The sequence below is a fragment of the Amphiprion ocellaris genome, chromosome 4 (genome assembly GCF_022539595.1).
Source record: "Amphiprion ocellaris isolate individual 3 ecotype Okinawa chromosome 4, ASM2253959v1, whole genome shotgun sequence".
In the NCBI taxonomy this organism is placed as follows: domain Eukaryota; kingdom Metazoa; phylum Chordata; class Actinopteri; family Pomacentridae; genus Amphiprion; species Amphiprion ocellaris.
Genome location: NC_072769.1, coordinates 15,446,911 through 15,576,644, shown reverse-complemented (window position 1 = coordinate 15,576,644; position 129,734 = coordinate 15,446,911). Strand labels below are relative to the sequence as shown.

The 129,734-nt window shown below is 40.4% G+C and overlaps 3 protein-coding genes across 8 annotated transcripts; all 3 read right to left on the bottom strand.

Moving 5' to 3' along the window:
* Positions 1-8,333: 8,333 nt before the first annotated feature.
* Positions 8,334-59,315, bottom strand: tbc1d1 (TBC1 (tre-2/USP6, BUB2, cdc16) domain family, member 1). Of its 5 annotated transcripts, none has more exons than XM_035947657.2 (23): positions 59,161-59,315; positions 57,650-58,298; positions 38,243-38,839; positions 35,858-35,947; positions 35,675-35,779; positions 34,139-34,271; positions 33,568-33,659; positions 32,743-32,859; positions 32,350-32,475; positions 31,029-31,177; positions 30,325-30,588; positions 28,978-29,094; positions 28,493-28,606; positions 28,179-28,312; positions 23,439-23,639; positions 20,252-20,413; positions 18,567-18,725; positions 16,536-16,636; positions 16,233-16,376; positions 14,563-14,722; positions 13,262-13,431; positions 9,892-10,068; positions 8,334-9,816 (listed from the first exon to the last, which is right to left on the bottom strand). In XM_035947657.2, the coding sequence occupies exons 2-23, from the start codon at positions 58,253-58,255 to the stop codon at positions 9,517-9,519; spliced, it is 4,218 nt and encodes a 1,405-aa protein (XP_035803550.2). In that variant the 5' UTR covers positions 58,256-58,298; positions 59,161-59,315; the 3' UTR covers positions 8,334-9,516. The 5 variants fall into 5 exon arrangements, with proteins under 5 accessions (XP_035803550.2, XP_035803551.2, XP_023124962.2 ...); XM_035947658.2 differs by lacking the exon at positions 59,161-59,315 and adding an exon at positions 58,838-58,921; XM_023269194.3 differs by lacking the exon at positions 28,978-29,094.
* Positions 59,316-59,495: 180 nt separating this feature from the next.
* Positions 59,496-72,885, bottom strand: pgm2 (phosphoglucomutase 2). Its single transcript, XM_023269199.3, has 13 exons — positions 72,677-72,885; positions 70,772-70,939; positions 70,062-70,253; positions 67,573-67,656; positions 67,134-67,327; positions 66,709-66,898; positions 66,508-66,605; positions 65,184-65,364; positions 63,692-63,785; positions 62,225-62,354; positions 61,917-62,109; positions 60,992-61,125; positions 59,496-60,596 (listed from the first exon to the last, which is right to left on the bottom strand). The coding sequence occupies exons 1-13, from the start codon at positions 72,749-72,751 to the stop codon at positions 60,494-60,496; spliced, it is 1,836 nt and encodes a 611-aa protein (XP_023124967.1). The 5' UTR covers positions 72,752-72,885; the 3' UTR covers positions 59,496-60,493.
* A 2,349-nt stretch (positions 72,886-75,234) lies between these two features.
* Positions 75,235-127,631, bottom strand: zcchc7 (zinc finger, CCHC domain containing 7). Of its 2 annotated transcripts, none has more exons than XM_023269184.3 (10): positions 127,504-127,631; positions 122,980-123,585; positions 121,582-121,804; positions 97,954-98,003; positions 97,655-97,792; positions 97,386-97,556; positions 92,387-92,422; positions 78,951-79,046; positions 78,276-78,393; positions 75,235-76,819 (listed from the first exon to the last, which is right to left on the bottom strand). In XM_023269184.3, the coding sequence occupies exons 2-10, from the start codon at positions 123,490-123,492 to the stop codon at positions 76,197-76,199; spliced, it is 1,968 nt and encodes a 655-aa protein (XP_023124952.2). In that variant the 5' UTR covers positions 123,493-123,585; positions 127,504-127,631; the 3' UTR covers positions 75,235-76,196. The 2 variants fall into 2 exon arrangements, with proteins under 2 accessions (XP_023124952.2, XP_023124953.2); XM_023269185.3 differs by having other exon boundaries at positions 127,510-127,621.
* Positions 127,632-129,734: the final 2,103 nt, after the last annotated feature.

The following is a 129,734-nucleotide window of genomic DNA, read 5'->3' as shown; positions in this document are numbered from 1 at the left end:
ACAAGCAGTTTAGACATGTGGAGCTGCAACGTCTGGGTGGTATGATGAAACACACAGACACTGATGTTGAAATGTACAGGCTGGGATGTATGTGCAATTTCCCCCCCGGGGCTTTGGCATTTCTTCGAAACAACCTGTTTTTGTTCTTTATAATCAGGTTCATCTGTATAAATTATGGCTCGCTGACACATCCAGGCAGACAGAACTCACCTAAACCATCTGTCAAACTTATGTTAGTTATTGCACACAATGACATGGGAATGTTTTCACAGTGTTTTTTTTTTCCTGATAAAGTCAATGCAATTTGGGAGGAATATACATGTTTTTGAAACAAAGTGTCATGACTAATAAAAAAGAAAAAAATCAGTTAAAGTGGAAGTTCACGCTTAAAAGGTTTTATTTGCTCTCACAGTGTGCTGTAAATGTTGGGTGACAGACTTTTATGGTTGCGCTGAAACGGCAAGTGTGCAATAAAAAGATAAGAACTTCAGTAAAAATACAGCTTAGAGAAATAAATATAGATGGCAGAAATTCAAACCTCAGTGCATTAATAATTCTATAATATTAATAAATGTTATACACTACCAGTCAAAAGTTTGCACACAGCTTCTCATTCAATGCTTTTTATTTAATTATTTTATACATTGTAGATTAATACTGAACATGTCAAAACTATCAAAGAATACACATGGAATTATGTTGTAAGCAAAAAGGGTTAATCTTCGTTATTAATCTACAACGTAGAAAATAATACAAATAAATAAAAAACATTGAATGAGAAGGCGTGTCCAAACTTTTGACTGGTAGTGTATGTATGGAATTCTAAAATTTTGTACACACTTGCAAATGTGCATTTCAGTGCAAACGACTTACACCACAGAGATTTTTCTCAGTTGAAATAGTTCCTCTATAAAAGTGAAGAACACTTTTTAAGCCATTAAAAAATATTTCAAATAACCAGTACAAGCACGTGTCCAACAAAACCCTCTGCAGTACAGTGATCCCACAAGGAACTGTCCTGTCCCCTTTCCTCTTCGCATTATTATATACATCAGACTTTCAGTATAACTCAGACAGCTACTTTCTCCAGAAATAATCTGACAACTCTGCGGTTGTCGGCTGCATCAGAGGAGGATGTGAGGAGGATTACAGGAACATGATCAGAGACTTTATTCACGGCTGCAACCTCAACCACCTTCTACTGAACACCTCTAAAGCCAAGGAAGTGGTGATTGACTTCAGGAGGAAGAAGGAGGTTGTCTCCAGCTTTAGGTACCTGGGAGTGCAGCTGGACGAACAGCTGGACTGGTCCAGACACATGGAGGCAGTGTACAAGAAGGGCCAAAGCACACTTTACTTCCTATGATGGTTAAGATCTTTTAACATCAGCAGGTCTCTTCTTCATACATTTTAGCAGACTGTGGTGGCCGGTGCTTTATTGTTTGGGGTTGTGTGTTGGGAGGAAGGGGCTCGCTCCAGGGACAGAAACCGACTGAATAAACTGATTAAGAGGGCGAGCTCCACAGCTGGTGTTGAGCTGGAATCAGTCCAACAGGTGGCTGAGGTGAGAAAGCTCAGGAAACTAAACTCTATTATGAACAATATTTCTCACCCACTACACAGTCTGGAGGTGTTTAGGCAGAGCTTAGACTTCTATACTATGTATATGGTCATACTGATGACTATCAGTGTTGGTGTTCTGAGTGTTTACATGCTGCTGTTACAAGTAATTTCCTGTAAAGGACTAATAAACCGTTATTCCTCTTCATATGAACAAAATATTGGCACTAGTATTATAGGAATTATTCAATTGTTTGTCTTTAGACCTCAGGTAAATATAAAGTTGCTGTTTTTTAAGTCTTGTTAATGTGTTCATATAATGTTTTTTTTATACGCTGGAGGACATATATGTGACATTAGTAGTCAACACCATGGCTGAGCGTTTCCTCCTAGAACCTGCAGTGTGCCGGTAACTGTCTCAAAAACATGGTTTCAGACTTCAGGGTTTCATATGTAACAAATCTAAAGAGCCAATCCTCATAGCTTGCAGGTTGGAGCTTTTAGTATCATTATTCTTTTTCAGAATCAGTTGCTGGTTTGAACATGCATGTCAAAATTACTCCAATATCCCCCCATGGTGTAGTTTTACAGTGTTTGAGCAGCATTGAAGGTGAGCTGGTGTGCTCAAGCTGCACAGAGTGAGGAAGGGCGGACATAGAAAAAGAAATGAATCTAACTGTGCGTCAGCGAGTGGGGCCTTTTTTTCCCCTTCTGATAAGACATGTGATTACAGTAAACATAAATAATATACATACATAAATAATATAAACATAAACAGGACAGAGATTCAGGGACTTCATAGATCTGCACATTCTAGAAGAAACAACAGTATAAAGTTACATTTTAAGACAGGAAGGGATTACTTGCATGAAAATGAATCAAAAGCTTTTAGTTGGTTCTTCAATGATACTTAGTGACATCATATAGGCTGTGGTATATATAAAGGTTGTGTTAGGTGAGTTAGATATTTATGAAAAAGGCAGCAGCAGTAATAAAACTGAAAGCTGTAGTCATACTCACCAAACCCCTTTTTAAACTCCTACGCATCTGACATCCTCAGTAACATGAGCACAGAGTAACAGCTCCAACATATTTATCAGCACTTCAGACACTATATACACTACTGTTCAAAAGTTTGGGGTCACTTAGAAATGTCCTTATTTTGAAACAAAAGCATTTCTTTTTCAATGAAGATAACATTAAATTAATCATAAATACAGTCCAGACATTGTTAATGTGGTAAATGACTATTCTATCTGGAAACAGCTGATTTTTAATGGAATATCTCCATAGGGGTACAGAGGAACATTTCCAGCAACCATCACTCCTGTGTTCTAATGCTACATTGTGTTAGCTAATGGTGTTGAAAGGCTAAGTGATGATTACAAAACCCTTGTGCAATTATGTTAGCACATGAATAAAAGTGTGAGTTTTCATGGAAAACATGAAATTGTCTGGATGACCCCAAACTTTTGAACAGTCATGTATATATTATCGTGTATATATTATTATTAGCTGCATATCAATAATAAACCACTCCTGTGTTTCAGAGGTGTCATAAGGGAGAGACTCACCACTTAAAATCAGAAATCTATGGGGGAATTCTTTATCACCGAAGATAGTGGTTGCATGTGTGACATGTCCTGTTCCTTTACTTCAAAAGCCAACTGTGTCGTCCAGTGACGCAAGCATGTGCTGTGAAACTGTGCACATGTGTAGCAGATGTGTAACCTGTAGGGAATAGAGCTTTGAAAAACTTATTTAGGGCAAAGTGACCAAACTTTGACTCGTTGTGAGTCTATACATGCAGTTTTTATGTCCTGGTGAACATTTAAATTGTGGTTATCTTGGCAGGAACCTTCCTATTAGGACTTTGGATGTGTTCATTCACCTGGACTCACAGCAGCAGTGGACTGAACCATGTGCACCTTTCAGAGGGGGGAGGGGTCCCTAAGGGGCTCTAATATTGTCTGTGAAATGACCTTATAAGGCTAAATTGTCATAACTTCAGATAAAAACAAAGGAGAAAACAAAAGACTCCATCACTTTTTTAAAAACAGTGATGAAGCACAAAATAAACTTCTTCTGTTCCTCTCTGATTACTGGTATTGCTTATGCAATAAAAAGGGCTTATTTCCTGTACAGGAGAGTTTTTACAGTCAGAGATAAGCCAGCTCATAGGTTAAGCACTCGTGACCTTGTTGTACGTCTCATCTCTGCTGCTTGGCATTGGTCGGTACTACAACCAACAAAACTGTATTCAGATGAAGATTCAACAACTCAGCTTGATGTCAGGCTGAAAGTACTGAACAGCTTCTTCGTGCAGCCATCAGAGGTCCAGCGTCAATGGATCCAGTTTAATCAGGAGCTGACTGTACAGCCCTCATTACTCTGAATTATCCAGGTGCTACAGGTAAAGTAGCTGCTTATCAACATTTAGTGCTGCCACGGTGTTTTACGAGCTGTCACTGATGCTGTTTGGCCTTTTGTACTGACCAGTGCACCCTCATCTCGCTGCCTGGTGTGCTGTTACTGGGCTTTAAACTGAGCATCGGTGATGATTATAAACAGCACGAATTGCTTTATGCGCCCTATAAAAGTGTGAAGTTTGATATGTGTAGGTGTGCAAAGGTGAGCAGATAAAATATAAACCACAGCTGGATACTGAGTCATGCTACTTGCACAGAGGATGGAAACATCTTCCACCACTGAGGTCCAAGCTATGAACAAAAATATGATTGCAGCATACTTTTTTTTTTACTTAGAGAAAAGATTAGTAATCTAATTTTTATTGTTCTGATTAGAAAAGGGTTAAATTTAGCTTTTAGATTCCACTTAACAAGGCTGTCAGCTCGACGCTCTGCTAAAGCCTCTATTGGTAATCACATCAAGTTCATTTAATAAAGCTGATAAAATTTACCTTATTCAATGTCCAACAAAAATACTATGTACAAAGACAGAGAGAAGCGGCTTGATAACTGAACATGCCAGAACCCCAATGCACAAAGATCATTAAAAGGTGCACTGCCAATGGGAAGCAATGATCACAGTCCCTATTCCCACATATTAGAAGGTTAAAAAAAATGGATTTTTAAACATTTGAAATCATCCACACATTTTTTCAAGTTTAACAAATGTATTTTTTTTGTTGATTTACACTGTAAAGTACTGCAAATATTTATTTTAGTCTTCTCAAATAAATGTCAATTATTATTGTTTTACCATTAACTTAAATTGTTGCATTCTTTCTGTTCAAACGTCAACTTCAACACATTTTAGGTGAATAAAGAAGCTTTCAACCTGTTCAGTTAGTGAACACTTCTTGGCTGCTGAGTTAATCCCCACTCGAGTAAGGTGTGACTTTACAGGATTGTACACAGACACTCCTTTGAACAGTGATTATAAAAGGCCCTCTGAAAATACTGCTTTGTTCAAATGGCGTGATGCCACAGATAACAAAATGATTACAGCAGACTGTTGGCATGCTGGATGCGGGTACGACAGACAATCCGCCACATGGATGGAGGTGTCTGACAACACGATCCTGTCACCTAAAATGAAATTAAATTCTTTTGTCTTGCAGCTAGAAGTTCTCCGGTTTGTGTCCCGGCCTTCCTGGTATCTTTCTGCATGGAGTTTGCATGTTCTCCCTGTGCAGGTGTGGGTTTTCTCCGGGTTCTCCAGCTTCCTCCCACCATCCAAAACCCTGCTCAGGTTAATTTATAATTTTAAATTGCCCGTAGATGTGAATGTGAGTGTGATTGTTTGTCTCTATGTGTAGGCCTGTGATAGACTGATACCTGTCCAGGGTGTCCCCTGCCTTCACCCTAAGTCAGCTGGGATAGACTCCAGCCCCCCCACGACCCTAATGAGGATTAAGCGGTGTGTAGATAATGGATGGATGGATATTGTTTTTCAGTATACTTTCAGAGCTACGCGATAGATTGTAATGACATTTCACACAGACATTCAAGGTCACCAGAAGACGAATCCTATGGCTTTTTGGTAATCCATTTAGGCCCTCCTGTTTATTTATAATTGATAATTAACTACCAGTTATATGCCTTAGTTTAATCCATCTCTCAGGCTCTTTCTGAGCGTGTTGAAGTCAGGTTTCTAGGAGGATACAGGCATGTGGTGGAGCTGAGCCCAGGGCAGGGCCGAGGTGGAGTGTGGAGGGGTAAACAGATGCCAAGTCAAATAAAACAAAACCCCAGCCAACGGCACAACCCCTGGCAGTCTGCTCAGCCTGGCAGCAAGCACACACACACACACACACACACGCACACACACACACACACACACACACACTCAGCTCACTGTTTACACACAGCGTAGGCAGCACTCAGGATGGCGAGTGATCTCGCTCCCTGTATGTTCACTCAACCACAGCATTCAGAAAATCTGTCCACAGATGCCGAGTTTCAACCACAGTCACGCGAAAAACCGTATCTCCCTAACATACAACACGGTTCTGACCTTTTCAACCTGCTCTGACACAATACGTGCTCACAGACACACACTACCTTAGCAGTTGCAACACTGCATGATCATAAGAAAACACAAGTAGCTAAGAGATCATAATAGATTTGCTGCATCAAGCCTCAGCGCGGCTGGTTTTGGTGGCCGGCAGGGTGTGGCCACATATGGAGCAGTCATGTTAATCATTCACATTAGGTGTGTCGGGCTTCTGGATGTTATGCAAAGAACTTGACTCTCTTTGTTGCTGCTTCATGGAAATCTCCATTCAGCTGCAGTGTTTGGTTTGGATCAAGACATGAGCTGCACAAGCAGGTCACTGACAGGATAAATTATGGTATTATGTCAATAACAATGTGATTCCTTAGTTGATCCCTGAGGGAAAGTTTTCACAGGGCGACTCAGAGGTCATTTACAGAGCAGCATTTCTGGATTTGGCACAGAGTCAGTAGCTGCGTCCCAAATTCATATGTATATGGGGTTAGTTTTTTTGGCGTGTTGCCAATATTTCACAATGACAGCAGACATACAGGAAATGTGGAATATTTGGTGAATTGGATGTTTATGAATAAAAATACAGCCATGAAAATTTGTATCAAGGCTAAAAAGAATGATTTTTAATGACACTTCTACTCCACTGTGTACAAAAGAAATGGATGTGATTATGGGTCCAGAAATAGAGAAGACAGTCAGACATGTTTTGAAGGGAAATGTGTCCTTGTTTAGCTTGATGGGCAGAAACATTTGCTGTGCTGGTTTAACATGTTTTTTGCCATTTTTTTCAGTCACATTATCACCTTAGTCCTGCTTTCACTCTCTTTAAGCTGTTTTTAGTCTCCTCCAGAGGCAATTATCTTTAGCTTAGAAATGCTCCACTATGTTGTATGTCTGCTGTTTGGTGCAGTTGCTTTTTTTATAGCTTTTTCACTGAAGACAGCTGTATGCATGTGGAAATGCAGGTGAGTGAAACATTTTTTTGGTTTTACAGCAGCAGGCAATAAAACAATGAGGATTAAGTGTCAAAAGCTCTTACAGAAATTGCAGTCAGGTGAATATACTTTGCCGGTCTGCGTCCTGCAGTGACTTCTTTTGTATAATTGCAGCCGTGTAATTCTTTGATTATTAAAAATATTGATAAACGTAATTTTATGTGTCGAGTTATTGTATACAAACTGCAAAATGACTTCTATTTCTTGTATTTAATTCAAACTATGCCAACATAAAACACATAAAAAGCTAGCTGAGTGCTAAGTGATAATTATACATCAAATACTTTCTCACACTTGTCAGTTTGCAGTATTGGATTGTGCTGAAGTAAATGAGCTACTTTTAAGGGTGATGAACACTTACGCAATCACCTCTTTTAGATTTTATATCTTTAATTAACTGACATTACTTGTAGAAATCTGTTCTTACTTTGACATGAAAGAATCTTCGTTGTAAAGTCAAATTAAATTGGTCTTAATTTCATATTTAAAAGCAATAAAAGGGAAAACTTCCAAGGGGGGTGAACACTTTTACACTCTAAGCGTTTTGCATGAAAGTACAATTCGTTACAAGTACACTTCTCATGTTGACGCACACATACACATACCTGTAATGGTCTTCATCATTGTTATTTTTGTTAGTTATGACATCCTGACAAACAGGCGGCTTCAATGTGACCAGCTGGTTGATTAAAAGGTGCTTTCTGAGGATCTCAAACAGCTTCAGGAATGCGAGCAGAAAAAGATCTTTCTGGGAACTCTGTGAAATTGTACACTGGTTCTCTGAGCAGGACTTTTAGGAAATTCAAAAAAAATCCAACACAATCACACGAGAAAAACAAAGCATTCATCAAAAGATGAAACATGTACACGGCAATTAACAAGATATTTAAGCGCACAAAAAATGTGATTTTTATTTCTGACAATTAAAAGTACTTAACCTTAAAAAGTTTTCTATGTCTTTATTTTTTTTTTGGGCTAGTGCTGTTTCTGTTGTGTATCCGCGTTTACAGCACAAACATACTAACAGAGCCGCAACTTGTCCGAGCATGCTTTTTCTTCCAACTTCAGAAGTTCAGGGGAACAAATGCATGTCTGTGTGTTAAATACTGTGTCTAGTGAATTTCCATATGGTCGGAACCTTGTATCAAACCTCTAACCTTCTAACTGACTGGCATGTTTAGACAGGAGGTGGTACAATCTTGGCGATACAATCTGACGGTGTGACACCTGACACATGAGAGTTCAGGCCGTACGCAGACGACCGCACACCCACAAAAAAAGAAAGACAGCTGGCTTCAGACGTGCTGAAAGTACATGAAATGTATTTTAAAGTACAGAATAACAACAACGGTAATAATCAATAAAACAGAAAACATGTGCAAATAGAGTCAGGGGTAAAAGCAAAATATCTTTAGTGTAAATCAACAGATTTGTTCAGATCAGTGAGGAACACAGACGCACAATAACATTCAAACAGTCGCACAGAAACACACCAAGCTGCAGCTCGAGTTGAAGGAATTCAGTGTGTTGAATACAGTAAATGATTTATAGGTGACAGATTGTCTCAACAGCAGAGGTTTCCCATTTGAAGTGTCTTTTTCGGTAATTATAAGCAGTCGATTGGTAAAAGTCTGTATTTCCCCTTCACGAGAAAGGAAATGCAACCCTTTCAGATCTTCCCATCGACACAGATGAATCGACGCGTATTCAAAGGTGAAAAAACAGGATGTGAAATGGACTGGATTGATTGTGTCGCTCTTCCTGTGAGCTACTGGAGCTAAATGAACTCTAAAATGTACAGCGTCAGGAAACAAAACTGTGGAAGACTAGAAATACGGAGGAAGAATTGAAAATAGCTCACCTCTGACCTCTGAATATGAGCACCACCGTCTGAGATTTAACATTATTTAGCTAATGTCATATAACAGAAAAACAAACAAACAAAAAAAAAAACACTTGTCATGAAGTTTTTTCTTCACTCGTCCCTTCATCTCACTTTCTTGTTACACTTCTCTCCTTCTATTTTTTCTTTGGGAGAACCTTTTATTTATTAATTATTATGTGTAACAGTGATCATTGTCATGTTTCAGAATACTGTAGAGTGGAGTCTTTGTTCTTTGAGCTTGTTGAACATCAGTAAGGATGATCTTTGGCTGCGTTGCATCCCACACAGTCAAACAAACCCACTGGTAAAAAACAGGAGTGCTTTCAAAGATGCAAACATACAAGTACAGGTGCAAATTTGTTTGTTTTACAGTAGAGGCCCAGTGGGACAGTGCTTTCTTTGGGGATTAGTCAAATCACATGCCTATTTATATTTGCTAGACTGAAGGAAGAGGGTGCTTTCCTTTAGATTTCTCTCTCTTCTAACCCCTGTTTAGGTCCAACGAACTCTTGTCTTTCCTCTTTTTTAGTAAATGCTTCTGGGTCTTTCACACCTGGCTCCTCTTTCAGACAAACTTGCCATTTGAAAAATTATAAGTTGCAGTTATGAAGCCTTTGGAAGAACCAGCGGGTGGAGCAGAGAGTCCACAGTCCTGTTATCCAGCCTCTCGCTGATTTCCAGCTTCGACGCTGCTGCGACTGCGTGTTTCTCAGAGGGTGGGGGGAGTGTGTGTCCATCAGGATGTATGCCGAGGTTGGTGAGGAGGTCGTGGAGGCGAGCGACGGTGCTCGCCAGCTGCTGCTTCTCCTCCTCCAGCGCAGAAACCTGCTCCTTCAGCTGACCCTCCGACTGCACCAAAGCCTCCACACGACTCTCCAGGCTGCAGACTCGGGCCTGGGACACCTGGAGACAAAAAGATGGTTTAAATGAGCAAAATACCACAGAAAGTGACTTACCTTTATTTGCGTGTGTGTGTACCTGCAACTCCTCAAGCAGGTCAAGATTCTGCTGTCGGAGGCTCTGATTGGTCCTTTCCAGCTGCGCAGCTCGCTGGTGTTGGTTGAGGGTTGGAGGCGTGTCCAGCAGCTCATCCTGCAGCACATGGTACTCCACCTCATAGGCCTGCAGCTGCTTGGAAACATCCATCTCACACACCTAATGAACACAGAGCATGTGTTTGAAATGCTGATATTTACCAAGATCTGACAAGTTTTACATATAAACTGGCATATTTTAGCAGAAACTCATGCCTTTTTCAGCTCTTGTAGCCTAAAAACCGAACAAAGTCAGTATTTAACAGCTTTGTATTGATTCATAGGGTCATACAAATTTAAAGGAGTGTGAATGTATGAAGGATGTAAAAGAAATATGGATGGGTTAAGGTGACAGGCTGCATTTATTTATACTCTTGATTTGCTTTGTTGTTGAAATGTTTTCCCACTTGCTGACTGACTGGTACTTTTATAACATGCTTTGACCTAATAATTGTTAAATTGAGCAACAACTGAATATTTGTTTTCTATTTACGATCCAAACTGCTTAATAAAAATATGCTTGAAACGACAGAACTTGTTTCTTGATGATGCTTAAAGGTAAAATTTGGTATATTACAATATTAGGTCTTATGACTGCAGTCTGACCATCATTCCTGATAGTTAAAGTAAAACAAAAGCTATCGGACAAGACAGGCTGCCAAGAAGTAAGTAGTTCAGCCACATTTTCAACAGAAAATGAAGACGTGACTATCTTAAACAAGATAAGACAAGTACTTTGCCAAGGCTGCTCATTCGTTATATCATTTCCAACAGATGAAATCTTGAAAAAATTTGTGGCAGAAATCACGGCACAGGCGTGTGTTCTGCATGTGTACGTTATGTACGGATACCGAATCGCGCGACTTAAATTTGTAGCGGGCAGCAGGAATTGATGGGACACGGAAACACTCCCACAATTTAATCAATTGTTCCTTGTATCATTTGTGATGGATAAGTCCGCAGCCATCGATTTGTAGTAGCATCGCAATCATGTGATCATCAGCAAGCAGCTGACGTAGTGTTCACTTGTTGTCATAGTTACAGTTCTCCTATCTCACAATGATACAGAAATCTGTAACAAATCCGTGGATCCAGACTATAAGCCGCATCGCTGCTAAAATCTAATCAGGTGGTTCTTGTGTCATTTCTGACCTTCCCTGAAAATTTCATCCAAGTCCATTATCCTGTTTTTGAGTAATGTTGTGCACGGACAGACAGACAGACAGACAAACCAACGCTGATCGTCACTTAACTCCGTTGTGTTCCTTCGTGGAGTAAAAATGAACACACTATTAAAGACTTTTAAATAAATATATCCAGGTCTCAGAGTGGTTTGGATTTATTGTTTTTTTTCTGCATTTATTGTGGCACTTGACTCCAAAGATTTTGCTTCATCTCTCACAATGACTTCTCATTTAAATACACATTACTGTCTGTTCAAGAATTAACTGCCTTTGGCTTAGCAATTGCAACTTCTGCTCCAGTCTATCAACATTTCATCTTCATTGCCGATAACAGCATTAATCTATCATTACTGAGGACGATGGGCAGACCTAGGAAAGTAGATTTGCGTAAAACTGGAATTTCCCTTACAGTATTTCCTCGTCATGCCACAAAGTACACAGATTTAGTAGATCACTGTACCTACAAAAATCACCTTCCCGAGACCTGTGTTGCACTTGAGGCTCCCCACATGCTGTATGTACGTACACCCTGGGTTTTTTTTCGTTTTTTTGGTGAAACTGTGAGCCACACAACAGTTAACATTATAAACAACCTGATGTGAAAAAGTGGCACTGGAGGGAAAGTACAGACAAACAAACTGCTTGGGTATTTTATGCAAACTGTAAAATAAATGCATACCTTCTAAAGTATACTATCAGTCAAAAGTTTGGACACACCTTGTCATTCAATGGTTTTTGTTTAATTATTTTATACACTGTGGATAGATACTGAAGACATCAAAACCATAAAAGAATACATATGGAATTATGTTGTAAACAAAAAAGTGTTCATCTTCAGTATTAATCTACAATGTAGAAAATTATACAAATAAATAAAAAGCACTGGATGAGAAGGTGTATCCAAACTTTTGACTGGTAGTCTATAGCATTCCTTGTCAATATCTCTTGACTCATCACAAATGTCTGTCATATCCTGAGATTTCAAGACAACTGACGACCTCATTACTGAACAACTAATGGTCTCTATTTGTCATCAACATGAACGAGGCTGACTCATGACAGGTAGTTAATTTTTGGAGTCATTCAACATGTGAGTCTGATGTTACTGACATACAGTAGTTTTCCAAACACTGATGCGTGAGGAAAAGGTTAAAAAGACTCGTCTCACACCCATCAGCTGCTCTCATCACCGCTGTAAAGGTCAGGGTGTGGCTCACATTAATAGCTACTCTAACTTAAGCAGCATATTATTCTGTTTTCTTGTTATATAATACAGAACTTGCATGACCTCTTTGTGACTGCTACGACTTGTAAAATGTTACGATGAAACACCTATTTAAGGAACTGAGGAAGGTCTAGTAATTTCTTGAGTACATTTCGTGGCACAAAAACAACACCTCAGGTATTTACACTTGGATACAACATAAGAGAAGCTACAAAAGGTTCTCTGACCACTGACTCAGCAGTTACCTAACCTGCGCAAGCACAGAACTGACAGGAGGTGGCCACCACTGGCATCTGTGACGCACAGTTAAACAAAACATCTTTTGACTTATTTGTTTTACCATTAACTAATCGCCTGCAAATTAAATTCACAAATAATCAAGTTACAAGTACTGACTCTGAAGCCAAAGCATGAAATAATATATTTCGCTACTCTACATGTATTTAAAAAGTAACATGTGACAGGTTTTTTGCAAAACAACAACAAAACCTTGTCAAAATGATGATAAAAGTCATCCTCCCATCTCTAAAGATGTCTTTTTATGTTTTTAGTGTAAACAAATGGGTTTGTGTCTGAGGACCACAGAAAGGCTGGGGATGTTAGACAGACTAACCATTGTTGGCTTTGGTGTTTTCTTAGGATTTGTTGATGATATGAAAAATATTGTAAGTGATGCCAGACTTCTCCTTCAGCGATGACTAGATTACTAAAATCAGCCAGCAACTGTTTTGGATTGCTTACTGCCCATTGGAATGACGATGATATGATGGAATGTATGTCCAAATTTTACTACAGTTCCCCAAAATTACAAGAAATAAGAGAATAATCAAAGATAGTCAGCCACGTTGTTTCGAATTCCAGTTAGGCGGTCTAGTGATTAAAGTGCTAGTTACACTTTTTCTAACCTGGTTGATTGTTTTCTCCATCTGCACCAGACCCAGATTGGGCAGCGTCGTCTTGATGAAGTCCACTATGGACTCCAGGTTGTCATGTTGCAGGATCAGAGGCTTGTGGCTCCCCAGCAGGCTCAGAGCCACCTTGAAGACCACCTCTGACCCCTGCAGGAACAACATGTCTGACAGAGGACAAAATAGTCAAAGGTTGCTGAAGCAGAATATAAAAAAAAACAAAGAGACAGGAGGATAGCAAAGGCTCCGACATTAAATTATATATTGTAAATTCAATAACGACAGGTGCTGACAGCAAAGCTTAGTGTATTTATTGGCGACTTAAAAGCGTCTTTATGGCAAAGATGATGTGACGTCAGTAAAAAGCGTTTAAGCAAACATGAATATAGGCCAGGGTGAATTTGGAAAGTCAGAGTAGGCGTGTGTTTGTGTGTATGCTTTGAATACATCAGGGTGTGGTAAGGGCTAGGCAGGATCGTATGAGATCATAAACAAGATTAAGGAATGGGAGCGGACCTGTGGAGCGTGCACATTGATATCAAAGACTTGACACTGCAAACATGATGCCCTCCGAGTGCAAAACACACACACACACACACACACACACACACACACACACACACAGCTTTATGCTCAGATGAGCATGTGGAGCCAGGGAGTCTGGTTCAGTGACTGAGCACCATGTAAGAAATTAAGCATGAAGACAGAACGAAGGAATGAGGGAGAGGAAAGCAAAGACAAAAAAAATAAAGAGCAACTGTGGGTGTGATGGTATTTACACAAATGATAAAAGGTCAGTTAAGAGAAACAGCAGTCTGTAGCTGGCTAACAAAGACTTTAGATCATACTGTACGTGTCTATGTGTACATGACTCACTATTAGACGGTATTCCAAAGATATGGTGGTTGAGGGTTGAAGAAGTTTGATTATTATTATCATAAATCTCCTCTACTTTACAAATACACAAACCACTCCCATCTTCCTCACCCCCCGCAGCCAAACTCATTAGATTACTTTTTCCACTACTTTACCTTCTTTTCCTCCTGTTCAGCCTTCAATCATAGTTTACAGCATTTCATCTTGCTCCACCATTTCCTCCCTCTTTCTTCACCCTGGGTTTAAGATCTAATTCTAAAAGTTAACTTGGGAGTGGACTAAACTCAACATCTCTGTAAACGCCCAATTATCCTGTTTCTATCCTGCATCACTGCTGCTGGCTTCTCTAAGGAAGAACAAACAGTGTGGTGACCAAATAAAGCAGCTGTAAGTGCAGAAATAAAAGAGCTGCCAAATCTTACCGAAGACTCTGGCCACAAAGCCAAGAGGGAAGTGTGAGGCGAAGGCGGTGAGGAACCAGGGGGTGGCATACAAACTGGGCCCAATCTCCTGCTGCTCTAGGTGGCTGTAAAGATCCCTGTGGTAGTCATGGAGCAGCCGTGACAGTTGGTACATCTGAATCTGGTAGGAACAACACAGCACAGACAGATGTTTTTACTGTTGTAACATGACACTACATACGAGCTTTTGAAAAATAATGTGTTGTAAGAGAGCCCTGGGAAGATTGCTACTACATTAATAAGAATTTAAGTTATTCTAGTGCAGTAAGTACTCATTTATTAATCACAACAGTGTCTTGTTCAATATGTGCAGGAAGAAGTGTTTTGTCTTTGCAAGATAAAACTTCAACCTGGATGCACCTGTTGCCTTGATCCATAAATACCAGATTTGTTTGTGTTGTATATCAATACTTTGCACATCTGTCACAACCAAGTACAATTTGTTTGCATCTTTTTTTAGCAACAACTGTGAAATTGCCTGAGGAGAAAAGGCTTGCAGAGTCAGTAACTTCTATAAAATCACTTCTTAAAACCCATTTATAAAGACTTGCTTTAATGTGAAGTTTATTTTTCAGCTGTATTTAGTTTTAGTGTTTTATTTTGCATTATATCCTGTTTATTTTAGATGTCTCTAATTTTTTAATTCTCTCATTTTTTGACTTTTAACTTTAATCCTCAATACTATTTTTTAATTTTCAAACTGCCTAGTTCCTTGTTTGATATGAGTGCTAATCTAACTAATTATTCATTTAATTTATTATCATTTTTACTATTTATTTTAATTCACTGCTCCAACTTGTCTCCTATATTTTGCTTGATTGTCTGTGTTACATGTTTTGACTGTCAAAGCACAACATAACATAAAGTTAGAAGTATTACTATTATTATTAGATATTTTTCCAAATGTCAGACCTGCGTTGCTTTGCTTTTGTACTATATAAATTTGCCTTAATCTTCATTTTTTTACTCCATCGTTCTGGCTAATGGACCCACAACATATTTTTTGATTGCGTGCTCCCACCCACAGCAAAACTCGACCGTCTCATCCTGCAAGATTTGTGTTGAATCCCAATGTTGGAGCATTGCTAACAAACTTAGGCGTGTAGCCAGTGTAGCTATGCTGTAGCAAGACATGCACCTCGACCACAAAGTAAATGAATATAAACACAACAGCCGATGCTGTATCTTGATCAAGTGCAGTAAATCCATCTAGTCTTGTTGTAATTTTATCAAAAGGTGAAACTAAAAAAAAAAAAAAAAAAAAGAAAAAAGGCATTAAAACCTGTGCTGTATGTATCTGCTGTGGAAGCATCATTAAGGATTACATCAGTCGAGTGATGATCCAACTAAGTTCCAAGTGCAAACCAAGCATCAGTAGCCATTTCACAGCCTCGCCACTGCTGCAGGACATTTTAATCTATTCTGTTTGTTTAAACGTGAAATGTTGATGCATTATGCACCATTGTTTGATTGATGAATGCATGTATAGAAGAATAGTGACTTGCAGTATGAGAAGTGAAAACAGAGCAATGGTCTGGATTAAAGTTTGTGGGACAATGACAGATTCTGTAAAAGGGAACTATGTATGAGGGACAAAGATGACAAAGACACTGTGTCTGTGTGTTTTTTACCTGCAGGATAATCATGTCAGGCCTGTACTGTTTGCGGAGCCCGACATCATACATTAGAAATTTGAGCATGTTGAAGGCGTCCTCCTCCCCCATGTGTAAAAGCAGCACTCCAGCAATGAAGGACAGTCCCTGGCAGTAGCCCACCTACAATAACAACAATAACAAACTTGATGTCTACAAGACAGGGAAGAAGGGAAATGTGTAAGCCTAATAGACAGCTGGGTAGTGAATTCCATTGAGTGAAGAGGAGAGAAACATGCAAAGTGAAAGAGAGGAGGCCAGAGGTAAGGCACAAAATGATACCTCGGGGTCAAGCAGTGAGTAGGCTTTCAGTATATTATACAGGGACAGCTGTCCTGCCCCTAGCTGGGCCTGGAAATATGGATGAGTGGGAAAAGTGCGACCTGCAACAGAAGAAAAGAGCAAGGCATGATCAATCTACTGCAAAATATCAGCACCGTTTCCATTTAGCATTACATACAATGACAGACATGGCATCCATATAATGTGGGAAGTCAAAAAGGTAAACCTCTAACACACAAGAGCACAGTTTTGATGGTATATTTACTTGATTTTGTGTGACATACTAGTTGAAAGAATGTGAGTGAAACAAAAGGAGAGATAAGAGACTGAAACCTTTGGGTGTGTATACGTTTCAACCAAGCACAAATGCTGCTGCACTTTGCCTTAGGATGCAAAGACTCCACACTTTGCTGTGGATGCTAATAGGAAGCTCAGCGCATGAGCATGTGCCAACCTATTCCAAGCAAACATGCTCACAAACATGTTCATGAAAACACACATATGAATACGGCTTTATGCGAGGACTGCATGCCCTGCTTCAGGAGCTTAACATGTAACGGTGGACGGGACATGCACCTTTCAAAAATGACAAGATAATGAGGACTGGGATCTGTAAAAGAACATTCTTCACATGGACAGCCGGGTAATTGGCGGGTTTGTGTGTTTTGGGACTGTGGACTTCTTGACTTACAGTGTGTGATGTGAGGTTTTGGAGAAGACAATGACAACCATGTGAGTGTGCATGTGCGGAATGTGCTGTGGGGGCTTTATGTTTCTGAACATAATGCTACAACTCCCTCCCCTGCCTGAGGGAAAATGCGTATGGGTATGTTCTGTTCTGCTATATGTAAGGTGTAGGAGTGGTAGACTTCCCACACCTAAATCCTTAACCTAAGAAACTCTTCTGCTTGCATATACGAAGCGTACATTCTCAACCGACATACCTCTCTGTGGCTTCAGTATCATAAACACTGAGGGTGTTTGTCATAAAGCACATAACACCTTTACACTGGGTCATGCTAGGAAACCATTCATGTACATTCTGTTACCACTGTCCCTGCCCTATTTACAGAAGGGTGAATAACATGATAGGCAGATGAAAGACAGCAAATAAGGAGGTGTTACAGGGATGGAGGCGTTGGTGGATGTCAGTATGCATGTATGTGGGTGTTATATGGGTGGGGTGTAGGTAGTGAGTGTGTGTGGGTTTTTGGGTGCGGAGTGCTGGGGACATTTGAGGGTAAAAGTGTTAAAATGAGGTCTGAGAAAAACAAAATGTGTTCACTAAAGGAATTTTGAGACTTATTAATCCGACACAGCAGGCGATGCAATTTTTTTTTTTTTTTTTTTAAACAAACTTATAATTTGTATCAAATGTTGTAGTATTTATGTAAAACAAAACAAAACAGGCCTTCACTGTTGACTCATTTGTAACTGCATTATAAAGCCCGCCACCTCTATATGCAGGACTCTCTATACCTTTTGTGCAGAATAACAAGTTATAATGACCTAGATCATATAACAAGTAAAAACAAAAGTTTTTTTTTTTTTTATTAAAAAAAAAAAAAAAAAACAAAACACATTTCACAAAAAAAAAATTTCTAAAAAATGAAATCAACGTGTATAACATTTTTCTAAGTGCACACAGGTGTTTACAATACTGGAAAATAAAATGGTGAGTCTATATACTAAACTACTTACATTTTCAATTTTCTTTCATACATTTCTCCTGTAGTTCAAAGTTTCTTTCTGTTACAGACTCTAGCAGTAGTAAAATGCTGGAATTTTGGCAATTTTGTAAAGACAACATGCCTTTCAAACCTGCAGGTAGAGTTTGGGGTCCAGTGGGTTAAAAAAATATATGTTTTTGCTCAAATCAGCACTTTGCAACTATGAGACAACAAGCTTCCAACCCACCGATCATACAGGAGCAGGAGAGAGTGTACTTGCAATATTTGTTTGTTTTTTCTTTAATGGAACTAATAAAACTGCAGTACTTAAAGACTGTCTGTGTGTGAGACAGTGCATTACCCAGATCTATGAGGATGGCGTGTTGCTGCGAGGTGAGTTGTTTCAGCAGCTCTTTGTACGGAGTGTGATTGGAAGGCGGTCGGGACGGAACCGTCTGCCTGAGCAGGTACTGTTCAGAGAGAAACTTCCAGATCTCACCTCGATGCTGCCTCGGGACACCTGTCAGAGACGATGAAGGAGTTTAAGGAGGTGCTAATTTGCATGCTAACATGCTAAACTGAGAGCTGCCAATTAGGTCCAAAGTGATCTCTATCATCCTCAGCTTATTGAAAAATATGTCTCAAACATTCAAATCACCTGAAGATCTGACACCAGCCAAGTAATTAGTTTAACAGTGTGTCAGACAGGGAGTGTTTTGGTTTTTTTTGTTTTTGCCCAAAGCCAATATTTCTAGATCTTTAAAGGGTTACAATGTTCTATAATTATTTCCCTGGAACCCAATTTTTATTGTCAACCTTGGGGACACATAATTGTAACAAATATTGTAAATGCATGCGTTGAGGTTTTTTTTACCAGAAATACTTTCTGTTTACTAGGATTCTGTAGTTTGACTGTTTCATAATAGTAATCCCATCAACCAATGTCTTATGTGTCACACAATTACTGAATCATACACTATTTATAGCAGCAGTGTTGTTTCATTAGATCAAATTACCGGTACATAAACCTTGTCTCAATAAATCGAGAAAGACTCTTAAGCTTCATTTATCAACCAAATCAAAAGTCTGAAATTTCGAGGAATACGCTTATTTGCCCTCTAGCAGAGATTTAGATGAGATAATACGACTTTCATGTCTCTACAGTAGATATAAAGAAAGATCCTGCAGCCAGTTAGCTTGGTAAAAACAGGAAGAAACGCGAGACTGGCTCTGTCAAAAGGTAACAAGATTTTATGCCAAAAAAAGTGAAGAAATCTGGCATTTGGAGGTAGCGTTTTTGCTTGCTGTAACTTTCTATTGGCATTAATAGTTGTAAAATAAAATGCAAATTGCGCTTTCGCACTTTGTTTTGTATGTTTAAACACAAGAGATATCATGTTCCTTTTATTGAGCTTTAGTGCTGGTAGATGACTTTTATTACTGTTTGATCAGAGACAGGCTAGCTGTTTCCCTGTTTTTTGTCGTTGTGCTAAGCTAAGCTAATCAGCTAATGGGTTGATGCAAATTTTATTCTCAACTTTCCATCAGATGGATAGTCGAGCTCTAAAGTCCACTTCACCAAGTTTTGACAGTAATACTTGTGACGTCGTAGCCTTTCAGTGTTTAAATGTACGTTTGGACTTTAGATCTGTTTTGTTCAAGGCTGAAGGCTTAAGAGATAACCTTCCTGTTCTCTGTGCAGAACATGCTGATACTAGAAATTGGACAGAACAAAAATGATCAGAGGCAGACATGGAGGGTAAAAATGTTAAAAGGAAATACACACTGATTTCACTGTAAGCCACGAACACTGGAATAAAAACATTTCATTCTTCAATTCATTCTCTCTCCTTCTGTTGTATTTTTTTTAAAAAAGGCCAAGGCGGAGGCTGAAGATAACAAGAAAGGTTACAACACATATTTTCAGTTTTGCAGCTTTATACATTAAGCTTTGGTCAATATTTGCAAATACCTGCTGATTTTTTAAAAAAGAACAAACATTTCCATGAGGCACTGATATATGTATTTGTCGACCCAAATATGTACCTTGTGCAACTGCAGCATGTATGGTGTCAGTGTCAAATTTGACCTTTGCTCTCCCAGGAGTTCCCAGCATTTTCTCCCACACCAGAGTGACCTCCTTTAGACATGGAGTTATTTCCTCATAGTCCAACTTCAGACGCTTGTTCTGCAGATCGCTCTCTGAGGCTACAAACATAAATGGACACACACTGTATGTCAATAATGTGACAACTTGAGCACCCTTCGTGTTAGCCCCGTGGTGTGTTTTTGTTGCAGGGTGGAGCGCAGGTACCATCACTGTAACTGGTCTGTGTTTCTGTGAGGTTCACCTGCCTGGATGCCTGTATGCTGCTCTTCTCCCTACACATTTTGCTTTGTCATTTCAGTTTCACTTTGCACCACCAACATGAACCTCACACTGAACTCATTCACTTTCATACATTACTCATACTGGCATCCGCACACTCTTTGTTGTGGCATGCTTGCGGTCTAAACACTTAAAAACAGGTAAGAACTGAAAATCCAGATGCAAATGCAGCTGTTTAAAACCTACTCTGATTAACTTCTCTGCTAAGAAGAAGAGATCCAAACAGTCTGAGAGTGATTATAAAAATCAGAACAGTGAAGCTGTTAAACAGTGAGCTATAATTCACCGTGGAGCTTGGTACAGACAATGGGAGCTGCAGCACTAAGACTATAATTCACTTCAGGTTCACAAATTCCTTCCATTTTGTTTTCACATTGTCATTTAATACTCTGTTATTACTATTAATTATGGCCATTTTAATGTCAAAGTAATTTTAAAAAGTAACACATGGCCACAAATCTACGTCTGTCTGACCTTTCACAACATCCTGTACCTAAAATTCAAACTGGATCGGTCTGCTAGAATACAGAATTTACCTATATGCTAGGTAACACAGTAGTTTAATACCGTAATTTGGGAAGTCTGTTCCTGACACCCACTTAGAAAATATCCTTTGGACATTCTAATTTTATTGATAACTGGGGACACTAAGACTTCAATTATCAATAATTAGTTTTTTTTAAAAAATTATTCTAACACACCCATGACTTGTTTTTTCGTTAACTGAATGCATGGGGTAAACTATGCCTCTGGACTTTCAAATTAATCCACCCTACAAACCAAACTGTGAATTCCGTTGCAAAATGTTGACACCAGTGATCAAAGAAGGTGAGGACACACCCAGCACCCCTCATCTGTTCTCTTTTTTTGACAACACCCTTCCTCTCTCCCTCCACTAATCACTTAACTCACAACCCTACTCTTCTTCTCTTTCGCTTCTCTGCCAACACTCAACTCTTTCCTCACAGTCAATCCCACATTTGTCTCATCTGTCAACCACACTCTCCCTCCCCATGTGGACTCCCCCACCCTTTCCGCTCATGTGTGGTGTCCACCCAGCGACCAGCTGCAACTTGGCTGTGCTCGGGAGAGTGATATCATCACTACTGGACAGGACGGAGACAGCAGGTCACATCCCGTTCCAAAAGGCACGGATACCTTCCAGGAAATGGGGATTTATAGCCAACAAGGGTAATTAGGCTGTGCCAATGTCTTTGCATCGGTTAAATTTAGCAAAATGTCATTACAATAGCGCCAGTTTTTTTTAAAAAAATTAGAATGTTTCAATTCTGCTCTGAACAGAACTCACAGAATAAACACATTTTAAAATAACACAAGACAAATAGAGAGTATTTGTAGAGGTCAGAGTATTTCTTATGAAACGCCATATATCATGGCCTCAGCAACCAAAGACTGAAAAGCAGCAGGAGTGACCTGGAAGGCGTAGCCTGGATAATACAGGAAAAAAACTTGGATGGAGCAGATGGCTGACACACCCAGAGTAAGAATAGTTGCTGTCAGTGGGTCTGTGCTGTCTGTCTTATCATCTGTCTGGAGCATGCACAGTCTAGTCAGTCTTTTAGGACGCACTCATTGGCGGCAGCCCCGTCTCTCCAGCCTGTCTTTGCCTCCCATTCCCCATTTCTCTCCCATTCTCTGTTGCCGGAACACTCCACCCTTGATAACACACAACAGGATAGGAATCTCCACCCTGGAGCTGACAAAGATACACACACACACATTTTCATATCTGACCCATAAACCAGGCAGCAGTGAAAGAGATAAACAGATAGAATAGAGGACAGGGAGTTGAGCTCCACACAGACAAATAACAGACAGAAAGGTGGAGCACACCCTGTGGGAGGAATAAAACACAATTAAACTAAGAAGCTGCCACATGCTAGAGATGTAAATACCGGTGTGCACAGTGAGGTTGCAGAGAGTGTGTGTCTGTGTGTCCGACTTGATTTTCTGACATCAACATTGACCCATATTCTGTCCATCCACGCCCTGCTGTATAGGCAATCATTTCTACCTGTGTGATGGCTGAAGTGTTGGGTGTGCTTGACTTAATAGTTTGTGACGAATAGCTAGGCGTGTGTAGGTATGAGCCAAGTCGGTCAGGAAAGTGCTCTTGGCACGCCCTAAGATATACCCACTAGGAAACACATGCACGCACGCACACACGAACATATTATACAACCTGTTAATCTGCAGTGGGTTTAAATGTCTGAAGAAAGAAATAGAAATGGCAGGTTTGCGCTTGAACTGGTTGCACATCTGGACAGGCAAGTTGCCAGAGAAACCAATTCAATTATAAATAATAAATAATTCAACGGCGTGACTCATAACACTGTTATATGAAACAACACTGGGTGCTTGTTGTCATGCTGACAGACAACAAATTTAACTTGTTGCGGTAAAATGTATTATGGTTCAATACTACAGATGTCAGTAGCTGATCCAGTATGCATTAGTTCGCACTGATTTAAAGTGAATCTGTGCTGTGTGTTTTAATTTTTGTCACTTAAGTTTTTGTTGTTATCTTCAGAAAGCAGGCAGAGATTTATGTTTTTAATTCAGTTTGACTGGACATATTGTCTGTTGCATGTATTATTAATGACTGCAGCACTGTTATGTTTGTATTAATGCGGCTTTTACCATCAAATTATATTGCACATTGTAATGAAGCGTATTTTTACTTCACAGTTTAATATATTTTTGTAGATGTGTGCACAAACAAAGTTAAAGCTTTGGTTTGCAAACAAGACTAAGTCTCCATAATAGTCTTTGCTGACTCTTCGTGGATGTGAGTGTTTCAATCACTTCATGAAACCAGTTCACCTTGTAGCTTCTGGTTCTCCGTCTCCATCCTCTGCAGCAGGATCTGCTGCAGGATGGCCTTCCTCCACAGTTCCCTCAGCTCCTCTTTGCTCCTCTTTGTCCTCTCCTCAGGCACCGCTCTCATGGATGAGTCTCCACCTCCTCCAACCACCGCCTGGCCCACACACATCCGACCTCCCTCTAGACAGGGATCCACCCGCTCTGAAAGACAAATCAGGTTATTACATTGGATTAGAGAAGATTGTGCTGCATCAGGTGTCCACCCTAGGGGAACATTAAGTTTAAGATTAATCTGATATGAAACATAGGAATACAAACATTAAAAGTAATTATTTAATAATTTAACTAGAACAAACAAGTCTAATTTATGCTAAAACTAAATTTCAACATTCTCCTATTTATAAAACTCAAAGCAAATACATCTACTTTTACATGACTATGTTAAGGATTATTCTAATCACGACATCCATCTGCAGCACATTCACAATTAGTTTCTGTCGACAAACACTTTCATTCATGTCTCAGCATCACAAAGGACTTTCATCTAGATTTCAAACCCTGACTTTTTTGTTTTCGAGGTATGTGGTCTGATTCTTTCACTAATGCTGAGGTGAAAAAGGAAGGCAAGGAGGTTGAGGGGATTAAAATTAAATACAATGAACCCAGCGTGACATTCTTTTAGGCCTTCCATTTGTGTTCGATCAACATTATACTTTGTTCATAGGTGTGAACACAACTGATCACAGAAGCCGGTGTAAACAACTTCAGATCACTGGTGTGAATTGAAAAGCGGCTGCCTGGTGTCCTTTCTCTCCCTGTCAATCTCACAACCATGCAATACAAAAAGAAAATGCTAAACATAGATATGTTTGACACAGTTGGGTGCAACGCAGTAAAAAAAAAAAAAAAGTGTTTGTGTGACTCCACCCCAAAGTACAGGGTGGATCCCAAACCTCAAAATACCGTGTTGTTTAGAGGAAGGACATACCAACTATCCAGATAGCACTTGCTTCTCTTTCAATTCGTAGGAACGTCACAATTGAGTTTGACGCATCGTACACAAACGCACACACATACCTTAGCTCTGCTTATGTATGTAAGTTTGATGCTTATCTTTCCAAAGAGAATTAAAAATATGTAAGATAAAGTTACCTTTTCAATACTACAAAAACAAACCTACATTCTGCACTTCACTACACACACGCACATAGTGACAATAGCGTTCTTTGTGCCAGATGAGGTGAACATTTCCAGACTGTGTGCCTTTGTGTCTATGTTTCCAAGACATGCTGAAACCGACCGAGTCACTGTACAAACTTATGACTCTTCAGTTATAAGAGAAGTGAAGACAAGACAGACTTGAGTGTAATGCAGACAGACACACAGAAAGACATTGAACTCTGTTAAAAGAGTTGTGCATTTGTTAGACAAACAGAGACAGCTACACTATTTCAACAGAACACTGGCGAGGACTTAACTTTCTGGTGTGAAATTGCAAACACGTCCAAAACGCATGCACACAAAATCCTGTGATCCTTAAGGAGATTCTCCATTGACAACATTAATCCCCTAGTCTCTTATCCTAACTGAACTTTAACAGCTATAGTACCACATATGCCTAATCATAACACAAAAACTATCACACACACTTTTGCACAAAGTGGCACGATCCACTCCCTCAGCAAACAACTTGACTAGAACCAGGTCACACCACAAACACACACACACTCACAAAATGCAAAGTGGGTCAACAAGGCTGACGCTTTCCTCTGGCGCTGTCTGTGTGTGGACTGTCAACATGACCTTGAGACACCACCACCTCCTGAAGCACACACACACACACGACACACCCATGACCTCATGCATGGAAGCGTGCGTGCGCGCGCGCACACACACACACACACACACACACACACACACACACACACACACACACACACACACACACACACACACACACCAACTCAACCCACTTCAGTGCTGCATTCAGCTAAAAGCACAACTTTTCCCACACTTGCCAATCAAACTAAACTTTGGGTGCATGTTTCATTGATACCGAAGAAAGATTTATTACCTGTTTCGTTTGACAGGGGAACTTAATGCACAAAGACAGGCCTAAGCCTCACTAATCCCTCATGAACAACACATTCAGTGGGAAAGTGGATATAAGGGTCACATTAGTCCTGCATTCCACAATGCATTTATTAGATACAATATCCACCCCTGAGCAGAATCCACAAGAGTGTGCACAGAAGTTGGCCAAACAAGAACAGAAAGTGATGTTCATTGCTCTTGCACCTTTGTGACAGTCAAAATATTGCTGACAGTTTCAGGGAAAAGGTAATTTAACTATATGGAAATCAGTGTAGCTGTAATGTACTGAGAACGCCGCTATGTGTGGGATTGGGAAATGAGAAACTTTGGCATCCCCCAGTGGTAGCATCAAGAAAGAACACTGTAGCAAATGGCACAGCAGCTCATACGACGAATAACCTGTTATTTTAAGTGTCTCTCTCAGAGTTTGGAAATGTGGTTGGCCTACGCTGTAGATTGATATTCTTTTTCATTCTGTAATTTCACTAATTTCTCTGGACAAGATCACATCTGCAGTGGCAGATATGCAAGTAGGCTGAATACAAATTACTAATGCCACGCAGCTTGCAAATCCCAACTATATCACCGTGGGAATTTATCAAAACAGCCTTTTACTATTTCTGGTTTTTGGCTCACATCACCATAGGTGGATCCACCACTTCTTGACAATGTGTGACATTGTTTACTTTCAGGATTGATGCCAAGTAACATTTTTGAATAGCAAATTTTTTGTGGGAAGACTTTTTTTTATACGGAGTTGAGTTATCCACAGACCTGTGTCTTCACTTGTCTACTCAAGCAATAGTACTGGAAATAGTACTGGAAATGACAAAAAAAAGTCAATTCAGGACCGTACTGCCTATATTTTAAGTATCTTCATAGATTATACTTTATTGCTGTTGACCTTTCCACACTGTGGAGGTAGGTGTTGCTTAACACCTCAATAATTACATCTGTCCGATGGTCATATACAATAGAATGGAACTGTGATAAATTGTACATGAATTACAATCTGTAAAATTAATGTATTCAGCTGTCCTGACCAGTAAATATCAGCATCCACCACCCAACAAGTATTCTGTAACAGAATAAACCACTATAAATACATAAAATATATTACAGACTGAGTTCTAATTTGTTTATTAGTTTTAGATTGACAGGCTGGCTCAGCTGATTTTAATACAGCAGCAAACTCATATGATGGTGATTTACAGGAGATTTCATGTAGAGTGGAACCAAGTTAAACCATGAACAGCAATCACAAATTGCCCGTCTAGCATTTTAATTATGTCATGATCAAAGAAATTGAAGACCGTGTAGAAACTAACATATGGGTCTGATAACATTTTATTAAATGGAAATCAGATCTGACAGGATGTGAATGCTTCTGTGACCACCTGTTCAGACCGAAGGCGGCTGGAAACTCTCATTTGACTGCACTTTTGATTGCAGGCCCCTGTAGCTGTCGCCTGCTCTTGTCTGCTTTCCAAGTGAGGTGCAGCTCACCTTGAATAAGCCTAATAATTCTTATTCCTTTTTGCCATCCATGTCCCTTCTGGGGTTAGTGTAATACTGTATGTGGAACATCATCCTGCTGGGAACTTACAGGTGTTACAGTATGACCAACCCAGCTATCTGAGCTGTCAACACTTACTCTGTCATATGCACACCATACTTATAATTATCAAAACATGAGATCTGAACGGATGCAAGTGCAAGCATGACTCTACATCTGCACACACTGACATACACATATTACCAGGAATACGAGAACGGACATGATTATCACTGTATATAGGATGTGAAGAAAGACAAACTGCCCGGAGGGATGTGATGTGAACAATTCAAGCTCTTACCGGAGAGACAAAGAACTTTGATACAACAATGTAACTTATTCCTCTTTTCTAAACACACATTGTGTTGTCTTATTGTTTACCCCTTTGTTGAATATCCACGCTGCTGTAACAACTGAATTTCCCTCTGGGGATTATTAAAGTCAGTCTCAGTCTAAGTCTAAGATTCCATGTCTACATGGTTGGGCGATAAAACTATATCAATATATACTGGCGATAGACACTACGTTCATAGCAGGAACAAAAACATTGAACAAAATGACAGTTTTACTTAAATGCATTAGATGCAAACCAACATGAAACAAATAACAATGACACAAACTTTGGTTGCATGAACAAAGCCAAAGCATGCCTCCTTCCTGGCTCTGAACAGCCTATCATATTCCTCGATAATGGAGGCTGTTTGCCTTCTGTTGTTAGGCTATTTGTTATTATTTATCATTTGTGTCTATCAACATGTTAACACAACATTTATTATCTGGGCAATTTGAAAGATAAAGTGGGTATATTGAAATTAATGTGATAAAAATAAAAACAAACCTTTCCTGCTGGTCTTTATTAAAAACAGTAAAAAATAGGCTAAAAAAAAGGATGAATAATTATCAGTATTGACTGATAGTAAAAACATTTTGTTATGATACATTTCAACCTACTGCCCAGCCCTAATTGTCTGTAATTTAACGCTGCCAGACAATGCACGTCACTGTCTTACTACTTAATGGTGACTGAGTGTCCACAAAGTGAAACACACATGATTTATAAAGGATGAGTTTGTGTGTCTGTGTATTCTTACCATTGCCGTCTGTGCCTTTCTGAGGAGTAGCGACCCGTAGGAAGATCTGCTGCCTCCAGGAGTGGCGATGGCTGCGCAGAGGACTTTCCCCCACCGCAAATGTTGCATTTGGTGTAGAGAGAGCTGCTACATCACTGAGAGGACAAACGCACAAAGACGTAGTTACATGTGACCGGATACAAATTCAATAAGTAGTACATATACACGTTTAAATTTTAAAAAACGCAACAAGAATCTATGGAAAAATAAGCACAGATTATTGCTATGGTCGACACGCTAACATAAATGTGTTTATTTGGTGTATATGTGTGTACCTGTTCTTTGGTTCAGCATATTCATTCTCGTGGACAGGGGCCAGAAATTGAAATTTCAGAAAATTAGGGACAGAGGAGGAGGAGTGGAGACGAGCACGTAGACCACCCAGAGGGCTGAGATGGAGGTGATAAAAAGGAGGCAAACATGGATGAAAAAAGACACATGGGCCCCATTCACACAGAGACATATTGCTTGGAAGAAATGTTTTTCAACTTCACTGATGTCGATTAAAAGATGCGAGTGACATAGCTTTGTTGGCTGGGGTGGAAAAAGCTGCAAACTGCTCAGTCTTTGAAGAGAGTGAATCACCTTTCAAACTAGCAGCCAATGAGTGACATGTTAAGTGCTTCTCTGTCTGAATGGGTACTTGCATAATAACATGGAAAATGAGATCAAAAGAAGATACGAGAACTTCACATAACAGCACTTAAGACAGAGGAAAAGAGATAGTGCATGAGTTGAACTAAAAAAAACAGATTCTCACCTTCTTCTATTGAGCCGGGCTCCAGCAGAAGGTGAGGAAGGAGGATGGAGGAGGACAGGAGAGTGGGAGGAAGGGCAGGGAGGAATAGGAGGAAGGCTACAGTCGGTTGGGACATTTCTGAGTGCAAATACAGCGAGAATGAGAGAGGAAAAGAAAGTCACAGACACTGAATGATGAATGGAAATGGAGAAAAGGGTGAAGAGAAACAGCAGGAACACGGCTGGTAGAACTGAAGGAAAGACAGCGTATGTGGTTAGGTATTGTAAGGAGTGGTGGTGGCTTATCATTATCTTCTCGGCAATATGAAATATGCATGGAATTATGGAATATTCTCTTTTTGTTTATTATTTCACTGTTCTATTTGAGTGAAGTCAATGTCTATCTGCATCTTATCTCAGCTGATTTAATGTATAGTATATTGATAGTATCACTAAGATGTACTTTATGACACGAAGCATATTATACAGAGACTGAAAACGGAAAATACTTGCAGCAGGATGAGGGGACTGATGCTGATGCACAAGCACAATATGAAAGATCCTTTTTCTAACAACCACTTCACGAATAACACTGGTTGCACACTCCATTGCACTACTCTATAACCCAGTCTATATTTACCTGTATAACTTTGACACTGATACACCTGTACTACAGAAACATCACACCTGGCACGCTCTACTAAATGTGATCAAAAACCCAGCAAACTGCTGTCACTGGCGAATTCCTAGTATTCCAGTAATGCACATTAAGAAGATGACATTCCCTTGCTTTTAAACTGATCAGATTGAATAAATCAATTCATACTGTCCAAGCTGGCTTCACAACCCATTCCTGAAGTCTAGATCTGGGTTTAAAACCTTTGTCGTAGACCCACTGAGATGATATAAATTGCCATACAGCATGGTGCAAAAAACCTTATGGTTAAGTGTATTGGCTATGTAAAAAATGACAGCAACCATTCCTCTCTAGTGTCTCATTACAGTCAGCTGAGAGGTTCCTTCAGAAGAGACAAATATCTTGCAGAGGCACTGATAATCACACTCTCTCTATACGACATGCTGTCAAGATGCTACAAATTAATTAATTAGTCCTGGAAATAACTTTGCTCAAATCTTGAGAGTAGTGTATATTACCTCTGCTTACGTGCTCAATGTGATCTCAGATTGCATTATATTGAAGAAAAAGTCTTACTGTTACAGTCTAATGTATAAAATGAAGAGATATTCAAAACTCCAAGTTACAGGTTTGTGTTGGGACCAAAATACACAATAAATACAAACAGACATCTATTTTTCTATCTGTACAAACCCAAACGCACACACAAACCAAAACACACACTCTCCTTACTTGCTCTGGTGTGGGGAGTCTGTGCTGACGGAGTAGTGTCGTACGAGCTTGGGCTTGCTAGCTGCTGAAGGCTCCTGTGGCTTGTTAATCAGTATCTGCACCGGGGAGTACTCGAGTCCTGAGGAGGGGGTAGGGGGGTGACTGAAGGTGCTGGCCCGCCGGCGGAAGCCCTGTGGCTGAGCATCACTGGGTAAAGAGGAGGAGGATGGTGACAGGGAACGAGAGGTGTCAAGGTGCTTGAGGTCTCCTGTTGAGTTGTGGCATCTGATGGCACGACAAGCAGAGACAGTGAGGACAAATACAAGGCGTGGAAATAATATTGCGCACTGCAGTTTGACACAAAAACATGTTTACAATATGCACTAACGAGACTTATAAAATAGCCTAAGAAAGCTTGACATAATACTGAACATAATCCCACTCACCATGGGATATTGAGCCTGTATCAAAATGCTAAAGGCCCAACATTTGCCTGTCGGTCAGTTCTCACAGCACCAGATCATCACCCCTAACCTTGCAGGTGGTGAGCCCATGTTCCACAACACCTTAATTAATTAATTAGGCTGAACCCAGCCTTGCCTGTAACTAGAATAAACCCTAAAATCCAAGCAAAATAAGTAAAACTGATCTGACCTTTAGAACACCAACTGCTCTGACCCGAGATATGATTCAGTGTTTAAGCATGTGTGTCTAGGTATGTTTACCTGAGTGGGCTGGTGGGCCTTGTGTGAAAAGAGGAAGACAATGGGTCATCTATGCAGGGCTGGTCCTGGCTGCTGTTGACAGTACAAACAGAGGAGCCACTATCACTTCCTTCACTGTTGTCCCTCTGAGCTCTGGCCTTGCTGCTCCCCTGTCAAGAACACAAACGTTAAAGTTATGCATGTGGCCTTTACATGTAACCAAAGATCACAAACCAAGACACTGCTTTATAGATCCTTATTGGACAATTCCCTGTTTGTATGCTCTTAATGCAAGGATTAATGATTATGAGAAGAAAATGTATTATCTCTTATAAAATGCCTGCTTTTCTGTTAGATCAAAAACATAAAATAAAGGAGACACAACATATGCAGTTGAATGGAAAAGTTTGGGAAGTGGGCAAATAACATTTCATTTTGAAAGTTAAAGGAAATAAAATAAACCCCTGTTGCAAACTGACATCAACAAAAAAATAAATAAAACAAAATAATATATATACATAACAACATATATAAGAAGAGAGCACTCAGAGAGCAGTACTCCACCAAAGCTGTTCATTCTCCCATATGACACTGTCAGAAATTCATCATTTTCTTTTAGAAATGCAAAATTTTTTTATTAGTTATTGATGATCAGAAATCACGGCAACATAGAATGTGGCCATTTAATATAGATGTACCCACAAACAAAATGACCTTGCCTGAGCACAGGTGTGTGTTATTCATGTGTACGTTATGTACGGCTACAGAATCGCATGACCTAAATATGTAGCAGGAATTGATGGGACTCGGAAACACCCCCACCGTTTAATCAACTGTTCCTTGTATGATTTCCGACGGACAAGTCCCGATAAGTCCGCAGTGGTCAATTTGCAGTAGGATCGCAATCATGTGATCGTCAGCAGGCAGCTGATGTCATGTTCACTTGTTGTCATGGTTACAGTGACGTCGTGCCGCTATCTCGCAATGATACAGAAATCTTTAACAAATCCGTGGATCCAGACTATAAGCCATATCACTGCCAAAATCTAATCACTTGGTCCTTATGTCATTTCTGATCTTCACAGAAAATGTCATCGAAATCTGTTGGTCCGTTTTTGAGTAATGTGGTGAACAGACAAACCATCGCCAGTCGTTACATAACTCTGCCAAGGAACGTGGCGGAGTTATGTGATGATCGGCTATATTTACTTTGGACTGTATTTACTTCTTTTTACATCATAAATCATGTATGGTTATAATTTGCAACTTTTGCATAGAACCCTATACAAGTGCATACTTGTGCATCACTTTATACAAACAAAGACAGGAAGAGTATAGCTACCTTCCAGATGCCTTCCAGGGATTCAGTCAGAGAGCGTTTGGCTCGGCTCTTGAACTGCTCAAGTCGTTGCCGACTGCTGCTCTGCTGCTGCACTTCCACAGGTGCTGGAGCTGCATCCTCACACACCTACATGGACGATAAAATAAAGAGACAGAAAGCAACAGAGAGTGAAAGGGAAGGAGGTCCTTGAAGACACAGTGTGACAGCTATTTCTGTACAAATGAAGGGGATTTTTTCCCAGCTGTCTTTCCTTGGTGAACTATCTTATCATAGAACTGTTTGAAGAACAGCTGAAACTAAGGAAAAAAAAATACAAAACTTATCTGTAGAGAAAAAGAAAAAACTTAGTCCTGGAACAGTGGTGTATATGTGTGTTTAAGAGATGAAAGGTACCAATTTGGCATCTCCAGGCAACGTGTGCTGATGACTCTTCTGTCTCTCCTCATAGAGGTTCCTCAAAGAGGCCATCACCAACTCATTCTCTTCCTGATCGCTCTTAGGACGAGCCCGCTGGACACAAAATGCAAAACATAATTAAACAAATAATCAAGTTTGACAAATAAATGTTATGTATTTATTTAATTTATTTTATTACTATTACAAATAAAATTTTTTGACCTAGAAATAACTACATTAGGACACTGTATTAATACAATATGCTGCTATGATGTTAAAGAATCATCAGCTGTCTGATACATTAACTCCTACAGTATGCTCACACAGATGCATTCATTACAGTTGATGTTTTGCAGTTTACTTAAACCACCAGCAGATGCCAGCAGAGTCATGGAGAAATAGGCAACCACATTCCCTTCACCTTCTTTTAACCCATGTAACATGCCTGTTCTTAGTATGCTACAAATGACATCAGCAGATATCTATTTTGCATAGTTAAATAAAAGTGCTTAATCAACCAATTCCACCAGTGTTTTGGGCAAAAGAGGCAGGACGTTCAGTGAGCTCAAGTTAACTGAAGAAACAGAAGCCAACTAACAAAATGGATATATGAGGTGACAGAAATATTTCAGTCATGTGTAAAGAAGGATGATTGCGTCACTGCAACTCCCACATGAAAAACTTCCACAGTGATTCAGTCATGATGGACTGAGATGAAATTGTTGACTGACTGGATAGTTTTCTAGCTGCAGTCCCCTGAAGGGTAACTCACAGGAATTTACATCTTGTTCTTCAGGTCCACAGACAGAACAGACACATTACCATAGTGTTTTCAAAGATGGAAGCTTGCTCCTGATTGTCCAAAGTGGCCAAGTATCTCTGAAGCTCCAGTTTGGTCTTAGATGGGTGTAGACCTGAAAATGATGCAAACAGAGAACTAAAACACACCGCCGGAAAGCCTGGTCTCCCTTCAGAATTAGGTTTTCCATATGGTAGGTGCTTACTGGATTCTAGGATGCTGGTTATTTTGGGCACCTGATTTAGCAGCATAAAATCTGCCATGCAACTTTACCTTTAGGATGATGTTATCTACGAACTAAGACAAAACTTAACCTGAACCTTAGCTATGGAAATACTTGTCATGCTTCTAGCCAAACACATCTGAGACATACATTAAAGATTGCCACTAGTTATACACAGTTCACTTCTTTGCTGGATTTAAAGAGACAAATGTAAAGATGTGTTCCACTATCGGTGTAAAGAGCTGCACAATGTATAAATGTAACTGATCCAACAATGCTTCTACAACCAGACTGCAATGTAACTCTCCAGCTAGTTTATGTTTGACTACTTTGTATTATGAAGAAGAAGTTGTTCAAGGACAGCTTCCTACCTTCTATCCTCTCACACAGTCTCTGGAGCTGCTGCATGGGGCAGCTGTCACACTGCTGGCTCTGGGTCTTTGCATTCTGCTGCAGGGCTGCCACAGAGAACGCTTGCTTCAGAGTCAGCATAATCTCGTCTACCTACAACAGCAACAACACAAAATACTTATTTATATATAAACTGGTTGCACTACACAGATCCTGTGAAAAACAACAAATTCTGCTCTTCACTTTTTGGCTGACCTGCTGACTGTGTTTACAGAGTAGACACAAAACGAGTAAGGAAACAAATTAGAAATGTAAACAGTAAAAAATCAATAGCATGTAGCATGTGACACCTGGGATCACTTGGAGAAATATTGTAGAAACTGATTGTAGGTTCTTAACATTTTTAGAAACTAAATAATCAAACAAATACTACTTTGTTTTTCTAGATTTTTGTGACTCGTGTCTCTAAAAGTGACATTTTTGAATTTTCTCTGCTTCTAGCTATGGTTGTGCCATTTACAGAGAGGTGCAGCACTTTATATTGCAAGAAAAATTTAACCCGCAGTGAGTAGAAATGTGACAGAATCCCAGAAATCGCTTTGATTTCAGAGGGTTGATCATTCCATTCTACTAATGGTTATTACATTACCTTTTATCAAGGCTGTATTTCACTCTTCAAATGGCAATATCATTGCCTTAGTAATAATAACACCGTATCTATCACAAAACCTTATTATAGAACAACAAATAAATAATATTTATGATGCATGTTGTTGCTACACACAGAACTCTGTTTTCAAAATAACACTAAAGTTTGAAGCATGTAGAAAGTAGACAGGAAAATAGGGCAGAAAATCTAGCATGAAAAACAGAAACAGAAAAAAAAGATAAACAATATGCAACAACTGGAGTAGTATGCTTTTTTGGGGAAGAGTTGGCATTATTTCTGTTAAACTGGCCTCACTTTCTCAGGTAGTATAGTATAAACTAACCACACCGCACATTTAGCTATTAAACAGGACAGCAAAGGTTTTTATCAAACAGAGTCCATTTGGCACACCATGACTCTGTGGAGCACAGATGCACTGACTCACAGATCCTATGAGTCGGAATTGCATTTAATCCTCACTGACAGAAAACAGCACCTAATAAAACTGAGTAAGCTAAACAAATATGAACACTGAGTGGGAAGCACTGATATGGAAATATAAGGAAATGAGTTACTGGAAATACACACTTGTGCTTACATTTACAATTCCACAAAGGTTGTTTCTATGTACATGGAAATGTAACATAAATGCTTTAACAATTCATGAATGAAACTGACCAAGGCTGTGTTCTAAATCACTTCCCATAAAATACAACAAGCAAACATTTTATACACGCAAAAACTTTGTTGTGCTACTCAAAATCTTACAGCGATCAAGCAAATGGCTTCAAATGTGTCCAAAATGTGCTCTCTACTGAGTAAACTATTTTGTGTCTATAATGTAGGGAGTAATGAATAATCTGTGTCAGGCAACAAAAAGCAAGAATCTATATGAGCACCATCTCACCAGTGATTCATCAGTGCACTGGAAGACATAGCACACAAAGTGACAGCTTCCTCCCTCCACAGTCTCCCTGCAAATGAAGCCGAAGTGATCCACATGACGAATACCCTGCAAAGAGATGAACAATAGGTTTTAAATCACAGCCACATTTTGTACACTTATGCACTGAACTCCAGTGCTTCCGACCTGTGAGCAGAAGGAGATTTCTTTGAAACTCTTCTCTATCGCAACTTTCTTAGTGTCAGGGCTAACCAAGAAGATCTGGGACCTGCCCACCTGAAACACAAAGAAAAAAACACAAAGGAATTACATTTAGATTGTATGTGGCTGTGTTTATGTGAGTGTGTGTATTTTCAAAGCCTTTTACTCTGTGGTATGTGATTCTGTGTGTGTGGTGACGTTTGCGGTGTGGCTGTGACTGCAACTATGAATTATGGCTGCAACTAACAATTATTTTCATTGATGATTATTTTCTTAAATAATCACTTTCTTGTTTGGTCGATTAAATTTCAAAAAATGAAGAAAAATCTTGTTCAGTGTTTCCTAAAGCCCAAGATGACCTTCATAGATATCTTGTTTTGTCCACAATCTGAAGTAAAAAACAAACAGTAAATATTCAAATTTTAGAAGGTGGAGAGCTATCAAAATAGCTAAATAATGATGGTTATTTAATAATCTGTTATAATCTCACAAAGAATCTCAAAAACCATGCTAAATATAATAAGTTCTGTGGCAATGTGTCTCATACGCAGATATGTTAACACTGTATACAAGGCTTGATTGGTGATTACATGATACGAAAAAAAGCCCAAAGATAATCTTTTCAGTTCTTTTCGAATCCGTCAGATGAGACAGTTTCATTTCTTCTTTTCTCAAGAAGCACCAATTAATTTTCGGACAGTTCCGCTTCAGGGGATATCCCAATTCACACTATCATTAGAACATGAGTCAGAATAATTCCAAAACCAAAAGAAGGAACTCGGGTTCATTATAAGAAAGCGAGCTCATCTCCATTAATCAGGGGTATAGTATTACATCTAAGTCTTCAAGCTCTGTGAGCACAGCTGTTCTCCTTTATTCTCCTTCTCTATCAAGTATTAATCACATAATTCAAATCTTTCCAGAAGAAAAGAGGCATTTCATCTCTGTCTTGAAAACCGAGGGAAAAAAGGTGATGATGTCACTAGGATGAGGTAATTCGAGCAGCAGGATGTATCATTAGTGTCAATAATATGTCTGTATCTGCTGAGGGGGGCAGTAACAGACACTGGTGATTCCTGTGCCAATGATGACTATTTCCTGTCTGGAGTATAAACAGGAAAATTCCTGTTGGCAGGAGATCCCTGAGGTCAAGTAGAGGTCAATTACAAGAGCGTGACTAGGCTCATTTTAGGCAGCAGTCAGCATTTTGCTCTTGCTGAGTTATATTTTTGTCTGTTTTTGTTCTCTCTCTGTCTCTCTTTGTCCTTCATGAGCAAATGTGTATGGAGAACTGTTATTCAGGGACTCTGAAACTTCGCTTCACTCCTCTACAAATTTCTTTTGCATTCTCAACAGAGATGCCTAAAGGAACCATTGAAGTGAGAGCGGCAGGAACATGCATCAGTTTGTTTATCTAAAAAGTAATTTAGAATTTTGCTGTAGATTAAAGGAATTCTAGTTCATCCTTGAACAATGCCAACATCTGAGTCTGTGACAAATGAAAAGTATAAAGGTGATGTTGGCATAATCTGAACTTAAAGTGGACAACTTTAGTGTGGTATCTGAATCTATTTAGGATGCCAGAAATGTTCAATTGTTTTCATTGTAAGATTTGAGATATCTCAACGAGAATAATGCTCCCATCTACACAGTTAAACTTAAATTTAGACCAAGCCTGTCCTGACATGGTATGCATACAAAAAGACTGCTGCACCACTAGCAGAGATATTCTGTCTAAAAGCTTTTACTGTAGGCAGAAAAAATGTGAAGTAAACTTAAGAGGCAATCACATATGAAGTCAGCAAAAGTAAAAATAAGACTTCAATAGAGACAAATTTTTCCAGAATGGTGCAAATTAATGCAAAGACTTGTCCAAATTAAGTTAAAAATGTATAAACAAAAGCTTTGATCAAAAAATGTATCCCACTGCTATAATATATTTCACAAATAATGTGCAGAGATGAGGACAAAACAGTAAAGACAAAGATTGGAGGGCAAAGAAAGTTTTCTGAGAGACCTTTCAATTCAGTGAGATGCTGATTTGGTCAGTGAATCTGTTGCTAGCTGGCCTGCATCTAATGTTTGTTTGGTCTATCCACAGCAACGGTGTAGTGGTTAAGTTTGCACAAATGACACAAGGTGAAAGGGTTGCTGCATTTAAGTTGCAAATATCAAAATCCCAGTAAGCAACTCATATAAAAATATTGATGTCTCCAGTTATCACCCAGCTCTATGACTCTCTATGATTTTGTTAGAGCATAATTTAAAAATCTGCATATGACATTAATGGAAAATGAATATATACTGGTATATCAGCCATATCATTATGATATATGTTTAGTTTTGTGTGTGCCACCTTAGAAAAATTACCGTAAACAGCATGGTCCTGTTCTCCTGCAGGCTGGTCGGCTGTACCTCAGCGGATCCGGCGAGTGGATCAGTAGTGTTGGTGTTAGAAATCTCTGGTGAAAGACCATTCTCATCCAGGGCCTGCAGGCAGGGGAAGCTGGGATCTCGCTTGAACAGAACAGGACGCTTTCCAGTGCTGGGGCTCCCTGTAGGACCATTACCAACAGCACCACCTCCCACTCCATTGGACTGAAAGGTTAATGCCCTCCTTAGTCCGCCTACCAATCCCCCACTACTTCCTCCTTTATCAGTAGTCCCTGAGCCATGGAGCTGGCTGAATTTCTCGATGCATTCATCAATTAGGGCAGGTGGGGCTTTCTTGTGAGCAACGCTGACACGGCCACAGAACAGTACCTCAAATTTCTTTGCAAAGGCCGTTGGAGACACAGCAGCAGTGGGTGCCACTGAGCTCATCGTGGTGGAGAGGGAGGAAAAGCATGTTTCAGAGGAATCGCTGCTTCTAGGACCTGTGGAAGTCTTGCTGGAAACGGTGGTGATGTCATTGCTGCGTGCTGAGCTTTTGCCAGCCTGCCTCAACGTGCTGATAATCTCAGGGACCTGCAAAGATAGTGAGAAAGTGGTAAGAACTGCTGCAGTGACTCATTTTATAATTGCAAATCATTTAGCTGGCCAATCTACAGTTACATTAACTGTACAAAGGTGAGCGCTAAGTGCTCAGGTAAATATAAGTGCATCCACTTGAGCCTAAGCAATGATAAACAGCTTTGAAAACACTTAATTCAATAAACATTACTGGCTTTAGCTTTGTCTAGCTATTAACAATGAAACCTAGAGTAAAAGTAAAACAACTCTAGGTGTGGCATCCAATCAGTCTTCATTCCCAAACAACAGTGTGGGGAACTTTCTCAAACTCATTAATATAGCAGCTTTACTGTTTGTGTGTGTAAAACAACATGGCAAATTGACAGGAAACTCCTACATAAGTCTAAATATTTACATCTTCAGCTTCTGGCAGGTTGCAAATCCGAAGCTTTACTTTGATATCTACATATTAAATAAATACTTTGAATTTAATTTGCCTGTTGTGGGTTTTTTGGCTCAAGTAAAATTGCACATTATTTTCCAAGTTTCAAGTCTGTCTATAAACAGTATAATATAAGATAATTTGAAAAATCTTTGCCAGTTACACAAAACACGTTTTATATATTTTGAAGGCTTCGACTTCAGATTGTTATAACTGGTATGGTCTACTACTGATACCCTTGAACATGATCATTACTTTAACATTATTGGTTTGTTTACATTTTCATTTACCATAACATTAAATTAATCTTTTCCCTGTGGACAATTATCCTTTATTTTTCCATGTATCTGCGTACCACAGTGCCACACCTTGCTATGAGCTAACCTGCCAGAAGGTGTCAAGTATTATGGTTCCCTGGAATAGAGAAGCCCTTGTGATCGCTTCTTGTGCTGAAAAGAAGTCAAACCGTGACATTTCGTCTCAAAGCAGGCTTTGTACTCTCTTTTCTCTTTATTTGATTCCCTTTTTCCTTTCCTCCTGACCCCGCCTTTCCCTTTTTCCTCTCTTTCCCCATAAACTTTGGTTACCCGTTCTTCCTCAGTAATGTCTACTTGGATTTAGTGTAAATTCTATTTAAAGCTGAATGTTTACCAGATCATTTGTTGTGTTTTGGCTTTCTGCATGCGAGGACACAACAGCTTGTTTATGTGTCTGTATGAGAGAGAGAGACAGATGGACCTAACTATTCCTGGTTCACTTTGAAGATCTGTGAGCCTTGACCCTTTCCTTCATCTACAGATACTCATCATTTTGGCATTATATGCTCTTAGACAAGCAAACAGGGGCACACACATGTACATTTGTAGTACTTACTTGTAAGCTTAATATATTGACTGTCAAGGGTGCAGTCTGAAGGTAACACACCAGTACAGTATAAAAAATACACAACACTACTGAATTAAGGATGACATCATTATATGGCTATAAAATTAGCAGTGTACCAGTTGAGAAAAGTTGCATCTGCCTTAATTAATCACTCATTTGCTGCACCAATTGGCTTGCATGCTAAGTGACCCAAATCAAACACGCCCACAATATTGCGTGACAAGACGACGGGTCTGGTTAAATGCTAAAATTCTTGCAGTGGTCTTTGCAGGTCCAAAGTCTATGTTTTGAAGTATATAAAGTTCAGAGCGATACAGACCACCTTGCTGCTAATCCCTGCTGTGACTGCAGATTGTTCTTTCAGCTCAGAGTGTAAAAACTTTGAGGAGCGCAGTAAGACAGAGAGGCTGACTGGGCTGGTTACATTTTGCACTGAGACTGAAAAAACAAAGAAGATGAATCTAAGGCAGATTGTGGAGATCTTTACGGAGCCAAGATTTTCAGAATGACGTTCAACAGAGGACAACGTCAACAACCACCATGCTGCCTAGCAACTTGGTGTTTTTTGTGTGTGTGCACTACACTGTGTGTAAAAACTGTGGAGGCTGTCTTTTTGCTTCAGTGTCTTTGTCTAATCAGTTGTACGCAGGGTGTGAAATGGCTGTTTACATAGAGGGAATTTATTGTTGTTTGGGCAAATTCCTTTGTGCAGCTCACCTGGAATGCTCCACTGGAATATAGATTTATATTTCAATGCACTCTATTTGGCAGCCTACTGGTGTTCTTTATTTTAATAGTTCTATCATATTACATTATTATCACCACAAAAATTACGAGTTTACCCCGCATCCCCTCTCTATGTGTAATGAGTTTTGATTTTAATTTCATTTTATATAAGTAACCTTACTTTTGCTTGAGTAAAACGTCTTTAACATAATCACTTACATACTGTATCAGAGACTCAAAATGCAGCCGGTACAGAAAACAAAAGCTAAATATAATTGACTTCAATGCTCTAAAATATATTATACATTGAGCTCTCACAGAGAAATCATGAACACACTTATTTTTTATGTCACTAAAACTGGCATGAAAACATCTTGTTTCAATTAAAAATTGCTACTGATTTCGTCTCTGTTCTTGCTTAACCAGCATCATCAGTTTTATGTTGTTGCCTTATTAAGTTATTGTGCTCAGCATATTAGTAAACAGTTGCATATTTGTATAAGGAGCAGTCATAGAGAGCTATAATTATCCAATTGAATTTCTGCCAACCTGGGAAATGCAAGCTAAATATTCACTCTAACACTGGTCCCCTCAGTGTGTCTAGATCGTTTGTTGAGGGAAGTATCTGGCTCTGTATTTGCTGAACTCTTCCCTAAGCTCCCAAGCTACTCACAAACTTTACCTGTAAGCTCCCAAGCTACTCACAAACTTTACCTGTCTGCTGCCTGGTGCTGGACGAGGAGCAGACAGTGGGTTTATTAGAGTTGCTTTGCTGTAAACATGTGAATGCTGCAGCTACTAAAGCCCAAAAAATTAGCTTACTTCTTTGTTTTGTGATGCAGATGTGCTACAATCCTTTTTAACCTGGGTTGGCCAGTCAATAAGTGCTCATTGAGGGTTGAAAGAGGACAGTCTGAAACAAATGAACTGTGACTCCGGCTTCCTGCTTACACAAAAGTCCTTTTCTGTATCCACTCTTTCCATGATTAACACAGATTTCCATGACTATTAAAACAGTCTGACACGCTGTATGCACCAGTTTTAAAGATGGAAAAGTAACAGGGAGAAACACGAGTCCCTAAAAAGGGGCTAAAAGAGACACAGTGATGTTTAAGAAACAGAAGTGGCAACAAAAGGTCAAAAGGCTCAACTTCAGTGACCTTTAAACTTGAAGTACTGGAAGGTACATATAAATGAATGCCCAGACATTCAAGTTTTTATCAAACTTGTTTACACAATGTTGATTAAGTCTATCACCTTCAATTAAATCTCTCTCTATTTCACAGTATTTTATACTTTTGATTATTTTGCTTTCTGTGGCATTCTGTCACTGTCACACCAGTAACAATGCATTTTGTGTGAACCAGCAATGACTGTTTTTGCCAGTACTGAACAGGGAAGTAATCATAGCGACTGAAACAGGGTAAGCTACAGCAACTAGAGGTATGGTTGAGCATGTGGTAGAAAAACCTAGACAGCATCCAAGAAAATGTTCCAGATAAACAGAAACTGCATTCAGAAGGGGGATGACAGTCTCAAAAATAAGCGGTGTTTTCCAGTGTTTGCATAATTACTCTCACTACAAAGTTTAGCACTCCAAGTGTAAATGTATACCTTTGGATTTTAGCTATCCTGGGCTATATTACACCCTCTCTGATTAATTAATGTCATCCAATTAAGCAGTGAATGCCCTCCAACTATATGTCAACAATGTTCTGGTCTCAAAATATCAAAAGTATTACTGTTTTGTTTTCTTGTGAAAATGTCCATAGGTCTGCTAGGTGACATGGAAGAGTGATACATTTTATGTATATATTAACATTTTTACTTTTTTTTTTTTTTTTTTTTTTAAAACATATTTTCACTGTATCCTGGATGCAAGTGGGGGAAGGTTTCTGTTTTGTTTACAGCTCATGACGAGTACTAATATTTTACAGTTATTTAAAAAAAAAAAACAGATAACAAGGAAACATGATGCAGCATGTTTCCTAGCGTGTGAAGAGGTTTTGGGGGGTGAATACTGATGTTTAAAATATACATTTTTAAAAATTTGCTATGCTATGAGAGGCAATCATGCACTACTGTACAGTCCATGGACTCAACTGCTGTGGGAAGTGATTATCAATGATAAACACTGAACTGTCTCTCTCTCTCTTTCACTACTTTTAAATGTTCTAAAAACAGAGTGAGTTTTCCGGCTTTAGAATGGGCCTTAACAGGTGACAACACACAAGTAAGCATAATGATGTATGATGTTTGAGTAAATGGAATTCCGAAGAACAAAATGGGTTAGAATATTATTTTATTTTACTTTTTGGGGATTTTCCCACAGTGTTAGCAACAACCTCCTTGGGGGGCACCTCACATTTATTTGGAAAGGTGTCTGAAATTGGAAAGGTGTCTGAAAAACCCTGTGATGGTCCAGCATGTGGGTGTCAGGTTTACTGTAAAACAGCATTTTCTTTCACACTGAACAGTTTTGTTGATAGTAGCTAGCTTAATAATAAGTATATACCTAAGCCAGTGATTAATTACTTTTAGTTCCACTCATTAAGAAAACATTTAAACTCACATAAGAATGACAAAGTTAGCTAGACAAAATAAACTCTGAATAGAACAATCATCAAGATACTGTCCAAGCAGCACTCTCAAGAGAACTTCAGGCAGATGAGGAAATCCAATATAGTTACCTCAACTGCCTTCACACTACTGCTATAAACAAGTACTTTTCCAGACAAAACCACCAATCTGGGAAGCCAGAAGATCTCACAAGCAACACAGTTTCCTGGAAAAGCTTGGCCTTCAGCTGTTCTATGGCCATGGCTGGAGAGGAAAAAGGAAAAGGAAAAGGAAAGAGGTGCCATGACTTCCAAAAGCTGATGGCAGTCTTTGGTTCGTTCAGATTCAGAAACCCTTCAGCTGTGGAACTCCCACAAAACAGCGGGAGATCACATCTAGATGACAGACTAATTTGAGGTTGGTAATTGTCATCCTATGAGAAATTACAGTCTTCTGTGCGCAAGATCAATTCTGCAGAAAATTCTCAAACCACTTCTGCAGAATACATCAACACTCTGCTGTCCATCCACTTCTTCTGAGCAACAAAGTCGTAAAAGGCTTACTGAAACATGTTCATCAATTTGTTGTTCAATAGTACGTCTGTGGCTCTTGTGGGTGCATTTGAGTCATTCCAAGTCACTATTAACTTGGTTTCATAACAGAAACTAATCATTAAAATGAGCCGCAACTGTATTTTAATCTGCAACACTGACCCAGTCTGAAAGGAAAATAGCAGCAAATGTGCATATTTCACCATGAATTTGGCTCGCTCCCAGCTCAAGATTGCAACTGGTTTGTGTGGTAAAAAACAGTGACGACATTAACAAAAGCAGGAGCAGCTGAAAAAAGTAAAATCCAGTATGTTTGTAGAAGAAGACTGTTCATTAATCATTGTCAACCAAAATAAAAACATTAGCAACTTGCTAAAAATGCACCCATGGCATCTTACTGCGCCACAAGTTGCTTTGGTTTGCAAATACCTAATTAGACATGTCAGCCAGGTCTGTTGGGTAGATAAGATTTAGTTGAGATTATTGAAACACTAGTGACCTATTTGTGTTTTGTTACATCAACATTTAATCTGTGATCTTTCTGCTATACAACAGGAACACTATGTTCTGCTGATTTGTACCCTTTTGCTGCTCGCTTGCAACAGTTAAAACATCAGTAGTCAAGTACAAGACTGATAAACAGAGAAAATAACACTCTTATCCAAGCAAAACAGCTCATTAAGGCAATGAGGCAGGATGCCGTTTCTGCAGCTTTAGTAGCTTTGAGCAAGTGACCAGTGGTTATTCTTGAAAAAAGGATAGTAGAAAGTTGAATGTTTCTTCCACCCAACATGTATTTTTAATTTGTTTTCTTGTCTGGTAAAACTGCCTTTACTTATTCATCAGCATTTCCTAGGTTACTAAATATTACAACTTCCTCCTATGTTAATACTCACAACTTAAACTCCAGTATCGAACAAGAACTAAAACAAAAAAGAACCCTGAAAAAAAGAATAATAAGCAAGAAGTTTGCATTGTTGTCGAGCTGTAGCGGTGGGTACTGCTGCATGAAAAAAACCATTTTTGGGCCTTGCTGGGATATTTTGTTGCACTCGCTTGCGTTTATTTATAGAACGTTCTGAATCGTAAAACATGAAAGAGGGTTTCAAAGGCATGCTCTGTTTTGTGTGTGTGTGTCTGTGTGTGTGTGTGTGTGTGTGTGTGTGTGTGTGTGTGTGTGTATATATATATATATTAAAAAAAACAAAATACATCATTTATCATAGAAAAAAACAGGAAAAACAGGAAAATTAATTAATTGTCCTAGATCTAATTATGTCTTACTTTTGGTTTCAACTGGAACAATCAAAATTACGCTAAAAATTATGACAATTCATTAAAATCAGCTTTTTGTTTCACATTTTCATGATTTATGGCATTATAACTTTGTTATGCTGCACAGGGCACCCTTAGGTTCTCTGTACTTCTCGCCATGGTTGTACGTCTTAACAAAAAAATTTTATATTGCAGTGAAAAATGAACCTACAAAAATGCTTGGGATTCAAAACACCAGAACAAAGACAACATATGACAAAGGTGCATCCTCGTCAACAAGAAAAACATACAAACCCTACAATTTCCTCTGGCTGCCAACATACAAGCTTCTCCAGTTGTGGGCCCTTTTGGCTGCACCACACTGGCAGTGTACCAGACCAACCAGACGCAGGAACAAAAAGGAGGAAGTGGACGAGCTAAGCAGAAGCAGCGGTTGAGCCACATCAGTGATGTCATGAATGTGAGATGCCTGAGCAGCTACTAAATCTACAGTCTCACAGACACAGCTCCAGCCAAGTCCTGCTGTGTCTTGCCTCAGAATGAGGTGTGCTCGCTGTTCTTTTATCAAAACAATACCTGCCTCTCACATGGCGCTGTGCTCTGTAACTGGAAGCTGCTCGGGATAAGTACGCCAGCTAACGTCCCTGAGTGCAATAAGTAGCTTTGACACGGTGGCTTTTTTTTTGTGAAAAGACATTAAAACTGTAGCACGGGGTGGAAAGCTTTGAGGTACTTGTACTTGACTTTTAAAGGCTGTGAACAACACTGCAGCAATCAGAGGGTTAACGAGTACATTCCTGGGTGACATGCCAACAGCATAACATTTATGAATTCTGTCTGCTACACATAATCTCCAGCAATGAGGGACAGAAATACTTTTGATCTTTGTGGTTTAGTGTTTTAATTAACTCCTGAAAGTACGGCTTATTTTCTAGGGATTTGTTGTCTGAGAAAGTTAATGCAACTTAATGAATAGAGGTATTTACAAACTTGAAACCAAAACAAAACCCACAGTAACAATCTACATGCAGTGAAAAACAACAAGTAGGTAGGAACACAGACTGGTTTTACTCAGGGCCTTCTCAATTCATCCTTGGTGCGGGTGTATAGCAGCTTTTCGCACAGCTCTGTGATTTCTTCCATAGTTCGTATCCAAATTAAGTCAAGTACTGGGCCTGGTCAAATCACCAATAAAATGTACATGAGCCATTTTTGCATTACGTTGCACAGCTATTTTTATTTTTTAACTCCCTCAACCCTCTTGAATGCTTGAAGAGATAAGCACTTAAATCACTCAAATAAATGATGAAACCAGAAAGACAAATTCTGCAATGACCAATTCCAAAAGCAACACAACTTTTCTTTTAAGGGTTTCACCCACAGACTCGAGGATACCCTGCAGCTCTCATCTTCCTGACTATCTCATCAAGCAAAATTTCATTTACTCAGTCACTGCCTTTGTTTCTCACAACAGCATCAGCATCAAGACACCATGTTTTTCACCATCTATAGCTTCTAGTGTCTACTTGCTTTTTAATCATCCCGACATGAAGGCTGAGTCTGCTATCTGTCTGCTAACAGCAGATTTTCTCTGTTTAAACTCCCCCCCTTCATTTACCCCTTCCTCTTCCTTCTGCTCTCACTGTTTGACACTCTGAAACACTTAAACCAACAGATACATCGAGTCATTGCCAATGCCTCTCCTCTCCCTCCTTCACTGCCCTTTGTGTGCTTCTGTAATTAAAGATAGTGAACAGCCACCAAAAACAGGAGGATGATCTGTTTTCTTTATCGTGTTGGTCTAGTCTCTTCTTACTGTATTTTTAGCCCACCTACCCAGTTTCACTCCCACTTCTTTTTTTGGCTGATATCTGCTCCTTAACTGCTCGCCATGATGATGTTATCACCCTTTTCTATTTTCTTTTACAGTCAATCCCTTCCCAGATGCAGTTGAAGGCTGTCTGTAGCTGCAAACTACAAACCACAAACGTGATCCAGCATGCAAAATATGAAATAGTGAATCAAACATAACTAGTTAAATCGAATCCAGCTGGGTATGTTTTTTAATGATCATATTTTATTTAATTTTTCAATACTGAAGCTTAAGTAGTGTGACAGTAAACAATTAGCTCAATTATACATTTGCAATATTCTGATACCGTAAAAAAAAAAAATTCATTTGCACTTGTTTGGATAACTGATTAATAATGTCAAGCAAAAACAACAAGAGAAATATAATATTTTGCTGTTTTAAATGTATTTGGGATTTGAACTATTTGCTGGATAAAACAAGCAATTTGAAGTTATTACAGTGGACTCTACCAATGAATCATTGATAACATAATCATTTGCTGCAGCCCGAAGGAAATGTACACAGTTTCCATCTGTTCTTGGATTTCTTACATTAAATTGTACACTGTTCTTAACCCCCTCTCCAATGGTTCCTTTTGTAGACTACTTGCAGCGGGTTAAAACATCTAACACGGAGTTGTGAGGTAGAGGAATGAAGGGAAATTGACAGAAGATTTGCTTGTCAGGGGGCAGGCTTAGCTTTAGACACACAGAACATAGTATCTCTTACAGTGGAACGTTTAAATGAGGCAGATCTCAGACAGGAAGGCAGCTGGACACAGCCTCAGGCACTGACCCACAGACTTGGCCTCTCACTGAGGAACAACGCTGAAAAAGCTTGGTGTCCTTCACCAACCCAGAGTTAAATAGAACTACTGTAGTACTGACCTCAAAAAGAAGGAAGTTACACAAGTACCACCAGTAAAAGAGAAGCTGCAGTTCAGGGAAATAAATAGCAAAATAAACTTTTTGGTGTTTGCCAAAGAGCAACGAGGTCAAAGGTAAGGATATTGTATAAAGAGCACAGTCACTTACCAGGGCAGAAACACTGCTTAAATTCTCAAGGAATATTATAAAACTGTTTCAAAAAACAGAGCGTGTAGCTGAGAGTTTTCCTTTGCTGGCTTGTGGTTGATTTTTATACTGTTTCAAGCAATTACAAATTCATTTGACATTATTACAGACTGTTAGGACAATTAAGTACATGGAATTATTAGTGTTAATATGAAAGCACCGCCATCCCTTGATTTAACTCAATGTATAATTCCTTGTGATGACAAAGTGATGACAAAACTGATGAAAATTAAAAATACTTTTCTTATTTGTAACATTTTCATTTACATAAAAAACTTCAATTACCTTTCAGGAAACTCTTAAAATCATATCTACCCTTCTTCCCTAAATGAAAAATCTAGAATCTATGAATTTACACATTTGATTTATTGTATATATTATACACATTTTTTTTTAAATTTAAAATGTTCATTCACTGGACACAAGACATCTCTCGCAACACTGAAAATCCCTTCATTCTATGTGCAATGCAGACTTTGAGATTAATGTAATGTAATGTTATTTGTGTGGCCTGCTGGACCAAGACTGGCCTCCCTCAGAGTCATGGAGTTGAATCATCAGTCAGAAGACCTCAACTCAACTCTATGTATCTCAGCCGACTCCCTGCCCCACTCAGGGACACTTAACTGATGTCCACTTGCTTCAACTAAAACTAAAACAAGTGGACAACTTTTCTGACACCTCCTGCTTAAAACCCAAAAAGTCAGAAGGATCGATCGAAGGCCCCGTTTTCATGGTCTGTATTCATACTCAAAATCAAGATCAAGTTTTAGTATTCATTCATTATGTTATGGTGTTATGTCTGTTCTGAAACTGCTGTGGCACTGTAATTTCCTGTAAAGCATCTATCTATCTATCTATCTATCTATCTATCTATCTATCTATCTATCTATCTATCTATCTATCTATCTATCTATCTATCTATCTATCTATCTATCTATCTATCACCAAAAAACTCAAGACTTTAGGTGAGCTCAATGAAAATTTCCGCTTTCGGAAGATGAATTTGTAAACTGTCTTCTATTGCCAAACTTTGACTGTATATCACGATGAAACTCAAAAGAGAAGTAACATTTAACAGAACAGCTCTGAGTCAGAAGGGGTTTTCAAAGTTGTACTTCTCCCAGCTGGAATTGGTCTATCTAGACTTTCTTTAACTATCTGATCTCCAGACTATCTAGGAGGCTCCACGACAGCAACGTGACCCACATATGACATTTAGGTAAATTAAGTTCTTGACCCACATATTATGAATTGAAATAACAATCAATTGTATGTTCAAAAGTAACATTTGAATATATGAGGGACAAAAGCTACACCCAGGGGAAAAACTACTCACATACCACTTTAACCAAAATACACTACGCTTCAAACTATCAGGCCAAGCGTAAACAGGCATTTTATTTAGAAAAGCCTGATTTGACACTGGCCCAGGAAGAAAACACCGGAATTTACAGAAAAGTCTCAATGGAAACCCAGTGACACACTTGCCAGCCAAGAAATCAACAACTATGACGAGGTAGCTAAAAGTGTTCTTCACTTCCCATGGTCATGTGAGTGAGTCTTGTGCCTCGTGGAACATAGCCAAAGCTCAGAGAAGTTCAAAGTGCAGTATAGACACACAGCAAATGAGAAGCATCACTAACAGAGAGAAAATGGCAAAGGAGAGCTCCCCAAGAGTCCAACACATTGACATGGGTCCCTTTGGACTCAAGAGCCACTTCACAGCACAAAGACAAGTACTGATGAACTCAATCAGATGTGATAACCAGGACACAATGTAGGGACTTGTTGTCAAAATGCTGTGCTGAGTCAGAGCAGACTCTTGACTAAGAATAAATGAGGTCAGTAAGCCTCACAGATACTCTCAGTGTTTTCATCCCAGAAGGCTGAAAGAGTCTGTAGGGTGGAAACTGCTAGGTGCAACATTAAGACTGACAGCATGACAGGTGGGACAAGCAGCCACTGAATGAACAAAGTTAAAGACAGACTGCTGGACAAACAGGCAGAAAGCAGGTTGACAGCTAAAAGGGACAGACTGCCAGTTATATAAAGACAGGAAGGTGCCTCCAGTTTACTGGCTTGTTTTTACTACAGAGCAAGGAGTTTGTTACATGAAGAGAGGAGTGAAGTCACATAAAATGAGGGACGGGAAAGCATTAAAGACTGAGGAATAACAAGAGGAGGGTAAAACTGAAAATGAAAAAGGGGATTCACAATCCAACTAATGAAGTCTCCCTTGGACAGTTTGGGAAATCATTAACTCCAGTCATTTTTGAAAGTATGTTTTTGTCAAAATCTAACTGCTGCCTGCGGTACTTTCCAAGTTGAGCCAGTTGTTTTACCTGAGAAGGTTAAGTGGTACCTCTTTAAAGACCGCCTTCTGGTGGAGAATTTTGTCATTTAAACCAACTTAATAACACTTGTCTGCATTCCTATGGGCAGAATAAATGTCATTGCAACTTAAAATCGAAGCTAATACAGTGATACCAATTATAATTGAATATCAATTCAAAATCACAGAATCTGAGTAAAAAGCAACACCGTCCCCTATGCTAAAGTTCAAATGTTGAGTCTCACTTCAGGACAAAGCTCATGTGAAACCAGCCATAACAGAGACAGTGTGCTGAAGTAAAGAGCTTGACAGACTAAGTGACTAATACAGCGTATAAAATGACTTGCCTCCTGTTCCAGGAGTGAAGTCCTGGTGTAAGCACAATGGCTCTGGAGGTGATATCGCCATGACTCACACACATACTCCTACATTTGGCTTGTGCTTGCCACAGCTAAGCATAGTCAATTTTAATGTACTCAGCTTTACGAAGGGTCTGACAATTAGAACCAGCAGCTCTGACACCATTCAGTTGAGGAAAATTCCTGTTTTATGATTGGTGTGATTAAGCACGGTACTAAAAAGTACGTTTAGCAATGCAGTGAGCGAGCAGGAAAAGGAGCGATGCTGCCCAATATGATGCACTGTGCAGGTGCAAGCACAGGGTTATTTTAATTATCGTCTGACCTACGAATTATTTCATCAAATACTTATATAATTACAAAACAGAAGGAAAAAGTCAAAAACGTACATCATATTTTAAGAGTTCAAGGTTATGTGTTGCCCAACAAAAAGTCCAAAACCAAAAATACCAACAAATGTTGACATGAATCCAGGGCAAATTTGCAGCAAATGAACAAAATAAATCCTACTGACAATAAATCCCACCCACAATAAATCCCATTACCTGTCAAATACATATCAGTAGATTTCAATGTCTTGCATGGAACTACCATAGCTCACATGAAATCTTATCTGCCAACTTAAGAGGAAGTTTGAAAAGTAGACGTGTTCATCTTTATCTAACGTAAATACAGTTTAACTTTACACTTTACAGACTTAAATAAAACTCATGTTAAATGTAGAAGCTTAAATGATCTTTAAAATTTACAACCAATTCACCAGCAACAACCATTCAGCGATGATTTTCCACTCAAATATATGAGCATTACTGGACCGGCTGGTAGTAAAAAGGAAGAGGAGCAGTAGACACTTATTATTTACACTGTAAATCAAACTGGCATGTTTGGAATAAAGACAAACACCAAGTAGGTAGGTGAATAAGTTAATGTTAAAACCAAAGTGTGTGTGTTAAAGTTACTTCTGCGTCATTAATGAACAAAAAACACACGTTACTAGAGTCGTGTGACAAACCAACGCTGAGGACAGCTAACTTGTTGAACCTGGCTAACAACAGGTTGGCTAATGTTGGTGCTGAACGGTTAGCTAACAGACCACTTAGCATGGCACGAAAACTCACAACACCGCCGTTAAAACTCCACTTACATCTTTCTGTTCTGGCTTGAGGTTGAACAGGTTGAGTCGCTGAAGTCTCGCTTTCATCCCATCCGCCATAAACTTAACAAAAACAAGAACGGAACCGTAACTTCTCCGTAACCTGTTCCCGGCAGTGTGGGGCGCTTCAATATCATCTCATTGGAAAGTTGATTTTGCTCCCTGAAGCCGAGGAGGATCCTGCGGTCAGCCGTCAGGTTCCCCGACACAAGACTGCCGCCACATCCGGGTAAACACTTTCATAATAAAACGAACCCATACACGCCCTAGGTTATCCCTTTACGCTTTACAATTTTATGCTTTTATTTTGAAGACCAATCGGGTAACTTGTGACTTTGTTCCGGAAACTTGACGCATTAAATCCTCTAACGCTACGAGGGTGGACACAGTTCCTGTCCCAGAGCAGTCAAACTTTAGGCGGTAGACATGAGGGTGGGTTTTCATGCAGCCGTTACATGACACAGATGTCTGTTGTCTTCGTCGGTATGACTGAATATAAACAGTATTTCCTGACTGCAGGCAATCAAGCAGGAGTGAATGTCCTTGGGGAGCTCTACCACTGACCAAGATCTGGGATGAAGAGTGGACTTTATGACCCACAAGTTTTATTGTCAAGGTCCGCTGGTCAACATTGATGCAATTTTGTGTCAAACTCCACGGCCACAGTGCAGAATTCAATACACTTTGTACAGCTGATCTCATCCCCACACCTTCAGATGGCATAACTGGAACACTACAGGTCATATCTGGTGAATGATCATTTAATAAACACTACCTTTTCTTTACACAAGACTGGTGAATAGCTTGTACCTACTCAATGAAAAGCAAAATTGAAAAAGAAGTTCGAAGAAGTTCAAATAAGAATAAAATTTAACAAATATTGTCAAAATTGCAATATGCAAAAGAGCAATATCCAGATCGCAGGAGCTGCAATTTATGAATTAAGGTGAAATGTGTCACAACATACCATTATTAATTAAGTACTGTGATGGAAAAACCTGCTCAAGTAATAGCAATAGCAACACAAGGATTTTTATTATTTTTTTCTTGTTTAACCCTGGAAATCAGGCTAAACAATAGTCTGTAGTTGAAAGGGGACTATGTTATTGGTCCTAATATATACATTTTTACTGATTTCTAATAAAGATAAAAAGCTCGGCCTGGATTCCTGTTTAGTTCAGAAGTTCTGGTTTCATTCTAATTGCGTGTAAGATCCAGTATACTCCTGATTAATTCTGTTCACTGAAAAGCTCACTACACTTAAAAAAAAAAATGTATGTTTATATATGTGTATACACACACACACACACACACACACACGCGCACACACACACACACACACACACACACACACACAAAAACAATATATACAATATGCAGCTTAATCATGCATGCACCAAATCAAATTGAAACTGTAATCTAACTGGTGTAATTACTCTAAATTTGGATTAAAATTATAGGGTATTGATTGTGAACGATGGGTTTTCGTTACTTCAGAAGCAAAAAAGTGCTTTCAGTGTCTTTCACTGAATTAGTGAACACCATTCAAAAACCCTAATACTGTATCTATTCTTTAATCAATACCATGAAATGAATACCTCTACAAAGCTTTTTAACCTGAAACACTGTGAACTTCACACACCTCTGTGGTGACACCCAGTGGTTGCTCTTTTAAACCACTCCAGTTGAAGAGGAAACCCTAAAAACCTCCTGAGAGCGTTTCTGTCCCCCTGGCACTGAAGAGGAAGTTCCTCTTCATCTCTGCAGTGCCTAAATTAAGAACTGATGATACTTTTTCCCATAAAGTTTTTTTTGACCACAAGTAAATAATACTGACAGACGTCATGGTCCACATCGCTCTTCACAAACACACACTGACAAAAACAAAATGTAAGACGCTACAAGACAAGACAAATCACAGCAGATGTGATTTATCACAACAAATCAATTTTTTTTTTTTTTTTTTTTTTTTTTTTACAGTTTTGGGAACCGTAGCTCGAGCGTGAGCTTGTTCGCCAGTAGACGCATAGGAGTCAGCTATTATTGTTTTCCTACAAGCAAGCAGTTAAATCAGTATAGCATAACTTGCATAAACACATCCTGACCTACCAGTGTGAATTACAAGTGCAGTGACAAGAACAAATCCTTCAGTAGCGGTTAAATGCTTTCTCCCCTGCACTGGTTTGAGATTTTCTATCTGATCAAACGAGACAGAAGTTGTCTGAAGTTGCAGTTCTTAAAGATAGTTTGAGTGCAACAGTGCAACCTTCTTTTGGCCAACTGTACGCACTCAATTTGCATGTAAAATTCAGATTTTTAATTTTTTTTTAACTTAAAGCACAGCAGGGAAGCAGTCAGAGAAAGAAAGAAAATGCAGCTTTGTTTTTTAGGTGTCTTGATTGATTAAATCTTTTTTAAATTCTTGCAAAAAAATTCTATCTATGTCATCTGCATGCTGAATGCTATTGTATCTTCAAGTTAAAGCACAACTTTGTGTTTTTTTGAGAAAAAGGGCAGTTAATATCACAAGAGTCCATAATGTGCCTGTTAGGATGCAATCCAATTGTGAAAAATATACTTGCACTCTCTTGTAGTTCTTGTTAAGAATCTAAGCCTGTATAAACCACATTTGAACATTTTCTGCTCGAGAAATCATGATAAAAACTCAAACTGCAGTTACTGTCACCTCCCCCACTTGAAAGTGACAGTGATAACAGATGCAGTGTGTAATTTTGTGTGTCTGTGGTTGAGTTTTTTCTCAAACTGAAATTTTGTTGTTGGCCAGCCCCGACATAAACACCAGTTGGACCAATTAACAGTAACTCTTGACAACTGTGTGATCGCTCAAAATCTGGTCTGTCCATTCCTCAAACAGAGATGATTATTTACGCTTTTGTTTCATCCAGACTTGACTATTACAATGTTGTTGTTTTTTAAAAGTTGCTACTTGTTTGTACTAAAAGCCTTCAAATGGTTCAAAATGCAGCAGCTACAAGTTAATTAAACTTAGTCAAAAGTTTTCAGCTTGCCGTTTTTGGCTCTCTATGCATGACTGCAAATCCCACATAGCCATGCCCCTCCATACCTATCTGATCTCCTTAAACCTCATAATCTATCCCGGGCCCACCACTCTCAGAACAGAGGCCTCCTGTCTGTCTCCAGAGCTAAAAGAAGTCGTCACCATGCACGGCTTTTTCCTATGGTGCCCCTTCTCCTGGAATAACCTCCCTGCTGACATCAGACACTCTGACTCTGTTGAGGAAAACTCATGTTTTTGATTTAACCTTCAGTTGGCTGCTTATTCTCAACACTTCTGACCTTGTTGACACCATCCCACCAGCAGATCTAAATCTGTTATGCCGTGTACAAACAATACAGTCCATGCAGACAAGATTGTTTGTTGTTCCACAAACACAAGTGTCCAAACTGTGTGTCTCCTGACGATCATCCATCTCCCGACCTCTCTTTCCCCTGGCTGTTGTTGCCTTGTTCCAGATGACATGGATCTTGGTACATAAGCAGATTCAGCTCCTCCCATTGTCCTTTTCTCTCACAAGTGTCCATGTTGTCCTTGTCTCGATCTCCTACACGAGTGAATTAAGAGCCTGAGCTGTGCCTCTCATGTATTTGTGTAGTCTGTCCTCTTTCCAGGCTTCCAAGTGGTGAGGAGGTCATGTATCTCAGGTTCTATCTGTTTGCAGACATATGGAAGTTTCTCAGTGCGCTCTGGATCATTGTCTTCATATGTTGACAATCTATAATTCTGTCCTCTTGACTAGTGAATCTGCTGTGTTTCTTCTCTGTACATGTGACACCTATTGTATGACTACAGAAAGATATTATTGCTCAGTTTCTCTGCCTGACGTTTCCTCCTTTATTTCAGCTAACTGTTTTTCTTGAGGAGTTTTACCTCATCTGAGCTAAAGACCTGAGTAGTGTCTTTGTATACTTTGTAAAGCCCCTTCAGCAAATTTATGACATCGGGCTTTGTAAATGTTTACCAATCTTATTGTGTTTGATTTTGGTGCAGAGGGCAATGGTCACTTCCTATTCTTGCTTGTTGTTTACGCGTGTTTATCATGGTAATTAAAAACTCACGAGACTCAATAAGCTCAAGAAAAAGCTACGTATTTCATGATCCACAGCACTGCCCAAATATTGCCTTCATGCAAATGTGTGCATGTTTGTGCCAAGTGCGACAGAGTCAGAGCAACAGGTGGTCAGCCTCACATCATCGCCACGTTTTTGAAAGGTTCGAGATTACAGCGATAACAACAAGCACTCTCACACACACACACACACACACACACACAAACTCCACAACACAACAGGTGGTGGGCCACAGGAAGTGGTCTCCATGGTAACACAGTTCCACATCCTGCATGGCTGATGTGAAGCTTTCTCATTTTGTCTCACGAAAACACACACACACAAACACACACACACACACACACACACACACACACACACACACACACACACACACACACACACACACACACACACACACACACACGAACAGCTTGTGTTTATATGCTCAAGTACAGCTGATCTGTATGTGTGTGTTTATGCCTCATATTGTCTCAGGGACATTTACAGTAAACCACACAGTGCATGTGGGTTCACATCATCTAAGCCTGCAGGTATTTGTTATGTGAGCCCTAACGTGCGCATATCCTTCGTGAAGAGCAGGAGACAGTCTGAGATTAAGGGCAAACTGACTTTTGACTTCTTTGACCCATTTGGTTTCATATCAAATATCTTTCATTGTCTCCATCTCCTTAATGTGTCCAACTCTTTGGTATGATGGGTATGACATGCTATCAAATGTCTGTGGTCTGACCCAGACACCAGCTGCAACCACACTGTGCACACAGAGGCTTTGGGCCTCGTGTGCCATGTGGAGGAGAGGTGAAAGGAATAGAGGTCAGGGACATGTTGGTCAGCAGAGTGTGTCAATATACACGCTATTAGTGGACTTCATGCTCATTGGTGTTTGTGTGTGATGTCGACTGCCGCAGAAGTATACATGGGTGGCGTTCGTGCCAAAGCCAGATCCAGTTACTCTCAGTGGGGATGTCATAATAAATACTGATGCGGTCACAGTGAGTGCTCAGGCAGCTTTTTGTCCTACATATAAAAATAAGAAAGAGGTTGTTCCCAGGCTGATCCCTTCTCACGTCATTCTAATATTTACCCCTCTGCACTGGAAACTAATCTGATGTCGTATCTCTGTATACTCTTATAGGCTAAGCTTCTGTTGATATGTTTATGACTGACACGTGCTGCTCTGTGTTGTGAGACGGTTACCTCTGACTTATGGAACAAAAGGCATTTTTTGAGCAGTGCTTCTACCACTGGAGTACAGGAAAAGTTGCCCTTTTTGAGCTATTTTAGTTGTACAGTGCCTGTTAGTTGCCATAAGACTTTTCTAAGAGATGAATGTCTCCAGTTCTCATGTGCCAAATTCACTGCACATTTTGTAGCTTTGCTTTTAATTGTTATATGAGTATGTTAGGGTGTGTCTTCACGTATAATGCAGACAGGAGCGTAATATGTCAACACTTCATGACACTCTTGTTCATTCTCATGTCATTTGATTTATGCACACCTACCTTGGTGCTGTCCTGGCACTGGAACACATAGCAGGCACAATCTGGGGCATCTCTCACCAGACAGGCAAAGCTGCTGGGCTCCTGGCTGTTGTGGATTAATTTGGTCACTTGGTGAGGACGACATTCAAACAGCACCGCATGTGTCAGAGGGTCCCACACAACTCCCTCTCCCAGAACGGACACACACCGCACATATGATGCCGACACACACAGACAGACTGCCTGATTACATTTAGCAGGGTTCAACCGTCCGCCTCCAGAGCTTCCACTCCGCAGCCCAGCAGCTGGCTCCTTCTCCCGAGACCTGCTGATCTCAGCCACCACCCAGGGCAGCATGGCCATGGTGGTCAGATGGTGGACTGGCAGAGAGCCGATCATTGTCAGTTTGTATCGTACCTCTTCCTCTCCTTCTTCCTCCAGCTTTCCCCCCCATGCTGCCGTCCTCTCCTGAGCATGTTTCTCAAGGTAGTGTGTGGAAGAGTTGAGTTTTGAAAATGATGGACAGGAGTGGTGGTTTGAAATAAGATTAGGACGAGATTTGTCTGAGCTTCCTGGCCTCGGGGCTCCATTCCTTCTTGGCTTCACCTCAAAGTACAGTCCCTCCATGATTTCTGTGACCAGAAGCGGCTACTGGCTGCCTCCGCTTAAACTGCAAAACATCAGTTAGAGGTCAGAAAAGCACAGCCACAGGCATGTATCTGTGTATCTTACAGGATTTCAAAGAAACACAAACAAGCAAACATTTACTTTGCAAATTAGAGCTTAATGTTGTAGCTGGATCTGTGCTCCACTTTGTTTTGGATGTAGAAGCAGGTCAGTGAATCAGCTGAGGCTTGTGCGGTAATCAGGGGGTCATTTGGAGGGTACTACACAGTGATCACCTGCTGTTGTTTACCTTACTAGAGACACATAGCTACCAATGAAGACTCAAGGGCACACGACGGTTACATTGTGAACATCATATTTGGCCGGCTGCGTGTCAGTGAGGGAAAAACCGATCTCCACTGTCCTACATATTTCACAAGATGGGAATTTGAGATTTGCATGTGATATCAGAGAGAAGAGGTACAATAAGGCAAATAGCGGGAGATGATGAGAACGTCTGTGGAGACAAACAAATGACGTCCACCATGTAACCAAAAGGACCGCGTTAAGATCTTAAATAGTAAAACCAAAGCGTTTTCTTACCAATCTCATGCTTGACCTTGCAATTTTCATAAATCCTTAACTTAAATCAGCGGGGACAGTGCAGTTTACAATACAGCTCTGTCAGCTGCGCGACAACATCATGCGGAAGTGAAAAATTCATTACATATGAGAGGAGCGCCGTGGCACGTCCTATCCGACCGATTATTGAATTTTACGCACGAAACAAATTCTTTTTACGCACGGGTTTGCGCATCTAGTAAGCCATGCACAATTAATGTGTGTTATTCCCAAGCTGTGCAACAGCTCATATAATCATTCAACCATTATTTCATATTCTCCTCATGCCGGTACAGCCTCCTCACCTGTTAGTTCGCTCCGATCCGGTGTGCGTAGCGGCAGAAGAGTAGCCAAGAAAGGCTGTAGTGTGTCAGAGCGACCACACACGTACTAACGCATATACACAGGAGAGAGAGAGAGAGAGAGACCTTTACATAGCTCTAGCTGTCTCTTGCTTGAGTTAAATATAGAATACAGGGCCAGTGCTACCTCCCTCCTCTCCGTCTATACTCAGATGGGCCATGACAAACGCATGTTGGAAGCGTGCGCTGCCAGGAGGATGCGCGTCTCCAGGCACTGACAAATAAGTAAAAACACACTTGAGTGTAAGTGAAGTTAATCAGACTGTTTTTGTATCGCGTCATGTTACCAGTCGTGTTTATTGAGTAAAACAGTGTTTTCAGTACAACATTTTGGAACAGCGGACAAATACTGGCAGGCTGATGATTGCATCTCTAGAGCAGTCAGTAAAATAAATTCACTCATAATATAAAGTAAAAGGTTGGTATTTTCATATTTAATGTTACCACGAGTCCCTTTGAGTTGTAACATTTATTCACATCAAGGAATGAGCAGTGGGTGTATTCAAATAATGCTCAATGCCTCCACTTGGCGGTGCTCTAAGCTTTTAGGCTTGGTCGTTTTATTCATCAGCAAACCGAAGTGACATTCTCTTTCACAACTAGCACTGATTGACAGCTTCACTTTCAATGTTATACCTTCTTTCTAACCAAGATATTACACATTCAAAGTTTAACAGCAGGTGAAAATGTACACTTAAGTTACAGTTAAGGTTATAATAACAGTTCCAGCAGTTCTCATTTACACTTTCATGTAAACTCTTCAAAATAGCAGCAGTGCAGTAGATGCAGGAGCACAGTGTTGGAATGCATAATTGTCAATGTATTGGATAACATTGGCTGGAAGCAGGAATGACTGAGGATGTAGAATGTCAGGCACGTTTCAGTTGTGGTTTAAAACGTTGTAAACTGAACCCAAAATATGAAGCTGAGAGGTGTTATGAATGCCATATGTAATATAGTGATTGAATCCTTAATTGCAATCTCCAAAACAGATGTGTCACTAAACAAACTCAAAGTGGAGGTTAGGCATTGCAATAACCCCTGCAGATTATTTTAAAAAACAAGAAGTAGTAGTACGAAATGTATGTTATCTTACCATACTGGCAAAATGGAAAAAAACAATGTGATAAATTGTCAATTAATGGAGTTAATGGCTTTGCAGTTAAATGAAATTCAAGCCTGTATTAAACCAATAATCTCTTTTTGAGTAATTAAGACATTGTGCGAAATGCTGGTCACAAGTTGTCCAGATTGTTGTTGTTGTTGTCGATCAGAGCTACTCTGGCTTCGGCTGCAGTTTATTCTTCACTGGCTCGAAGAAGTTTTCAACGATGGCGTCAACCAAGTCATCCAGTTCCTTCTTCAGGTGCGTCACATCGCTGATAGAGACCCAGAGAGAGACAAAAAAAATAAATATAGTATAATATGTGGAGAGCTACTTAGACTTTCCAGCTCAGACATTAAGTTGAAGCAAGTAGTTAACTCACAGAAAATTAATAAGCAACTATTTTTCAAACAAAAATGTAAAAGTAACTATTTGTTCCAGCCTCTTCAGTGTGAGAATATGTTGGTTTTCTCTGTTTTACATCATTGTACATTGCGTGTCTTTGGGTTTTGGACTGTTGTCGGACAAAACAATACATGCAAAGCCAGTTAGGAAATCATGATTTTTATAGGTAATCAAGAGAATAATCAGAATTTAAAAAGAAATAAATATCAGCTGCTGCCCTAAAGACATTTGTCAATTGCTGGCATGTTCTCTGCAGTGACCTACCTGTTACCAGGGGCAGCACAGAGTTCGGTGTAGTATTTGATTTTTGGCTCTGTACCGCTTGTCCTCATGGTGGCCACACCACCATTAGAGAAGGTGAAGGTGATCATCTGACTGGATCTGGAGGTGGGAAGAACCTGAGAGAAGAGAGGAAGGAGTTGTGGAAGGGAGACGAGATGGAAGATGAACTAAATCTTAACCCTTTTTTACATACATTTCAAAATACAGAAATTGCATAGCTGTATCCCTCAATTTTGTAAAAAAGTTGCACAATATCCCATGGTCTCGTTTATAAAGATTTTTGTTAGGTGTGCTTTATTGTGTATTTTTACAAAACCATCACTGCAACGAAAAAGCGCTCTGCGACATGGTGAATGTATGAAATAGTACTCTTAACTCCCCAGATTTCATATGCAAAAAGATTGATCGATCTATCTTATCTGGTTTCAAATCTACCGCCAGTCAAAAATGAATATGCAATCATAGCACCCGTGCTACGCTGGGCTTTATAGGGTTAAAGACCAGCTGAACAGTTAGACAACAAACGTTTCACATACACATATTTGAGGTAACAAAGAGGGGGCTAGTACTGTTGTATTTTTGCAGTTTCTGCATCACTGTGTGACCCTAAAGGTATAAAAACTGAGTGAGTTACTGAACATCAAGTCAAACTGAACTTGTTAAAGGAAACACCATGTAAATGCAAAGCAAAGAAAAATATCTGTCAAGGCTCCATAACTCTAATCCCCTTTGTTCGTCCCCATGTTTTCTCGACACTCTTGACTATTCACTTCAAACAAAAAAAGGCCCTAAAACAGCTGTTTAATGGCAGGCAACACACTGCTTGACTGGCAAAAACACCTAACGGATGTCAGAGATTTGTTGTGTTCCCAGTGTATGAACTGTAAGTTTCAATTTGTGCTCTCACCGCCTTTTTATCGGTTTGGTTGCTGTCGTAGCCGGTGGTCAGGTCTCGTACAGCAGAGATGGAGAAGCGACCGCATTCGGTGGGATATGAGTCTTTCTGGCCACCATAGTTGCGAAGACGATCAAACAGACTGCGGATCACATCCTGGTCATGGCAGATAAAGTAGGAGTTCTTACTGATGTGGTAGCCATACCTGGCAATGAGAAGCACAAAGAGGCAGAGTTAGAGTCTGCATTTAAGTTTCTATAAGTAAAAAAACTGAATTCAAAGTTAGCCAAGTGCTACTTATATACAGGTATCTGTCTTACTCTTCATAGATGGTGGTGAGTTGTTGAGAGAGACTGATGTTTTTAGTGGCCAGATAGGAAACCATCTCTCCCGCTATGGCTGCAGCACTCACTCCGTCCTTGTCTAATACAGCAGAACAACACATATACCCTGCAATACACACACACATGCACACACAGTTTCAGTGGATTCCCAGTATGTGTAAACCTCCAGTTGCTGTAGTCAGCTGTCATGACTTTTAGACACAGTGCGTGCAAGGACATGCGATTCCAATTACAGCGTCATAATCTTGTTATGTGGGAATGCTCTAAACTATGTGATGTTGTATGTGTGACTGGACTTCTCTCAATTGACCCCAAATGACTCAACTTTAACCCAGTGTCTTGTGTTTGACAGTAGGCAGGGTTCAAATCTTCAAATAACCAAGACCGAGGTCCTCAGTTGACATAAGTCTGAAGCTTTTACATGCAAACTTTAATGTGATTCATGTTTTCCATTAACAAACAATAAAGACTGTGCGACATGGTTAAAACAATGGTGTAAACACACTATAGTAAACACTGAATGCCTCATGCTTCACTATACCAACGGAGGCATCTGAAGACATGAATAGGAGCTGCATTTTGATTCTGGGAAGAAAGGGTATAAACTGGTGCCCAAACAGTAAAAACTGTAAATTACATTTGGGTTTTACTAGTTACACTTGAAGGATCCTTGACTGTTGGCATGATTGTGTCTATACAGCTGATGGTGCTGTTTGATTATACAGTGAAATATCTTAAGTGTAGAACATGTTGTTTCAACCCTGAAGGCCAACCATATCAATAAACCTACTGGTTACTACAGGTTAGAGATAGACACAAAAAAGCAAAGTAACTATCTTCTGAACTTCTAAACTGCTTAAATTAAATTATTATGTATAAAAACAGGAAATTAGGAAATTGTCTGGGTGACCCCAAACATTTGAATGGTTGTGTGTGTGTGTGCGCGTGTGTGTGTGCGCGTGTGCGTCTGTACCATTAGAACACAGGAGTGATGGTTGCTGGAAATGTTCGTCTGTACCTCTATGTAGATATTCCATTAAAAATCAGCTGTTTCCAGCTAGAATAGTCATTTACCACGTTAAACTTTTCGCTACCTTACATAGAACTATTTTGCAATGAATTCTGGGTAAATTAAAAGTTTGTTCAAGCTAAAAACCATGGCTAACTGAATAAATGAACAAATCTCCTCAGTACAGCAGCCATAAATACACGCACACACAGCTGGTCCATGCTTGCAGCTGCTATACATGTGGGTAGTTCATGAGACACATGCTTTTAGGCAGATCAGATTAACTGTGCCACTGTGGACATTATGTGTATAAACCTTTTAATGTGATACCAACAAGAATTAATCAGGACTTTTACCTCGTGACTGTATAGTGGACAACGAGTGTGAGAGTGTGTGTGTGTTATGTCTGTGTGTGTCTATGTCAGTGTACATACCGATAGCTTCCTCAAAGGCAAACACAACAGTCTTGCCTTGGTCCAAAAGGTCTCTGGCTCTGTTTCCCATCCACTTGAACCCTGTTAGTGTCTCCTGTCCAAACAACATGTGAGCGACTGTGGTAAGGCTTTGCAGTATTAGTTATTATTTTCTATATTCTAGTCTTATTTTAGCTTACTTGCCTTTATTTTCTGTAATGTATCATACTTGTATCTTATTCATTTTCTAGTAGACACTGCATTTTCAAGAAGAAAATCATTTCATTTGGGATTAAAAAATTTGATTTTATCTCATATAAAAGCAATACTGACAGTAACCAATGAGTGTATGTTGACTTTTTCAGTGGTGAAGTCTGTATCGCCCTTAATATATTTTGAAAATATTTTAACAAATAATTCTACTCAAAATACTGGAAGCATTTGACAACAAGAGATCTCAATCAAACAAAATGTACTTGAGGCTATCTTTTCATAGCAGAGAACGCAACAACTGTTGGATGCACGAGGACATAAAATCTAGTAGAAAATAATTTCTGATCAGAGCAATAAGCTCAGCTGAGTATGAACCGATTGGATACTTAGAGATTGATTTGAAACAGTGCATGTATCACCTAGCAGGTGGAGGGGCAGTATAGAGAGAGAGAGAGAGGCAATAGTCCTGTCAGAAACAAACTAGCCAAGTGCTGTACAGAGACGGGGCTCAGCTGGACCAGAACTCTGCCTTTGATTCCAACTCAAATAAGGGCAAAGTGAGAAGAGACAAGCTTAGCCCATGTGAGATTCTTTTTGGAATGTCGATAAATGAAAGACAGCTGCCAGAAACAGTGCTGTGATGAAAATGTTGAAAACTTCTCTAATTTGTTATCTGCCTTCAGCTACGTTCACAAACAAGTCTTTCCAACTTCAGAATGGATTTCACCTGAATCAGATGTAGGAGGATGTTTGTGGCGATGCCCCAGTGTCAACTTCCTTTAAACTTCTTTTATTCTAAATTCTTTTGCAAAATTACTTTGAGAATCAGAATGTTTTGTGGTATGTTGATCTGTTTGATTTTACACAATTCTTACTTTATTCTCACTGTGTTTGGACTCAAATGTGGGATTCAGTTAGTTTTGAAATGGTGAAATGGGGGAGTAAAATTCCATGTTTACTTGGGTGGGTGGTCCTTTTGTCTGACCTTTACATATGTTATGCCAAAACAAAAGCCCTCTGTTGTCTAGTTGGCTTCAGGCAAAGGAAAAACATAGAATAAGGGACTAAATGACGACTGTTTCTGACTATAGTTACTTTTAGGACAACCAGTTCACACTAGTTTCTCTCTACTGCCGTGAGGTGGGTGAAGCTAAAAACGATAAATGCTCATTTCTGACTTTATTTGTAGTCTTTCGCTGAGGAGGGGCCCATATGCATTTGTGGACATTGCAATAAATACTCAGAAACACATGTTCTCTTTGTGAATTCACTGATTTAGAGAATTTTTACAACATGCTACCTCAAAGTGGAAGCCCTCCTTCAGAGCGATGGCGCGCAGTATTTTGGATGAGACGGTGCTCGACAGCATGTAGAGGTTTTTCACAGCAGCAGTGTCAGGGTTCTGTTGCCTCCAGCAGTGGAAGATCCACCAGCCGAGCAGCGCTCCCAACTCATTACCGCTGAACACTCGCCACTGTCCACTGACACAGAGATGAACTCGGATTACAGGAGGGCAGGCAAGCCAACAAACACAACCTTATACAGTGTTTCAGCAGAATGAGATGATCAAAGCTTTTTTAATACGGTCATACTATAATAATGATGATTGTGTTTTTGTCACAGGTGAAGATACCTTTGAGGAAACAGAGGTCATTTCTCTGGTATTGATTCTGGGAATTTTAAGGGTTTTAATTGCCTTATAAGGAGTTTAAAACAACTACAATTACTGAAAAATATTTTTGGATTAAGTTAAAATGGTCTGTTTTGGGCTGAAACTAAACTGGAAAAGCACTCAGAGTGTACAGTACTCCTCCAAGGCTGCTCATTCCTTGTATCATTTCCAACGGATAAGTCCTGATAAGTCCGCAGTGGTAGATTTATAGTAGCATCGCAATCATGTGATCGTCAGCAGGCAGCTGGCGTAGTGTTCACTTGTCATAGTTACAGTGACGCCGTGCCATTATCACGATACCAGACTATAAGCTGCATCACTGCCAAAATCCAATCAGGTGGTCCTTGTGTCATTTCTGACCTTCCCTGAAAATTTCATCTAAATCCGTTCATCCGTTTTTGAGTAATGTTGCTAACAGACAGACAAACCAACACCGATCGTCACGTAACTCCGCGGCATTCCTTGGTGGAGTAATAAAATCTTTTTCAGTAAAATGAATAAAATTGCTTTGTAATTTATTTTTTCCAGTTGAGTTATCTATATTCTTGGCAGTGTGAAGAAGGCTGTAAAAAGGTGATGTAAGGAAATAAAACTTAAAGAACTCAGTACTACTAAACATTTGCATATTTAAAGTACAACCATATTTCACAAGCTTTCTGGCTCATTATTAAATTTTTAGACTCATGACCTCCAAAATTAAGGCGATAGCCCTGACTTTAATTCACTTTTTTAGTGAAGTCACTGTCCATAAAATGCTCCATTAACACAGTCAGTAAGTCATTAGGGTAATTTTAAAACTCATTTGCAAAGGAGTTAAAAATTCATTGCTTCAATGCTGCTTGCCGTATGTGTAAGCTGGGACAAGAGTGGCAACATAATGTGACAAAGCACACAATCGCTGGCTGGTTTTCACTCCAACACTGGTAAAATGTTCAACGGTGGAAACACACACCTCTCCTGCTTCTCAGCAATGGCCAGTCTATCAGCATCAGGATCATTCGCCAGCACCACAGACGCCCCCTCCTTGTCTGCCAGTGCAAATGACAATGTCTGCAAAACAAACAAACACATACAACACCATCAACCAAAACTCTACTCTATCTGTCTGTATGTGGAATAGTTTGGCAGCGTTGTGTGAGTGTCCAGTACATACCAGAACTCCCTCTCCCTCCTCAGGATTGGGATATTTTACAGTGGGAAATTCAGGGTCTGGGTCTTTCTGCTCCTCTACAGCATACGGAGGGTGAAGATCAAAGGCCTTGAACGCCGACTGGACAAAAGTGTGACCGACGCCGTGCACAGATGTATGCACAATTTTCACCTGTGAGCTCTTGTTTATCTCCCTGTGAAGAAGAACAAGAAAAGGTTAGTCAAAAAAGTGGATTTTGAGACTTGATCCACACTGATAGGTCAATAATCTTTCTATGGCCTATATGTCATCTAAAGCTATTCAAATGTTAAGCAGCAGCACTGAATGATTACAACTAATAGTGGAGCACAGGTTAATCCAGCTCTTTGGCAGCCCTGAGTGTCTTAAATTGTATATCCAGAACAATATGTAGTTTATCTATGAAGCACCTGTGATGACAGTGTTTCTGGATGGCTTTGAAGTATTGTGTGTGGACATCTTGGTAGGGGTCTTTGAGCAACGGGCTCTTCAGGGCCTCCTCTGTGTTCCATGACTCAGGCCAAGGCTCCAGGTTCTCCTCAATGGCTTTAGAGATACCTTTGTCATGAGGAGACACAATCTGGGCACCATTCTCCCAGTAAACCTGGGACAGAACAGCAACACAAGAACATACGATGCAGAAATTAATGGGAAGAGAAATTAATTTGAGCTTGTTCTGTTTAAATAATAAAACAGTGAACAAAATAATAAGAAGAAACATTACTGACAGAGTTTAGACAAACTTGTAACTTGGTGGTACAACTAAGACACGGCTCAGCAGCATCACTTTAAAAGTCAGAGAAAAAAAAACATGACAAATGCTAAATAGGAGAAATAAGTAAGTGTTACCTTGTAGCCGTTGTCTTGTTTGGGATTGTGAGAGGCGGTGACCATGATACCTGCACACAGACCCAGGTGGGAAACTGTGAAGGGCTGCAGGGAGAAAGAAACAAAAAGATAATGACAGATCATATATAATTTGTAATTAATATTAGGTAAATAAGACAAAATAAATAAACAAAAACAAAATGTACAAAGACAGCTTAATATAAACTGTGAATAACTATAAAGGCACATTATCATCACTGTCACTAAGTTACTGTTGGTGAAAAGAGACATAAACTTTAACAAGCTATCATGGAGTAATTACTAGAAATCAATTAGCACTTATGGAAAATGTTGATCTTTACGCGTTCAGTCTCTGCTGAACCAGTGTTTATTACATAAGGGAGAATTGGGTGAGTAAAAGCAGCTCGCTTGTGGACTTCCTCTGTTTTACTTTCATTTTTTGCTGCACACAAACCTTTTCCTGTTGTTAATCTACATAACTACAACTATAAACTGTAGTGAATGTTCTACTGCAGCAGGAATCAAACCAAATATGAAATGCATGGACGATGAAAAACTAAAACTCAGTTTTAATCAAACTTGGCTGTTTTTGGGGTGCAATTATTACAAAGAGACACAACTTACTCTTCCCACAATTACGCAAGAGAAAAGACTAACCCAATGTGAGCATGATGAAAGAGGCGAACCGCTGGCTAACTCTCAACAGTCTTGAATTGGATTATTTTTGTAGTTATCAGTTGCACGTCATTTTTTGTTTAAAAATGTGTTGCTTCATAGAGTCATTGCATAATCACTCACAAAGACAGTTGGGCTAGATTTAAATTAAGCTTTTATATCTATCTATAAGGGGTGAAGAAGTTTCTAGATTTAAATTTTGGGCTGCAAAGAGAATGATTTGTATGATTTTGAACTTAACTATACAGAATATACACGTTTAGTAGAGACACAGAGTCACACGAGGGATGCCTCCTTCACAGAGGTCTTAAACTGAGTATGACCTGGTAAATCATATGTTCATTATGCAACATGTTGTATACTTGGTGGTAGTGAGCTTTTTGAATGGAATTTGCCCTGTAGCTTCTGCCCCACTGTCATCCACCCCACTAGCAAACATGACAAATTGACTTGAATCTGGTGTCTTTCATGAATTCACCACACAAATGTGACATAATTCCAACATACACTGTCTGTTCAAAAGAAAAGTTGCCACCTGGATTTAACTAAGCAAATAGGTAAGAGCCTTCCATTGGATAATTACTGCAGCAATGAATATGTTTCAGCTGCAACAACTTGTTTAATCCTAGCTGATGCAGTGAGGAGCTTCTCATTTCTTAAACAACCATGTTGGAAGACATATCCTGTGGTTGTAGAAAGGATGTTAATCTGTCTCAGAAGGGTCAAATTAGTGGCCTGCATCAAGCAAAGAAAACAACTAAAGAGATTTCTGAAACTACTAAAATTGGGTTAAGAACTATCCAATGCATTATTAAAACCTGAAGGATAGTGGTGAACCATCATCTTTCAGGAACAAATGTGGTCAGAACAAACTCTTAGATGATCGTAGGAAATCAACAGTAGAACTCACAGCTATGTTTAATAGTGAAAGTAAGAACATTTCCACATGCACAATGCGAAGAGAACTCAAAGGATTGGGACTAAACAGCTTTGTAGCTCTAAGAAAACCACTGATCAGTGAAGCTAATCAGAAAAAAAGGCTTCAATTTGCTACGGTGCATAAAGATTGGACTCTGGAGCGATGAAAGAAGGTCATGTGGTCTGATGAGTCCAGATTTACCCTGTACCAGAGTGATGGGGCATCAGGGTAAGAAGAGAGGAGGATGAAGTGATTCACTCAACATGGCTAGTGCCTATAAGCCTGTAGGGGTTTAGGGTTATGATCTGGGGTTGGTCAGGTTCAGCAACGTTATGTTCCCAAAGAATGAGGTCAGCTGACTACTTGAATATACTGAATGACCAGGTCTTTCCATCAATGGAGTTTTTCTTCCCTGATGACATGGACATGTTCCAAGATGACAATGCCAGGATTCATGGTGTTCACATTGTGAATGAGTGGATCAGGGAGCATGAGACGTCATTTTCACACATGGATTGTCCTCCACAGAGTCCAGACCTCAGTCCCACTGAGAATCTTTGGGATGTTCTGGAGAAGACTTTGTCTGACTCTCTCATCATCAATATAAGATCTTGGTAGAAAATTAATGCAACTCTGCACAGAAATAAATGCTGTGACATTGCAGAAGCTTGTCGAAACGATACCACAGCGAATGTATGTTGTTCTCAGAACTAAAGGCGGTCCAATGAAATATGAGTGTGTGACTTTTTTTTTTTAAAAAACGGGCAGTGTAGAAACATAAGCAGTACAATAATGTTCAATTTTAAGATGTTTCATCATTGGTGACTTTGCTGTATGCATGTTGCAATGTAAAAAAAAAAACCCAATGAGGAAGGTACAGAAGTCTGGTGCTTACCACAAAGGGTGTAGGGGTGATGTCAGAGAAGAGGTGAACAGGGACCCCTCGGCTGATGAATACAGCTGCAGCCAGGCTGGCGAATCGCTTGCTGCTGCCCCCGCTGGGAGGATGAGCGCGAGCATCGTACCCAATCACCACCCCTCGCTCTTTGAGGTTCCCAAAACTCTGCTCCAGGTAGCAACAGAAACCCTGTCAGGGAGGAAATAAGAGAAAAGGTAAGAAAGTTACTAAGGCCTGAGGAACTGATGTCTTGCTCTGGCTTATGGGGAGCAGCAATTCAACAATATAACTGTGAGTTAAACTATAAAGTTTTCTGTTAATAAACTTACTAGTAACCAGCAGAGAGCTTCGTTTTGTACCAGCTGAAGGCGTGAGATAGTTTTTGGCTAAACCTTGACTACAACAAGCTACAATAATATAACTGAAAAGATATTAAGTTGACCTGCTTCTCAGTTGATGAAAACATGACTAAAAGCCTTTTACAACTTGTGGAAATCAGTGTCAAATATTACATGTGGGTTTGTAGTTACAGATTTATATAATGATCAGTGGCAACATAGTGGGACGTGAGCTGTGCATTCTGCAACAATACTTCACTGTTCCTCGACTGCTTCAAACAGCAGAGAATAAAAATCAATAATGTGCATGTCTGCCTTTGCATGTGACTCAGTGCTTAACGTGTAGCAGTAGCTTATCTATTAACTGACCTGCGTGGTCTGGATGATAGTGAGGTCATTCATACAGGATATTCCGGGGCCCATGGCGGCTCTCAGTCCTGCTGTGCCAAACTCCATCCTGGAGGCAAAACATTTCTTCAGAGCCTCCACCGCTTTCTCCTTAACCAGCTCCTGCACCATTGATGCTGTTTTTGGGTTCTGGGGAATAAAAATATTCCCAAATTTTGTTATGAATACAAAACAAATCCAACACAGATCAACATTCATTTTAAAAAAAGCATTTACACCTTAGCTACAGCCCAGTCATTCAGTTATTATAAAGTCTTTTCGCCTAGCTCTCATATAAATTCTTAGTAAGTCTAGTTAACTTTTAATTTCAGATTCAGTCTGCAATAATAATTTGTCTTTTTTTGTGGAATATTCTTTGATAACATCTGAAAATAGTGAATACTGACCATCCAATTTTACCAGAGTTCACCCAAAGCTGATAAATGTTTCGACCAAGAGTCCAAAATTCAAAAACATTAATGTACTATCAGAGAATACAGCTATTCACATTTACGAAGATAGAACCTTTACAGTTCGGGTGGCTTTACTTAGAAAATTAGCAAGAGTATGTAATTCTGGAGAACAACTGCTGACTGCTGCACGAGCATTAATGTGTGCAGGACACACTGGAATAGTGTAGAGTGGATCAGTCCCAGCCACTTCTTTCGTTTCAGAGCCAGAGTTGTGTACAAATGCTACATAAACAATTCTTATAATAAAAATTACTTATCAAAATAATCAACATATAATTTTGAGTAAAATGATACATATCTTTTTGACAAGAGAAGCTGTTTATTGTCCGTACAAGCATCTACTTTCTGTAGAAATTAGGGGGGAAAAAAATCTGCTTTCTGGTTTTCTAAATAAAGCAAAGTTCACAAAATGAGTCAAGCTGATTAGCAGTAGTCACCATAAATACTATAATAAGTTCCATTCAGAATGGTGCTTCCTCTTCAAGTGGGCTCCTGAGCAAACTGCACTGACACTAATACCTTAACAGTCATGAATCTGGGCCTTTCTCCAATGTGACCTAAATTGGTGGCATCCCATGTCTCCTTAAGGCCAAGAACGGCTCTGTTTGTGTTGCTACACTCTGTGTGCGTGACCACTTTAACATCATGTGACCGACCTTTTCTCTGTGAAATTACAAATGATCAGTATATGAGCCTATATGGACAGACTATAGAAGTTCAGCTGAATGGCAGAGAAAATGTGGCATGTGAATATTGCACATTTTTAAATGTACTAATAGAACAAATCTCACTAAGGACAGAAATTGCTCACAAATCATGGAGTATGAGGTTCTGGTAATGTTAACATAGAAAGCGGAGGTTTGTGCCTCCTTCGCAGTGATTTGGTTAATCGACATCTTCCTGGGTTATGAATGATGCATCTATTTTTCTTTTTTCCATTTTCTCTTATTTTTAACAGGTGTTTTTCATTTAGCCAGGGCCTCTTGTGAGTAGGTTTAATTTTTCTGATTATAATTGTAGCTACAAAACTGAGACTTCCTAACTACTTGTGAACTGAACTATGCTTCTGGCATCCCGTCATGTATTGGAGAATCAGATCATGTATATATTTTCTAGAATTTCTGAACAACAGGGGAAATTGCAGATCTGGAAGATAAGACATCATCTCAAAGGAAATAGAGCTTAACTGATTTCATCATACATTAGTGACATCCGCAGTGAGTTATGGTTTAACTAGCAGGCTTCCAAGTAGTACAGTTCATCCACAGAGCTCACACTACACAATATGACATCTATAAGGCATTTTTGTATTCACAGGACGTCTAGTCGGTGGACAGGTTGGTAATGTCTCATCTCTTTAGTCAACCGACAACTGTCACAGCACATTAAGCTAGCTGGCTAGATGTCAGCTCACCCGGTCATACTGCAGCCACTGCCGGACAGCCTGCTCCAACTTCGAGTCGCCGAGCGAGGACAAATCGTTCTCCATTTCTCTTCTTGGCCCGAGTCAAGACACCGGCCGGCTGCCTGTCTCACCCTGAAACGTTTTCCAAACCTGAACAGGAAGTTGCTGCTGTGGATTCAGTCTGTGAGCACCTGCGAGTCCACGACGCGGGGCGGAGCCACGTCCTTACGTCACCTGCTTCCTCTGCGCTGCGTTCAGGAGCTGCCGCAAATGTGGGTATTAACAAATGTGAGGGCTTCACGGGCTGTTTCAACAGGTAGGAGGCATGAACGTTATAAATTAGACCTCACGATTGATCCGTTGTTGGAAGTCACACTTGCACAGAGTGGAAAATATTTGAGCTCTGTTGAGAAGGTAGTAAAGAACATAAATGTCTGTATGCTGACGAGTTTCAAATTGGAGGACATGGAGAACATTTTAAGTCCCACCCATACAATTTCAAATAATCTATGTACAAAATACTAAACATGCAGTTGTGTAAATTCATTTGTCCTGAGACCAAATCTTAAAGGGAGTAGGTGAAAAGAATGTTTGAAAATATTTTTTAAAAATACCACATAAGTTGGAGTTCCGACCAAAATGCCATTTTCTCTTGTCTCACCCTTCTGATGACCAAATTAAATCTGAATGAATGAATCAATGAATGCTTTCATTTTGGACGTGAGGAAAAAAAGCCACAAAAACAAATCAAAATATTCAAAACGACAACAAAACAAAAATAAAACACAACATATCCAAAAAAGAAGTAGGAGGAAGCATAAGCTCATTTCCTCCTACCCCTTCTCCATCTCGACCATCAGTCACATAGTACCCCACTCCCATAGTTATTTATGTACATATTTATTGTCTTCCCACAGTCCAAAAACATGCTGAGGTTAACTGATAATTCTAAAATTGTCTGTAGGTGTGAATGTGATGTTTGTCTGTCTCTACATGTAGCTCTGTGATAGACTGTCTAACCTGTCCAGGGTCTCCCCTACCTTCACCCTAAGTCAGCTGGGATAGACTCCAACCCCCCATTACCCTAGAGACAATTACATGGTGTATAGACAATGGATGGATGTCTCACTAAGAACTGTTGTACTGCTGTCAAGCTGTTTTATTAAGTGCACTAAGAAACGACAAAAGTGGGAATTAAAATCCAACCCCTGACTCGAATAAGACAGATCAGTCTGGGGTAAAGCGGTTCTATGAGAGTCAGTTCAAGTTCACGCAAAGAGGCTAATTTGATACAGGTTAAAGCTGTCAAGATAATTGCACGTGTGCCATTCTTAAGTTGATTTTCTGCTAAATTAAATTTTTGGAATGATTTGGGGAAGTAAAGTCAAATGATATGGAAGCATGCCAGAGCATCAGTGGTAGAATCCGACCAAGTTAGTTTGCCAGTTTAGCTTGACAGAATAACTGAGCTTGAACTATGTTAAACATCTTCTATGGAACCAAAATAAACTAAAAGTAAGTCAGACTAACTGAAATAAGCCTGGATTATTTGGTAAAGTAGCTTCATGGAGCAGGCCTCAGAGCTGGTAGGAAGGATGGAGCTGGATGAAGAGGAGCGTTGGATGATTAACACTGGAGGGAAATGATGGAAAGGAGAGGAGTGGAAGCGGATGTGGCGTGAGTTTGATTCCAGCATTGATTAGCGTGTCCACTGCAGCCCCGTGAAGCTCAACAGAGCAGATGAGACAGAGAGAGACAGGGGAAATTACCCTCATGTGCTTTATCAACCAGAGATGGTTTGTCTTCCTGCTTCAGTGAACGCTGCCTGGACTTAGTCACAGGATGTGTCGTCACTGTCTGTGGGGGAGAACGGTGGATGCTGAAGACAATACGGAACATTATCTGTGACCGTTTTAATTCCACGGCGCCTCAGAGGAAGGCCATCAGCTTTGAAAAGATGCTTTTGTCTCCAAGAGATTAAATTTCAATGAAGTTAACTTGTTTAGAGCTGCAGGTTTTGGAAAGCAATTTGTATTTGAAACATCCAATTTCAACACCTGAGTAACATTCTGTTTTCATGTAGTAACTTGAAGACTTTTCCAGTGATGTCCTTTACTTCAGCAGTAGGTCTTAATTATTTTTACTATTATTTTTGATGGTGGGGTCTCCTGCTGTTATTATTGCAGGTTCAAATCATAACTCGGTCAGCAAGTCATGTCCTCTTCCTCTGAATTTGTGGCTTTTTCTGGGTCATTTCACATCCACACTCATTTATCAGAGGTTCTAACCTGCTCCTCAAGTCTGCAGTTTGTGGCCTCCCAATCTTGCCATGTATCTGTCGCTGCTGGCTGAAGCTAAATTTGGATAAAGTGACAGTATCCTCCAGTCTTTGTGCTTTGCGATGATCATTTTCAGAACACTTTACAAAAACTATCACAATCGACAGGGATATAGTCCATCACATTACCCGCATTTTTCCCGCATTGAGGAATTTTGGTGCAACCCAAAAGCTTGTTCAAGTCCTTGGGGAACCATTAGGCATGTTTAAAAGACACTGTTTTACACTATTTCACATGATGTTTGAGGGTTTAATTTTGTTAGAACCATAACAAATGAGATCATGTACAACTGAATTTAAATAAATGATGGTGAAAGCTGATACTGTCACAACCACCTGTCATCCAGAACTGGTAACATGATGACTTGCAGATCTGCATCAAATGTATGCAATAGATGCATTTACAGTGTGATCGTACATTTAGGTAAATTAAAATTACTTCACTTCAAAATGACAGAAACTTATTTCCAACAGTGTTTAAAAGACATTCACCATCTTTTAATTCTAACAGCAGCAACAAATATGAATCCGTGTTCAGAGTAGAGGCACTAGGAAACGATCTTACTGTGTGTTAAAGACTAGTCTGTTCTTAATTAAATGTTTGCACTCAGAAGAACCTACGGTGAAAGTAATAAAAGAAAATAGTTACTTCTGAAGGAATTACTGTAAACATTGTAGGTGAATACCTTGCAGCTCCTCTTCTAGTCATCCTGGTTCACTGAGAACATCCAGAGCTGTGAATATGCCTGTGGAACAAACTGTAAGTGAGCTGAGTGTTGCTATATTAAGCTGTCTATTTCCAAGCATATTAACAGTGATGTCTGCGGTTTGAAGTGGAGGACAATTGTAATTCCCAAACAACTGAAACAAGCAGCTTGAACATCGTCATAAGAGAAAAAGCACAAATGCTGTAGCTCTGCTCATTTCAAGTGTGACATTGAGGCATCATGAACACCACCAGAACTGAGCAGTTTAATGGAATTTATATGATTAATTTCACTTTTTACACCTGTGCTCTTCCTACTGACATGTCAAAATGATTTCTGTGAACAAGGACCAATAAAGGTTCCTAATGCCATGGATGACGACTGCAGCTCTGTTTCAGTGAGACCTGAGTCAACAAAATGTCTGACGCATCCCTACATGTCATAACTGTTGGTCTGAAAGGTTTACACGTCACAGAACCTGATGCTATCTCCTGCGTTTCCTTTGTTTGATGCTGAACAGATTCTCATCCGTTGGATACATCTCTGCACCAAACTGTTTGTCAGCCTTCCTGAGGTTTCGATCTCTCCTCTTTGGATTCTTCTTTGCTTTCTGTTGCTTTGACTGTGGCCCCGGCGTCGCCCCTTTTACAGTCCTGCACAGATAATCTGGTCTGCTGTCTCTGTGTCCCCCTGGTAATCCGAAAGGAACCTGCTTCATTTTATTCATCCTCCTTTTCTTCTTCTTCTTCTGCATGCTCTCTCCTGTGCCTCCCCCTCTGGGAAAGTCATCCGCTTCATCAAAAACTAGCTTACTTGGTGGAAGTGGGTCCCTCGAGGTGGGAACGGGTCTCTTAGGTTTCCATGGTTTCGCACTGCCTATGCTTTCCTGTTTGTACTTATTTGTTTTGGGTCTTGCAGCACTAAAGTCGCTGTTGTCTTTAAAAAAGATATGGCTGGGGTTGGGTTTGTGGTTGTTTGGGGTTTGGTGAGGTTTATGATTGGGTAGGTGGCTGTTTTTGTGATGGTTGATTTTCAGTTTTTTCTTTGGTGGTCCTGGTGTGAGAATGGTCTCTGAAAGGCCAGGTATATAGCCATTTTTCTTCAGTTCTAGGAGAAAGAGAAACAGATTTATTTGAGCTTCCTCTTTTATGCATTAGCCCAATGACCATCAAAGTCAGGTTAGACAAAAACTGCACTGATATTTTACTCAAGGCAGGTAACATCATGAGCTAACCTGGTTGATCCTGCTAGTAGCATATGTTTGTCTCAAAGATTAACCGATGCAAATGTAAGCACACATGGCCAGTACAGTGAAACAGTAAATGGCTCACTATATCAGTTATGGTTACAAATTTATTGCACTAGTTTGACATATTAGGGAATATGCTTATTTTATCTTTCTGGTTAAGAATTAAATTGGGTCAATTACACTTTAATATCTACAGTTATAGCCTCCAGTTTTACTGGTCGATTGCACTCTTCCAGTTAAATTTTCAGTAGCTGGACAATCACTGGTATTAATTTCAAAACAAAAAAAGTGTTACATCAACAATCTTCCACAATTAATCAGTCATCTTTGCCAGTGGGAGGAACAGACTGACTGTGAACACCCGTCTGTTATCAAAACTCTAAACTCATCCGATGTGATAGGGAGTCACCTCCAAATAAACTGACTCCTTGTTAAAGATGTTGTATAAGAGAACGTCATTAAAATGTGGCACTGTGGATGCCTTAGTCTAGAAATAGTGTGTTTTTCTTCAACAACCAATTGATTGGTTGAAGAATAGGTATGATTTAAACTGACCAAGATTTTCTTAATTGAATACAGTCCACCTATGCTAAGCTAAGCTAACTCCATCTTCACATTTGGCTAACTGTATGGAGTGTTATCGATCTTCTCATCTAACTTTTGGCAAGAAAGTGAATTAGCATAATTTTGAAAATGTCAAGTTACTCCTTCAAGCCTTTGCTCGAAGTTCCCAAACTCTGCTATTTTGAACAAACCTGACAATTATCCTTTTGCTTTATCCTGTGGATTACTTCATTGATTACACACATGCAATTACCCGACAAAGGAAAGATACTGAATAAATTACTTAAAAAAAACAGCAAACGTAGTTGCTTCAACACAGGTGCACTATAAGGTACAGTCAAGCATCCAGTTATGCTCTGTGATATGTAGAACATTGCTGGTCAGAACCAGCTGACAATGATTTTGTATCAAAATGGCAAGAGGAAAAAACACAAGTGGCTTTGAAATAAAGTTGACTGTTAGGGAACAGATGCCAGGAGTTTCAGTCGCTTATTAACTGACTAGTTTTTCAGTAAGTCTCTGCATTTAGATCTACGCAGCATCTTCCAGGATGACAAAGCACCCATCCACAGGATTAGTTATTTGCTTAGTGTACATTCATTCTAACTGCAGGAGTTATGGCCCACGAGTCAAAGTGTTCCATCTTTGTACACAGCGAACCACGATGCCCAAACTAATACACAGAGTGCTAGGAAGGCTACGAACAACTACTGAGGAACAGATGTTTGTGCTTTTCTGTAGGTGACTTACCTTTGACCCTCAGCTTTATCCTGTGTTGCCTTCGATTAATGTCCTCCCCAGTGTCATAATGGTTTATGAACGGGATGCTGGGATAAGTTCCATTGAACATCCTCCGCTGTGTACATTCCTGGGAAAAACACACACACAAACAAAAATCACAAAATAACAGTGATATTAAAAATGTGGACAGAAACACACAAAAGCATGAAAGAAAATCTTAATATTTTAACAAACTACTGCTACTACTACTTGAGAAATCAAATCTAACGAGTAAACCTGAAAAATCGGGAAAAAAAATTAAAAAATGAAAACAGGACAACTTGTAGAAATATGAGCCAGAGAACCAACTTAATTAGACAGATGGATGGATGGATGGATGGATGGATGGATGGATGGATGGATGGATGGATGGATGGATGGATGGATATTTTATTAATCCCAAGGAAAATCCAAATTCAACAGTGATTTGTCATGTACTCTACTAGTATCTTTAGAGTTCTTCTTTATCACTTGTATGGGACTTAAACTATCGATACTTTTACCAGTAGCTGCTCACATCAGAGCTGCGACTCTGGACTTTCTTGGCTTTACAGGCCAGAAAGGAACATTTAAATTGGTAAATACGGACACATATGACAGAAAATAGCAAAATCGTAATCAGTCGAGACAGACAGAGGCACTCACATGGCCAAAGTGTCCTTTCTTGGAGCAGTTGTAGCAGAAGGCAGGCGATCGACCACTGTCCTCTGCTTGCCGCTTCACAGGAGGACCGGTCTTAGTCTGAGCACAGAGAGAAGCGTTTGCTACTGAAAACCATTATGCTTAATACAAATTCAAAAGCAGATTTCTTTTTTTCGCACAAAACATGATGGACACAATGAAGTGGTGGTTTAACCTTCCAATTGTCTCCCATTCTCCCTCTCCTCTGCCATCATTCCCATGCTCTCCATTGATGCGGACTGCCGTGTATTGTACAGTGAATATGGGTGCAGATATAAACCAGTGATTACCGAGGTATAGTTAGAGGCCTGTAATGACCCTGTATGATAAGTAACTGTATGTGTGTGTGTGTGTGTTGGACAGAGGGTCCCGTCCCCCATGGGCCAGTGTTCTGAAAGCCTTCCATGCTCCAGCGCCCACAGCAAATATACACTGATAAAGAGAGGGAGAGGAGACACAGGCAGAGTGCATTTACTGCTAATGTTACACACACACACACACACACACACACACACACACACACACACACACACACACACACACACACACACACACACACACACACACACACACACACACACACACAAATTCCATTCTCTAAAACACACGCACACACAAAACTTCACACACCTTCACATTCATCTAAGAAGACCCCTCCTTCCTCTCTCAACCCGATTCCAAGATTACAAATGATTTGTGCCCCACGTCATTTCTTAAACATAGCTTCGCTAACCTCCTCTCCCTCCAGCTTCCCCCTCTCCTCCGTACACACCCATGCAAACCCACATCTACCCCTCACACTTGTTTTCTCCCCCCTCACTCTCTCTCTCCCTCTCTCTCTCTCTCTTTTCCGCTTGAGTAGTTTTGCGGCAGAAAGGATGAATGCTATTAGAGCGTCGCGTCATTATCGGGTCAGGCCTGCCGGGCCCATCTCCATCACAAAGGCCAGGAGATCACAGACCTCTTGCAGGCACGCACACACACACACACACATTAACACACAAACACACATGCGCACCCTAAGGAGATCACAGTCCCCGTCTCAAGCCCCCCGACCTCCACCCTTCCTGCCCCTCTTCCCATTCATCTTCAATGTAAATTGGCTGTAGGTCTCCCTCTGTCTCTCCCTCCCTGACCTTGGGCTTGTGTTATCTCCACATACTCTGATCCAGCACATAGACAGAATGAATGAAAGCACGAGAGAGGGGGGAGAAGAAATGAAATCCCCTCCTATTCTCCCATCAACCTGTGATAGTGTGCAAACCTGGCGTGAGCGTGCATCTGCATGTGAGGAGTTGTCTGCCTCATACAAGACTAATTAAATGGATGAACCTTCATCCCTCTGTCACCCTCTGTTCTCATCTCACACTGAGTATCATGGACATCTAAACAGTATGAAGCCTTCAGAGATCATATCAGTTTGCTGTTGTCCTCATTCTTTCTCAGGGGTTTGGAGAGGAGTCATGGAGAGTCTGTGTGTAAGTGAATATGACACAGGAATTTGTTCAGCCACTTCTGCATCAGTAAAATACACATCATTGTGGACATGGAAATCGCAGGTTTAGTACTTACTCTGTGGCAAATTGATTTTTGAAGTTGTGTGTCTGTTAAAAACAGATCTAAAATCCTGTGATCAAAATGGAAAGTGAACTAGTTCGACAAATTCAAGGGATGATTTCATGAAAACAGACTTTAACTTGGCTTAGACCTAACTAGTAGGCTTTAGCTAGACGTGAATGTACACTACCGTTCAAAAGTTTAGAGTCACCTAGGCAATTTCATGCTTTCCATGAAAATTCACTTTTATTCATGTGCTAACATAATTGCACAAGGGTTTTCTAATCATCAATTAGCTTTTCAACACCATTAGCTAACACAATGTAGCATTAGAACACAGGAGTGATGGTTGCTGGAAATGTTCCTCTGTACCACTATGTAGATATTCCATTAAAAATCTGCCGTTTCCAGCTAGAATAGTCATTTCCCACATTAACAATGTCTAGACTGTGTTTCTGATTAATTTAATGTTGTCTTCACTGAAAAACACCGCTTTTCTTTCGAAAATACGGACATTTCTAAGTGACCCCGCACAAAGTTATCAAACTTTTCATTACCGTACATAGAACTATTTTGCAATGAATTCTGGGTAAATTAAAACTTTTTTCAAGCTAATAAAACATGGCTAACTGAATGCATTTCTTCAGTACAGCAGAAAACATCTGCCTCCTCAAAGAATTTACCAGCTATGTGGCTATTTTACTGGGAAAATACAGCAAAGAACTGAACACCACAAAACCTTGGAGACAAATTACATCCAAGGTCCAACAAAGTACTGCAGTCTCGAGAAACTTTCCCTTAACGTGTCTTGGTCCACGATTATAACAACAAACCACAACACACAAGCAAGTTTATGTTTTGGGCCAGTTGGTGTGTGTTCAGTTCAGGCTCGTTCATGGTGGTGGTGCATGGCTCTGCTAGGTCATATGAACACCGTTTCAAAATAAATGATTCCAATTTTCCAGCTGGATTAAAAATGATACACATTTAGGAAAAGTCACGTCTTCAAAGCTATCCACCATAATCAATTTCTGATTAAGTTGGAAAAAAGAGTGCACTACATATTCCAAACATCATGACTCACTGTCACATTTATAAGTAGTTACTGGTACTTTGTGACTCCTTGAAACAATTCAACCAAAGCATGATTTTTTTCTGCGTTGTATCTTTAAGAGGGCAGAACAGTTAAAATGAATCAGTAATGCACTACACAATGAAGGCACAAAGTACAGTAAAGCATAAAGACATCATCCTGTATTATGTGTGTTTATCTGGCTCCTGTTAATCACCTTGGAACCCCTCAGAGTTATCTTGGAACTCCTTGTGGGGGTCCCAATCCCTTGTCCAGAAACCAGTGACTTATGAATTAGTGTTTGGGATGATTTTACTTTTGTCATAAAGACCTCCACTTCAACCACTGTGCTTGGGGAAGGCCATAATCACTATACAAAATAATACATGTGACATTTGTACACCTTTCTCAAAATGGGCCCGAAAACTGTCTCTTAAACTTGCTTTTTTGGGCTTTATTTGACAGGTTAAGTTGAGAGGCAGACGGGAAAGCAGGGGAGAAGACCTGCAGGAAAACCGGCATCAAAGGGTGTGAGCTGGAATCGAACCCAGGCAACTGCATCAGAGACTAAAGCCCCTTTTATGGGTCGCCCGCTCCACCAGTTCAGTTATCTGGGCACTCTCTTAAACTTGCTTAACACTTTCAGGGATGAAAACAGAGTGAGGCTGCATTTAAAAACAAAAAAATCCAACATCTGTCTGACTAACTATCAGTCTTCTCGCTGCAGACACAGCAGGAAAGATCCTGCCGATACAACATGAGGGACTTCTGGAGCTCCTCACGCACACATTACCGGTCTGACAAAAAGAAGACTGAAGCCGTGCAGAGGACTGATGCTTTGGCTGAGGGTGCGTGTGTTTGTGTGTAGGAGGGTGTTTGAGAAGGTCCTACGGGCTTCACTGTGTGGACACAGACAAGCAGCCATCCGTGGCCTCTCATGCATGCACACACAGACACATGAGCGCTCTCTCTCTCCCCGTCACACAAATGTGTTTTTCCCACAGTCGTCCCAACACATACACCGTGTCTCTCTAAGCCCCGCTCTCCTCTGCTCCTTGCCTTAGCTGCTGGTGGCAAAGCTGTGATAATCCTTCGGCCAACACAAAGCTCAGACTGTTACAGACTACAATCTGAAGGAACACACACGGGCACACACCCTGCACACACACACACACACACACACAGTTATCAAACAAAATCCGAGGAGCAAACAGGCTTGTGTGTGTGTGTGTGTGTGTGTGTGTGTGTGTGTGTGTGTGTGTGTGTGTGTGTGTGTGTGTGTGTGTGTGTGTGTGAGAGGAGAGGGGGTGGGATCCGAACAGTAACGGGTGGTGGGAGCATGGGGGCCGGGGCCAGCAGCACTGTTTTGCATATGTTATTGCAGCAATGGGGAGAGGTTTGCATATGTTACCGGACCCACAGGGGACCAACTCTGCACGCTTTATCATAGAGAACAGCCTCGCAACACAACACAACACTACTGGGCTCATACCAAAACAAACAGACCCGTGTGGTGTGTGTGTGTGTGTGTGTGTGTGTGTGTGTGCGCAACATGCCAGTATGTACATATTAGGTTAACAGGGAGGATTAATTAGACTGTTGTGAATTAGCGGGATGAAATGGCTATAAGGTGAACGTATTCTCACACAGAATACAATAAATGAACTCCACACCTGACCATTAATCTTCTTGTCCTCGTGGTATATGAGCTGCGTATTAGGAATTTAATAATAATGTTTACTCTCGCTCATGAACGCAGGACCGGCCTTTCTTCGGAGACTGTTTTAGGTGGAGGTGTGTAGTTAGGGAGGCTACGGAGCACAAGGAGGAGGAGGAAGAGGAGGAGGAGGAGGAGGAGGAGAGGGGGATCCTCCAAATAACCAGATGTGATTCCTGCCCCCTTTGTGTCTGCCAGTTCACAAAGACTCAGACCGAAGCCCTAACCCGGCGCCCAGCAAGGACTCGCGCACAGCGTAATTCCCAGAGGCTCTTCCTATCTCCTCCCGTCAGTCAGTCAATCAGTCTGAAGACAATCAGTAGGAGTCCTGATTTTTTTTAAGAGAGGGACAAAAATGCTCCTGGAATGTAACGATAATGTGATTCAGGGGAGTGAACGGCGGTGGGTTGCCACCTCTGGAGAGAACCCCCCCTTTGGGGCAGCAACTGGCGGTAATCTGGTCACACCGTGGAAGGCGGAACAGAGGATACAAGCTAATCTATTCAAACCTGAGTCTAAGATGTAAGATTTCTATTCTGAGCGCTCACTGCCGAGTTCAGAGGCTGTTCTCTGTTGTGGTCAGTGTGAGGCTGAGGGTACAGAAGTATGCGACCCACCTCATTCCCACCAATTACACAGAGACAGCACATATGGACAAGAGAGACAGGGATTTAGACATACTATATACAGATGGACCGAGTCTCTTATGCTCTAGTCAGGATGTTAAACCCTGATTTTACATCTCGGCCAGCCAATCCCACACCTACACACAAAACACACACACAACAAAATCGACGGCATCCAGCTAAGCGGAAAGTCACAATGACCTGCAGAGCCTGCAAGACCTCTGATAACACTGCACCTGTGTATGACTGAGTGTGTGAGCATGTGCATTTGTGTGTACATTCCTATGGTTCTGCATCTACATCCAGGGTTGTGTATGAACACACTGCTACTAAAAGAATAAACAATGAAGTCCTGAGTGCAGCGTCCATATTGTTCCGAGTAAGGACAGCAAACTGTCTGTCAGGTTTGTTTTTATGACATTTCTTTGTACTTTATTAAATCTTCTGTCTTTTTGAGTTTATTACTGATACATATCTTAACTTTTTACATTGAGTCGTTAAAGCTGTAACAAACAATTTTCATGATCAATTAATTATTTCCTTGTTTGGTCTGTCAAATGTGAAACTGTACAACACAATTTGGTAGAGTCTAGGGCGTTGTCTTCAAACTGCTAGTTCTGTCTGACCTGCAACTTCGAACTCAAAAATATTCAGATTAAAATTATATATAGCAGAGAAAAATATTAATCGAAGCAGCTACCAGCAAATCTTGACACATTTTACTCATAATTGACCCAAACTTTCAGAATCTCATTATAAAAACTGTGAGATTCCACAATATGAGTCTGATTGTATATTTTTGTCATATTGCAAGCCATATTCTCCCATGTGGCACAGTAAAAAAATTAACTAAAGTACCATTAATTGCCATACACAACTCCATGAACTCTGCAAGCTATGACTTTACTTACATTCCCCTAATGACCACCAGCTGCTAATAAAACTAGGCTTACAAAAGACATTTCCTTTCACAAATGTACCTTCCCCTTCTTTCGTGTGAGGGAGAATAAAGAGATGGGAGCCTTTTGACATAGCGGGGTTGAGAAGGCCGGACGGTCTGTACTGTATAATGATGAGACAGCAAAATCAGCTCACTGAATAGATGTGGATTTAAAGGGTTTTTACAGGGCACTGTTAGAATTGAGCACATTCTTGTAAGAGGAATGGAAAAAAAGAGGTCAGCCAAACAGAAGGAAGGACAGAACATGAAGAGGAATAAAGGTCAAGACTTAAACCTGCGATGTAAAGTTCAACAGAAAGAACAGAAGACTTAATGGCTTATTACTAGTAGTCTATATGAGTTGAAATGGGATTTAGTTTTTATTCATGCAAGACTGCTTTTCTGTTCAAGGTTAGTCAGCTTACACTGCTTTAATTAGACTATTAACAATATTTTTTTTTTTAGAATAAATGTGCTATGTCTTTCCATGTGCTTCTCGTGGTGTTTTGGATGTCTTTGGCTTTGGCAGAGGATGTTGAACATGCTGTACATGTAATTGTGACACTTGCACAAACAGCATTAAATTCAAAAGCACAAATTCTTCTCTCTGTCACCCTGATGCTTTTTTCAAAAGAACACCTTAAAAAATTGTACTACCCCCTTCCCCATGTTGAGGGATCAGAGTGCTGTTCCCTGTTGGACCACTGAATGGCGCTCTATCTCCACACAGCAGCTGATCAGTGAGACTGGCTGAAGTAGAAGAAACAATCAGTTATTAATTAGTCTTTAAAACAGTTGGAATAAAGATGATAAACATTTGAAAATTTAGCTTAATGCAATAATATCCTGTTTATTTGAATATAAAGTTGCCAGTTGTACGCAGAGAACTGGGACTTTACTATTGTTAATTTGATGTAGCTGCGAATCACATAGAAGCGTTACAAGCCAACGGAGCAAACAATGAACCAGGAACACTAAATAGACACTCAATCTGTGAATGCACACATCATTTTAATCCTATGAAAATTAAATATACTATATTTATGTATGTGGTGATATCCATTCACTGTAAAATAACATCAAGAATTTATAATCACACGTAATACTGAAGGAAGACACTGTGATACTTCTTTAAAGTAACAAATATTAAAGTAATTTGTCTGTGAACACAAACCTGAATGACTGCTACAGTTAGTGTCTTTATCCTCAGAGGGGTAAAATATTTACATGACTGACCGTAAATCGGTGACACTGTTAAATGCTGAACATGTAACTGCATTCATTTTGCATTGACTAGAAAGGAACAAATGCTAATAAAAATAAAAAGAATATATCTGTTACATGTCCCGCAGCAATAAAAATAGTAAATTAAAAAAATCTGTTGAACATCAAGTAAGTAAATGCGTTGTTTGAGACCTGTATTTCCATTTAATTATCTGAATAGGATCAGTTTTACAAATTACTTTATCCAAACGCTGCTTTTTTTTAAGTGTTCCAATATACTGACTGCATGACCATCTGAAGGTCTAAAGGTAATTTTTGCAACAATTTATTCAGTTTATCCAAAAACACACAAAGGAAATGAACCAAGCACTCCTGAATCAAAGAAGCTAAATATTTTAATTTTGCACAATGTGCTTTAATTTGACGTAGACAACCTGAAATAGTCTCCTAAGTTAACAGGACATTTTTCCCTGGAAATTCAAAGGAAAATAAGAGGATTTAAGGAGCATAATGTCTTAACCTTGGGCTAACAAAGGCATGTGTGAATTGAGAATACCCTCTGAAAAAAGACGGTGGGACAAAAACGTATAAAAAGGTACAACATGCTAAATGAAAGGGAACAGGAAGGCAGTCAGGTGGGAAAGAGGAAAGTTAAAACGGCTTCATTTCCAAGTCGAGCAAGAAGGTCACCGAGCGTTTTTTCACGGGCACCTCGAGACACCCACACACACACACCCACACACCCACACACGCGCGCACACACACACACACACACACACACACACACCTGTCCCTGAGGAAAAGATCAATACACACACAGGAGAAAATCCGCTCAATATACACACACCACCACAGGCAGAGGCACCGATCAATAAACACCGACGTACAGGTGTCACCACTACTATCTAAAGAGAGGCCAATCAATGCTCACACAGCGATATACCTGTACCAATCAGCTGCTGTGAGCTCAGATTCACTCCCTGCTTGCTCTCTCTGTCTCTTTCAGCCTGTTTAATACACTCATCCCCCCCAGCAGCTTCTACCACAACACACCTCTCTCTCTCCCACCCTCTCCAGCTGTCTCTGCCTTCCTCTCTGTGTCTTGTTCATACATTTCTGCTATGTAGGTGAGTCATGTTAAACCTAATGTCACGTGGCCCCGTCTCGCTCTGATACACTGCAGTCAAAAAAAAAAAAAACCACACCAAATAGGCACAGGCAAAGTTGCATTTAACTCACATTCAGAGTGTCAGAGATTAAAAGGAAGAAAATTCCCACTTCAAATCTCCGTTTTAAAGAAGTAAGGCTTCATTTCTCACAGCAGCCAGAGGGTGGTGCTCTGGTCTTTAAGCCAGCACAGCAGGGTCCGATAGACAGCAGGGGGGGAAAAAAAAGTCACTGTGACGTGTATCTGTGTTGCCTGCTTGCATGCACGCATTTATGCATGATCTTTACATGCATTAATGCAGCCAGTATACAGACAGCAGGTCACTAAACCTGCACTCTGGCCTTTCATGACGGCTCTCCACCCATCCATTCATCCTTCATCATGTTCTCCTGCTCCTTCCTCCCCATCTTCCTTCTCATCAGTCCTCTCCTCCTCTATGTTCTCAAGCATCAGCCAATTTCTTTCACTTTCTTCATCTTTTACTGTGTTGTTGGCCACGAAAGTTCTTGTTGAAGGTTCTTGTTCCCCCTTAACTGTGAAAAATCTCTCCAGAAAACACTGTTGAGTTCAAATGCTGCATTTGGTGAAGCTGATAGAAAGTGAATCTGCAACTATGATAACTGATTAATCATTAAAAGCTGTTTATCAGGTGCAAATGCTCATAATTCATCAGTTTGTCAAACACAAGAATTTGTTTCATCATAAATCTTCAATCATACAAAAACAACTAATCTGAAGATATCATCGCTGGCATTTAGAACTTATTAACAATAATAACTTATAAATGCCAGACTTATTTAGAACTTGAGAATAATGGGAATAATTATTAATTGCAGCCCTATGTTACCTTTATTTTTGTGTTCTTGTGGCTGTTCCTAAACACAGTGATGTTTAGAAACAAGTTCGGCCCTTCAACAACATTAACGGATTTTTGGTTTCACACATTTAAAACGCAAAGTCCTCTCTGTGCAGTTATCATTTTACACCAACATCGAGCTCAAAACCAATGCAGAGGAGGCAAAATGCATTTCACCTAGAGGAAATGTCATGTGAGTATAAACTATGAGACTATACAATCAATCTCAGAGTGATAGAAAGAAGCAAGTTCAAATCTCTGAGGTTTGCAGCATGGCATCATGGGAAATGAAGGCAAGAATGCACTTACATTAAACATTATACTGAGTGTTTTAGGGGTTTTCCAATAATATTTATGTACAGTATGTACAGTATTTAGTGATGAAGAACAGAGTAAGACAGAAGGACATGAGGCCTGCAGAAAAAGGAGCGACCTCTGCACTGTAAAGCTGCAAGAAAAAGAAAGAAGTAAAACCTGAGTGTCAGTCGAGACGTATGTGTGTGGGTGAGTGAAAGAGAAAGAGAGACTGAGGAAGAGCTGTTGAACTAAACCCATGTTTTCAAAGGGGGAAAAAAAGCTCATTTTTGTACATACAAGTACAGCTGTGTAAAAATTGTATTCAAATGCATGTGACAAAACACAATGAAAATGTTGTGGATATCTTTTTACTCCATTTGCTGCTCTATGTATTTGTGGCAGTGTGTGTGTGTGTGTGTGTGTGTGTGTGTGTGTGTGCGCGTGTCCATGTGTGTCAGTATCGTACTTTCTCAGTAAATACCCCGGGGCTTTGTGGTCTATACTGTGTGGTTTGGAGGAGTTTGTTAGTTGAGGGCCAGGTGCAGGCAGACAACACACACAAACTCACGGAAGATAAACGGACCTGGCACACACTCTCTTTCCCTCACACACACAAACACACACACAAACGAAGGATAAATGGACCCAGTAGCAGGGAGGTCTGACAGAATGCCTTTTCACACCTGGCTGAGCCCAGCGGAAGGTGACAGAGTCACATCTCCCAAGCGAACACACACACACACACACACACACACACACACACACACACACACACACACACACACACACACACACACACACACACACACACACACACACACACACACACACACACAAACCTTCTCACATTGGGGAGTTCAGGGTCATAAGCAGCATCATGAATAAAATGAGGCTGTCTTAAACAGAAGGAGCCCTGCGTATGCATGTGTGTAGGTGTGTTTGTGAGTGTGACGGTGTGTTTGTGTCTGTGCGGGACCCTAACCCCCATGCCAGTTTGGATCTGTAACGACCTTCTGTTCCCAGTGCTTAAATGGCTTAAATACTTCAATTAGACCTGGGTCACAATCCTCCACCCGTTAAAGCACACCGTCACACACACAAGCGCACACATGGAAACGGAACAACAACAGCAAAAAAAATGGTTTCATCATGTTGCGAGGCGACCGGAGACTTTTGTCGGCGTCTTCTCTTCTCATGCGCGGCTCAAAGTGAGACTCTACAGTAAATCGTGCAGCGTCTTCCGCCAACACATGAGCAACAATTAAACTCAACTCCCATCCTCTGTGCCAGCGTCTCCCCTGGAACTTCTCTGTCCCGCTCCCTCCTCCTCCTCTCTCCGTCTATCCCGCCGTGCTACCCCAGCGCTAACGATGCTGCCTTTTCATTAGACAGCCCCTGCTAATTAATCTCCATAGAGGAGAGTGACAGACCTCCCCCAACACACACACACACGCAAAGTGCACGCCAAGATATATGCAAACACACACTCTTCTTCCCTCACTCTCACTCCCTCGTCCCGCGTGGTGTTGGCAGCCCATTTCATGCTTTATCACGTCTTTTAATTGACAAACAAGCTGCTCTTTTCTCTTAGGCTGAGGTCTATATCACCCCCTCGCTCAGATGCACACATACACACAAGCAATCATACACACACATACACACAAGTGAGGAGCCAAAAAAACTAGTTATCTTTTCTGATTTTGGATAAACACACACACACACACACACACACACACACACACACACACACACACACACACACACACACACACACACACACACACACACACACACACACGCACACACAGACGCACAAATAAGTAAATGCCTCCCTGCTGACATATGGCCCATGTGACTGTCTCAGTTTTCTACACTTTGACACATTGTTTTAAACCACACACACACACACACACACACACACACACACACACACACACACACACACACACGCCCTCGCAGATGTCACATGTGCACTTAGGTTGAAAATGAAGTAAGAAAGAAAAGGTTCCTATCAGTTTTGTCACTTCCCTAATCTTCTGAGATATATATATATATATATTTTTGCTATGCTTCACTCATCTGCTACAGGGCAAGGTCAATACTAATCAGAACTTACTTATTGATTTAAAGTGGTCGCACGACACCTTTGCCTCCATGATGTTCATGGCAAAACAGTTTCTTTTGGGAGACCTTTTATAACCTCCACACCCTAAACCTTGATTTAGGAGTGGTAAGGATGTGGTTTAATGCACAACTCCACAATCAAGCAGTTTATATTCTGTTCAGTCCTGAATGTCTACAAATGAAAACGAAGAATATTTAAGACATCCCAACCCCAAACCATCTCCCAGACATGTTATAGTATAAAATTAAAATTGTTGCATGTACTATTTGCTAAAACATATTTCTGACAGTAAGATTTCAAATATTTCTGTTCTAATCAGGTTGTGTTCTGCATGGAAAGGACTTAGAAAATGTCACTGGCCGTAAGTGGGACTGTGTTCAGAAAGCTGCTGGCTTAGTCACCCCCTCCTCCTCCTCTACCACCACCACCACCACCACCACCACCTTTTATATTTCTCTGCTTTAATTGGGACTCTGGACAAAACGAACACAGCTACTGGGATCAAATCTGCTGCACTGGTTGAGCAAAACTTTTGAGTATTATTTTCAACACAGCATTATGTATGTAAAATGCATGCTCATCTTTTTTTTTTGTTGAGTTCGACTGAGCTGATGGGAAGAAAGGTGTAATTTTTTATTTCTACTGCCACGGTAGATACACTTTATCATAAATATATACCTTAGACTTTATCAGTGTGGTGACTTACCCACCAAAAAGTTTAAAAAATGTATCAAAAAAATCTTTAAAAAGAATAATGGGGTAGTTTCATAGCATGGGGACTTACATCTTCCACATACTACATTTGCATACTGAAGTTTCCACACTATCAGTAAAAGGTGTTAGGAAACTGATAAACCATAACAGATGCTAAGACAATAGCTTGTACAGAAAACGAACATTGCTAACATTTAATGTGTAATGTTTTAAAAGCAAACTTTAATTTTTTCTGCCTGCCTGTGTCATTTCTATCCCAACACCAAAGTTACAGTACTAAAATACTGTGGTTAGTGACTGTCGTTTTTGAGACAGCAAGCATCAAATACTAAAACACAAGGCTCATGACGTTTCATCTGTGAGCTTCAGGTGTGAGACCAGGCAGAGTACGTGGAAGAAACTTCTACACACCATGTGCTCACCTGATCCAGAACTATAACGAACACATGTACAGCAATGAGGTGGCTCATCATGGCGTATTCGTGGTTCACTTGAGGTTTCAAATTCTTTCCACAATACAGGGACTACCTTCTTAATTTTGTCTCTCTTTTTATACCCCGGCACTATCTGGTATTTTTCTTTGGCTATATCCACAAAAGTACATTTTCTTTCTTTTTTTAGCACCGTTTTTAAAAAAAAGTATTTCTGCCTATGCTGACACACAGAAAGTAAGATCAGAGATTTCTTTGCTACGACCAATGATAAGTTGGAACCGTTGCTGGAAGGAAGCCAAGTATAAGGTGGTCGTAGTGGCAGAAAACAGATTTGAAGTTATTACATGATGGGAACGTCACGAATCAGGGTTGAACACGTAGTGACGGATAAGACCAAATCAGGAAGGGAACATCGGTGTCATCTTTAATAAAAGTGTTGCAATCCTGAAATTTTCAAACAAAAAGATTTCAACAGTGTTCTCTAAAGGAGTGGCAGGATAAGCATAAACATATCAAATGTTTTGTGTTTTGAAATGAACAGTAGTGTCGAAGTCGCCTTTGCCAGAAGGCCGACTAAATGCAGCAATGAGATCAGAAGCAGTAAAGAAATGCAGCTGGTGAGAGAAGGGTATGAAGCTTGACAGATTTGGTTTTGTGTAAAGAAACTTACTGTAATGTGGTACTGTCTCCAGATCTCTGGACAAGCCTGAGGAAAGAAGAAAAAAACCCACAATTGATATGGTGATCACATTCAAAAGCAGATGTACACAGACACATACACAGAGAACTGCATTGAGAGCAACAACTTAAACCCTGTATGCGTATTGTGATTCTGAATCAGGTATTTAAGACAAAATAAGGATGAAAAACCTGTGCAGGAAAACTAACTTTTGTTGCATAAGGAGTGAGATGGGAGGTGAATTTGTAAGAGATGCTGATTAACAGACAGACCAGAGAAAAAAGACGGGGCCAAATGGAAACCGAAAAACAAACCATGGTGTCATTTGTTTGCCTGCCCAAGTCTTTCAGTGTCTCTTTCTAAACCTTTATTACCCTGATTTCCCACAAACTGTTTTTTTCCCCCATCCGTGTGTCTCTCTGCAGTCAGTCACTCAAACAGTCAGTAAGTGAGGCAGTCAGTCGTTTTGTCCCGGTGTGGCTAAAGCATTATCTCCGGGGCTTCTCCATGCTGTTCCTTAAGCGTTCCGACATCCTTTTCCCAACCGCAGCCACTTCCCACTGGGAAATTGAAAATGCCGCAGTCGCCGCAGGCAATAAGATTTATCTACTTACATACCTACTGAGTGGGAGAGACAGAATGTGGGAGGAGAAGCAGATTCAAGCCTGTTCTGTAATAAGGCCAGTTGTTAGTTTGCACTTAAAGATGCTAAATAAGTTCCTGTACAACATAAGAATCCCCCTGGCATTAAAAGGTGGCTAATTTGGCCAAAAGTGCTTAATCTTTAAAATCACTCTGCACAGAATGGAACTTTTTAATGGTACTTTTTCTGGCTTAATCTAATCTCTTTGGATTTCAATACGGAGAAGAACAGGCATGAATTTCGACAGCTGTATCTTCCTCCAACTCTCATCTAGCTCTTTTCTTTTCTTCAACAAGCCCCTCCACCCACAGCCGCTCCCTCCTGTTTGCTCTCTCCCTCCAGACCGCCAGGGTAGTGTGTTGTTGTCGAGGGCGACAGGCGAGGCGAGCGACACACTCGCGCTCCATCAACCGTCTGTCTTTAATGAGAGACACAGAAAGGCCCAGGGGACTGAGACCTGACTCTCTTCCTCTCTCAAACAGACACACTAATATATACAGTATAATTTGTGAGTGTAAGAAAGAAAAAAAAACTTCCAAGAAAAGGGTAATTACGACAGCACACAACTTTGCACCTTTGTTGCTGAAAACAATATGCAAAAGAGAGCGGAGGAACGAGACTGACTGGAGGATCTGGACGAAGAGGTGAGAAAAAAAATGGGTGACTGATTGTGAGAAAGAGAGAGAGAAAAAGAAAAACTGGGTTATGTGTGTCCTGGTCTACCCTCTCCCTCTGGTGTTCACCTGGTTACTCATCCATTACACAGAGCACAGTACATGACTGACTGATGGAGAGAGAGGGTGAGAGAGAGACAGAGGGAAAGAAGAAGGGGTCGAGGGTGAGGCGGGAGAGACACAGGCAGCTTCTTACAGACACACAGCGTTTTCCATTCTGTGGCATTAGTGTAAATGGGCAAGGTAATGAACGCTGCGATGGGATAATTGTCATTGATGGTCATTAGAGTCACCCTTCAGTACCAACGCACACACACATGCCCACACACAGCTGGAATATGAGGCATGGCAGAGACATAACTAAGCTGTAATTGCTGAAGTGTATCAATTAATGTGAACAGCGGCGTGTGCTGACCCCTGGTCACTCATTATCGCTGAGAGAAAGTGGGGGAGAGAGGGATGAGAAAGACGGAAAAGAGGAGAAATGGGGAGAGAGGGAAATGGGAGATGGGTCATGGAAACAATGCAAAAGTCCAGGGCATACAGTATACTTCTGTGGTAGAGGTGGTGGGAGCGTTAGGGTTATGACATTAAGTAGCAATTGTTCTCCACAACAAACCACAGCTTCTGCACACATCTGTGGTCATTCTGATGCACCTACTCATACAGTAACATGAATGGCTCCATGTAGAAGGTGTACATAACCTTCTACATCAGTATTTTTATTGCACTTTTGCATTTCTTGTCTTGCTTCATTCAGGCCTTATTTGTATCAAGCTGCTGTAACATGTAAATTACCCTGGTGAGTGTTTAAAAAAAGGTTTTTTATCTTGTCTGAAGCTTTACTTATTATCTTCACTGCTTATTTGCTTTCTGTGTTTTTGAAGTCTTGTGATAAGCTGTTAAGTTGATAAGTGTCAATTTGCATTGTGAGAAATACAAACATGCTCAGAAATGTTCCATGTCACTCATGCATGACATAGGACAGGTGTTGTGTTTCCTCCTCTTATGTCACTTTCCTTTTAGTACTAACCAAAATGTATTTTCAACATCTTCTTAATATCAACATGTCCAATATGCACATTGTGCAAAAAGGTCTGAAATCCGATGAATTAAAAGTTTTGGGTTTTTTTTTACATTTGACCTATCAGATGGAGTCCTGAGGTCCGTTTCACAAAGCAGGTTCAACAAACTGAGTGTAATCCTGAACTCTGAGTTGATCTACTCTGAGATAGGAAACTCTGAGTTTCCGGTTCCAGAACAGCTGATTTGAGTTGGTTTTATCAACTCGGAGTAGTTTCACCAGAAGTTATGCGCATGCACCACAACTATGAATATTAGGCGAATTATAATACTATGAAACTATGAATTATAATAGATGAATATTAGGATTGGTTCATACCGTAACATCCGACGGGGGGGACACGTCAGGCGAATTAACGAGACGAATACCGAATATTCGGATGTCAAAATAAACATTCGGACACGACTGTCACGACCGAATTTTCGGATATTCGGATATTCGGGTCCAGCCGTAGCAATCACAATAATATTACAGGGGAAAACTGTTTGAATGGTAGCCTATTAAGTTATTTCATTTAGGTGCAATCCCGTGGGGGAGAAGCGCACGTGGCAGCAGCTTAAGATGAAATATAAAAACACTCCCTGGGAAATCCTAAAAGAAATTAAAATGACTAATCCCAGTCTGAGGTTGCAGCACAATGTCATTAACAGAATATGATTTAAAATTAATTTAACAGATCTGTACATCATTCACCTGCAATCCTGTGGAACTCCTCCTTGATGGCTCTGACAGGTTTATGTCCAGGGAAAACCACAAAGATGGTAAAAGTCGTTTCAGGGCCAGACACACTTTTCTGACCGTCCTGCATACAGTTGCCTTACTTAAGTGTTCTGCATTTCTGACATTATACAAAAAACTTCCATTTGCAAAGAACCGCAGCGCAACACACAATATTTGCTGGGATGAGAGAGCATGACTGCGGTTGGTAATGTTGTAGATGTAAGGACGGAGTAGGTTGTGGATGTAGATTATGGACTGTGACGTGAAACGGTACCGCTCTAAGATAATTGTCCAGAAATGCGAGAACATCTATGTGCGGTCTGATAACAATCTCCCGACAAATATTTAATTCTCTGCGCACAGTAATGCTGCTCCTTCATCCACTGGATCGTTAACGAAAGGACATGCCATTCTGACAGACGGCAGAACTCAGACAGAAACTCGAGGTTTACTGAGAAAAACCTGGTCCCGACCAGGTTAGAGTCAGAGAGTCTGTTACTACGGTAACTGACCGAGAGTTTAAGTTACCCCTCTTTGTGAAACAGGCTAGAGTTACCCCTCTGTCTCTGGTTTGAGTTACCTCCCTTTTTGAAACTGAGAACTCTAAATTTCCCTCATTTCAGGGTAAACAGACTCAGTTTTCACTAAACCTGCTTTGTGAAACAGACCCCTGGATAGAGGAGCCATGTATTTACGCCATTTGAGGTAACCTGAGATCAACTGGTGTCTATTTGGTGGCGACTGTGAGGTTAGTTAGCATGATGGCTGAGGAACTCGAGATGAGGGAAGAAGTGAGTTCAGAAGCAAAAAGTTTTTGTTTTTAATACTAATAATATGTTATTTATATTAACCTTTTATTGACGTGATTGGGTATTTATGTGCATTTTGTTCAAAAAAAACAAAATAATTCACTTCACTTCTTTATTCAGTGGGCATATACTGGTGTTCAGGATCTATATTTGCAGTGTCCTAACTCTCAAACCTCTAAACCCACTGGTGGGTTTAAAGGCGTTCAAACTGTAGAAACTAAAAGAATTGTTCGATTTTTTAACTTTCCAGTGGCCCTTGAACTAATCATGTGTTTCATGCTACTCACCTGGAAAATTTGAGCAAATCTAAGCTTAAATCATGATATTTTATAAATGCTTTTTTCTACATGCATAACATAAACATGTCAAAAATGAGCAGTTTATACTGAAGGGATTCTGCAAAAAAACTAAAAATTCGGCTCTCCTCTTCACTCTGCAACTGTAGAACCATTAGTGATTTAGCTGTGACTGACATGCCAAAAATCCAGGGACTTTTTTTCTGAACTACAAGCCGTGAGCCGATAAGAGGATGGAAACCACCATTGTTTTGAGGATTGGTAACACTTGGGGATTGGGGTGGGGTACTTGGAAAAAAAGTGTTGTACAAGTTGATAATTGTGGTATATTGCAGAACAGACATTTTTGGGTTCTCTTTGCTGGAACTCTACTACTAGAAATGGTCATGCTGTTTCCATAGAGGTGCAGGACTTTATGAAACTGAGCCCACAGTGACTAAAATGTGACTTTATTATTGTATGGCCCTAAATTACTTGAGCTTGGCCTCTTACCTCCAGTGTAAGAAAACACAATTGATATATTGGGCCCCAGTGCACCTTTTGAAAGGCTCTTTCCAGTTTAAGCCTTGCAATGTAAGCTATGGTCCATAAAGACTCAACTGAACAGAGCCCTGACCTCAACTACATCAAACGCCTTTGGACCGACCAGTTGTTGCATCAACAAAGTCGTGTCCCTGGTTTTGAAATGAGATGTTCCAAAATAGGATGGTCCAGTGCACTTACTGCTATAAAGGCAAGTTTGGCTTTCTAGAGGCTACACTCACGTCAAAGAAGTGTCCCGTCATGCTGCACCGATGACACTGTTTGTGCCAGTACGCCCTCTCGCTGCAGGACTCGTAGAGGTGTCCGGGCAGGCCGCAGTTGTTGCAGTGTTTTCTGGGACATTCACTGACCACGTGGCCTGAGGTGCCGCACAGGAAGCAGGGCAGCACCTTCTGCAAACACATACACATATAACACAGTTAGGAGTTTCACATACTTGCATGCAGTGTGCATACGCTGTACATGTTGCTGTGTACTGATGGGAACTGACTTTGGGCTCAGGACAGTTCTTGGACAGGTGTCCGGTCTTGTTGCAGTTTCTGCAATGGACGTTCTTGCCAGTATAGTATCTGCTTGCCACCCGCTGTACTGCTATCCTGGCACCCTTGTCTTTGTTATAGATCCTAGCCTGAAACACACACAGGTAGGGCATCGCTGACATCACTTTGTTGGTGGTAAGGCTCAAAGGACTGACATGGAATGCACATCACGCTAACATTACTAGTTACATTATTGGTTAATGTTATACTAATACTATTCTGTACTAGAAAGCTGTTAATTACCACCTACCTCAATGTCTTTGTCCGAAACCAACCAGTTTCCCTGTTTTTCATCACCATCTATCAAAAACAGAAAGAAAAATTATTTTTTGCTTATGTTTAAAGTCTTATTTTCAGGTTGTAGCAAAATATACATTCCTTGACCACTTTATTAGATAGCAAATCCAATGCAATCCATCACAACAGATCTGCATTAAACTCAACCAATGTCCTTTTTATGTTACAACTAATACATCAATACATTCAACAACAAAGATAATTAAATTAGAAAAAATTGGTGTTACTTGTTCAGAATCAAGAATAACACACAAGTTACGAGATAAGTGTGCTCATCAATTTCTAAAGGCAAAGTCTGAAAACTACTTTAGCCCTATAAAACTGGTGACAGTACATTAGTACCAGAGCTGCGCTCGAAAGTGTGGTTTTGTAATGATGCATGTATTTTCTATGGAAGCCTGCATCTGTGGAAACTAAACTTTTATCTTTTCTTACTCGAACAATGTGACACAAATGGACCCGCCATTTGATAAGAACCACAACTGATAAATTCTTGACAATATCCAACCCTATTAAGAATTCTAAACCCAAAGGAATAACTTCAGTTTTCTGTACGAGAAGGACACACACACACACACACACACACACACACACACACACACACACACATACACACTGAAACTGACACAGCGGCAGCCCAGCACATCTGTATGAGAGTGGCACTAACAGCACCCTGAGGGAGGCCGCTGTATTCTCCTCAGGCCCACAGAACTGTAACTGACATCCAGAAATTGTAAACGTACACACAAATACACACACACACCAGCACACAGACACGTGTACTCAGCATAAATTATGTGCTGATAGCAATGACCCACACAGGCTCACATGCTTTCACAAACACATACAGACACACCCACGCATCGACCCCTGCGATTAGCTGGTTGACAGTCTTTAGCCTTTGGACAAACATACAGCCTTGAGCCATAATCAAATATTACACTCTCCCTTCCACCCCTCTCTCTCTTTCTTTCTTTCTGTGACTCTCTCTATCCAGCACCTTATCGCTATTCGACTCAGCCCTCCTTCTTTTGCTTTTGCGCTCTCTCCTTGTTTTCTACCTCTCTTTCCCCTCCTTCTCCTGCCCGGGTGAGCGACTGCAGAGGGAGGTTATCACCTCTCTTCTCTGTCAAACAAATTAAAATGGCTGCTGTTTGGATGAGGCTTCTTTCTGCCTCAACCTTCACCTCTAAAAAACACACACACGCAAGCAACTCAGTGTTCTCAACACATCATTCTTTGTTGATTATTTGGAAAGCTCAAAATCTGTGAACATCCTTTAGATATTAAACCAATGTGGTCTTTCACAGTTTCTTAAACACATATATTTTGGACAAGGAGAGTGTACTCCATGTACAAGCCAACACAATGTATAACTTGATTTTATGAACAGCTCCTCTATCATCTCTGAAAGGAAAAGAGTTTAGACTGTAACATAAGTATCTGAACTCTGATTGCACAAGTGGAAACCAGTTTATCCTGGGCTTGAATTGACGATGCTATCATGTGGCATTCATTTTTAAGGTCCCAATAAATGTGTATTTGTTAGTTACGAATGTTGAACTCATGTGACTTACATTCTAAGATGGAGTTTTTCTTTTAAAATCCAAATAAATTTGTCTCTTAAAAACAACTACAAGGTGACAAAAATCTGTCTTTTTCAAAAACAAACTTAAATGCAAGACAGTGTATAGTTACTAACATTATGCAGTGGCTAATCTGAAACCACACACATGAAATCTGTTCTTAAAGAAATTATCATAGAAAACGTTTTAAAAACATTTTATGGAGGTAAAAAGGAGCCATCATTATAAAAATAAAAGCATCTGATTGGTGTGCTTCAGTTCAGCACAGCAAGTAAAGATTCATTTCAATATTGATTAATCTGTCAATTACTTTCTTTATTTAAGAACTGGTTGTCTTGTCTACAAATGTAAAATATTCAAAAATTCCTTCAAGTAGAAACCACTGTGACATCCTAAATATCTTGTTGTATCCAACCAAACGACAAACATATTAAATGTACGATGATTTAAAAGCAGCAAATGTGCACATTGTTGAAGCCCAAACAGGCAAGTGTTGGTCATTTTTCTCGAACATGCAACTAAAACAAAATAGCCTTAACTTTCTGTTGATTAACTAACCATTGAATTGACTGATGGTTCTAGCTCTAGTTCAGCTCCACAGATGAGGAGATGGGAGCACAGCCATAGATGACTGTTCAATATTTGGTTCCTGCAGTGTGATTTTCACCTAAGACCTGTTTCTAGTGTTTCATGTCAGTTTTTTCAGCTATATACTTCCTTGTGTTTATGTCAGTGCTCACACCTCACTGATATTTTTTAATTAGTGGTGTAGTGGCAGTTAAAGATCAATGTACTCCAGCTTTCTGTATACTAGCAGATGTGTGTGTTTTGTCTCTCTCTGTCATGCTAGCGTAAGATATACTCTAATGTAGTTAGTTTTATATGTAAAAGAGAGTGGGGGGCTCTCGCAGTGCTCATCTACTGTGAGCAGGCTGGGGGGCCTCCATGTGACATGTGTGTGTGTCTGTGCACGCTTAGCCAGTGTTACACAACAACCAGCACCCAGTCAATGGGCAGCTTGAAAAAAGCCAGGGGTGAAAGGTGTGTATGTGTGTGTGTGTGTGTGTGTGTGTGTGTATGTGCAAGTGCATCTGAGTGTGTGTGAATGTGAGTAGGCGTTAGTGACTCAACGAAAGTCATTCCCAAAGCGTCTCCCGGGGGGACTCCCCAAATAAAGAGCAGGAAGCTTTCCCTTAATCTAAGGGCCCCCCCTCCATCTCACCAACCCAACACACACACGGATAAAGGGTGAAGCTCTTTGTCACGGCCGAGGAATCAAACACATGGGTGGGGGGGTAGAGGAGAGGAAAGGAAAGGAGGAGTGGGTGGATGGGTGGGTGGGGGGCGGTTATCTGTACACAGGGTGAAAATATGCTAATCAACCTTGAGGCCCTGTTCAAAACCCAACCATCAGAGCCTCGTTCCATCGTGGCCCAGCAGATCTGAAGGAGTCTGGAGCTGAAAAAGCAGATGGCAGCGGCTTCACCGAGCAGCTGAACGGACTCGAGAGAGGCCTCCGCCATGTTGACTGCAACTGTTCGATTTTAACAGATCGAATGGCGAAGCATTTCTCACAGCCATCTTAGCTCAATGATCCTGAGTGGAGAAATGGGTGACATGCCTTACTAAAGGCGGGGACGACATCTGAGACATCTGACAAAAAAAAAAAACAGGGACGTTGGAGGCAAACCGAGTCGAGAAATCTCTATAAGTGCTCCCGAGCATCAGTTTTCAGGGATTCCTGAAGATTCCACCAATTTCGATTGTGCAGGACAACTCGTACATTATCTCATCACTCCGTCGCCGAGGGAAATTCAACACAACGGCATGGAAGAGAGGGAGATGGAGAAACAGAGGGAGGGATGGATCAGGGGAGAGGAGGCGACAGATGCTACCTGTCTGTCTCATAGGTACCCTGATTACTAGAAGATGAGAAGGAGAGGGGAGGAGGCTACGTGCCTGTTCATCAGAGCCGGCACAACAACAAAAAAACAGAGGAATCGTGTGTGTGTGTGTGTGTGTGTGTGTGTGTGTGTGTGTGTGTGTGTGTGTGTGTGTGTGTGTGTGTGTGTGTGTGAGGGGGGAGTCTGTATGTGTGTGTGAATGCATTGAATCTGTCCCTTCTACCAGTGAGAACAGAACGGAAGTGTACGTGTGGCTAATGAACCATGAACACCCGGCTCTCCTGGGGTGACACACACACACACACACACACACACACACACACACACACACATATGCATGCACAGACACACACATACATGCACACACACGTACACAAAAGGGATAAGGTCCAGACAGAATGGTTTAAGTCTGATAAACCAAGACCAAGACTGAAAACATCAATGACACACAACCATCCTTCGCTGCAGCAGTCTCCTTACAGTACAATCCCCTGCAACTCCAACCATTAACCAATTTTCTCTGATCTGTGTGTGTGTGTGCGTGTGTGCATGTGTGTGTGCAAGTGCATGTGTGTGTCATCGACAAGCTGTTTTCCCCTCTCTCCCAGCAACATCAAAGGCTTGTAGTGACCCGCCTTACCCCTACCGCTCTTTCCCTGTCCCAACACTTAAACAGGCATCCCAAGCCAGCCCGCCCATTGTACCACACTGTTGACCAGGCCCATTAACACGCTAACCAGCACATACACACACACACGCACACACACGCACACACACACAAACTGGGAGTGAATAAGAGACCTTGCCCCCCAAACGGAGGTTATGTGTGATACTGAAGCGACAGCGCTGGATTAGCAACACTATACATGACAATAGTGAGGGTGGGTGGGAGTGTGCAGGCTCTGCATATGTTTGTGTGTTGGTGTGTGTGGCAAAAAAAAAAAAAAAAAAAAGTGTTTCCTTTGTGACATCACCCTTGCCCTATACCCTTGGCCTCTGCGAGGTTAAACACACCAAAAGGCCGGCCAAGTTAGACACACGCAGCTTTTTTTTCCAACTTCTCCCTTGTGTGTGACAGAAAAATCTGGACAAATGTGTACAACACAGCAGCAAAGACAGACAATAACAGTGAGAGGATGAGATGGGGCGTAGGGAGGGAGGAGGAGAGGATGGAGCGCACGGCAACATAACAAGAGACGAGGTGGCTGAATATCAAAGAAGGAGAATCCAGGTAGAGGAGAGACGAGTGTTTGAAGAAGTAATTGCGGAAGATGGTGGAAAAAAGGGGGAAATTACGCAGAGAAGGTGTGTCTGTGTGTGCAGATGTTTGACATGCAGGGAAGAGATCAATAGCAGTACAGGCCTATTACAGATTAAGGCAGCACATTTCATTTGGCTTCATTTTATGCTCTTTCTCTGCCCATCGTCACTGATCTCTCTGTTACACAGAGGAACTTGGTTTCCATCCAAATGCAGCACAAACGCTTTCACTTACTACCGTAATACGGACATTAGCCGGTGGTTTATCAAAATAAAAAGGTTGTGGCACCAATGCTCCAGCTGAGTGCGGAATGAAGATGATGTAGTAGACCTTTTTCACATGACACACTTTGTCCAGTAGCAGCAAAAGCACAGGCTGAACTATAACATTAAATATGACTCAGTTCCATTTAGGAAGGGAGTTAAAAATTCCTAGTGTTGTGCATGCTGGCATCACTGGGATAACTGATGGACCTGAGCTATCATTAGGAAAGTTCTAACCCTAAAATGGTAACAAAGATGTAGAAAACATGATAGAAATGAGCCATATGCTTCATGCACATCATCATCTATTTGTCTAATCTCTTTTCAACGCACTTTAGTGCATTTTTATCAGTGAGCTAAATGTCTACTTCAGCATGTTTTTATTGAAATACTTCTTTTTGTGCGTTTCCATTCAGGGCTTTCTATGCGTAAACTGAGAACACGCAACACATAAAAATAGACAGATGGAAACACACTTATAGAGAGAGAGAGACCCAAAAGCTGTGATCCTTGGTTCAAATTAATCTAATTTCCACTCAAAATAAAAGTATTTGTCAATTACTAATCTGTTACACATTTTTGTATCATTCACAGAAGATCTTTACTGTTGTCCAACTGTCTACAGAGAAAGAGAAACACAATAAATGTAAAAAAACGAAACTTTTTTTTGGAAACAACATTTACTCACCAAGTTGAACAGTTCTAATGAATCTCAACTGAGACATTTTAGGCTGCACTCTTATCTTTGGCTTGAAGTGAATCTGATGACAGTTGTTTTGTTGTGTTGCTAGGCAACTGTCAGGTAAATTTCATCCTACACAGTCCTGATGTAGCAGAATAAGGGAGTGGTTTGAGTGCAAATGTATATATATATATATATATATATATATATATATATATATATATATATAAATAAAAATATATATATATATATATATATATATATATATACATATATATATATATATAAAAAACACGTAAGAGGGTAATATTTATTTTTTTTATTTTATTTATGAAATGAAATATAATAAACTCACCTCATATGCATCATTCACATTGTTTACAAAATCAGTTAACGTAACACTTCAGGACCACTGCACCTGTTTTTAGCTTTTCTATTTTACAAGTTATTGTGCAATTTGTTTTGAATTATTGTGTGCTGCCTCATGGCCAAGTCATTATTGAAAATGAGAATTGATTCTCAACAAGCCTACCTGGTTAAATAAAGGTTAAATAAAAATAAGATAAATAAAATGTTTTGTCAAGGTCAGAAGAAATAGATAACTGGCATTTCTTCTGGTTTTCAGCTGTGACCAAAGTCTGGTCCATACCTACACCTTTAAGAACTGTGCTTTCTGAATTGGACCACGACTGCCAAATTTACAACCCAAATGAAGCTATACTGTTAGTCTGCCTCCTTCAGTTCTCTCACAAGATATGACAGATTTAGGGACGTATACAATTCTAGTTAATCTGACATTATGAAGACGACATGGAAACTCGCACAAAAAATGGCAGCACACAAAAGGCTCACACTCATTTCCACTGTGGCTCTGGATGTAAAGATAGTGAAGATGCAAGTCCAGGTAACAGTATAACACCATAGTGTCTACATCATCAATGAAAAGCACATCATATAAAATGCGAAAATGTCATGCCCTTGTATTTTAGGAACCAAAAATCTGAAGGAAGAAGTAACTATGTCAGTACTTAACCTCAGCCAGGCAGTGAAAAGAAGCACATTAAAAACATACCTAAACCTGAAAAAAGCCCAAGCCAAAATTTCTGCTACATGATGCTGGAAAACTGCCATGACTGCACAACAGAAGAAGCTTCCTGGGGCTTAATCTTGACATTACATGCTGACATTTACATCAAAAGAAATCTTTAAAAAGGAGAACCAAAACGATTTTTGTGTCAAGTCTTTTTTTTTTTGCTACGGCAGCTTGACGAACTAGAGGCAGATGCCATCACCCTGGTCCCTGTTGAGTCTTCCTCCTGTTCGGCCAGCACATATTTCAACGCAGCCCGTCTCTGATTATCTGATATCCATTCCATCCACCCCCCCGCGACACGTCCAGCGTTCACCCCCTGCCAGCCTGTGCCACCTCCTCCCTTCCTCCTCACCCCCTTCCACACCATGTTGGCAGCAAGGGCAGGGCAGGTGGCCAAACCTGTCAGTCAAAGCACCGTCACCACGCGGCAACACCACAGACACCAATTACCACACAGCAGGGGCACGGCCTGGCAACCGCATGGCAACCACATGGTCCAATCAGGGTACACAACAACAGGGACCAGAGAAGGCCAAGAAAAGAGAGTGAGGCTTGTGTGTGTGTGTGTGTGTGTGTGTGTGCGCGCGTGTGTGTGTGTGTGTGTGTGTGTGTGTGTGTGTGTGTGTGTGTGTGTGTGTGTGTGTGTGAGCGTAACCATGTTCAAGTTATCCAAAAGTGAGCCAGTACATGTCTGTGCTTCCGACAGAGGACAGGTAGTCACTGTGTCTGTTTAATATCCGTTAGCTGCCTGTTTAGTGCAGATTTTCAATCCAAAATAAAACTTATCTCCATCAATCTGTTGACAATCAGTGGTTCTTATTAAACACACACTCCTGACTCGCGACCGGTTCCGATGATCTCACCATCTAGGTTGCAAAAAGAGGCTGAATATCAAAATTTGACTCATTTTATTACCCGAAACATGCTTGGATGGCTTGTGCCCACGGTACATTGCAGGACGATAAAAAATAGTACAAGACGTCACAAGATCTTTGCCATTTTTGATTTAAAAGTGAGACTTTTACAGTTATACTGATCCACCGACGACTCAGTATCAGGTTATATCAGCGACTCAGACTCGGACTTTAATAGCGATGCTCCTGTAGGTTGTAGAAACTAATCTGATGCTGTGAAATCATTGGTTTTTGGTAATTTACATAACAGAGAGTTTTTATTTGAAAAGAGCATGAAATGCATTCAATCAGGGGACGAAACTGCCAGACACTATTACTTTCTACACTGTAAATTAAAATATATTTATTCTAATTACTGGCTTTCAGTAATACAAATTGCAGTCTTTAAAACATCATATTTTAATTTGTGTAGATTTGCAGTGTAATTGAAAGAAGAACTAAAACAATTAGCTTTCACATTGAGGATTTGATCCACATACAGCAACTTTTTGGACATTTTTTTAAGCAAACATTACAATGACGAGTTTTAGGATTCTAAATTGCAAGGATTTATTCAGTACCGTGCAAACTTGCAAAGAATAAATGAAACACTCTGGGATTCAGGAGCATCGACTAGACGAAACACGCAATTGAATTGCATCACCCTGAATTTTGCCAAACTGTGACATTTCACAGGCAAAACATAATGGAAATAACTGTTAATTGCATGCCTAATTTAAAGTTTAACACTTTGCATTTTCACTGTTGTCAGCATGATGAAAAGATTATACTGTTGTATCAGTGGCAGCATATGCTTCATTTAATAAGCCGCTGTTGGTCAGTCTGGATTTTCCCTCAATTTGGTCTGAAAGCAGAGCAGCCAATAGTCAACAAGTGTTTGCATTTTATGGCTAAAGTCACACTTGTGTACGCCGCCACAAAATGTCGCTAATAAAAACTGACCAAATTATTCATGGTGCTCCTTTTGTCTTGTGCAGCGTAACACACTGACACACAAGCACACACTGTCTGTAAGGGGCAAATATATTTTAATAAAACCAGTGAGTTGCAACCTCAATTTCATTTTGATGAATTTCCTCCTGCGGGAGTGAGCCAGGCAGTGGGCGGGAGGGCGGAAAGGCGGGAGAAGGAAGCGGGGTGATGGGGGCTGGGAGGCAGATAGAATTTTCATGATTGTTATTTTTGTTATTATACAGAAGGGGGGTTGTGGGGGGGTTAGATAAACGGTGTTGGTTAATCTGAGCCATTTTGCAGAGCGCTCCATTATTGGGCAGGTTGGGCACGTCAAGGGGGTTATTTTTCCGAGGGATCTTTGGCCCCGGTAATTAAGCTCCATTCACCAGACCCTGTTCCCCAAATTAAAAATTTGTCATTAAGTGGAATTTACCATAATGCCTTTTTATCTGCCGGCGCTTCAGCTTGTGTGCATGCATGCACGTGTGTGTATATGTGTGTGTGTGTGTGTGCAGGGCAGAGGTGAAGGAGGGGCAATGGGAGAGGGCAACCAATAAGGGGTGACAATGTGATCGCACGCACAGCACACACATGAACACCCACACACACTTTGAGAAGAAAGCGCAAATTGAAAAATTGAAATAATCCTGGACAGCAGCACACGTTTGCACGCGCAAACACGCACACACATACACACACACACACATATAAACACACATACACATATAAACACACATACACAGACACAAAGCCACCCTTCAATCCTTCAAATCCACAGCCTTTAGGGTAATTAAATAATGGTGCTTTAAAGTTTTAATTTAGATTTGGCCTTTTCCTTCCTGCTCCTACTGTGTGCTGCTCTGGGTGTGTGTCTGTCTTTCTCTCACACACAAACACACACGCACACACACACCCAAAACAGTCAGTCACAGTGTGTTTATAGACTTCATCCTGCGAGATAGCCCTCGATGGGTCGGGTACATTGGAGGGAGTGAATGATTGAAGAGCAGAATCTCTGTCTCTACAGGTTTTATAAAACAATACAATTATTAGTCTTTAATTAGAGCAGCCCCTCTGTGGGACAGGGGACAGACAAAGAACAATAGAGGATTAGAAGAGGAGTGCCTAATATGGCTCTTTTATCACTTCATTCAAATACAGTTTATGAATGCAACCAGCTGTCCTTTGCAGCTGGCAGTCAGAAGTTAGGAGTTGGCAGCAGATTTGGTGGAAAACAGGAACAAAACAATGTTACTTAATTAAAACTGCAGCTATTTTTCTTTTTTTATTATTGAATCATGTACTTGCCTTCAAATAGTTTTAAGTGAGGACTTTAAGGCTCCAAACATGAACAATATCCCCAGTTCATCCCCCAATCTCTCTCCTCATTTTCTATCATTTTTCTCCTGCTAACTCTCTAAAAAGACATGCAAGTTTACGAAAAAATACTTAATTCCCATGTTCACACATGTTCACCATAAACCCAAATAGCAGCTTTAAAATGCTTATTTGTCAAACCAAGTCCAAAACTATCACTGTAAGAAATTTATAAACGGCCATAACAACCAAATCTCTACTTTTTTTTTTAACTTGACGACTCACAGAAAATTAATAGATAAATCGATCCAATACTTGCTATTAAAAGTGCAGGAATGAAAGTAGTGTGATCAATATAGGACAGGAAAGTAGTAGGAAACAGCATTTCTATTCCAGACAACAGCGTACTGCAGGTGTGTGTGCGTGAAACATATGAGAATTGAAGGCCAGAAAATTCAATGTTAATGAATGAAGCTAAAACCAAAAACCTGACCCTTGATGACAATGACAGAACCAGTTACTTGCTAGATGACTACACAAATGCATGCAGTAAATAGGACATTCAGGTGATGTGGTTGCTAATGTAAAATGTGGACTACACTGAGTCATTCAGTCTTTATTTCCAGTTCTGTAAAATGAGTAATGATGAATAAATAACACGCAGACTTAAATACTTCAGCCAGCGACCTTCTCCTTCCTCTCCTGGATGCTCCCCACAAGAAAAGACTAAATATTCCACATCTCTCTGAATGCCACCAGAGAGCAAAGGTGGGGAAATAAGGCCCTAAATGAATGGAAAGGGTGGTGGTGGGGAGTGAGGGGAGGAAGGAGGGGAAATGAGGAAGAGCAGAGGAGGAGGAGAAGGGTGAAAGAGGAGGAAGATAGGAAGAGGAGGGGGGGTGGACAGATGGCAGAAGTTATGCCTGGCTGAAAGGGGCAAGACAGGAGGAGGCTATTCTGGATGTGTGTGTGCCTGTGTGTAATGGGAGGAATCACCGAGCTCTGCCCTCACATCACCACATGTACGACTCATCCTTAAGAAATCCCTCAATCTCCCCTCTTTCATTCCTTTTCCCATAATTCCTTGTTTACAGACATCAAACAGGCACTGAATCCATTCCAATAAACATCTGAGACACTTTTCCCTCAGCATCAAACCCGGAGCCTGGTTCACTTGATGAACGAAATAATTACATCTTCCTGCATCTGATTGACAGATCAAACCTGGTTAAGGTAAACTACAGATAGGGCCGAACAACAACATGCTGTCAAAATCTCCAAATATATGTGTGTGTGTCTCCAAAATACAGTGCAGGGAGGGATGGCAGAATGGCAGGGGGAGCGTGCGGAGAGATAGGGGGTCTTATTTACTGTCGTTTAATTTGCTCCCCTCTTTTCCATCCATCCCTTGGTTTTTCTGACAGGTAATAAAAAGCGGGAGCTTTCCTGACAAGCCCATTTGAATTTGGATTGAATAATATAACTGTAGGGTTTCCCACATAACGCTCTGTCCAAGCGTGCAGCCGTGCACAGACACTGCAGACACCGGCAGCCCCTCTGTCAATGTGAGTTTGGTGTGTGTGTGTGTGTGTGTGTGTGTGTGTGTGTGGTGTTTATGGCTGCATGCATGCACACAGACACACACAGGTGCTTACATCAGGGTAGTTAATGCAACAATAATAATGAATTCCTGCAACTAGCCACCATGCCACTCCAATATGCTAATCTCCACATCTGTGCCCAACCTCTCTTTTCTCTCACCTCCTCTCCTAACCCTCTACTCCCCCCTTTCCTCTCCTCTACCACCTCCTCAAGATCCCTTCATCCCACCTCCTTTTCTTGTCTTACCTCATCCACCACTCACTCTGCCTGCCTGCCTGCCTGCCTGCCTGCCTCCCTCCTTCCTCCCCTCCCCTCCTCCTGCTCTCGGAAGCTGCTGAAATCCCATTCCCCGTGGGGCAGGCTAAATTGAATTGGCGTGTTTATATGAACAACAGGGCCGTTGCTTTAATATACCTTAGAGTTTATGCCTAATGCCTCCCTGCTAATACCGCTGAAGCTTCAACCCTCACTCAGCACACGTTGCTTTTATGGAAGTCATAAAAGAGACAGAATAGCGAGGGATGAGATGCTCTGGGAGTGTGCTTGTGTTTGTAAACACGAGGGAGAAAGAGAGGAAGAAGTGAGAAGCCTGTTAATGCATCTTAACGAGTTATCTGTGATTTATCACACCTCTTTTAAGATCATCTTACAAGGTCCTCTCTCTAGAAGCCCACACACACACACACACACACACACACACACACACACACACACACACACACACACACACACACACACACACACACACACACACACACACACACACACACACACACACACACACACACACACACACACACACACACACACACACACTTCTCATCCCTCCAGTGTGAATGAAAAGAAAAGAGGAGACACAGAGAGGCAGGAAGATTTTTTTAGATTAGTGAGTAATGCTGAATAAATATCCGGAGTTTTGGCTGAGGGAGCCAGTCATGCTCGTCGACTTGCAAACATCCTCCATTTTCTCGCAGTCTCCCCCCTTTTATTCTTTCTTTTCTTTCTCTTGCTTGTCCCCTTTCTCTGCTGGTCCTGTGTCAGCCTACAAAAGGCCCACAGTACAAAGGAGAGAAACAGGCCTGAGACACTCAACCCAATTACTATTGATCAGTCTGCACTCAGAGGACAGAAATGCACTCACCTGCACGCTCGCACACAGCCATGCAAACACACACACGCTAATCTGTCTCGGTATAACAAGTCCTGTAAGGTCAGAGACGGTTATTTGTTCACAGCTGATTTTTAACACTCGCCACAAAGACTCTTAAAAACTGGAAAATAATTGTAAAGTGTTTCCAGGCTCTGTGAGGCAAAAAAAACTAAATACTGAAATGTAGTAGCACTAGAGTCTGGCTCACAGGTTCATTTTCAGTATTTGTGTTTCAAAAGCACAAGATTATTGCCAAATCTGGAACATTATATTGTTCCAGATACTGTACTGAACTCATATTTGTTCAGGTTTATGCACATCTTGTTGGTAACTGAATGGCACAAATCAGTGTAGTGCTGAGAATTGGGAACAAAGAATAGAAAAAGTAGAAAACCATGAAGGCAGAATCAGAGCACACAAAAATGAAGACACTGTCAGGATGGCATGGTGGTGGTAAGAGAGCTGCTGCTGAAAAATATTTTCTACAGGCTGTGAGAATATCAAACCATTACAGTAATACAACAGCAAACTGAAACACTCTTTTAAACAGTGCACCTGTCTGTACATCTGACACTATCTTGTCAGTGCACTGATAATAAAATCTTTTTAGTTTTCTTTTATCTTTCAGATATTTTGTTTACTTGTGCAGTAGGTTTGTGATTTTCTTTTCACGACAAACTACATTTTAGAACAAATTCATCATTAAAGCCAGACTCCTTGAAGGCTAGAAATAGAGATTTTATCAGGCAACTGGACTGAAATATATTCATTTCAAACACATCTGTAAATCAATGGGAAAACTGAGCACCAATCAAGGTACAATCTCGCTTTAAGAATATTTATTGGCTGTTGCTGACAATGTGATGTGATGTAATGCAATTCAGTGCTCAGAAAATCAGAAACCCACCTTCGATCAAACAGCTTTTCAGCAGGATGATTTCAACCAGCTGGTTAAAACAAATTAAGTCATAAATATCTGCTTGTTTTCATCAATTCTACTAACTTCAATTCAAATTAAATTTAAGGCTGCTTTTAAATCTTGTTCTGACAAAAGCAAATATGTTATAATAATACATATACATTAAAGCACACAGTTCAAAGTTGCTGAATTATACTGAATGATAAACATAAGACTGGCAGATATCAGCTGTAGGCTGTGAAATGTCAATACTGAAAGAAAAAACCTGGAGCTGCAGAAGCCCCCGAGGACACTGCAGCTGATCCGCGGAAAAAAAAAGCTACATCAGTATGTTAAGACTGCGTAAAACCCAAAGGCTTTTTGATCCTTGACCAAAACCTTTAAAAGTTTGCAAAGCCCGGCTCGCAGGTGCAAACACACATACACACACACACTCGCAGACACACAAAACATGTCTCACATTAAGGGTGTGATGAACTCTGCATGTTGTCTGCAAGCCTGTGCCGAAATATCAATGACTAAACTCCCCAACGAGTCAGTAACTATCTCCTTTGCTCTGATTTTATCCCCAATAATTAATTTTCTCTCCCAACGCCGACTTCAGCTTTATCGGTCGCTCGCCGCCAGAATCTCAGCATTCCATTTAACCATAATCCCCCGGATAAAGGGGCGGCCTAGGTGTGCTAATGCACAGGCATGCGTGCGCGCAGGAACACGTGCACGAGCAAAGACTTAAACTTCGTTCACAGACACACAATGTTATAAACCAGTTACACAAATGTGAAAGGAGAACTAGTCATACCAATGTTGAGGAAATTCACCTCATCGACAAATCACACATTTAGACACATTAAACATTTCTATACTGACTACGCAGAATGAGGACGCGGCGTTCACTATCAGCCGTGTGACCTCTAAAACACATCCCAGATACGAGATGGATTAACCCAGGAAAGCCTATAGTATGAATCCTGACCCTGCAAGCCCGGCATAGCAACAGCCACGTAACCAGGACTTGGTTTTGTTGTATGGAAGGATGGTTGGGAACGGGAGTGGAGGAATAAAGAGATGGGATGGATGGAGAGAGGGGTGGGGCTGAGGGGTTAAGAGAAGAAAGGTGGCGTGTGGTATAGATACACTGATGTTGAATTTCCGAGACACTGCTGCGCATACGTTTGCTTTAGCAATCTGTAGGAGATGACGCCGATAAATTACATTCCTCTTATGTCCGCATGAAAATCCTTTCACTACTGAACACAGCAGTTGTGTCAGAAACAAGCCACATCTTGGTATGTTTGCATAGGACTGTAAGTATGTTTTTGACAGTTTTGAAAAGAGATGTGACCACAGAAGCATGACATCTATATCGTATTAGGCACAGTATGTTTCAGCATGTCTGACTACATCTAAAGTAATGCACACAGTGTACATATACTCAGCTTGGTTTAAAAAATAGAATGAAAATGACTCAATCCTGATCCCAAATCTCTCGTACGTGGCTTGTCCAAGTATGTAAAGACATGCTTTTTTAAAAAACCAGACATAGGCCCTCTTCTTTAACAGTTATCCACAGAGAAGAAATACTTGCATTTGCCTCCTATGCTGACAGCTCAAGTATTTAGCATGTTCTACCAAACACCTGAATACTGGTATTTAAGCGCCTATTAACTCAGCTCCTAATGGGACTCCTAATTAGTGCTTTATTGAAGGCAAGTGTAATGCAAAGGTCAAGTAGATATGCTTACACGTGTTATAAAGATGCAGAGAACACCAGCATCAATCAGCAGCAAATCCAGCAACACATTAAAGTGGGTAAAATCCGATGTCAATCGATAAGGGAAACAAAGGGCACCGAAATCTGCAAAATAAGTGAAAAAAAGTGAGGAGGATGCGAGTGAGGGATGGAGAGGAGGAAGAGCGACGAAGGCTAGATTGACTGGAATTACAGTGAGTGCCAGCTAGGCCAGACCAGGCCCAGCTGGTCTCTGTCTGACGAGTGCCTTAATTAAGAGACATGGGGAGAAGCCTTGGAATGGCCACATACACACTGCCAGGAGCCTCTGGAGAGGAAACTGCTAAACAGGCACACTTGTGTGTCTGTGTGGTACACTGCCAACTCTCTCGCACACCCACACACATGCATAACCATCCTCTGGGACCGTGTGAAAAACATTGCCCGGCTATTATTAGGAAACCCTTTGCATACCAGAGCAAGTGTACTAACCCTAAATGTGTGTATCTGTGTGTGTTTGGGGTTCCACCTCTTATCCTGTTGACTGTTAAACTGAACTTCTGATTCCAAAACAGCTCTGCTGCTGCCGCTGCCCACAGAGGACGAGGTGAGCCGAAATGTGAGGGTGGAAAAAAATGGGGACAAGAACGAGGCGAGGGGAGAAAGGGTGATTTTGTGGATCCATGACTGCCTTAGCGCCCCCCCACCCCACCCCGCCACCCCACCCCTTCTTCACTCACGCCTGTTCCTCATCCCAAAAACGTATTAATATTAATACATATCCCTCCAACCTCTTCCCCTCAACTCCTGCATCTACCCCCCCGCCCCCCAAAAAATATCACCACCCTAGGCTACCAGTTAATAAAGCCCTCTTGACGACCCCTCCCAGCCCCCAAAAAACCAAGGAAAGACAATAAAGCGAAAGTTCTCCGGTCAAATAAGAGAACAGAAATTAATATAGTCCCGCGGGACCTCCCTCTGTCCCACTGTCACCCCCCACAATAATTTGATTTCCTATTAAGTGATTGCTTAATTATAATGATTATTATTGGTAATTGTAATTGACATTTTTTTTCTCCTGCTAGTCTCCTCTCTGTCCCTTCCCTCCCGTCATTCTCTTCAGGTCTTCTAAAAAGGACGAGACGGTTGGTAAAAATCCACAAAGGAGCGAAAAGATGCAGAAAATTCGTCCGGCGGAAATCAGACCAAACAGAAAGCCACTTGACAATAAGCTTTGAAAATACTGTTACAGTCTCACACTATACTGTGCGCCTGAACACACCATGTGGGATTAAGGTGTTGAAGCCGCAAAGTTTTATTTAATCATACATGAGCGTGGTTTTGTGTGTTTGCCTCGTTGTCTTATCCCATAGCTTCAGGGCACAATGTCTGCTGCAGGTCTCCTTAGAAAAAAGATTCTCGCTCTCAATGGGATATCCTGGTTAAATAAAGGTTCAAGTAGAAGACAGGGATTCCCTATTCTACTCACCACACACACACACACACACACACACACACACACACACACACACACACACACACACACACACACACACACACACACACACACACACACACACACACACACACACACACACACACACACTAAACTACAGTAGGGACACTCTGGTCTCCAGTTTATTACCCCTTCCTCCAGGCTACAGCTACTGTTTGCAGTAGCTGTAGCAGTTGTGTGCTTTTGCTTTAAAAAAAACAACCAACCTCTCATTCATTTTGACACCTTCGGCACCGAATCTGACATTTTAAAACGACAAAAACACACAAACTACAGCTCAACAGAAGTGCATAAAAAGGCACAATGCTGAAAACCATTTCATTTAACGTCACATTCTTTCTCTATTCGGAACTAAAGACGGTGAAACTTCGTTCCAGTGGGCCAGGGCACGGTTATTGGGCTCACCTCAGGCGTGGTGAGGCTGACACCGGCTCTCACACACACGCACACTTTTGTCTTTAGATGCACACACCTTCACACTCCAACACACACAACACATCCAATGCATCACACCTTCAGTTTCGTTCTAAAATGTCCTATCATTTCTACAACACAAAATATTAAACCATTAAACGTCACAGTCCACAGGAAATATCTTCAATAAGAATCTTGCTTTGTGTTTTTGGAAAAACCTAATTAATGAAAGGCTAATTTAACCCAATTTAAATTGAAAAGCTAAAAAAAATTCTATCCATCAACTGAAGGATGCTGGTTTCAAGACTGATGTGTGTGGTGGAAAATTTAGCCGAAATTTCTTCTCTCCTTAAGATTAAATTTAAATGCTGCCCCTTACTTACTCTGAAGAACAAACAGCCACATTAATACAAATGAGCACCTGCAGCCGCAACCGCAGATGTCTGTGGGTGTTTTTTAGTCAAAGTTTCCAAGAAAAAAAATAGAGAAATTTTCATAGATTATTTTGACAAAGGTTACTTTCAGAAAGGATGGCTCGTCCGGTCCAGATGCAGATAAATGCAGTATAAATAAACTCTACTTATCAGCGCAACAGAAACCAAAGACATTCTAGAGTAGAAGAAGCAAAACTGAAATTGAAATGTGGCTGCAACAAGCAGGACTAATAATTTGATTCATAAGAACCAGAGTTTAAAAAAAACTTTACATTAAAAAATATATATGTATATATAATATATATGTATATATATGTATAAAAATTCAACTGAAATTAAACCTTTACATTTAGATAAAATAAACTATTTTTGCCTGTATTAGATATTCACATTTGACTAGAACCACAAAACAAAATCCAGTGTAAGGTACACAAAATCAATTCATGCCATCATTGTAACAACTCAAACTGCATCAACTTAAAGCTTCAAACGAACCGATTCAAATGTGGCCGACACTTTTCAAATCTGAAATGGCCCACGATACGAAAAACTTGTTTCATTTCACTTGGAAAACATGACGTTGAAACTAGATTTGTGGCTTCGAACAGAGCCACATCAGGTCAAGTATTACAGAGAAGGTTCAACTGTAGAACCGTCCGCTACACACAGACAGGACTGACAGACAGTGCCGGATATCATTTTGTGCAGACAGAAATCCAGCCGTGTTCAAGCCACTCCGAGATCTTAGCCTGGAGACAAACCGTCCCTGACAGACCGACACCGTGGCCGATGCTTTTCAAGGCCTGTCTCATCCACTTTGGCTTTCACACTCTCATCTCTCTCTCCTTCTGTCTGATGCCGAGCTCCACTAGTTGTCCGTCCAACCAGATTTTTTGGATATAAACTCCAGTGTTGCTTCGCGATCGTTCCAGCTTGATCTGAATTTCTACTGCCACATTCCTGCTGTTCTGTTTTCTAGTGTAAACACTCAATTTTTCTAAATTTTTTAAGAGGCCTTTGGGCAAAAGCGGGCAGAAAGTTAAGGCTATGGGAAGGATTCAGCCGTGATAAATTGCCATCGGATATGTTGAGTAGAATAAGATTTAAGGAAAAAATGTATTTATTGCAAATACACTAGAAAAAAAGGTCTTTGAAAGTGAAGGTGAGTTTGTAAGAGCAGTATGAGTCACCCAGTACTATATATTTATATCATTCTAAAAAAAGAAACAGCAATAGCAAATGAGTTACAGGATATCTGCTGATAAGCATGTCCAAAAATGTTTTAAAAAGAGTAAATAAAATCATTCTTGAGTCTAAGGAACAATAAACTATATTTTCAATGATCAAATAGCAGGGTAAAGGTCAAATTTTAAGTTTATGCTGACAAATATAAAAACACAGCCACAGAAAACTGTCAAAAATGAACAAGACTACTCTCAAACAGGGCCGCTTACTGAAGGGATTTTTCATATGACAAAGAAACTGCTGTTTCATTTACTAGATACCAGCTGTCATTACATTTCAGAGGCCGCTGGCATCAAATGATTGTTCAATCACCAGCTTTTTTAAATATGAAAGCATCAAGTTTTCAACTGAATTTCTACAATTTATTTTGCATGCGCTAATATTAGGCCTACACAGTAGTCTCATCTCATTTGCATATCCTCTGTAAAAACTGGATAATACAAGTCAAACTATGGCACAGCGATTTCATGGTGTACGTGTGTGTGTGTGTGTGTGTGTGTGTGTGTGTGTGTGTGTGTGTGTGTGTGTGTGTGTGTGTGTGCCTGTTCAAACACACTGTGTGGTAGTGTGGGTGTGGCGTTACACCTCGTGTGGCACTGGGCAGCCAAGATAAGAGCTGATCCTATCCATGTCTCCCTTCTGCAGCGCTTGCCCGCCCACCCACACACCCATACACACTCAGCCACATACACACACGCACGCACACACATACACACAAACGTCTAGTGCGGTACCAAACATGCCATTGTAATCTCATTTTACAATCCCGATGCCCTGTACATAAACATGCACTCACACGCATAATCAGAGCAATAAACACAGAGAAGCCAGCTAAATCCATATTTCAGATACTGTATAGTGGCACGTGACTTCAGAGTATTCAAAGGCCAACTGGGGTCTCAGACTGCAAGAGGCTGCAGGAAAAAGCTTCAGGCCCAAAGCAGCATCGCATATTCACACAGATCTGAAGCTGAAAATATTTGTACTACTACTTTTTACAAACAATTTTGAGACAAGGAATACATTTTTGCTATGCCTAGGCGATTTAAGCAGCATGACAAGACAAAACAGAGCAGAATGAGAGAAGAGAAGAGAAGAGAAGAGAAGAGAAGAGAAGAGAAGAGAAGAGAAGAGAAGAGAAGAGAAGAGAAGAGAAGAGAAGAGAAGAGAAGAGAAGAGAAGAGAAGAGAAGAGAAGAGAAGAGAAGAGAAGAGAAGAGAAGAGCTTACCTTCCTTTTCTGTGAGATAGACAAAGTTAACCTTAAGGTACAAACACACCAACACACTTGCTTCTCTCTAATTCACCAAGACTTTCAGTGAAGCACACACACACTGACACACACACACACACACACACACTATGATGTGATCGGCCACCCCGATAGCAAGCCAGAGCTGACTCTCTAAGCCTCAAACAAAGTTTGGTGTGCACTGACCAAAACCGAGGGGACAAAAAAAAGCGAAGAAGAGAACTGGGGGGAGCAACAGAGAGAAAAAAAAAGTGTGACCACTGAGCGAAGTTTAACCACTTACGATTCAAGTTTAGCTTCAGCACACCCCGCCTACACCCCGGATTCATTCAGGGGGACGTACACGCACACCACTCCGAGTGGGAGAGGCACTGAGCTGGATTTTAGGAAGCCCTGTTTTCTCTCTCTTGTTCCGTCTGGTTGCTGCTGCATAGCTGCCGGACAGGCAGACGGCCCTTGCTCATCCCCCTTTTCTCTACTATCTTTTCTCTTTTCACTTATCCGATGTCCTTACACATCCACCCACTAACAGCCGCCCCTTACGGCCAGGTGACAGATACCCACTGGGGCTGCGTGAGCGCATGTGTGTCCGTGTATTTGATAAAAAACATATTTGAGGGGCTGAGAACAGATTAGATGGTAAAAGTATGTGAACAAGTGACACCATGTAGGAGAGAGACAGAATGAGAAAGAGGATGAAAGGATTCAATTTCTGTAGGCGAGAGGGGGAGACTAAGTGTAGTGAATGTGATTTGATGGTGATGCTGAGATGGGGTTTAGGCGTACAAATACTATTAGTCACTGCTGTGCAAACCAGTTACTCGGACACACACACACACACACACACACACACACACACACACACACACACACACACACACACACACACACACACACACACACACACACACACACACACACACACACACACACACACACACACACACACACACACACACACACACACACACACACACACACACACACACACACACACACACACACACAACTGTGAAACCACATGCGAGCCTCCCAGGCTACAGAAGTCAACTCACAACATGGCATATAAAAAACAGAAATCAATCTTTATATTTGAAGCCCTGGGTTATGGATGTAATGGTTATTGGCGTCATAAAAATTCAACCACCCGTATCTCAGTGATCTAAGATTGGCCTTCTTCTCTCTGGATCTCTTTGGCAAATAAAAAGGGTATGTGAATCTAATTCACAAAAGAAAACATTTCAGCATACCATCTTGTTCTCAAACAGTATTGAAGAGAAGAATGATGATCACACAGTAGGTACTATATTAAATGTCATACTAAGCTGTGAAGTCAATATATATGTACTGCCTGATGGGTAATATTGGAATGGGACTGACAATTAATCCTTACAAAGACAAAACTTTTATCAAAGATTGAATGCTCACGATTTAATCAATGGTCAATAGCCATATTCACAATATTCTAATCGCACCCCCATTAGGTTGTGATCAGCTCCCTCATTTCCCTTTCATTTCCCACAGTGCATTGCGTTGTTATAACAGATCAACAGCATTTTAGCGCACATACTGTGAACAGACTGAAAGGTTGTAGAAACACAGATTTTTAATAAATTTTCTTCGCATTATCAGTTTTGTCATCAGATGATGTCCAAGAAAGTCACACCGATATGGTCTTTGTTTCAGGTGAGGTGAACCACCTCTAAAAACCCTGCAGAAGACTCTAGCCAGACTTGTCTCTGACTTTTCGTTCCAAGCTCATTTATCCCAACTGATGATGTAAAGATAAAAAAGGGGCACACATTTACATTTCAAATATATATTTTTTAAAAGGCTTGGTAGTTTGCAAAAGCTGCTGCGTATTGCAGTTTTGGCAAGCATTATTCAGAAAATTGTGAACAATGTATTTGGAATTAGTTTCAGAGGTGGATTAATACACATTTGTTTATTTGGGAGTATTTACAGCAGCAGGTCTGACAGAATATAAATTACAATGCCCCTGTTTGTAGTAATGAATGAACAGGAAGCAGTATGACTCAATGATGTGTTTTTAACAGTTTTCAAATATACATGGCACAGAAATATGAGCTTCATCAAGCTTTGGATACAAAGACAAAAGAAGCAGTTCATTATTGTCTTTTTGTCTTTTTCAGGGATTTTCGACAATGAGCAATAATACATTTTAGAATTTTTCTTTCTGGGGTGAAGACACAACATACTCAAGTCTGGCTTTGAATTAGTGAGCAGTGTAGAACTGGGGCACAGTTCCAGACTACTGAGGCTCGTCCCTTAATTTCCTTGCCTTTATTTCCTTTTTTTTTTTGGACAAAGCCCTCCCCCATTCCCCTCACTTTAAGACCCCTTCCACACCACACCCATGACCCCCCATGTGCAGACATGAGGTCAAGCTCCAAAGATCACAGAGAGAAGCCAGACAAGAGTGAGGGAGAGAGAAAGACAGAGCCCTAAAATCCTCCTTTCCTCCCAAAACCAGGCCAAAAATCTCAAGCCTTCCCACCAGCTCCAGACCCCCTCCTTTAGCTCAGTTGTGTGTCGAGGAGGCAGTGGGCACTCTTGCAGAAACATCAGCCCAGGGAAATTCAAATGAGGAAGGAACGGTGAGAGAGACACAGAGAGAGGGAGAGCAGGAGAGAGCGCACAATAGTGAGAAAATAGGATAAAAGAATGAGATGGGAGAGTGTTAGGTAGGAGGGAGGAGGAGGAGGAGGGAGCTGGAGAGGTTGCTGAGGCTGCAGGTTAAGATAATGTGTAGATCTGAAGAGATTTGCAGGGAACATTTTTATTCATTTTTTGATTACTCCCATCTCTCCCGACCTCCCCTCCCTCTCCCCTCCTGCATTGTTGTTTCTCCGTTTGTTTGTTTTTGGCATTAGCGTTATGACTGTTGGTATCCATGTGTATGTACACATGCATGCTGATTAGAACGGGAATATTTTAGAAACACGCTTGCACAAGCCCGCGCACACATAGCAATACATAATGCACGCAAACATACTTAAAGATGCATCAGGGAAGCGAGCGACTGGGCAGACGGTGCTAGGAATGCTAAGAGCTTACAAGTTCATAAACATGCAGACACAGATGATGCATATGTACAGACAAAGGTGCACTCACACAGATTGTTCACAGTGCAGCCCATCGTTGTGCCCACTCCTTATCAAAGCGCTGCAGGTAGACTAAGTGTTCTGAATGATTTGGATCATACAGAATTACTCACTGATTCTATTCTTCTGATCACACACATTGAAAGGCACAAAAAATAGATCACAAAAGGGCTAAACATTGCTCAGTGCGCCCAGTAGACACACAGAAACAAAGACACACCTTCGTTGCTGTCGGACCCTCCTTCCAGGTTGAGTGAAATGGATTGGTCTCCATCCTGTTTCCCTCGACCCAGGATCATCCAGTTCTCCAGAGCGTCCGAATCGGATGAATCGGATGAAGAAGACGAATCAGACTCAGATTTGGATTCTACGTCTTCTGAATCAGATTCTGAGCTGCTGGAGTCCACAGTTACCGTTGCACCCAGACCCCTCTTCTGGGTTTCCTAAGATGATCAAATAGCAAACATCATATATTACTCAACTATACAAAACTTCATTTTCTCAAACTACTAACTACCTATGAATACAAAAGTGAAAAAAAAACCCTGGGAGTCAATCTGTGTAAATTGGACTGACATGTTGGGCCTTTGTCAAACATTTTCGCCTCATTCCCAGATTTCCAGCATTAAATCTTTGGACAACACTCTGATACAGCAGCTAGTCATTTCACTAGCATTGCTGCATGCTCTACTGGCTGCTACAGCTCAACATGTGCAACAGCAATCATTCAGCTAGCTGGAACTGGCCACTGGACAGCAGCCTGACAAACTAGTGAGCGGAGCTATAAATGCAGAGTAAAAGCAACACAAAACGTCCCAACTGGGAGACATTAGGCACCGAGCATAGAGGACAGAACTCGGGTATTTCCAGCCGATTACAAAGAATCCCAGCTTCACTAAAGAATGACTCTTGCCATGTTAAAGGCAAGTTCACAATATTTAAAAACGAAAGACTGGTGTAAACACTGAAACCGTTTTGCTTGCTGTAATCACTGCTGCTGTACATTAAACATCGCCTCCTAATGAATTTTCTATGAAAGTGATGGGAGGTGAACCCTTCTGTTGATGCTCTGTCCAGCAATATATTAAAATGTTTTATCTGAAGCTAACACGAGGCTACTGCAGTTTTAGTTAGTCAAGTTAGATTCATTGTAAAATGAAATTCCCTCTTGAACACAAGGACAAACAGCTGCAAGCCAAACCTGCTTCAGTGATCATAGGGACAACTGTGAACGGGGTTACTGTCATTACTAGTCCCTTGTAAATATCTTTAACAACATTCAACCAGGGTTTCTCAGCTGGATTATGACTGAGAAACTTTGATTGTACATTGGGATATATCTCACTTGGTTCTTTATAATAGAGAAGGACAGGAAATGGTAATCAAAAGTCCACTAATGAACGTAATTATATCCAAATATTATGGCTGTAGTGCTATATTTTTAACCACTTATGGACCCAGGATGCAACAGCATTGCAGTATCACAGCTTCACCTGGTTGTACTTCAGTATGAAAACCCTTTGTGCCATTAATCCCCTCTGTCTTCATTCATTCTGAATGCAAACATTGCAAATCTTTTTGTTCATTTTGTCAGATAATGGAGTGATCTTTTGTCTACCTGATGTGCCGGTGTAGAAGTCTGCGGCTGGTGCAGGCCATGACCCTTCAACGCACAGACACCTTCATCATCATCTTCCGCAGTGTCATCAGAGATGGAGATGACATCAGGGCCGGAGTCAATCACAATGACCTCCTCCAAACACGACGATTTTGACTTCTGACCTTTGAAGTCAATTTTCCTCTTCTGCTGTTTGTCCTGGTTCTCTCCCTTTTTCTTCTTCAGATGTTGCTGCAACTTGCTGTAAATAGGTGATGGAGGCTTGATTTCTCTCCCTGGTTTCAGCTCTTCAGCATCATTTCTTTGTTTCTGGCTGTCCTGGTGCTCTCGGTCGGGTTCCCTCTCCTCCCCATCCTCCTGCTCCTCCAACTCCCCAGGATTGGAGGAGTAATGCAACTGGCTGTAGAGACGAAACTCCAGCTCACTGTTGGCCTCTGACCCGTCAGAGTCTCCTTCATCTTCTTGATAGAGGTCATCCTCCAACTCCTCTCGGTCCTGGTAGGTACAGTACATCTCCCCAAAACACGCTCAGTACATGCACACACATGCACACACTTCACCAGAACACACACCTGGGGAGACGGTGACTTCAGAGGCAGAAGCCAACTGCAGGGAATAAACACACAAAACCAAGATATTACAGTTTTCACAGTCAATTAGTATTTCAGTGCAACCTAAAGGAACTCCTGCTACAACATCAATGCAACACTGAATTAAAATTTATTAAGGAACAAACAACTCTTTTAAACATAAAGCAAATAAAATTTCATTCAAACAGGCTGCAATAAATGACTATTAAACTTGCCATTTGGTCTATAAAAAGGTTGAATAATACACTTAACTATTGGCTTCCATCATAGTTTTCTGAAGCTCAAAGTGACATCTGCAATTGAATTATTTTTTCCAACCAACAGTCAAAATCCAGAGATATAGAGATCACAATCACACAAGTCAAAGACAGGTAAGAAATCCTTAAAACTGAATAGCTTAAAATTAGGTAATGTTCAGCATTATTGCTTAAAAACTGAGTTGAAGAATTAATCAATCATTAAAATAGTTGATTCATTTTACATTTTTTCTGAATTAATTTATCTGCATCAACTTATTAACTAATCATTTCAGCTCTAAAGGCATTTTCTAATTTATTTCCTATTGCTGAAGTAGCCACCAGTTACTCTCACTAATACTATTAAGTAGCTTCAGGTCGATAATGCACAGCAGTGGTGTTATTAAATGTTCATGCAGTTTAAAGCATGGACTATTTTTATGTCTTGTGCAGTCAGAAGCTGCACCGCCTCAGGTCTCGTGTCGAGAGTCAGCTCCTCCACATTTTATTCAGAAACCATGTTTTTGGAAAATCAGAACTAGAAGACAACAACAAATAAAGATGGATTTACTTAAAATACATGGCATGGCCACAAAATAATAAATCCAAATTAAAATCAGCATCATTAAGGTTTGTTGTTCAAATGTCAATTATCTGCAATTCCTGATACAGGGTTTGTTTTTAAGGCAAAACAACTAATACGGATCCAATATAATAGCTGGTTTTAATTTTTCCTATTCAAAATCAGCATACCTTCCAATTTGTATACTTTACTTTTCATATATTTGACACTGTTTGGCCACATCTGGCTCAATCAACCAATACCACAACAGTATATCCGACTGGTAGGCCGAGATTATTTCTAGGATTGTTTGTTATTTTCTTCTACAATGACCACATGAGCCATCTATAGTACTGAAGAATTGAAGTGGACACAGGCCAAGGTCAATTACAGGAAACTTGAGTCTTGTTCTGAAAACCATAAGGCCTGTTTAACAAAGCTGAAAGAACACGGCTCAGCTGCAGCAAGATTCTTTTTTAACCTGTAGACTTTTACATTAGTGCTGATAGGATACAGCTTAGATCCAAGTTCATCATCTGTCAGGTGATGATTTCAACACATAACACGACATTAACTGGACCTCACTTTGAATGATTGTGACAGAAATTGTTAAATGATCTACTTCACCCTGCAAGACACACAGTGTTGTTAATTTTCTCAGTCTCCCTGTGTGTGTATGCGTTTTTACTAACACACACACACACACACACACTCACTCACACACACTGGATGGAGAAGGGGCACCGGCCCATTGCTCTGTCCAGTCCTGCGTGTCTGTGCCATGATGGCTGGAGATGATTGGCTCCCAGGCCGCACACACTGCATAAACGCCACGGTACACGGTCACAAGCCGGCCACCAGGGATTAAAGGGACAGAAAGTAGAGTCTTACCGGATGGCATGGGGCGACAGTTGTGTGTTAAAAGTTTCAGCAGCACACAGGGACTGGGAGCTGACAAATGACAGACTGTGTTTTACAGTGGTGGAGTTTAATGTACTGCACTTAAAGCCCTGGTACAGTCATGGTCCACCAACACAGGTGATTTCCCTTAATCTGCCTAATTAAAGCCCTGCTCAGGACTGTGTGGACGCTACTGTCAACTCTGTCTATTATGGTGGGGCAACTCAATTGCATCATGCAAAGACAGCTTTTCCACAGAAACATGTTGACATGTCCTAGAAAAAAGCTCAGGTCAGTGGTAGCTGAATTTAGTTTTAGGGTCTTCAACCTGATGCTTACAAACTGTCCTGACTTACTGACATAAATGAACAGAACATAGTCATTATGAATGTCATTAATCAGGGATAAGTATGGAGCAAAGATTTTTAGGATGGAAGTGTAATGTTTCCGTACTTTACGACAAGTCAAAATATCTGCAATAAAGAAAAGCAAATGCAGTTTGACGAACTCACAAAATTCACACCGTACCTCTGCCTAATATCAACCTAAGCAGAGGTGACTGAATATTACTACTTTATACTACCTAATACTTCTATTCAATTACATTCCAGGAACAAAATACTTTTCAAACCACTTACCTGATCCATCCTTATAATCACTAGCTTAGATTCAAATTGTAATTCCACAAACAAAGTCTGTAATCATTATATAAAATTGGAGGCCATGCTATAGACCAAACTACTATGATACACGAAGGATTCACGAGATATAGATCAGTGGTACAAACCTAACACTTGCCTTTCTCCATGAGTTTATCTACGAGTTACCATTTCCAAAACCTCCTGGCTTGTCTTTTGGAGAGAATTAGCCATTCTAATAATAGTGTTTATTTATGGGCAAATGTTCCACCAAAACAAGGTGGGTAATGGAATGTTGTTTTTCTCTTCACTGTCTATAAAGCTTGCTCAGAGGGAACCCTTAGATTTGTTGGGGTTTCTCTCCTCTTTAATATTCTATAGTCTTCACATGACAGTTTGAAGTGCCTTAAGATAATGTATATTCTGACTTGGCACTGTATAAATAAAACCGAATTTATTTGAAATACATGTATAAGTTACACATGTATAAAGTTACTCCACTTGACTGACATTAAAGTAATGCTTACATGTACACGTATGACTGTTACAACTCAATAATAATAACAACTAATGTATGTTTTAATTGTAATCAATAAATGCTAGTTTTATTGACTTGCAGAAGTGAATATTATAAATCTGTGTAAAGTTTTCTGCATGTGTAGTTGCAAGACCTGCAACGATTTGTTTGCCAACTATCAACATAATTAATTAACTATTTTTATTATTGATTAATTTATTTGTGTATTCCAGCTTCTTAAATGTTAGTGTTTTTATTCTTCTTCTTTCTTCCTCTATGACAGTATACTGTATATCTTTAGGTTGTGGACAAAACGGGATATCTGAGACATTTGTCATCTTGAACTTTGGGAAACAATGCTGTTTCTGCTTTTTCCAGGACAAACTACTCAAGAAAATAATCAGATTAACAGACAATTAATATAACCGTTATTTACAGCGCTAGCAGTAACAATATGCTGCTTATGACATGATTATATCATCACCTGTGTTTTTAGTACGCGTGTTAATGTCATTCATTGATCTTGGAAGACTTCAGGATGAAATCAACTGATAAACGTACTGATTTGAAAGTGTTGTGCTGACTTGTCCGTTGACTGTTCAAGAAAACACAATCAGGGCGGAGAAAATAGTCCCAAACAGACAGTATAACGACTGCACTACAACGACAAGCAAAACGCCAGAAATCTCAGTTTGATAACTGCCCCGCGCCTCCAGTTAGCTTAGTGTTAGCCCCGGCTAGCTAAATGCTAACGAGTTAGCAGAGTGTAGCAGACGTTAGCTCTTTAGCAAACTACCCTTATATGAGTAAACATTAGCTCGTCTCGAAACACAAATTAACACGGGGAAACTGTCGCTGTGTGGTGGGCATTAAGAGTTATTTCCACATGTCGATGTTAGCATGTGTCCCTCCTGTCTGTCCACGTGTTTATAAGCAGCACAGCAGCCGGTCGGATGTAAACAATGGAGCACTTTAGTCCCAGACACACATGAAGGAAAGCAAATAAATAGAGATGAAGTATCCCTATACAAAGCTGCCACTGTGTGAGTTTAATATTTAATGTCAGTAAGCGTAGGCTCACCTTTACCATCAAATTGGAGAGGTTCAGGTGTCCGAGCTGCTCTTTCGCTTCCAGCCAGAAGGAGAAACACAAACAGCTTCCGGGTTTGTCCGAGGAAAATGAGTTGGCCGACCGTAACGTTTCACTCCGTCAGCCAAAGCAGCGATTATAGGGATGTTTGAAACAGTGCAACGAAGCGCCAGCCAGAAAGCTAAAGTGTCAGACTGGATTTTAGGATTTTAGTCGGCCCAAGACCCACCCAGCGCTGATAATTTTTAAAAACAGTCTTCTTCACAACTTATTTTGCAGTCCGGTGTCAGTTTGTTGACCAATCTTTGCGAGATGTGTGAAAACTTTCTGAACAATTGTCTCCCTCCCAAACTCACAATGTTTAACTGTTAGCTGAGGAAGGTAAACTGCATTTCAGCATTTTTAAATCCCCAAATTTTGTGTCAAAAATTATGATTTGACCCTAATATTCCCAGTAGTAGTTTTGGCTCCGAAATCTGTCCAATGAAATAGGCCTATACCAATGTGATGTCAGTGTGATGTTTGCACACCTAGTTTTGATCTAATTACCTAACTAGATCATAATCCTTTAATTTTCTGAAATAAAAACAGTCTGTTGTTTTGCTCTGATTTAATCCCCTGTAGATTATAATGATATAATATCCTGATATAAAAGGAGTACATAGAGTCCTTCTAAAATGACAGGGTTATCAGTATCACTTTCATTGTTATCATTCCTTGCATAATACTATACAACTTACAACTTATCACATGCAACACTGAAGTCCTGGGCTTTTGATTACAACCTCAACATCAATCACCACAATAAGACTCAATCATGACATCTGCAAATCAGAAATATTGCTAAGTTCAAACCAGTGCTCCAGAAAAACATTGATGAACAGCATATCCAGGCCCTTATATTCTTCCACTTGGACTATTGTAACTCACTATTCACTTGCCTTAACGATGCAGCAATTGCTGATTTACAGTTAATTCAAAACTCAGCAGCAAGACTACTCACAAATACTTGTCACAGGTAACACATTACTCCAGTCTTGGCTGAAATACAGTGGCTCTTCATTCGTTTCTGAATTCAATTTAAAATTCTCTTGATTACCTTTGAAACTTTTACATGGTCTGGTTCCAGTCTACATCTTGGAACTTTTAACCCCTTATTCTGCACCTAAACCCCTGAGATCCTTCAGATCAGAGAATCAATTACTGGTAAAAATTTCACGGTCGAGCCTTAAAACAAAGGGGGACTCTCATTCTTACCAGCTCCAACACTGTGGGCCAACCTCCCCCTTACAGTCAGAACAGCTCCGTTCAAAAGAGTCACCTGTACAGAAAGACATTTGTAATGTTTCATCATTTTCTAGTGTTTTATTATTGCCCTTTTAATGATTGCTGTCCGTACTAATGTTCTTTCTTTTAATGTTTTGTTGCTGCTTTTTAAGGATCTGTACATTTTAATGTTTTGTCAAGAATCCTGTAATTCCAGTTTTGAAACGTGCTATAGAATTACAGTGATTGTTATTATTATTACTATTATTATTATTATCATTATTGGCAATAACCCAACTTCATACAGTTTGAGGTGTTGTTCAGACTACAGTGACATAAAAAAACGTTCTGTTTTCGTAGAACCAATCTTGAAAATAAAAGATGTGGATTGTGCTGGCAGCCAAAAGGTTGGAGATACTGGTGATGTAGGCAGTGGCATCCCTGTTCCACGTCTCCTTTCCCATTAAATACAGCACTTATTAATACTTGCAAGAAAACAAGTAATCTGAATAACAGTACTAGCTGAGTTCTATTGTTATGCAAAATATTTTCAAGTTATGGTGGATATCCTTTGTGCTCAGAGAATACCCTGAAACTACATTACTGTGAACTGTGTGCGCCTCGTCTGATTATAAAACATCATTATCAAAGTTGACAGTGAATAGTCAGCTGGGCTGCTTTAATTCCAAGACATCATATTTCTTCCTGCAGACAAAAGATCTAGCAGGACTGGATACTGTTTGTCACCACAGACTATTCTCCCTCTGATGAATGCTTCCTCAAAAAAGCACAAATATTAGCTATGAAATGTCAGAATATGTACATGAGTGCACTGGGTGTATGCATGCATGTCTGAGTGACTAGTATGGACCTTCAGGCCTGCACTATTATTACATGTTGATGGGAATGTAAATCCATATGTAAATGTAATTCAACAGACTGGCTATCGCCATCAG

Coding starts and splice junctions, on each gene's coding strand:
- pgm2 (XM_023269199.3), bottom strand. CDS start 72,751: ATGGAGAACGATTTGTCCTCGCTCGGCGACTCGAAGTTGGAGCAGGCT. Junction 67,657..70,061: donor TCACCCCTACACCCTTTGTG/GTAAGCACCAGA, acceptor TTCTCCCTGCAG/CCCTTCACAGTTTCCCACCT. Junction 66,899..67,133: donor CAGAAACACTGTCATCACAG/GTGCTTCATAGA, acceptor TCTTCTTCACAG/GGAGATAAACAAGAGCTCAC.
- tbc1d1 (XM_035947657.2), bottom strand. CDS start 58,255: ATGGAGGGACTGTACTTTGAGGTGAAGCCAAGAAGGAATGGAGCCCCG. Junction 34,272..35,674: donor AGTGCACTGATGAATCACTG/GTGAGATGGTGC, acceptor TTGCTGTTGTAG/GTAGACGAGATTATGCTGAC. Junction 31,178..32,349: donor CCCTGGAAGGCATCTGGAAG/GTAGCTATACTC, acceptor TGTTCTTGACAG/GGGAGCAGCAAGGCCAGAGC.
- zcchc7 (XM_023269184.3), bottom strand. CDS start 123,492: ATGTACTGTACCTACCAGGACCGAGAGGAGTTGGAGGATGACCTCTAT. Junction 92,423..97,385: donor TGACGGGACACTTCTTTGAC/GTGAGTGTAGCC, acceptor TTCTTTCCTCAG/GCTTGTCCAGAGATCTGGAG. Junction 76,820..78,275: donor GATAAAGCTGAGGGTCAAAG/GTAAGTCACCTA, acceptor TCTTTCTCCTAG/AACTGAAGAAAAATGGCTAT.